The sequence below is a fragment of the Triticum urartu genome, chromosome 2A (genome assembly GCF_056163025.1).
Source record: "Triticum urartu cultivar PI428250 chromosome 2A, HENAU_Tu73, whole genome shotgun sequence".
Lineage (NCBI taxonomy): Eukaryota > Viridiplantae > Streptophyta > Magnoliopsida > Poales > Poaceae > Triticum > Triticum urartu.
In genome coordinates this window covers 444,631,752-444,775,930 of record NC_141874.1, presented here as the reverse complement: position 1 = coordinate 444,775,930, position 144,179 = coordinate 444,631,752, and the positions used below count along the sequence as shown (strand labels likewise).

At 45.5% G+C, this 144,179-nt stretch overlaps 3 protein-coding genes and 1 pseudogene across 4 annotated transcripts; 2 read left to right on the top strand and 2 right to left on the bottom strand.

Annotated features, from left to right (window-relative positions):
* The first annotated feature begins 47,814 nt into the window (after positions 1-47,814).
* Positions 47,815-50,702, top strand: EMB1006 (Pentatricopeptide repeat (PPR) superfamily protein). Its single transcript, XM_048701429.2, has 2 exons — positions 47,815-48,720; positions 49,231-50,702. The coding sequence occupies exons 1-2, from the start codon at positions 47,864-47,866 to the stop codon at positions 50,546-50,548; spliced, it is 2,175 nt and encodes a 724-aa protein (XP_048557386.2). The 5' UTR covers positions 47,815-47,863; the 3' UTR covers positions 50,549-50,702.
* Positions 50,703-53,023: 2,321 nt separating this feature from the next.
* LOC147985407 (pentatricopeptide repeat-containing protein At2g13600-like) lies at positions 53,024-56,328 on the bottom strand. Its single transcript, XM_087544072.1, has one exon. It carries the CDS (start codon positions 55,418-55,420, stop codon positions 53,240-53,242), a length of 2,181 nt encoding a protein of 726 aa, XP_087400198.1. The 5' UTR covers positions 55,421-56,328; the 3' UTR covers positions 53,024-53,239.
* Positions 56,329-56,745: 417 nt separating this feature from the next.
* LOC125538127 (phospholipid-transporting ATPase 2) lies at positions 56,746-91,822 on the bottom strand. 2 transcript variants are annotated; one of them, XM_048701425.2, is made up of 25 exons: positions 91,499-91,822; positions 90,849-91,023; positions 90,414-90,627; positions 89,346-89,462; positions 80,148-80,240; positions 79,898-80,072; positions 79,614-79,780; positions 77,848-77,952; positions 76,970-77,067; positions 76,735-76,877; positions 75,581-75,677; positions 75,377-75,489; positions 75,108-75,272; positions 74,175-74,329; positions 73,999-74,079; positions 73,780-73,900; positions 72,990-73,093; positions 59,990-60,121; positions 59,441-59,594; positions 58,843-58,960; positions 58,573-58,746; positions 58,408-58,459; positions 57,908-58,035; positions 57,680-57,830; positions 56,746-57,591 (listed from the first exon to the last, which is right to left on the bottom strand). In XM_048701425.2, exons 2-25 carry the CDS (start codon positions 90,968-90,970, stop codon positions 57,355-57,357), a joined length of 3,216 nt encoding a protein of 1,071 aa, XP_048557382.2. In that variant the 5' UTR covers positions 90,971-91,023; positions 91,499-91,822; the 3' UTR covers positions 56,746-57,354. The 2 variants fall into 2 exon arrangements, with proteins under 2 accessions (XP_048557382.2, XP_048557384.2); XM_048701427.2 differs by having other exon boundaries at positions 90,564-90,627.
* A 281-nt stretch (positions 91,823-92,103) lies between these two features.
* Positions 92,104-140,673, top strand: LOC147985406 (uncharacterized; annotated as a pseudogene).
* The last annotated feature ends 3,506 nt before the right edge of the window (positions 140,674-144,179 follow it).

The following is a 144,179-nucleotide window of genomic DNA, read 5'->3' as shown; positions in this document are numbered from 1 at the left end:
TATTGACCGGAGAGTCGTCTCGGTCATGTCTGCATGTCTCCTGAACCCGTAGGGTCTACACACTTAAGGTTCAGTGACGCTAGGGTTGTAGAGATATTAGTATGCAGTAACCCGAAAGTTGTTCGGAGTCCCGGATGAGATCTCGGACGTCACGAGGAGTTCCCGAATGGTCCGGAGGTAAAGATTTATATATAGGAAGTCCAGTTTCGGCCACCGGGAAGGTTTCGGGGGTCGCCGATATTGTACCGGGACCACCGGAAGGGTCCCGGGGGTCCACCGGGTGGGGCCACCTATCCCGGAGGACCCCATGGGCTGAATTGGGAGGGGAACCAGCCCCTAGTGGGCTGGTGCGCCCCCCCTTGGGCCACCCCTGCGCCTAGGGTTGGGAAACCCTAGGGGTGGGGGCGCCCCCCACTTGGCTTGGGGGGGAAGCCACCCCTTGGCCGCCGCCCCCTTGGAGATCCATCTTCCTAGGGCCGGCGCCCCCCCAAGGCCTCTATATAAAGAGGGGGGAGGGAGGGCAGCCGCACACCCTTGCTCTTGGCGCCTCCCTCTCCCTCCGTAACACCTCTCCTCCCCGCTTGCGCTTGGCGAAGCCCTGCCGGGATCCTGCTGCATCCACCACCACGCCGTCGTGCTGCTTGATCTTCATCAACCTCTCCTTTCCCCTTGCTGGATCAAGTTGGAGGAGACGTCTTCCCAACCGTACGTTTGTTTAATGCGGAGGTGCCGTCCGTTCGGCACTAGGTCATCGGTGATTTGGATCACGTCGAGTACGACTCCATCAACCCCGTTCTCTTGAACGCTTCCGTGCGCGATCTACAAGGGTACGTAGATGCACTCCTCTCTCCCTCGTTGCTAGATGACTCCATAGATTGATCTTGGTGATGCGTAGAAAAATTTGAAAATTCTGCTACGTTCCCCAACACTCATCAGCATTGGTCGTCCATTGACGCCAATTGCTCAGGATGCTCATGGGCTGATCACCCTCAAGAATCCCCTCGTGATGAAGAAACACCAGTTACTTCCCCAACCCAGGTCACCACTCCGGTGATTGACAATGAAGACCTTGAGGCCCAACCAACTCCATCTCCACAGGCGTCGCCAGCATTTCGCAGGCTTCGCAAAGGACCAAGCCCATAGGTCACATTGTCAAGTGTTCTAGAAGGAGAAGAGCGTCAATCCGTTTCACGCGAAGTCTTTCCTGAAGCCTCTCCTACTCTGAACATCCCTGAATTTGAAGCCAAAATGGCTAAAGATATTCCAGCTGCATCAGCCGATGACCAAGAAGAAGAACCAAGAGATGAAGAAAGAGTTGCTTCACCCCCGTCCAATCTTGAAGTTGTTCTCGAGGAGAACGTGTCTGACCCTCCAGCTCCTGAAGTGGAGGTTACCAATACTGAGGCAGCTACCAACATTGAAGCCAATGACGTTGTCATGTCTGAAGCTAATGTGGCGCCTGAAGCTAATGTGGTGCCAGATGTCACTGCACCTAATGCAAATCTGCAGCTTGAAGCCAATGCCTCTGCTCCTGTACCACCTCCCAGGCCACACACCATCGAGCAAGCATATGATCGTGGTCAGCTTGTTACCGTTCGCTGGCCAATTCTGGTTCCTCCGCCTGCTCCCGGACTTCAATTTGACTATCATGTGGAGCACAGGCCTCAGGTCCAGAAGCCAAAGCCAAGGCTACCACGGTTTCCAGGTACTGCAATGTCACCAGGATCGTTTAATCTGAATGGCTTCAAGGCACACAACACATTCTTTGACAGTGACAAGAACCCTTACACAAGGCCAAGAATCCCCTCAGATCGATTCTGGAGTTATCAGCAATGCAGCTACTATTCTTGCATCTTATACAATCAGGGGCACATTTTCCCTCATATGTGTCTAGACTGCGAAGCCATTGCTGGATTGCCTTGCCTTGAAGAAGCTCTTGACTGCTTCCGTGATGCGGGTCTGCACAACTTTGTGACTGCCAAGGAACACTAGAATGAAGAACTTCTGCTTCAATTCTATGCTACCCTCCACATTCGTGGATACAACAGGGATCCAAAGACTTGGATCCTTGAGTGGATGACGGGCGATGTTCATCATGAAGCTAAAGCCCAAGACATCATTGAGCTTACAGCCCTGCCCACTCCTGGCGAATATTATGAACCAGGTTGTCAGCAACACCAGAATGCTTTGGAGAGCATTTTCCAGAAGCCAGAGCCTAACATGAGCCAAATGCTGAGCATGATGAAGCCTCTGCCACGCGACGCTGAATACCCAACGGAATTCTTTGTCGAAGACCTAGAGTATCTGTCCCGCACCATTTACCATATCATCAGGAAAAGTCTATGGCCTGTCAAAGGACATTCATCTGCAGCGAAGCTTGAAGGAGCAATGAAGACTTTGGTTTTCTATATCTTCAATGTCATCAGCTTCAATGCTCAAGACTTCTTCATCAGGCAGTTGGCTACATCTGGCTCCGATATCTTTGGTCTGAAGTTCTATGCTCCATGGGTAATGCGCCTTATCAAGCTTCACTCTGCTTTCAACTATCAGCCATCTGCACGCAATCATCTCGTGTTCTTGCCAGAGGTTGATCTGTCTGTTGAAGCTATTTACCTAGAGCCTGCAAAGGAGCCAGTTTATCTTCACAATGTTGATCGTCAAAGCTTCAGCCAGCCCATTGAAGGAGTTCAGGCCGTCTCTTGTGTTTATCCCTTGGCTGGCAACACACGTGCCCCTCGCACCCAAACTGAAGCCACTGCAAGCACCATTGCCCAAAGGCCTTGTAAGCGATCTCGTGTTCTTAATGACCGAGAGCTTCTCGTCGCTCTACATCAGAAACAGGATAAGCATCATGACTGGCTCAAGCGTCAGATGCAAAGCCTCTTGGTGGACGTCAATCGCGTTCGAAATCTTGCCACCAAGAATGCCTTTGTTACACATGAAACCTGTCGGAGGTCTTGGAAGAGCTTGACATTGCTTAGTGCTGAAGATGATCTGCAAGACGATGGCTTCACAGAGAGATTCAAGTTTGACTCAACTCCTCCAAGGAATGCTCACTTGCGTCGGACTCCCTCACTGGAAGACTCTGACTATTCCTCCTCCACTGCAACAGTGAATGCCAGAGTCATAGATGATCAAGATGACGTTACTTCACCACCTCCAACTTCAGCGTGTGTCAACACTGCACCAAGTTCTTCCGCACCACCGAACCTCAACGACGACCCTGCTGCTTCACCTACTCCTCATGGGAACGAGTAGAAGCTCTATGTCTTCAAACCTTTTTGGTCATTACTGACAAAAGGGGGAGAAGCATATGAGTTGATAGTCTTCAAGCGGGTCCATATGGGTGGTTGCTTTACTTTTGCTACATTTGCCAAGTGCTTACAACTCTCGCTTTTGAAACATTTGGTTCGTTTTGAGTTGTAACTTAAACTTGATGGTCGTCTGCTACCTTTTTCGACACTATGTGATGCGATGATAAATTCCGCCTGTGCGACGATAAATTCCGCACGAAGTCATCTTGCAGACGTCCATTTTTCATTATGCATGTCATTATGTTTGTTATATCCTTTCATGCATGATGAATTGTCTTCATAAGTAGAAGAGGAGCTCCGCAAGTACAACCCGCCATATGCATTTGCATTCAAAAGCAAAATATTTATATGCACATCTTCAGGGGGAGCCTTTCTACTACTTTCGAAGACAATGTCTAAATCCTTTACAATTTCACATACTTTTATCCCCGTTGAAAACTTCAACCAGTTTGTCATCAATCACCAAAAAGGGGGAGATTGTAAGTGCATCTAGTGCCACCCCTAGTTGGTTTTGGAATATTGACGACAAACCTGGTTGAGGGACTAATGTGTTTGTGAGAATTGCAGGATAACACAGGTAGTAATCCCTCAATGATTCGGTTTTCCTACTGGAGATGACCCCTAAAAATGTATGAAGACATTGAAGACAAAGGTGGTATGTCAAGATATTCACATTGAAGACTATGACAAGAGAAGACTATGGAGCGCGAAGACTATGGAGCGCGAAGACTTAGTTGTTTCGTTGTTTCCTTTTCTTCTTTGTTGAGTCATAGGAACCACCGTACTGTTAAGTGGGGTCCTAGTGAACAAAGTCAGAGTGACTGAAGTGATGCTTAACCAATATCCTATGTCTTCGAGCGAAGACAATGAGAGCAAATCTTATCCAGAGCTGGATGAGTCAGCTTTACTTGTAGCCCAAGTAAAGTTATCGCGTGTGTTTGAAATCTGACCGTTGGAACACATGTCAGTTCCTTAGTGACCCAGGATCATTTCGGACAAATCAGGTCGGGTTGCCTAGTGGCTATAAATAGCCCACCCCCTACATCATAAATTGGTTGGCTGCTCAGAGTTAGTGCACGACTTTGGTCGTTTGAGAGCAACCCACCTCGAAGCCTTTGAGAGAGAAATCCTTGTGAGGACAAAGCCCTAAACACCCAAAGCCAAAGAGTGTTAGGCATCACTGAAGTCTTCCTGTCTGTGTGATCTGAAGACTTGTTGCACTTGAGGACTGTGAATCCTCCAGCCGGTTAGGCGTCGCGTTTTGAGCATCCAAGAGTCATTGTGGATCGCTGGTGAACAAAGTCTGTGAAGGTTTGGAAGTCTCCCTTGAAGACTTACCAGAGTGATTGGGCGAGGACTGGGTGTCCTTAGCTCAAGGGGAATAAGGTGAAGACATGGTCTTCTGAGTTAAATCTCAGCCTCCCTAACCAGACGTACAGTTGTCACAACAACTGGAACTGGTCCAACAAATCCTTGTCTTCAATGAGCAACTGGTTCTATCCTTCCCATCTCTTTATTCACAGTTGGTCCTTGTGAAGTCATTGCCTGTTTGCATTATCTATTTGTCTTCACTGTGTGACTGCTTGTTCTGATTGGCTTCATACTGTCTTCCATTCTGATCCATACTGCCTAGCTGCTATTAGTCCTTGTGCTTTCACTTCATTGAATATTTGACTATGGCTTATCTAGTGTAGTCTACCTTCCGCTGCATGTTAATAGGTTCATTTCTATCGATTGTCTTCGAAACTTCCATGTTTTGAAGACTGTCATAAAAATCACCTATTCACCCCCCCCCCTCTAGTCGATCACTAGCACTTTCAGACCCAAAGGTCTGAGGTAAACTACTCACACATCATCGGAGAGGCTATGGTGTTGATGTAGAAGCCCTCCATGATCAATGCCCCCTCCGACGAAGCGCCGGAAAAGGCCCCAAGATGGGATCTCACGGGTACAGAAGGTTGCGGCGGTGGAATTAGGTTTTCGTGGTTCTCTTTGATGGTTTGGGGGTACGTATGTATATATAGGAGGAAGAAGTAGGTCGGTGGAGCCACGAGGGGTCCACGAGGGTGGAGGGCGCGCCCAGGGGGTAGGCGCGCCTCCTACCTCGTGGCTTCCTCGTCGGTTGTTTGACGTCCACTCCAAGTCCTCTAGATCACGTTTGTTCCAAAAACCACGTTCCCGAAAGTTTCATTCCGTTTGGACTCTGTTTTATATTCTTTTTCTGCTAAACACTGAAATAGGCAAAAAAACAGCAATTTGGGTTGGGCCTCCGGTTAATAGGTTAGTCCCAAAAATAATATAGAAGTGTATAATAAAGCCCATTATGTTGGGGAACGTTGCAGAAAACAAAAATTTTCCTACGGTTTCACCAAGATCCATCTAGGAGTTCATCTAGCAACGAGTGATTAGATGCATCTACGTACCTTGTAGATCACGAGCGGAAGCGTTCAAAGAACGGGGATGATGTAGTCGAACACGACGTGATTCAAATCACCGATGATCTTAGCACCGAACGGACGGTGCCTCCGCGTTCAACACACATACAGAACGGATGACGTCTCCTCCTTTCTTGATCTAGCAAGGGGGGAAGAGAGGTTGATGAAGATCCAGCAACACGACGGCGTGGTGGTGGATGCAGGGCGTCACAGTAGCAGGGCTTCGCCTATACTACGAGAGAGAGACGTAACGGGGAGAGAGGAAGCACCAAAGGCTGAGGTATGAAGTCCTCCCTCTCCTCAACTATATATAGGAGGGCCAAGGGGGGGTGATGCGCAGCCTAGGAGATCTGATCTCCTAGGTGCGGCGGCCAGGGGAGGGTTTCCCTCCCCCCCAAGGCACCTCGAGGTGCCTTCCACCACTTGGACTCCTCCTTGGTGGAAACCCTAGGCGCATGGGCCTAGTAGGGCTGGTGCCCTTGGCCCATGTAGGCCAAGGCGCACCCCCTAAAGCCCATGTGGCCCCCCCCCGGGACAGGTGGCCCCTCCTGGTGGGCCCACGGGACCCCTCCGGTGGTCCCGGTACAATACCGATAACCCCGAAACTTGTCCTGATGCCCGAAACAGCACTTCCTATATATAATTCTTTACCTCCGGACCATTCCGGAACTCCTCGTGACGTCCGGGATCTCATCCGGGACTCCGAACAACATTCGGATTACTGCATATACATATCTTCATAACCCTAGCGTCACCGAACCTTAAGTGTGTAGACCCTACGGGTTCGGGAGACAAGAAGACATGACCGAGACGACTCTCCGGTCAATAACCAACAGCGGGATCTGGATACCCATGATGGCTCCCACATGCTCCATGATGATCTCATCGGATGAACCACGATGTCGAGGATTAATCAACCCCGTATACAATTCCCTTTGTCAATCGGTATGTTACTTGCCCGAGACTCGATCGTCGGTATCCCAATACCTTGTTCAGTCTCGTTACCGGCAAGTCACTTTACTCGTACCGTAATGCATGATCCCATGATCAACCACTTGGTCACCTTGAGCTCATAATGATGATGCATTACCGAGTGGGCCCAGTGATACCTCTCTGTTATATGGAGTGACAAATCCCAGTCTCGATCCGTGTCAACCCAACAGACACTTTCGGAGATACCTGTAATGCACCTTTATAGTCACCCAGTTACGTTGTGACGTTTGATACACCCAAAGCACTCCTACGGTATCCGGGAGTTACACGATCTCATGGTCAAAGGAAAAGATACTTGACATTGGAAAAGCTCTGGCAAACGAACTACACGATCTTTGTGCTATGCTTAGGATTGGGTCTTGTCCATCACATCATTCTCCTAATGATGTGATCCCGTTATCAATGACATCCAATGTCCATAGCCAGGAAACCATGACTATCTGTTGATCAACGAGCTAGTCAACTAGAGGCTTACTAGGGACATATTATGGTCTATGTATTCACACGTGTATTACGATTTCCGGATAATACAGTTATAGCATGAATAAAGACAATTATCATGAACAAAGAAATATAATAATAATACTTTTATTATTACCTCTAGGGCATATTTCCAACAGTCTCCCACTTGCACTAGAGTCAATAATCTAGTTACATTGTGATGAATCGAACACCATGGAATTCTGGTGTTGATCATGTTTTGCCCTAGGGAGAGGTTTAGTCAACGGATCTGCTATATTCAGGTCCGTATGTACTTTACAAATCTCTATGTCTCCATTTTGAACATTTTCACGAATGGAGTTGAAGCGACGCTTTATGTGCCTTGTCTTCTTGTGAAACCTGGGCTCCTTGGCAAGTGCAATAGCTCCAGTGTTGTCACAAAAAGAGTTTGATTGGCCCCGATGCATTGGGTATGACTCCTAGGTCGGTGATGAACTCCTTCACCCATATTGCTTCATGTGCTGCCTCCGAGGATGCCATGTACTCCGCTTCACATGTAGATCCCGCCACGACGCTCTGCTTGCAGCTGCACCAGCTCACTGCTCCTCCATTCAATATATACACGTATCCGGTTTGCGACTTAGAGTCATCCAGATCTGTGTCGAAGCTAGCGTCGACGTAACCCTTTACGACGAGCTCTTCGTCACCTCCATAAACGAGAAACATGTCCTTTGTCCTTTTCAGGTACTTCAGGATATTCTTGACCGCTGTCCAGTGTTCCTTGCCGGGATTACTTTGGTACCTTCCTACCAAACTTACGGCAAGGTTTACATCAGGTCTGGTACACAGCATGGCATACATAATAGAACCTATGGCTGAGGCATAGGGGATGATACTCATCTCTTCTATATCTTCTGCCGTGGTCGGGCATTGAGCCGAGCTCAATCTCACACCTTGCAAAATAGGCAAGAACCCTTTCTTGGATTGATCCATTTTGAATTTCTTCAAAATCTTATCAAGGTATGTGCTTTGTGAAAGACCTATGAGGCGTCTTGATATATCTCTATAGATCTTGATGCCTAATATATAAGCAGCTTCTCCAAGGTCCTTCATTGAAAAACTCTTATTCAAGTAGGCCTTGATGCTGTCCAAGAGTTCTATATTATTTCCCATCAAAAGTATGTCATCTACATATAATATGAGAAATGCTACAGAGCTCCCACTCACTTTCTTGTAAACGCAGGCTTCTCCATAAGTCTGCGTAAACTCAAACGCTTTGATCATCTCATCAAAGCGAATGTTCCAACTCCGAGATGCTTGCACCAGCCCATAAATCGAGCGTTGGAGCTCGCACACCTTGTCAGCATTCTTAGGATCGACAAAACCTTCCGGCTGCATCATATACAATTCTTCCTTAAGGAAACCATTAAGGAATGCCGTTTTGACGTCCATTTGCCATATTTCATAATCGTAGAATGCGGCAATTGCTAACATGATTCGGACGGACTTTAGCTTCGCTACCGGTGAGAAAGTCTCATCGTAGTCAATTCCTTGAACTTGTCGATAACCCTTAGCGACAAGCCGAGCTTTATAGATGGTCACATTACCATCCGCGTCTGTCTTCTTCTTGAAGATCCATTTATTTTCTATGGCTCGCCGTTCAACGGGCAAGTCAGTCAAAGTCCATACTTTGTTTTCATACATGGATCCTATCTCGGATTTCATGGCTTCTAGCCATTTGTCGGAATCCGGGCCCGCCATCGCTTCTTCATAGTTCGAAGGTTCACTGTTGTCTAACAACATGATTTCCAAGACAGGGTTGCCGAACCACTCTGGTGCGGAACGTGTCCTTGTGGACCTTCGAATTTCAGTAGGAGCTTGATCAGAAGTATCTTGATCATCATCAATAACTTCCTCTCTAGTCGGTGCAGGCACCTCAGGAACATTTTCTTGAGTTGCGCCATTTACCGGTTCAAGAGGCAATACTTCATCAAGTTCTACTTTTCTCCCACTTACTTCTTTCGAGAGAAACTCTTTCTCTAGAAAGGATCCATTCCTGGCAACAAAGATCTTGCCTTCGGATCTGAGGTAGAAGGTATACCCATAAGTTTCTTTAGGGTATCCTATGAAGACGCATTTTTCCGACTTGGGTTCGAGCTTTTCAGGTTGAAGTTTCTTGACATAAGCATCGCATCCCCAAACTTTTAGAAACGACAGCTTAGGTTTCTTCCCAAACCATAATTCATACGGTGTCGTCTCAACGGATTTCGACGGAGCCCTATTTAAAGTGAATGCGGCAGTCTCTAAAGCATAGCCCCAAAAAGATAGCGGTAAATCGGTAAGAGACATCATAGATCGCACCATATCTAATAGAGTGCGATTACGACGTTCGGACACACCATTACGCTGAGGTGTTCCAGGCGGCGTGAGTTGTGAAACTATTCCACATTTTCTTAAGTGTGTGCCAAATTCGTGACTCAAGTATTCTCCTCCACGATCTGATCGTAGAAACTTGATTTTCCTGTCACGTTGATTCTCAACTTCACTCTGAAATTCCTTGAACTTTTCAAAGGTTTCAGACTTGTGTTTCATTAAGTAGACATACCCATATCTACTTAAGTCATCAGTGAGGGTGAGAACATAACGATAGCCACCGCGAGCCTCAACACTCATTGGACCGCACACATCAGTATGTATGATTTCCAATAAGTTGGTTGCTCGCTCCATTGTTCCTGAGAACGGAGTCTTGGTCATTTTTCCCATGAGGCATGGTTCGCACGTGTCAAATGATTCATAATCAAGAGACTCTAAAAGTCCATCTGCATGGAGCTTCTTCATGCGTTTGACACCTATGTGACCAAGGCGGCAGTGCCACAAGTATGTGGGACTATCATTATCAACCTTACATCTTTTGGTACTCACACTATGAACATGTGTAGTAATACGCTCGAGATTCATTAAGAATAAACCATTGACTATCGGAGCATGACCATAAAACATATCTCTCATATAAATAGAACAACCATTATTCTCGGATTTAAATGAGTAGCCATCTCGTATTAAACGAGATCCTGATACAATGTTCATGCTCAAACATGGTACTAAATAACAATTATTGAGGTTTATAACTAATCCCGTAGGTAAATGTAGAGGTAGCGTGCCGACGGCGATCACATCGACCTTGGAACCATTCCCGACGCGCATCGTCACCTCGTCCTTCTCCAGTTTCCGTTTATTCCGCAGCTCCTGTGGTGAGTTACAAATATGAGCAACGGCACCGGTATCAAATACCCAGGAGTTACTACGAGTACTGGTAAGGTACACATCAATTACATGTATATCAAATATACCTTTGGTGTTGCCGGCCTTCTTGTCTGCTAAGTATTTGGGGCAATTCCGCCTCCAGTGACCCTTCCCTTTGCAATAAAAGCACTCTGTCTCAGGCTTGGGTCCATTCTTTGACTTCTTCCCGACAGCTTGCTTGCCGGGCGCAGCAACTTCCTTGCCGTCCTTCTTGAAGTTCTTTTTACCCTTGCCCTTCTTGAACTTAGTGGTTTTATTCATCATCAACACTTGATGTTCCTTCTTGACTTCTACTTCTGCTGATTTCAGCATAGCAAATACTTCAGGAATGGTCTTTACCATCCCCTGCATATTGAAGTTCATCACAAAGCTCTTGTAGCTTGGTGGAAGCGACTGGAGGATTCTGTCAATGACCGCGTCACCCGGGAGATTAACTCCCAGCTGAGTCAAGCGGTTATGTAACCCAGACATAGTGAGTATGTGCTCACTGACAGAACTATTTTCCTCCATCTTACAGCTGAAGAACTTATCGGAGACTTCATATCTCTCGATCCGGGCATGAGCTTGAAAAACCATTTTTAGCTCTTCGAACATCTCATATGCTCCATGTCTCTCAAAACGCTTTTGGAGCCCCGGCTCTAAGCTGTAAAGCATGCCGCACTGAACGAGGGAGTAGTCATCAGTACGTGTCTGCCAAGCGTTCATAGCGTCTTGGTTCTGTGGGACGGGTGGATCACCTAGCGGTGCTTGTAGGACATAATCTTTCTTGGCAGCTATGAGGATGATCCTCAGGTTCCGCACCCAGTCCGTATAGTTGCTGCCATCGTCTTTCAGCTTGGTTTTCTCTAGGAACGCGTTGAAATTGAATACAACGTTGGCCATTTGATCTACAGGACATATTGTAAAGATTTTAGACTAAGTTCATGATAATTAAGTTCATCTAATCAAATTATTAATGAACTCCCACTCAGATTAGACATCCCTCTAGTCATCTAAGTGTTACACGATCCAAGTTGACTAAGCCGTGTCCGATTAACACGTGAGACGGACTAGTCATCGTCGGTGAACATCTCCATGTTGATCGTATCTTCCATACGACTCGTGTTCGACCTTTCGGTCTCTGTGTTCCGAGGCCATGTCTTCACATGCTAGGCTCGTCAAGTTAACCCTAAGTGTTTTTGCATGTGTAAATCTTGCTTACACCCGTTGTATGTGAACGAAAGGATCTATCACACCCGATTAACACGTGATGCTTCGAAGCGACGAACTGTAGCAACGGTGCACAGTTAGGGGAGAACACTTCTTGAAATTGTTGTAAGGGATCATCTTATTCACTACCGTCGTTCTAAGTAAACAAGATGCAAAACATGATAAACATCACATGCAATCAAATAATAATAGTGACATGATATGGCCAATATCACATAGCTCCTTTGATCTCCATCTTAGGGCTCCATGATCATCCTTGTAGATCGTCATACTCATCGACATGTAAGTCGTGATTCCTTGTACAAGAACATGATCAATCTCATACATCACATATATCATTCATCACATCCTTTTGGCCATATCACATCACATAGCATACCCTGCAAAAACAAGTTAGACGTCCTCTAATTGTTGTTTGCATGTTCTACGTGGCTGCTATGGGTTTCTAGCAAGAACGTTTCTTACCTACGCAAAGACCACAACGTGATATGCCAATTGCTATTTACCCTTCATAAGGACCCTTTTCATCGAATCCGATCCGACTAAAGTAGGAGAGACAGACACCCGCTAGCCACCTTATGCAACTAGTGCATGTTAGTCGGTGGAACCTGTCTCACGTAAGAGTACGTGTAAGGTCGGTCCGGGCTGCTTCATCCCACGATGCCGCTGAATCAAGATAAGACTAGTAACGGCAAGCATATTGAACAAAATCAACGCCCACAACTACTTTGTGTTCTACTCGTGCAAGAGAACTACGCATAGACCTAGCTCATGATGCCACTGTTGGGGAACGTTGCAGAAAACAAAAAAATTCCTACGGTTTCACCAAGATCCATCTAGGAGTTCATCTAGCAACGAGTGATTAGATGCATCTACGTACCTTGTAGATCGCGAGCGGAAGCGTTCAAAGAACGGGGATGATGTAGTCGAACACGACGTGATTCAAATCACCGATGATCTTAGCACCGAACGGACGGTGCCTCCGCGTTCAACACACGTACAGAACGGATGACGTCTCCTCCTTTCTTGATCCAACAAGGGGGGAAGAGAGGTTGATGAAGATCCAGCAACACGACGGCGTGGTGGTGGATGCAGGGCGTCACAGTAGCAGGGCTTCGCCTATACTACGAGAGAGAGACGTAACGGGGAGAGAGGAAGCACCAAAGGCTGAGGTATGAAGTCCTCCCTCTCCTCAACTATATATAGGAGGGCCAAGGGGGGTGATGCGCAGCCTAGGAGATCTGATCTCCTAGGTGCGGCGGCCAGGGGAGGGTTTCCCTCCCCCCCAAGGCACCTCGAGGTGCCTTCCACCACTTGGACTCCTCCTTGGTGGAAACCCTAGGCGCATGGGCCTAGTAGGGCTGGTGCCCTTGGCCCATGTAGGCCAAGGCGCACCCCCTAAAGCCCATGTGGCCCCCCGGGACAGGTGGACCCTCCCGGTGGGCCCACGGGACCCCTCCGGTGGTCCCGGTACAATACCGATAACCCCGAAACTTGTCCCGATGCCCGAAACAGCACTTCCTATATATAATTCTTTACCTCCGGACCATTCCAGAACTCCTCGTGACGTCCGGGATCTCATCCGGGACTCCGAACAACATTCGGATTACTGCATATACATATCTTCATAACCCTAGCGTCACCGAACCTTAAGTGTGTAGACCCTACGGGTTCGGGAGACAAGCAGACATGACCGAGACGACTCTCCGGTCAATAACCAACAGCGGGATCTGGATACCCATGATGGCTCCCACATGCTCCACGATGATCTCATCGGATGAACCACGATGTCGAGGATTAATCAACCCCGTATACAATTCCCTTTGTCAATCGGTATGTTACTTGCCCGAGACTCGATCGTCGGTATCCCAATACCTTGTTCAGTCTCGTTACCGGCAAGTCACTTTACTCGTACCGTAATGCATGATCCCGTGATCAACCACTTGGTCACCTTGAGCTCATAATGATGATGCATTACCGAGTGGGCCCAGTGATACCTCTCCGTTATATGGAGTGACAAATCCCAGTCTCGATCCGTGTCAACCCAACAGACACTTTCGGAGATACCTGTAATGCACCTTTATAGTCACCCAGTTACGTTGTGACGTTTGATACACCCAAAGCACTACTACGGTATCCGGGAGTTACACGATCTCATGGTCAAAGGAAAAGATACTTGACATTGGAAAAGCTCTAGCAAACGAACTACACGATCTTTGTGCTATGCTTAGGATTGGGTCTTGTCCATCACATCATTCTCCTAATGATGTGATCCCGTTATCAATGACATCCAATGTCCATAGCCAGGAAACCATGACTATCTGTTGATCAACGAGCTAGTCAACTAGAGGCTTACTAGGGACATATTATGGTCTATGTATTCACACGTGTATTACGATTTCCGGATAATACAGTTATAGCATGAATAAAGACAATTATCATGAACAAAGAAATATAATAATAATACTTTTATTATTGCCTCTAGGGCATATTTCCAACACATTAAACATCCAAAACAAAATATATAATAGCATGGAACAATCAAAAATTATAGATACGTTGGACACGTATCAAGCATCCCCAAGCTTAATTCCTGCTCGTCCTCGAGTAGGTAAATGATAAAAACAGAATTTTTGATGTGGAATGCTACTTAGCATAATTTTCAATGTAATTCTCTTATTTGTGGTATGAATATTCAGATCCGAAAGATTCAAGATAAAAGTTTAATATTGACATAAAAGTAATAATACTTAAAGCATACTAACTAAGCAATCATGTCTTCTCAAAATAACATGGCCAAAGAAAGTTATCCCTACAAAATCATATAGTCTGGCTATGCTCTATCTTCACCACATAAAATACTTAAATCATGCACAACCCCGATGACAAGCCAAGCAATTGTTTCATACTTTTGGTGTTCCCAAAAATTTTCAATCTTCACGCAATACATGAGCGTGAGCCATGGATATAGCACTATAGGTGGAATAGAATGGTGGTTGTGGAGAAGACAAAAAGGAGAAGATAGTCTCACATCAACTAGGCGTATCAACGGGCTATGGAGATGCCCATCAATAGATATCAATGTGACTGAGTAGGGATTGCCATGCAACGAATGCACTAGAGCTATAAGTGTATGAAAGCTCAACAAAAGAAACTAAGTGGGTGTGCATCCAACTTGCTTGCTCATGAAGCCCTAGGGCAATTTGAGGAAGCCCATCATTGGAATATACAAGCCAAGTTCTATAATGTAAAATTCCCACTAGTATATGAAAGTGACAACATAGGAGACTCTCTGTCATGAAGATCATGGTGCTACTTTGAAGCACAAGTGTGGAAAAAGGATAGTAACATTGTCTCTTCTCTCTTTTTCTCTCATTTTTAGTTGGGCCTTTTCTCTTTTTTATGGCCTCTTTTTTTAGTCCGGAGTCTCATCCCAACTTGTGGGGGAATCATAGTCTCCATCATCCTTTCCTCACTTGGGACAATGCTCTAATAATGATGATTATCACACTTTTATTTACTTACAACTCAAGTATTACAACTCAATACTTAGAACAAGATATGAATCTATATGAATGCCTCCGGCGGTGTACCGGGATATGCAATGAACCAAGAGTGACATGTATCAAAATAATGAACGGTGGCTTTGCCACATATACGATGTCAACTACATGATCATGCTAAGCAATATGACAATGATGGAGCGTGTCATAGTAAACGGAACGGTGGTAAGTTGCATGGCAATATATCTCGGAATGGCTATGGAAATGCCATGATAGGTAGGTATGGTGGCTGTTTTGAGGAAGGTATATGGTGGGTGTATGATACCGGCGAAAAGTGCGCGGTATTAGAGAGGCTAGCAATGGTGGAAGGGTGAGAGTGTGTATAATCCATGGACTCAACATTAGTCATAAAGAACTCATATACTTGTTGCAAAAATCTATTAGTTATCAAAACAAAGTATTATGTGCATGCTCCTAGGGGGATAGATTAGTAAGAGGGATTTCAGCTTTATCATATCTATAGAGAGAATTTACCTTTACTACCTGTGTCGAGTTATCAAGACCATGTATTTCTTCAATAGGTAATGGATTAAGTGAAGGAAATATGCCCTAGAGGCAATAATAAAGTTATTATTTATTTCCTTATAATCATGATAAATGTTTATTATTCATGCTAGAATTGTATTAACCGGAAACATAATACATGTGTGAATACATAGACAAACAAAGTGTCACTAGTATGCCTCTACTTGACTAGCTCGTTAATCAAAGATGGTTATGTTTCCTAACCATGAACAATGAGTTGTTATTTGATTAACGAGGTCACATCATTAGTTGAATGATCTGATTGACATGACCCATTCCATTAGCTTAGCACCCGATCGTTTAGTGTGTTGCTATTGTTTTTCTTCATGACTTATACATGTTCCTATAACTATGAGATTATGCAACTCCCGTTTGTCGGAGGAACACTTTGGGTGCTACCAAACGTCACAACGTAACTGGGTGATTATAAAGGAGCATTAAAGGTGTCTCCAAAGGTAGATGTTGGGTTGGCGTATTTCGATATTAGGATTTGTCACTCTGATTGTCGGAGAGGTATCTCTGGGCCCTCTCGGTAATGCACATCACATAAGCCTTGCAAGCACTGCAACTAACATGTTAGTTGTGAGATGATGTATTACGGAACGAGTAAAGAGACTTGCCGGTAACGAGATTGAACTAGGTATTGGATACCGACGATCGAATCTCGGGCAAGTAACATACCGATGACAAAGGGAACAACGTATGTTGTTATGCGGTCTAACCGATAAAGATCTTCGTAGAATATGTAGGAGCCAATATGGGCATCCAGGTCCCGCTATTGGTTATTGACCAGAGACATGTCTCGGTCATGTCTACATTGTTCTCGAACCCGTAGGGTCCGCACGCTTAAGGTTACGATGACAGTTATATTATGAGTTTATGCATTTTGATGTACCGAAGGTTGTTCGGAGTCCCGGATGTGATCACGGACATGACGACGAGTCTCAAAATGGTCGAGACGTAAAGATTGATATATTGGAAGCCTATGTTTGGACATCGGAAGTGTTCCGGGTGAAATCGGGATTTTACCGGAGTACCGGGAGGGTTACCGGAACCCCCCGGGAGCCATATGGGCCTTCATGGGCCTTAGTGGAAAGGAGAAAGGGGCAACCCAAGGTGGCTGCGCCACTTCCCCCTCCCCTAGTCCTATTAGGACTAGGAGAAGGTGGCCGGCCCCCCTCTCTCCCTTCCCCTCCGAGGAATCCTAGTTGGACTAGGATTGGGGGGAGGAATCCTACTCCCAGAGGGAGTAGGACTCTCCTGCGCCTCCCCTCCTTGGCCGGCCAGCCCTCCCCCTTGGCTCCTTTATATACGGAGGCAGGGGGCACCTCTAGACACACAAGTTGATCCACGTGATCTATTCCTTAGCCGTGTGCGGTGCCCTCTGCCACCATATTCCTCGATAATACTATAGCGGAGTTTAGACGAAGCCCTGCTGCTGTAGTTCATCAAGATCGTCACCACGCCGTCGTGCTGACGGAACTCTTCCCCGACACTTTGCTGGATCGGAGTCCGGGGATCGTCATCGAGCTGAACGTGTGCTCGAACTCGGAGGTGCCGTAGTTTCGGTGCTTGATCGGTTGGATCGTGAAGACGTACGACTACTTCCTCTACGTTGTGTGATCGCTTCCGCAGTCGGTCTGCGTTGGTACGTAGACAACACTCTCCCCTCTCGTTGCTATGCATCACATGATCTTGAGTGTGCGTAGGAAATTTTTTGAAATTACTACGTTCCCCAACAGTGGTATCAGAGCCTAGGTTATTTATGTTGATGTTATATGCACGAGTAGAACACAAGTGAGTTGTGGACGATACAAGTCATACTGCCTACCAGCATGTCATACTTTGGTTCGGCGGTATTGTTGGACGAGACGACCCGGACCAACATTATGCGTACGCTTACGCGAGACCGGTTCTCCCGACGTGCTTTGCACACAGGTGGCTTGCGGGCGACTGTCTCTCCAACTTTAGTTGAACCAAGTATGGCTACGCCCGGTCCTTGCGAAGGTTAAAACGGAGTCTATTTGACAAACTATCGTTGTGGTTTTGATGCGTAGGTGAGATTGGTTCTTACTTAAGCCCGTAGCAGCCACGTAAAACATGCAACAACAAAGTAGAGGACGTCTAACTTGTTTTTGCAGGGCATGTTGTGATGTGATATGGTCAAGGCATGATGCTGAATTTTATTGTATGAGATGATCATGTTTTGTAACCAAGTTATCGGCAACTGGCAGGAGCCATATGGTTGTCGCTTTATTGTATGCAATGCAATCGCGATGTAATGCTTTACTTTATTACTAAACGGTAGTGATAGTCGTGGAAGCATAAGATTGGCGAGACGACAACGATGCTACGATGGAGGTCAAGGTGTCGCGCCGGTGACGATGGTGATCATGACGGTGCTTCGGAGATGGAGATCACAAGCACAAGATGATGATGGCCATATCATATCACTTATATTGATTGCATGTGATGTTTATCTTTTTATACATCTTATCTTGCTTTGATTGACGGTAGCATTATAAGATGATCTCTCACTAAATTATCAAGAAGTGTTCTCCCTGAGTATGCACCGTTGCGAAAGTTCTTCGTGCTGAGACACCACGTGATGATCGGGTGTGATAGGCTCTACGTTCAAATACAACGGGTGCAAAACAGTTGCACGCGCGGAATACTCAGGTTATACTTGACGAGCCAAGCATATACAGATATGGCCTCGGAACACGGAGACCGAAAGGTCAAGCGTGAATCATATAGTAGATATGATCAACATAACGATGTTCACCATTGAAAACTACTCCATCTCACGTGATGATCGGTCATGGCTTAGTTGATTTGGATCACGTAATCACTTAGAGGATTAGAGGGATGTCTATCTAAGTGGGAGTTCTTAAGTAATATGATTAATTGAACTTAAATTTATCATGAACTTAGTACCTGATAGTATCTTGCTTGTTTATGTTGATTGTAGATAGATGGCTCGTGTTGTTGTTCCATTGAATTTTAATGCGTTCCTTGAGAAAGCAAAGTTGAAAGATGATGGTAGCAATTACACGGACTGGGTCCGTAACTTGAGGATTATCCTCATTGCTGCACAAAAGAATTACGTCCTGGAAGCACCGCTGGGTGCCAGGCCTGCTGCTGGAGCAACACCAGATGTTATGAACGTCTGGCAGAGCAAAGCTGATGACTACTCGATAGTTCAGTGTGCCATGCTTTACGGCTTAGAATCGAGACTTCAACGACGTTTTGAACGTCATGGAGCATATGAGATGTTCCAGGAGTTGAAGTTAATATTTCAAGCAAATGCCCGAATTGAGAGATATGAAGTCTCCAATAAGTTCTATAGCTGCAAGATGGAGGAGAACAGTTCTGTCAGTGAGCATATACTCAAAATGTCTGGGTATAATAATCACTTGATTCAATTGGGAGTTAATCTTCCAGATGATTGCGTCATTGACAGAATTCTCCAATCACTGCCACCAAGCTACAAGAGCTTCGTTATGAACTATAATATGCAAGGGATGAACAAGACTATTCCCGAGCTCTTCGCGATGCTGAAAGCTGCGGAGGTAGAAATCAAAAAGGAGCATCAAGTGTTGATGGTTAAAAAAACCACTAGTTTCAAGAAAAAGGGCAAAGGGAAGAAGAAGGGGAACTTCAAGAAGAACGGCAAGCAAGTTGCTGCTCAAGAGAAGAAACCCAAGTCTGGACCTAAGCCTGAAACTGAGTGCTTCTACTGCAAGCAGACTGGTCACTGGAAGCGGAACTGCCCCAAGTATTTGGCGGATAAGAAGGATGGCAAGGTGAACAAAGGTATATATGATATACATGTTATTGATGTGTACCTTACTAATGCTCGTAGTAGCACCTGGGTATTTGATACTGGTTCTGTTGCTAATATTTGCAACTCGAAACATGGGCTACGGATTAAGCGAAGATTGGCTAAGGACGGGGTGACGATGCGCGTGGGAAACGGTTCCAAAGTCGATGTGATCGCGGTCGGCACGCTACCTCTACATCTACCTTCGGGATTAATATTAGACCTAAATAATTGTTATTTGGTGCCAGCGTTGAGCATGAACATTATATCTGGATCTTGTTTAATGCGAGACGGTTATTCATTTAAATCAGAGAATAATGGTTGTTCTATTTATATGAGTAATATCTTTTATGGTCATGCACCCTTGAAGAGTGGTCTATTTTTATTAAATCTCGATAGTAGTAATACACATATTCATAATGTTGAAGCCAAAAGATGCAGAGTTGATAATGAAAGTGCAACTTATTTGTGGCACTGTCGTTTAGGTCATATCGGTGTAAAGCGCATGAAGAAACTCCATACTGATGGACTTTTGGAACCACTTGATTATGAATCACTTGGTACTTGCGAACCGTGCCTCATGGGCAAGATGACTAAAACACCGTTCTCCGGTACTATGGAGAGAGCAACAGATTTGTTGGAAATCATACATACCGATGTATGTGGTCCGATGAATATTGAGGCTCGTGGCGGATATCGTTATTTTCTCACCTTCACAGATGATTTAAGCAGATATGGGTATATCTACTTAATGAAACATAAATCTGAAACATTTGAAAAGTTCAAAGAATTTCAGAGTGAAGTTGAAAATCATCGTAACAAGAAAATAAAGTTTCTACGATCTGATCGTGGAGGAGAATATTTGAGTTACGAGTTTGGTGTACATTTGAAAAACTGTGGAATAGTTTCGCAACTCACGCCACCTGGAACACCACAGCGTAATGGTGTGTCCGAACGTCGTAATCGTACTTTACTAGATATGGTGCGATCTATGATGTCTCTTACTGATTTACCGCTATCATTTTGGGGATACGCTCTAGAGACGGCCGCATTCACGTTAAATAGGGCACCATCAAAATCCGTTGAGACGATGCCTTATGAACTGTGGTTTGGCAAGAAACCAAAGTTGTCGTTTCTTAAAGTTTGGGGCTGCGATGCTTATGTGAAAAAGCTTCAACCTGATAAGCTCGAACCCAAATCGGAGAAATGTGTCTTCATAGGATATCCAAAGGAAACTATTGGATACACCTTCTATCACAGATCCGAAGGCAAGACTTATGTTGCTAAATTCGAAAACTTTCTTGAGAAGGAGTTTCTCTTGAAAGAAGTGAGTGGGAGGAAAGTAGAACTTGACGAGGTAACTGTACCTGCTCCCTTATTGGAAAGTAGTACATCACAGAAAACTGTTTCTGTGACACTTACACCAATAAGTGAGGAAGTTAATGATAATGATCATGAAACTTCAGGACAAGATACTACTGAACCTCGTAGATCAACCAGAGTAAGATCCGCACCAGAGTGGTACGGTAATCCTGTTCTGGAAGTCATGCTACTAGATCATGATGAACCTACGAACTATGAAGAAGCGATGGTGAGCCCAGATTCCGCAAAGTGGCTTGAAGCCATGAAATCTGAGATGGGATCCATGTATGAGAACAAAGTATGGACTTTGGTTGACTTGCCCGATGATCGGCAAGCAATTGAGAATAAATGGATCTTTAAGAAGAAGACTGACGCTGATGGTAATGTTACTGTCTACAAAGCTCGACTTGTCGCAAAAGGTTTTCGACAAGTTCAAGGGATTGACTATGATGAGACCTTCTCACCCGTAGCGATGCTTAAGTCCGTCTGAATCATGTTAGCGATTGCCGCATTTTATGATTATGAAATTTGGCAGATGGATGTCAAAACTGCATTCCTGAATGGATTTCTGGAAGAAGAGTTGTATATGATGCAACCGGAAGGTTTTGTCGATCCAAAGGGAGCTAACAGAGTGTGTAAGCTCCAGCGATCCATTTATGGACTGGTGCAAGCCTCTCAGAGTTGGAATAAACGCTTTGATAGTGTGATCAAAGCATTTGGTTTTATACAGACTTTCGGAGAAGCCTGTATTTACAACAAAGTGAGTGGGAGCTCTGTAGCATTTCTAATATTATATGTGGATGACATATTGCTGATTGGAAATGATATAGAATTTCTGGATAGCATAAAGGGATGCTTGAATAAAAGTTTTTCAATGAAAGACCTCGGTGAAGCTGCTTACATATTAGGCATTAAGATCTATAGAGATAGATCAAGACGCTTGATTGGACTTTCACAAAGCACATACCTTGACAAGATTTTGAAGAAATTCAAAATGGATCAAGCAAAGAAAGGATTCTTGCCTGTGTTACAAGGTGTGAAGTTGAGTAAGACTCAATGCCCGACCACTGCAGAAGATAGAGACAATATGAAAGATGTTCCCTATGCATCAGCCATAGGCTCTATCATGTATGCAATGCTGTGTACCAGACCTGATGTGTGCCTTGCTATAAGTTTAGCAGGGAGGTACCAAAGTAATCCAGGAGTGGATCACTGGACAGCGGTCAAGAACATCCTGAAATACCTGAAAAGTACTAAGGATATGTTTCTCGTATATGGAGGTGACAAAGAGCTCACCGTAAAAGGTTACGTTGATGCAAGCTTTGACACTGATCCGGACGATTCTAAATCGCAAACCGGATACGTCTTTACATTAAATGGTGGAGCTGTCAGTTGGTGCAGTTCTAAACAAAGCGTCATAGCGGGATCTACATGTGAAGCGGAGTACATAGCTGCTTCGGAAGCAGCGAACGAAGGAGTCTGGATGAAGGAGTTCATATCCGATCTAGGTGTCATACCTAGTGCATCGGGTCCAATGAAAATCTTTTGTGACAATACTGGTGCAATTGCCTTGGCAAAGGAATCCAGATTTCACAAAAGGACCAAACACATCAAGAGACGCTTCAATTCCATCCGGGATCTAGTCCAGGTGGGAGACATAGAGATTTGCAAGATACATACGGATCTGAATGTTGCAGACCCGTTGACTAAGCCTCTTCCACGAGCAAAACATGATCAGCACCAAGGCTCCATGGGTGTTAGAATCATTACAGTGTAATCTAGATTATTGACTCTAGTGCAAGTGGGAGACTGAAGGAAATATTCCCTAGAGGCAATAATAAAGTTATTATTTATTTCCTTATAATCATGATAAATGTTTATTATTCATGCTAGAATTGTATTAACCGGAAACATAATACATGTGTGAATACATAGACAAACAAAGTGTCACTAGTATGCCTCTACTTGACTAGCTCGTTAATCAAAGATGGTTATGTTTCCTAACCATGAACAATGAGTTGTTATTTGATTAACGAGGTCACATCATTAGTTGAATGATCTGATTGACATGACCCATTCCATTAGCTTAGCACCCGATCGTTTAGTGTGTTGCTATTGTTTTTCTTCATGACTTATACATGTTCCTATAACTATGAGATTATGAAACTCCCGTTTGCCGGAGGAACACTTTGGGTGCTACCAAACGTCACAACGTAACTGGGTGATTATAAAGGAGCATTACAGGTGTCTCCAAAGGTAGATGTTGGGTTGGCGTATTTCGATATTAGGATTTGTCACTCTGATTGTCGGAGAGGTATCTCTGGGCCCTCTCGGTAATGCACATCACATAAGCCTTGCAAGCACTGCAACTAACATGTTAGTTGTGAGATGATGTATTACGGAACGAGTAAAGAGACTTGCCGGTAACGAGATTGAACTAGGTATTGGATACCGACGATCGAATCTCGGGCAAGTAACATACCGATGACAAAGGGAACAACGTATGTTGTTATGCGGTCTAACCAATAAAGATCTTCGTAGAATATGTAGGAGCCAATATGGGCATCCAGGTCCCGCTATTGGTTATTGACCGGAGACATGTCTCGGTCATGTCTACATTGTTCTCGAACCCGTAGGGTCCGCACGCTTAAGGTTACGATGACAGTTATATTATGAGTTTATGCATTTTGATGTACCGAAGGTTGTTCGGAGTCCCGGATGTGATCACGGACATGACGAGGAGTCCCGAAATGGTCGAGACGTAAAGATTGATATATTGGAAGCCTATGTTTGGACATCGGAAGTGTTCCGGGTGAAATCGGGATTTTACCGGAGTACCGGGAGGGTTACCGGAACCCCCCGGGAGCCATATGGGCCTTCATGGGCCTTAGTGGAAAGGAGAAAGGGGCAACCCAAGGTGGCTGCGCCACTTCCCCCTCCCCTAGTCCTATTAGGACTAGGAGAAGGTGGCCGGCCCCCCTCTCTCCCTTCCCCTCCGAGGAATCCTAGTTGGACTAGGATTGGGGGGAGGAATCCTACTCCCAGAGGGAGTAGGACTCTCCTGCGCCTCCCCTCCTTGGCCAGCCAGCCCTCCCCCTTGGCTCCTTTATATACGGAGGCAGGGGGCACCTCTAGACACACAAGTTGATCCACGTGACCTATTCCTTAGTCGTGTGCGGTGCCCTCTGCCACCATATTCCTCGATAATACTGTAGCGGAGTTTAGACGAAGCCCTGCTGCTGTAGTTCATCAAGATCGTCACCACGCCGTCGTGCTAACGGAACTCTTCCCCGACACTTTGCTGGATCGGAGTCCGGGGATCGTCATCGAGCTGAACGTGTGCTCGAACTCGGAGGTGCCGTAGTTTCGGTGCTTGATCGGTTGGATCGTGAAGACGTACGACTACTTCCTCTACGTTGTGTGATCGCTTCCGCAGTCGGTCTACGTTGGTACGTAGACAACACTCTCCCCTCCCGTTGCTATGCATCACATGATCTTGAGTGTGCGTAGGAAAATTTTTGAAATTACTACGTTCCCCAACATTAAGATCATATGTTTCTTCAACAGGTGGTAAATTAAGACCATGTATTTCTTCAATAGGAGGTAAATTCTTAACATCTTCAGCTTTAATACCTTTTTCTTTCATAGATTTCTTTGCCTCTTGCATATCTTCAGGACTGAGAAATAGAACACCTCTTTTCTTCAGAGTTGGTTTAGGAATAGGCTCAGGAGCTGGCTCAGGAAGTATCCAATTATTTTCATTTGTCAACATATTATTCAATAGAATTTCAGCTTCATCCGGTGTTCTTTCCCTGAAAACAGAACCAACACAACTATCCATGTAATATCTGGAAGCATCGGTTAGTCCATTATAAAAGATATCAAGTATTTCATTTTTCTTAAGAGGATGATCAGGCAAAGCATTAAGTAACTTGAGAGAAATATTTAGCAGAGAAGTAATAAATCATATCCCTCAAGCTTGTGGGAGACTCTCTTCTTCAATTTGCACAAAATTATATATATCCCTCAAAGCAGCTTGTTTCTTATGAGAAGGGAAATATTTAGCAGAGAAGTAATAAATCATATCCTGGGGACTACGCACACAACCAAGATCCAGAGAATTGAACCATATCTTAGCATCACCCTTTAATGAGAACGGAAATATTTTAAGGATATAAAGGTAGCGAGATTTCTCTTCATTAGTGAACAGGGTGGCTATATCATTTAATTTAGTAAGATGTGCCACAACAGTTTCAGATTCATAGCCATGAAAAGGATCAGATTCAACCAAAGTAATTATATCAGGATCAACAAAGAATTCATAATCCTTATCAGTAACACAGATAGGTGAAGTAGCAAAAGCAGGGTCAGGTTTCATTCTAGCATTAAGAGATTGCTTCTTCCATTTAGCTAATAACCTCTTGAGCTCATGTCTATCTTTGCAAGCTAAAATAGCTAGAGCAACTTCTTTTTCCAAAACATAACCCTTGGGAATAACAGGCGATTCATATTTATTAGGGGGAGAGTCTTCCTCATCACTTTCATCAATGTTATCAGTTTCAATAATTTAATTCTCTCTAACCCTAGCAAGTTGTTCATCAAGAAATTCACCAAGTGGCACAGTAGTATCAAGCATAGAAGTAGTTTCATCATAAGTATCATGCATAGCAGAAGTGGCATCATCAATAACATGCGACATATCAGAATGAATAGCAGATGCAGGTTTAGGTGTCGCAAGCTTACTCAAAATAGAAGGTGAATCAAGTGCAGAGCTAGATGGCAGTTCCTTACCTCCCCTCGTAGTTGAGGGATAAATTTTTGTTTTCTCGTCTTTCAAGTTCTTCATAGTGACCAGCAGATATAAATCCCAAGTGACTCAAAGAATAGAGCTATGCTCCCCGGCAATGGCACCAGAAAATAGTCTTGATAACCCACAAGTATAGGGGATCACAACAGTATTCGAGGGTAGAGTATTCAACCCAAATTTATTGATTCAACACAAGGGGAGCCAAAGAATATTCTCAAGTATTAGCAGTTGAGTTGTCAATTCAACCACACCTGGATAACTTAGTATCTGCAGCAAAGTATTTAGTAGCAAAGTAATATGGAAGTAACGGTAATGATAACAAAAGTAACGGTAGAAAAAGTAATACTTTTAGTGTTTTGTAGTGATTGTAACAGTAGCAACAGAAAAGTAAATAAACGGAGAACAATATGTGAAAAGCTCGTAGGCATTGGATCGGTGATGGAGAATTATGCCGGATGCAGTTCATCATGTAACAGTCATAACATAGGGTGACACAAAACTATCTCCAATTCATCAATGTAATGTAGGCATGTATTCCGAATATAGTCATACGTGCTTATGGAAAAGAACTTGCATGACATCTTTTGTTCTACCCTCCCATGGCAGCGGGGTCCTAGCGGAAACTAAGGGATATTAAGGCCTCCTTTTAATAGAGTACCGGACCAAAGCATTAACACATAGTGAATACATGAACTCCTCAAACTACGGTCATCACCGGGAGTGGTCCCGATTATTGTCACTTTGGGGTTGCCGGATCATAACACATAGTAGGTGACTATAGACTTGCAAGATAGGATCAATAACTCACATATATTCATGAAAACATAATAGGTTCAGATCTGAAATCATGGCACTCGGGCCCTAGTGACAAGCATTAAGCATAGCAAAGTCATAGCAACATCAATCTCAGAACATAGTGGATACTAGGGATCAAACCCTAACAAAACTAACTCGATTACATGATAGATCTTATCCAACCCATCACCGTCCAGCAAGCCTACGATGGAATTACTCACGCACGGCGGTGAGCATCATGAAATTGGTGATGGAGGATGGTTGATGATGACGATGGCGACGGATTCCCCTCTCCGGAGCCCCGAACAGACTCCAGATCAGCCCTCTTGAGAGGTTTTAGGGCTTGGTGGCGGCTCCGTATCGTAAAACGCGATGAATCCTTCTCTCTGATTTTTTTCTCCCCGAAAGTGAATATATGGAGTTGGGGTTGAGGTCGGTGGAGCGTTAGGGGGCCCACGAGGTAGGGGCTGTTGGGGAACATAGCAGAAATTCAAAATTTTCCTACGTGTCACCAAGATCTATCTATGGAGAAACTAGCAACGAGGGGAAGGAGAGTGCATCTACATACCCTTGTAGATCGCTAAGCGGAAGCGTTCAAGTGAACGGGGTTGATGGAGTCGTACTCGTCGTGATTCAAATCACCGATGATCCTAGTGCCGAACGGACAGCACCTCCGCGTTCAACACACGTACAGCCCGGTGACGTCTCCCATGCCTTGATCCAGCAAGGAGAGATGGAGAGGTTGAGGAAGACTCCATCCAGCAGCAACACAATGGCGTGGTGGTGGTGGAGGAGCGTGGCAATCCTGCAGGGCTTCGCCAAGCACCACGGGAGAGGAGAAGAACTTGGGAGAGAGGGAGGGGCTGCACCAAAGGAAAAAGGTGTGTTTGAGAGGCCCTCCTACCCCACTATATATAGGGATCCCAAGGGGGGGTGCGCCAGCCCCTAGGAGATCCAATCTCCAAGGGGGCGGCGGCCAGGGGAGGTTTCCCTCCCCCCCAAGGCACCTAGGAGGTGCCTTCCCTCCTTGGGACTCTTCCTTAGGGTTCCCCTTTCACCCTAGGCGCATGGGCCCTAGGGGAAGTGGCGCCCCAGCCCACTTTGGGCTGGATCCCTTCTCACTTCAGCCCATGGGACCCTCAGGGATAGGTGGCCCCACCCGGTGGGCCCCCGGGACCCTTCCGGTGGTCCCGGTACAATACCGATGACCCCGAAACTTGTCCCGATGGCCGAAACAGGACTTCCTATATATAAATCTTTACCTCCGGACCATTCCGGAACTCCTCGTGACGTCCGGGATCTCATCCGGGACTCCGAACAAGATTCGGTAACCACATACAAGCTTCCTTCATAACCCTAGCGTCATCGAACCTTAAGTGTGTAGACCCTACGGGTTCGGGAGACATGCAGACATGACCGAGACGTTCTCCGGTCAATAACCAACAGCGGGATCTGGATACCCATGATGGCTCCCACATGTTCCACGATGATCTCATCGGATGAACCACGATGTCAAGGACTTAATCAATCCCGTATACAATTCCCTTTGTCTGTCGGTATGTTACTTGCCCGAGATTCGATCGTCGGTATCCAATACCTAGTTCAATCTCGTTACCGGCAAGTCTCTTTACTCGTTCCGTAACACATCATCCCGTGATCAACTCCTTGGTCACATTGCGCATATGATGATGTCCTACCGAGTGGGCCCAGAGATACCTCTCTGCTTACACGGAGTGACAAATCCCAGTCTCGATTCGTGCCAACCCAACAGACACTTTCGGAGATACCTGTAATGCACCTTTATAGTCACCCAGTTACGTTGTGACGTTTGATACACCCAAAGCATTCCTATGGTATCTGGGAGTTGCACAATCTCATGGTCTAAGGAAATGATACTTGACATTAGAAAAGCTTTAGCATACGAACTACACGATCTTTGTGCCAGGCTTAGGATTGGGTCTTGTCCATCACATCATTCTCCTAATGATGTGATCCCGTTATCAACGACATCCAATGTCCATGGTTAGGAAACCGTAACCATCTATTGATCAACGAGCTAGTCAACTAGAGGCTTACTAGGGACATGGTGTTGTCTATGTATCCACACATGTATCTGAGTTTCCTATCAATACAATTATAGCATGGATAATAAACGATTATCATGAACAAGGAAATATAATAATAACCAATTTATTATTGCCTCTAGGGCATATTTCCAACAGTCTCCCACTTGCACTAGAGTCAATAATCTAGTTCACATCGCCATGTGATTAACACTCACAGTTCACATCGCCATGTAACCAACATCCAAAGAGTTTACTAGAGTCAGTAGTCTAGTTCACATCACTATGTGATTAACACTCAATGAGTTTTAGGTTTGATCATGTTGCTTGTGAGAGAGGTTTTAGTCAACGGGTCCGAACCTTTCAGATCCGTGTGTGCTTTACAAATCTCTATGTCATCTCCTAGATGTAGCTACCACGTTCTTTTTGGAGCTATTCCAAATAACTGTTCTACTTGGAGTTATTCTAAATTGTTGCTCCATTATACGTATCCGGTATCTCTACTCAGAGCTATCCGGATAGGTGTTAAGCTTGCATCGACGTAACCCTTTACGACGAACTCTTTTACCACCTCCATAATCGAGAAAATTCCTTAGTCCACTAGTTACTAAGGATAACTTTGACCGTTGTCCTGTGATCCATTCTTGGATTACTCTTGTACCCCTTGACTGACTCATGGCAAGGCACACTTCAGGTGCGGTACACAGCATAGCATACTATAGAGCCTACGTCTTAAGCATAGGGGACGACCTTCGTCCTTTCTCTCTATTCTGCCGTGGTCGAGCTTTAAGTCTTAACTTCATACCTTAAAACTCAGGCAAGAACTCCTTCTTTGACTGATCCATCTTGAACACCTTCAAGATCATGTCAAGGTATGTGCTCATTTGAAAGTGCCATTAAGCGTTTTGATCTATCCTTATAGATCTTGATGCTCAATGTTCAAGTAGCTTAATCCAGGCTTTCCATTGAAAAACACCTTTCAAATAACCCTATATGCTTTCCAGAAATTCTACATCATTTCCGATCAACAACATATATTCATCAAAAATTCTATAGTGCTCCCACTCACTTCTTTGGAAATACAAGTTTCTCATAAACTTTTTATACACCCAAAATCTTTGATCATCATCAAAGCATACATTCCAACTCCGAGATGCTCACTCCAGTCCTCAGAAGGATTGCTGGAGCTTTGCATCCTTATTAGCATCTTTTCAGGATTGACAAAACCTTTCGGTTGTATCACATACAACCTTTCCTCAAGAAAATCGTCGAGGAAACAATGTTTTGACATCCTATCTACAAGATTTCATAAATAATGCAGTGACTGCTAATATAATTCCAACAGACTCTTAGCATCGCTACGAGTGAGAAAGTCTCATCGTAGTCAACTCCTTGAACTTGTCGGAAAACATCTTAACGACAAGTCGAGCTTTCTTAATGGTGACATTTACCATCATTGTCCGTCTTCCTTTTAAAATCCATCTGTACTCAACAGCCTTACGACCATCAAGTAGTTCTTCCAAAGTCTACACTTTGTTTTCATATATGGATCCTCTCTCGGATTATATGGCCTCGAGCCATTTATCGGAATCCGGGCCCACCATCGCTTCTTCATAGCTCGTAGGTTCATTGTTGTCTAGCAACATGACTTCCAAGACAGGATTACGTACCACTCTGAAGTAGTACGCATCCTTGTCATCCCACGAGGTTTGGGAGTGACTTGATCTGAAGTTTCATGATCACTATCATAAGCTTCCACTTCAATTGGTGTAGGTGCCACAGGAACAACTTCTTGTGCCCTGGCACACACTAGTTGAAGAGACGGTTCAATAACCTAATCAAGTCTCCACCATCCTCCCACTCAATTCTTTTGAGAGAAACTTTTCCTCGAGAAAGGACCCGATTCTAGAAACAATCCTTTATTGCTTTCGGATCTAAGACAGGAGGTATACCCAACTATTTTGGGTGTCCTATGAAGATGCATTTATCCGCTTTGGGTTCGAGCTTATCAGCCTGAAACTTTTTCACATAAGCGTCGCAGCCCCAAACTTTCAAGAAATGAAAGCTTAGGTTTCTCTAAACCATAGTTCATACGGTGTCATATCATCGGAATTACGTGGTGCCCTATTTAAAGTGAATGTGGTTGTCTCTAATGCCTAACCCATAAACTATTGTGGTAATATGATAAGAGACATCATGGTATGCATCATATCCAATAGGGTGCAGTTATGATGTTCGGACACACCATCACACTATGGTGTTCCAGGCTGTATTAGTTGTGAAACAATTTCCACAATGTCTTAATTCTGTGCCAAACTCGTAATTCAGATATTCATATCTATGATCATATCATAGATCTTTTATCCTCTTGTCACGACGATCTTTCAACTTCACCCTGAAATTACTTGAACCTTTCAATAATTCAGACTCGTGATTCATCAAGTAAATATACTCAACATCTACTCAAATCATCTGTGAAGTAAGAATATAACGATATCCACTACATGCCTCAGCACTCATTGGACTGCACACATCAAAAATGTATTACTTCCAACAAGTTGCTTTCTTGTTCCATTTTACTGAAACCGAGGCTTTCAGTCATCTTGCCCATATGGTATGATTTGCATGTCTCAAGTGATTCAAAATCAAGTAAGTTCAAACGGTCCATTTGCATGGAGTTTCTTCATGCATATACACCAATAGACATGGTTTGCATGTCTCAAACTTTTCAAAAACGAGCGAGCCCAAAGATCCATCAACATGGAGCTTCTTCATGCGTTTTATACTGATATGACTTAAGTAGCAGTGCCACAAGTAGGTGGTACTATCATTACTATCTTTTGGCATGAACATGTGTATCACTACGATCGAGATTCAATAAACCATTCATTTCAGGTGCAAGACCATTTGAAGGTATTATTCAAATAAACAGAGTAACCATTATTCTCCTTAAATGAATAACCGTATTGCGATAGACATAATCCAATCATGTCTATGCTCAACGCAAACACCAATCTCGATGGTAGAGGGAGCGTGCGATGCATGATCATATCAACATTGGAAACACTTCCAACACATATCGTCAGCTCACCTTTAGCTAGTCTCCGTTTATTTCGTAGCTTTTATTTCGAGTTACTAACACTTAGCAACCGAACCGGTATCTAATACCCTGGTGCTACTAGGAGTACTAGTAAAGTACACATCAACACAATGTATATCCAATATACTTCTATCGACCTTGCCAGCCTTCTTATCTACCAAGTATCTAGGGTAATTCTGCTCCAGTGGCTATTCCCCTTATTACAGAAGCACTTAGTCTCGGGTTTGGGTTCAACCTTGGGTTTCTTCACTAGAGCAGCAGCTGAATTGCCGTGTCATGAAGTATCCCTTCTTGCCCTTGCCCTTCTTGAAACTAGTGGTTTCATTAACCATCAACAATTGATGCTCCTTCTTGATTTCTACTTTTGCGGTGTCAAACATCGCGAATATCTCAAGGATCATCATATATGTCCCTGATATATTATAGTTCATCACAAAGCTCTAGTAGCTTGGTGGTAATGAATTTGGAGAAACATCACTATCTCATCTGGAAGATTAACTCCCACTTGATTCAAGTGATCGTTGTACTCAGACAATCTGAGCACAAGCTCAACAATTGAGCTTTTCTCCCTTAGTTTGCGGGCTAAGAAAATCGTCGGAGGTCTTATACCTCTTGACGTGGGCACGAGCTTGAAATCCCAATTTCCGCCCTCAAAACATCTCATATGTTTTGCGACGTTTCAAAAAGTCTTAGGTGCCCCAACTCTAAACCGTTTAACTGAACTATCACGTAGTTATCAAGACGTGTATGTCAGATGTTCGCAACATCCACAGACGACGTTCGAGGTTCAGCACACTGAGCGGTGCATTAAGGACATAAGCCTTCTAAGAAGCAATGAGGACAATCCTCAGTTTACGGACCTAGTCCGCATAATTGCTACTATCAACTTTCAACTAATTTTTCTCTAGGACTATATCTAAACAGTAGAACTGAAGCGCGAGCTACGACATAATTTGCAAAATCCTTTTGACTATGTTCAGGATAATTAAGTTCATCTTATGAACTCCCACTCAGATAGACATCCCTCTAGTCATCTAAGTGATTACATGATCCGAGTGAACTAGGCCGTGTCCGATCATCACGTGAGACGGACTAGTCAACGTCGGTGAACATCTTTATGTTGATCGTATCTTCTATACGACTCATGCTCGACCTTTCGGTCTTCTGTGTTCCGAGGCCATGTCTGTACATGCTAGGCTCGTCAAGTTAACCCTAAGTGTTTTTGCTGTGTTCCGAGGCCATGTCTGTACATGCTAGGCTCGTCAACACCCGTTGTATGTGAACGTAAGGATCTATCACACCCGATCATCACGGCGTGCTTCGAAACGACGAACTGTAGCAACGGTGCACAGTTAGGGGAGAACAATTCTTGAAATTTTAATGAGGGATCATCTTATTTACTACCGTCGTTCTAAGCAAATAAGATGTATAAACATGATAAACATCACATGTAATCAAATAATAGTGACATGATATGGCCAATATCATATAGCTCCTTTGATCTCCATCTTGGGGCTCCATGATCATCTATTACAAGAGCATGATCAATCTTATACATCACATATATTATTCATCACATCCTTTGGGCCATATCACATCACACAGCATACCCTGCAAAAACAAGTTAGACGTCCTCTAATTGTTGTTTCCATGTTTTACGTGGCTGCTATGGGTTTCTAGCAAGAACGTTTCTTACCTACGCAAAGACCACAACGTGATATGCCAATTGCTATTTACCCTTCATAAGGACCCTATTCATCGAATCCGATCCGACTAAAGTGGGAGAGACAGACACCCGGCAGCCACCTTATGCAACTAGTGCATGTTTGTCGGTGGAACCGGTCTCACGTAAGAGTACGTGTAAGGTTGGTCCGGGCCGCTTCATCCCACGATGCCGCCGAATCAAGATAAGACTAGTAACGGCAAGCATATTGAACAAAATCAACGCCCACAACTACTTTGTGTTCTACTCATGCATAGAATCTACGCAATAGACCTAGCTCATGATGCCACTGTTGGGGAACATAGCAGAAATTCAAAATTTTCCTACGTGTCACCAAGATCTATCTATGGAGAAACTAGCAACGAGGGGAAGGAGAGTGCATCTACATACCCTTGTAGATCGCTAAGCGGAAGCGTTCAAGTGAACGGGTTGATGGAGTCGTACTCGTCGTGATTCAAATCACCGATGATCCTAGTGCCGAACGGACAGCACCTCCGCGTTCAACACACGTACAACCCGGTGACGTCTCCCATGCCTTGATCCAGCAAGGAGAGATGGAGAGGTTAAGGAAGACTCCATCCAGCAGCAGCACAATGGCGTGGTGGTGGTGGAGGAGCATGGCAATCCTGCAGGGCTTCGCCAAGCACCACGGGAGAGGAGAAGAACTTGGGAGAGAGGGAGGGGCTGCACCAAAGGCAAAAGGTGTGTTTGAGAGGCCCTCCTACCCCACTATATATAGGGATCCCAAGGGGGGGTGCACCAGCCCCTAGGAGATCCAATCTCCAAGGGGGCGGCGGCCAGGGGAGGTTTCCCTCCCCCCCAAGGCACCTAGGAGGTGCCTTCCCTCCTTGGGACTCTTCCTTAGGGTTCCCCTTTCACCCTAGGCGCATGGGCCCTAGGGGAAGTGGCGCCCCAGCCCACTTTGGGCTGGATCCCTTCTCACTTCAGCCCATGGGACCCTCCGGGATAGGTGGCCCCACCCGGTGGGCCCCCGGGACCCTTCCGGTGGTCCCGGTACAATACCGATGACCCCGAAACTTGTCCCGATGGCCGAAACAGGACTTCCTATATATAAATCTTTACCTCCGGACCATTCCGGAACTCCTCGTGACGTCCGGGATCTCATCCGGGACTCCGAACAAGATTCGGTAACCACATACAAGCTTCCTTCATAACCCTAGCGTCATCGAACCTTAAGTGTGTAGACCCTACGGGTTCGGGAGACATGCAGACATGACCGAGACGTTCTCCGGTCAATAACCAACAGCAGGATCTGGATACCAATGATGGTTCCCACATGTTCCACGATGATCTCATCGGATGAACCACGATGTCAAGGACTTAATCAATCCCGTATACAATTCCCTTTGTCTATCGGTATGTTACTTGCCCGAGATTCGATCGTCGGTATCCAATACCTAGTTCAATCTCGTTACCGGCAAGTCTCTTTACTCGTTCCGTAACACATCATCCCGCGATCAAATCCTTGGTCACATTGCGCATATGATGATGTCCTACCGAGTGGGCCCAGAGATACCTCTCCGCTTACACGGAGTGACAAATCCCAGTCTCGATTCGTGCCAACCCAACAGACACTTTCGGAGATACCTGTAATGCACCTTTATAGTCACCCAGTTACGTTGTGACGTTTGATACACCCAAAGCATTCCTACGGTATCCGGGAGTTGCACAATCTCATGGTCTAAGGAAATGATACTTGACATTAGAAAAGCTTTAGCATACGAACTACACGATCTTTGTGCTAGGCTTAGGATTGGGTCTTGTCCATCACATCATTCTCCTAATGATGTGGTCCCGTTATCAACGACATCCAATGTCCATGGTTAGGAAACCGTAACCATCTATTGATCAACAAGCTAGTCAACTAGAGGCTTACTAGGGACATGGTGTTGTCTATGTATCCACACATGTATGTGAGTTTCCTATCAATACAATTATAGCATGGATAATAAACGATTATCATGAACAAGGAAATATAATAATAACCAATTTATTATTGCCTCTAGGGCATATTTCCAACAGGGGCGCCCCCCACCCTCGAGGCTAGGGTGTGGGCCCCTGGTCTTGATCTTTTGCCAGTATTTTTTATTATTTCCAAAAAGACGCTCCGTGAAGTTTCAGGTCATTCCGAGAACTTTTGTTTCTGCACATAAATAACACCATGGCAATTCTGCTGAAAACAGCGTCGGTCCGGGTTAGTTCCATTCAAATCATGCAAGTTAGAGTCCAAAACAAGGGCAAAAGTGTTTGGAAAAGTAGATACGACAGAGACGTATCAACTCCCCCAAGGTTAAAACTTTGCTTGTCCTCAAGCAATTCAGTTGATAAACTAAAAGTGATAAAGAAAAACTTTTACAAACTCTGTTTGCTCTTGTTTTTGTAAATATGTAAAGCCAGCATTCAAGTTTTCAGCAAAGATTATGAACTAACCATATTCACAATAGCTCTCAGGTCTCATGTTTACTCATATCAATGGCATAATCAACTAGCGAGCAATAATAATAAATCTCGGATGACAACACTTTCTCAAAACAATCATAATATGATATAACAAGATGGTATCCCGCTAGCCCTTTATGAGACCGCAAAACATAAATGCAAAGCACCTTTAAAGATCAAGGACTGACTAGATGATGTCTACTACACAACCTTCTTCTTGTAGACGTTGTTGGGCCTCCAAGTGCAGAGGTTTGTAGGACAGTAGCAAATTTCCCTCAAGTGGATGACCTAAGGTTTATCAATCCGTAGGAGGCGTAGGATGAAGATGGTCTTTCTCAAGCAACCCTGCAACCAAATAACAAAGAGTCTCTTGTGTCCCCAACACACCCAATACAATGGTAAATTGTATAGGTGCACTAGTTCGGCGAAGAGATGGTGAAACAAGTGGTATATGGATAGTAGATAAAGGTATTTGTAATATGAAATAATAAAAACAGCAAGGTAACGAATGATAAAAGTGAGCGTAAACGGTATTGCAATGCTAGGAAACAAGGCCTAGGGTTCATACTTTCACTAGTGTAAGTCCTCTCAACAATACTAACATAATTGGATCATAAAACTATCCCTCAACATGCAACAAAGAGTCACTCCAAAGTCACTAATAGCGGAGAACGAACGAAGAGATTATGGTAGGGTACGAAACCACCTCAAAGTTATTCTTTCCAATCAATCCGTTGGGCTATTCCTATAAGTGTCACAAACAGCCCTAGAGTTCATACTAGAATAACACCTTAAGACACAAATCAACCAAAACCCTAATGTCACCTAGATACTCTAATGCCACCTCAAGTATCCGTGGGTATGATTATACGATATGCATCACACAATCTCAGATTCATCTATTCAACCAACACAAAGGACCTCAAAGCGTGCCCCAAAGTTCTACCGGAGAATCACGACGAAAACATGTGCCAACCCCTATGCATAGGTTCATGGGCGGAACCCGCAAGTTGGTCACCAAAACATACATCAAGTGAATCACGTGATATCCCATTGTCACCACAGATATCCATGGCAAGACATACATCAAGTGTTCTCAAATCTTTAAAGACTCAATCCGATAAGATAACTTCAAAGGGGAAACTCAATTCATTACAAGAGAGTAGAGGGGGAGGAGAAACATAAGATCCAACTATAATAGAAAAGCTCGCGATACATCAAGATCGTGCCAAATCAAGAACACGAGAGAGAGAGAGAGAGAGAGAGAGATCAAACACATAGCTACTGGTACATACCCTCAGCCCCGAGGGAGAACTACTCCCTCCTCATCATGGAGAGCACCGGGATGATGAAGATGGCCACCGGAGAAGGATTGCCCCCTCTGGCAGGGTGCCGGAACGGGTCTAGATTGGCTTTCGGTGGCTACGGAGGCTTCTGGCGGCGGAACTCCCGATCTATTCTCCGTTTTGGAAGTTTTACGATACGTAGGTATATATGGGTGCAGGGGGTACGTCGGAGGAGCTACGGGGGACCCTCGTGAGCACCTCCCGTATCTCCTGACGTGGAGTCCAAGTCTATCCGGTGGCTTTCGTTCCAAAAATAACTTCTCCAGTTGATTTCATTCCATTTCGACTCCATTTGATATTCCTTTTCTTCGAAACACTGAAATAGGCATAAAACAGCAAATCTGGGCTGGGCCTCCAGTTAATAGGTTAGTCCCAAAAATAATATAAAAGTGGATAATAAAGCCCAACATTGCCCAAAACAGTAGATAATATAGCATGGAGCAATCAAAAATTATAGATACGTTGGAGACGTATCACTAGACATTGTGATTCATGGTAAAAGAGATCCAGTCATAGTCATACTCAATATAAATTAATAGTAATGGATGCAAATGACAGATGCGCTCTCCAGCTAGTGCTCTTTAATAAGAGGGTGATGACTCAACATAAAAGTAAATAGATAGGCCCTTCGTAGAGGGAATCAGGGATTTGTAGAGGTGCCAGAGCTTGGTTTTAAAATAGAGGTGAATAATATTTTGAGCAGTATACTTTCATTGTCAACATAACAACCAAGAGATGGTGATATCTTCCATGCTACACACATTATAGGCGGTTCCCAAACAGAATGGTAAAGTTTATACTCCCCCTCCACCAACAAGCATCAATCCATGGCTTACTCGAAACAACGAGTGCCTCCAACTAACAAGAGTCCCAGGGGGAGTTTTTGTTCGCAATTATTTTGATTTGATTTGCATAAAGCATGGGACTGGGCATCCCGGTGACCAGCCATTTTCTCATGAGTGAGGAGTGGAGTTCACTCCTCTTGAGAATAACCCGCCTAACATGAAGATATGGACAGCCCTAGTTGACACATGAGCTATTCGAGCATACAAAACAGGATATTTATTTGAAGGTTTAGAGTTTGGCACATACAAATTTACTTGGAACGACAGGTAGATACCGTATATAGGTAGGTATAGTGGACTCATATGGAATAACTTTGGGGTTTAAGGGATTGGGTGCACAAGCAGTATTCCCTCTTAGTACAAGTGAAGGCTAGCAAAAGACTGGAAAGCGACCAAATAGAGAGCGACAACAGTCATGAACATGCATTAAAATTAATCAATACCGTATGCAAGCATGAGTAGGATATAATCCACCATGAACATAAATATCATGAAGGCTATGTTGATTTTGTTTCAACTACATGCGTGAACATGCGCCAAGTCAAGTCACTTAAATCATTCAGAGGAGGATACCACCCTATCATACCACATCACAACCATTTTAATAGCATGTTGGCACGCAAGTTAAACCATTATAACTCATAGCTAATCAAGCATGGCATAAGCACTATGATCTCTAATTGTCATTGCAAACATGTTCATTCATAATAGGCTGAATCCGGAACGATGAACTAATCATATTTACCAAAACAAGAGAGGTCGAGTTCATACCAGCTTTTCTCATCTCAGTCAGTCCATCATATATCGTCATAATTGCCTTTCACTTGCACGACTGAACGATGTGAATAATATTAAGAGTGCACGTGCATTGAACTAAGCTGGAATCTGCGAGCATTCAATAAACAGGAGAAGACAAGGCAATATGGGCTCTTGGTTAAATCAACAATAATGCATATAAGTGCCACTTCAACAATTTAATCATGGTCTTCTACTATCGACCCCCAAAGAAAAGAAAAGAAATAAAACTATTTACACGGGAAAGCTCCCAACAAGCAAAAGAAGAATAGGAAATCTTTTTGGGTTTTCTTTTTTTTAATTACTACTATAAGCATGGAAATTAAAACTAGCTAAAAGCTACAACTATTTTTTTTGTTTTTCTTAAAGTTTATAAAACACACAAGAAGAAAGCATAAAAAAGAGAAAATAAACTAGCATGTATAGTACAGTGAAAAAGTATGAGCACCGACATCTAACAATGAGTGTGTGAACATAAATGTAATGTCGGTGAGAAATATGTACTCCCCCAACTTAGGCTTTTGGCGTAAGTTGGTTTATTGCCACGGATGGCCTGGCGGATATCCATAGTTATAGTTGGGGTCATACTACGATGCAGCGGCTATCGCCTCCTGAGCTGCAGCATGGCGGCGAGCTGCCTCCGCCCTCCTCTCGTACTCATCTGCCTCCTCTCTGGTAATAAAATGTCTTCCTTTTGCCTGATAATCAAAGAAGGCAGGAGCAGGGATAGTAATACGGACAGCCCGACGTCTGTCAAAGATTAAGAGATACTGGAGAGGTGATTCATTCCTCTCGACAAACTGGTGGTGAACCATAGCATTAAAGTTTAGGTAAGCAGGAGGCAATTCAATATCATCATTATGTATGATTACACCAAGAAAATCAGCTAAGCAGGTTGCATAAATTCCTCCATTAAATCTATTATGATGCAACCTACATGCAACAATAGCTCCCAAATTATAAGATTTGTCTCCTAACATAGCACTCCTAAGAATACTAAGGTAAGGGACACACATATGACATGCTTCATCTTTACCATTTATGCACCTACCTATGAAGAGAGCAAAATAATGTATAGCAGGAAAATGAATGCTCCCTATGGTAGCTTGTGCTATGTCTCTAGATTCCCCCAGAGTTATACTAGCAAGAAAATTTCTAAATTCAGATTTTCCGGGTTCACTAGCACTACCCCATTGTGGAAGTTTGCAAGCAGTGGTAAATTCTCTAAGTCCATAGTATAAGATTTTTCATAAAGATCAAACAGGACAGTTGGAGAATTACGTGAAGATGAAAATTCAAACCTCCTCACAAAGGAACTAGTGAGATAGTGGTACTGGCGGCACTTTTCTTTCTCGGAGCTCACAAGATCAGCGTTACGCAAATATGCGTTAAATTCTTCCTTAATTCCTGCTCGATCCATAAATTTTTCCGAAGGCCATTCACAAGGCTGCACTAGAGCGTCCCTTGGTGGCTCATCGTCAGCATCACGCATTGCAAGTCTGGGTCCTTGCTTCCTTGAAGAACCACCTTGGTACATTTTCCTAAACATATTTCTTCCTCTGAAATTTTTAGTAACTTCAAATAAAAGTGAACCAAGCTCAACAAAATTGATAGCAACAACTCCTACAAGTGCCTAGAGCCTATATCATGCATTAGAACTACTTGGAACCATATAAATTTGACATGCAAGCTCAAGAACATGGTCACCTAGGGAGCACAAATTTTTAATGAATAGAGCACTAGAACAAAAATTAATTGGACCAATGGAGGAGTCACATACCAAGGAACAATCCCCCCAAGCAGTTTTGTGAGAGGTGCTTTGAGCAAGGAGATCGAAAATTGCAGCAAAATGAGCTAGAACTCGTGCTAGAGCTGGATGGTGAGTTTTTTGGGAGGAAGAAGAAGTGTGTGGGTGCAGGAATAAGTGGAGGGGAGCCACCGTGGGCCCACGAGGCAGGGGGCGCGCCCTGTAGGGGTGGGCGCGCCCTGGACCCTCATGGCCAGGTGCTTGCTCCCCCTGTTGTGTTCTCAGTGCCAGATATTCTCAAATATTCCAGAAAAAATCGTATTTAAATTTCAAGGCATTTAGAGAACTTTTATTTTCAGGGTATTTTTATATTGCACGGATAATTCAGATAACAGACAGAAAATACTATTTTTATTTATTTAAAATAAATAACAGAAAGTAAAAGGAGGGTACAGAAGGTTGTGCCTTCTAGTTTCATCCATATCATGCTCATCAAAAGGAATCCACTAATAAGGTTGATCAAGTCTTGTTAATGAACTCATTTCGAATAACATGGAACCGGAGAAATTTCGAATAACACTATGTTACCTCAATGGGGATATGCACATCCCCAATAATAAGAATATCATATCTCTTTTTGACAGTAGGTAGAGGAAATTCAAAACGTCCAATAATAATCGATGGAATTTTTCCAATAGAGTTGATACTATGAACTTGAGATTGTTTCCTCGGAAAGTGTACCGTATGCTCATTACCATTGACATGAAAAGTGACATTGCCTTTGTTGCAATCAATAACAGCCCCTACAGTATTCAAAAAGGGTCTTCCAAGAATAATAGACATACTATCGTCCTCGGAAATATCAAGAATAATAAAGTACGTTAAAATAGTAGTGTTTGCAACTACAACAGGCACATCTTCACAAATACCGACAGGTATAGCAATTGATTTATCAGCCATTTGCAAAGATATTTCAGTAGGTGTCAACTTATTCAAATCAAGTCTATGATATAAAGAGAGAGGCATAACACTAACGCCGGCTCCAAGATCACATAAAGCAGTTTTAACATAATTCCTTTTAATGGAGCATGGTATAGTGGGTACTCCTGGATCTCCAAGTTTCTTTGGTATTCCACCTTTAAAAGTATAATTAGCAATCATGGTGGAAATTTCAGCTTCCGGTATCTTTCTTTTATTAGTAACAATTTCTTTCATGTACTTAGCATAAGGATTCATTTTAAGCATATCAGTTAATCGCATATGCAAAAAGATAGGTCTAATTATTTCAGAAAAACGCTCAAAATCCTCATCATCCTTTTTCTTGGATGGTTTGGGAGGAAAAGGCATGGGTTTCTGAATCCAAGGCTCTCTTTCCTTATCGTGTTTCCTAGCAACAAAGTCTTTCTTATCATAACGTTGATTCTTTGATTGTGGGTTATCAAGATCAACAGCAGGTTCAATTTCTATATCATTATCATTGCTAGGTTGGGCATCAACATGAACATTATCATTAACATTATCACTAGTTTCAGGTTCATTACCAGATTGTGTTTCAGCATCAGAAATAGAAATATCATTTGTATTCTCAGGTGTTTCAGCAATAGGTTCACTAGAAGCATGCAAAGTCCTATCATTTTTCTTTTTCTTCCTTTTAGAAGGACTAGGTGCATCTATATTATTTCTGTGAGAATCTTGCTCAATTCTCTTAGGGTGGCCTTCAGGATACAGAGGTTCCTGAGTCATTCTACCAGTTCTAGTAGCCACTCTAACAGCATAATCATTATTCTTACTATTCAATTCATTGAGCAAATCATTTTGAGCCTTAAGTACTTGTTCTACTTGAGTGGTAACCATAGAAGCATGTTTACTAATAAGTTTAAGTTCACCTTTGACATCAGCCATATAATCACCCAAGTGTTCAAGCATATTTGAATTGTATTTCAATTGTCTACCAAAATAAGCATTAAAATATTCTTGCTTCACCATAAAATTATCAAACTCATCTAAGCATTGGCTAGCAAACTTAGTAAGAGGGATTTCAGCTTTATCATATCTATAGAGAGAATTTACCTTTACTACCTGTGTTGGGTTATCAAGACCATGTATTTCTTCAATAGGTAATGGATTAAGATCATATGTTTCTTCAACAGGCGGTAAATTAAGACCATGTATTTCTTCAATAGGAGGTAAATTCTTAACATCTTCAGCTTTAATACCTTTTTATTTCATAGATTTCTTTGCCTCTTGCATATCTTTAGGACTGAGAAATAGAATACCCCTCTTCTTCAGAATTGGTTTGGGAATAGGCTCAGAAATTGGCTCCGAAGGTGTCCAATTATTTTCATTTGTCAACATATTATTCAATAGAATTTTAGCTTCATCCGGTGTCCTTTCCCTGAAAACAGAACCGGCACAACTATCCAGGTAATCTCTGGAGGCATCGGTTAGTCCATTATAAAAGATATCAAGTATTTCATTTTTCTTAAGAGGATGATCAGGCAAAGCATTAAGTAATTGGAGAAGCCTCCCCCAAGCTTGTGGGAGACTCTCTTCTTCAATTTGCGCAAAATTATATATATCCCTTAAAGCAGCCTGTTTCTTATGAGCAGGGAAATATTTAGCAGAGAAGTAATAAATCATATCCTGGGGACTACGCACACAACCAGGATCAAGAGAATTAAACCATATCTTAGCATCACCCTTTAATGAGAATGGAAATATTTGAAGGATATAAAAGTAATGAGTTCTCTCATCAGTCGTGAACAGGGTGGCTATATCATTCAATTTAGTAATATGTGCCACAACAGTTTTAGATTCATAGCCATGAAAAGGATCAGATTCAACCAAAGTAATTATATCAGGATCAACAGAGAATTCATAATCCTTATCGGTAACACAGATAGGTGAAGTAGCAAAAGCAGGGTCAGGTTTCATTCTAGCATTTAGAGATTGCTTGTTCCATTTAGCTAATAACCTCTTAAGTTCGTATCTATCTTTGCAAGCTAAAATAGCTAAAGAAGCTTCTTCGTCAAAAACATAACCCTTAGGAATAATAAGTGATTCTTCATCATCACTTTCATCAATATTATCAGATTCAATATTTTCAATCTCTCTAGCCCTAGCAAGTTGTTCATCAAGATACAGAGGTTCCTGAGTCATTCTACCAGTTCTATTAGCCACTCTAACAGCATAATCATTATTCTTACTATTCAATTCATTGAGAAAATCATTTTGAGCCTTAAGTACTTGTTCTACTTGAGTGGTAACCATAGAAGCATGTTTACTAATAAGTTTAAGTTCACCTTTGACATTAGCCATATAATCACCCAAGTGTTCAAGCATATTTGAATTGTATTTCAATTGTCTACCAAAATAAGCATTAAAATCTTCTTGCTTCACCATAACATTATCAAACTCATCTAAGCATTGGCTAGCAAACTTAGTAAGAGGGATTTCAGCTTTATCATATCTATAGAGAGAATTTACCTTTACTACCTGTGTCGGGTTATCAAGACCATGTATTTCTTCAATAGGTAATGGATTAAGATCATATGTTTCTTCAACGGGCGGTAAATTTAGACCATTTATTTCTTCAATAGGAGGTAAATTCTAAACATCTTCAGCTTTAATACCTTTTTCTTTCATAGATTTCTTTGCCTCTTGCATATCTTCAGGACTGAGAAATAGAACACCTCTTTTATTCAGAGTTGGTTTAGGAATAGGCTCAGGAGCTGGCTCAGGAAGTGTCCAATTATTTTTATTTGTCAATATATTATTCAATAGAATTTCAGCTTCATCCGGTGTTCTTTCCCTAAAAACAGAACCAGCACAACTATTCAGGTAATCTCTGGAAGCATCGGTTAGTCCATTATAAAAGATATCAAGTATTTCATTTTTCTTAAGAGGATGATCAGGCAAAGCATTAAGTAACTTGAGAAGCCTCCCCCAAGATTGTGGGAGACTCTCTTCTTCAATTTGCACAAAATTATATATATCCCTCAAAGCAACTTGTTTCTTATGAGCAGGGAAATATTTAGCAGAGAAGTAATAAATCATATCCTGGGGACTACACACACAACCAGGATCCAGAGAATTGAACCATATCTTAGCATCACCCTTTAATGAGAACGAAAATATTTGAAGGATATAAAGGTAGCGAGATTTCTCATCATTAGTGACAGGGTGGCTATATCATTTAATTTAGTAAGATGTGCCACAACAGTTTCAGATTCATAGACATGAAAAGGATCAGATTCAACCAAAGTAATTATATCAGGATCAACAGAGAATTCATAATCCTTATCAGTAACACAGATAGGTGAAGTAGCAAAAGCAGGGTCAGGTTTCATTCTAGCATTAAGAGATTGCTGCTTCCATTTAGCTAATAACTTCTTGAGCTCATATCTATCTTTGCAAGCTAAAATAGCTAGAGCAGCTTCTTTTTCCAAAACATAACCCTCAGGAATAACAGGCGATTCATATTTATCAGGGGGGAGTCTTCATCATCACTTTCATCAATGTTATCAGTTTCAATAATTTCATTCTCTCTAACCCTAGCAAGTTGTTCATCAAGAAATTCACCAAGTGGCACAGTAGTATCAATCATAGAAGTAGTTTCATCATAAGTATCATGCATAGCAAAAGTGGCATCATCAATAACATGCGACATATCAGAACGAATAGCAGAAGCAGGTCTAGGTGTCGCAAGCTTACTCAAAATAGAAGGTGAATCAAGTGCAGACCTAGATGGCAGTTCCTTACCTCCCCTCGTAGTTGAGGGATATCTTTTTATTTTCTCGTCTTTCAAGTTCTTCATGGTGACCAGCAGATATAAATCCCAAGTGACTCAAAGAATAGAGCTATGCTCCCCGGCAACGGCGCCAGAAAATAGTCTTGATAACCCACAAGTATAGGAGATCGCAACAGTTTTCGAGGGTAGAGTATTCAACCCAAATTTATTGATTCTACACAAGGGGAGTCAAAGAATATTCTCAATTATTAGCAGTTGAGTTGTCAATTCAACCACACCTGGATAACTTAGTATCTGCAGCAAAGTATTTAGTAGCAAAGTAATATGGAAGTAACGGTAACGATAACAAAAGTAACGGTAGCAAAAGTAATATTTTTGGTGTTTTGTAGTGATTGTAATAGTAGCAACATAAAAGTAAATAAACGGAGAACAATATGTGAAAAGCTCGTAGGCATTGGATCGATGATGGAGAATTATGCCGGATGCGGTTCATCATGTAACAGTCATAACATAGGGTGACACAAAACTAGCTCCAATTCATCAATGTAATGTAGGCATGTATTCCGAATATAGTCATACGTGCTTATGAAAAAGAACTTGCATGATATCTTTTGTCCTACCCTCCCGTGGTAGCGGGGCGCTACCTCTTGAGAACTGCGTTGGTTTTCCCCGGAGAGGAAGGGATGATGCAGCAAAGTAGCGTAAGTATTTCCCTCAGTTTTTGAGAACTAAGGTATCAATCCAGTAAGAGGCTACGCGCGAGTCCCTCGTGCCTGCACAAAACAAATAAATCCTCGCAACCAACGCGAATAGGGGTTGTCAATACCTACACAGCCACTTACGAGAGTGAGATCTGATAGATATGATAAGATAATTTTTTTGGTATTTTTGTAATAAATATGCAAAGTAAAATAAATGCAAAGTAAAAAAGCAAAGGAAATAACTAAGTAGTAGGAGATTAATATGATAAAGATAGACCCGGGGGTCATAAGTTTCATTAGTGGCTTCTCTCGAGAGAAATTAACAGAATTGAGCATAGTCATGAGAATATCTAGGTATGGTCATGTATATAGGAATCACGTCCGAGACAAGTAGACCGACTCCTGCCTGCATCTACTACTATTACTCCACTCATCGACCGCTATCCAGCATGCATCTAGAGTATTAAGTTAAAAACAGAGTAACGCCTTAAGCAAGATGACATGATGTTGAGGGATAGACTCATGCAATATGATGAAAACCCCATCTTGTTATCCTCGATGGCAACAATACAATACGTGCCTTGCTGCCCCTACTGTCACTGGGAAAGGACACCGCAAGATTGAACCCAAAACTAACCACTTCTCCCATTGCAAGAAAGATCAATCTAGTAGGCCAAACCAAACTGATAATTCGAAGAGACTTGCAAATATAACCAATCATACACAAAAGAATTCAGAGAAGATTCAAATATTGTTCATAGATAGACTTGATCATAAACCCACAATTCATCGGTCTCAACAAACACACCGTAAAAAGAAGATTACATCGAATAGTTCTCCACAAGAGAGGGGGAGAACATTGTATTGAGATCCAAAAAGAGAGAAGAAGCCATCTAGCTAATAACTATGGACCCGTAGGTCTGAGGTAAACTACTCACACTTCATCGGAGGGGCTATGGTGTTGATGTAGAAGCCCTCCGTGATCGATGCCCCCTCCGGTGGAGCTCCGAAACAGGCTCCAAGATGGGATCTCGTGGATACAGAAAGTTGCGGCAGTGGAATTAGGTTTTTGACTCCCGTATCTGATCGTTTGGGGGTACGCAGGTATATATAGGAGGAAGGAGTACGTCGGTGGAGCAACAGGGGGGCCACGAGGGTGGAGGGCGCGCCTGGGGGGGGGGGGGGGTAGGCGTGCCCCCTACCTCGTGGCCTCCTCTTTTGTGTCTTGACGTAGGGTCCAAGTCTCCTGGGTCTTGTTCGTTGAGAAAATCACGTTCCCGAAGGTTTCATTCCATTTGGACTCCGTTTGATATTCCTTTTTTTCGAAACCCTAAAACAGGCAAAAAACAGCAATTCTGGGCTGGGCCTCCGATTAATAGGTTAGTCCCAAAAATAATATAAAAATGGATAATAAAGCTCAATAATGTCCAAAACAGTAGATAATATAGTATGGAAAAATCAAGATACGTTGAAGACGTATCAAGCATCCCCAATCTTAATTCCTGCTCGTCCTCGAATAGGTAAATAATAAAAACAGAATTTTTAAAGAATACTTTAGAGAGAAAACTTAAGCTAAAAATGCAACCAAAACAATAAGAATAAGAAAAGGGGAATCGGAGAAGATTACCTCAACCAACTTGGGAATTGGTGATTTGAGAAATTGGAGATTGGGAAGGAATTTGGTGATTTGAGAGTGAGAAACGGCGTCCTCTGTTCGTCGGCTGAGGAAGGATTTTGGCTCCTGGTGAGACACGGCGTCGCATATGGCTGTGGCATCTCATCCGCTGCTCTCTTGCTCCTTCTCCGTCGCCTCCCCGAACCAACCAATCCTTCGACTCCTTCGCCGCCCTCTGAAATCCTCCACCTCCAAATGCTTCCTCCATTCCCCGCGGCGACGTAACCAACCAGCCGCCCGCCAGCCAGACGACGACGAGCATGACGGGGAAGAGGATATGTGGAGCCCGGCTACCAGCCCCTCCGGAGCCCACCTCGTCGATACCCTGAATGACGAAAAGGGCGGCCACGGATGGGATCCACCCAATGGCGACGGCGCAGAGGAGGGAGAGCAGCTCCAAGAATACGAGGTGGGTGAGTGGGATCCACCTGCCAGCCCGTCACGAGCGCAGGCCCAGGAACAGCTTCGACAAGAGGAGGAGGAGGAGGAGGAAGAAGATGAAGACGGCGGGGACTGCCCGTGGCTGGACGCGAGCTACTTCTTGCGAAGCCAAGAAGGGGCAAGCACCAACACCACTGCAGAAATGGAAGAAATTCTCGCCTTTGCGAGGAGCCCAGTGGCGGCGGACGGCCCTGGGCTCGCTGGGTTCTTGGCTGGTTACAGCCGCGGTGCACTCGACGAGGACGAGTGCGTGGAGTTGATGAGGAGGATGGGTGAGGAGCGCCTGGCGTTGGGGTGCCTCCACTTGTTCCGGTGGATGCGGGCGCCCGAGGAGCGGCCGATTTCGTTGTCGCCGCAGGCATGGTTGGTGGCTCTCGTGGTGCTTGGACGGGCACGGATGGCCGATGAAATCTTGGAGATTCTGGGAAGTTTGCCGCCGGAGAGAGGATTTCGTGAGGCGGTTCTGTACAATGCTGCAATGTCTGGTGTTGCCTACTGTGGAAGGTGAGCACTGTCTTGATTGGTGTGACAGGGAGTGATGAGTGATCATATTAGTTTCATTCATGCTATCACTTTTGCAAGATTACTTAGGAGTTAGTAGTTACTTATTGACCGACTTAGATCGAAGTGACTTTTATCTACTTCCCTATTTCTAAATGGCATTTCCATTAACCTTTTCCTACATTACAAAAGAAAAAGGATTAAGCATATTGTTAGTTATTGATCAACAGAGGATCCAAGTCAGTTTGATTTGCTCCGCTATCTGTAAATTCTTTGGTATGAACTTCATCGTTATCTTGGGATGCAAATTAAGAAAACTACGAGCAACATATTTATAATAGATGTGCTAGCATGAGAATTGTTCATTGATAGGTTTGCATAGTTTCAAGTCTTTATGGTTTTTGCTCTGTCCTAACTAAGCATGAACACCAATGGAGATTCTAACATGCTACATTTCTTCTGTGGTAAGCTATGTATTATTTGGTGTGATGAACATTTTTCTACTCGCTCCAGATATGATGATGCCTGGAAAATATTCGAGAGTATGGAGAAGAACAATGTCCAACCTGACCACATAACATCCTCGATCATGTTAATGGTAATGAAGAGGCGCAAGGCATCAGCCAAGGATTCATGGGAGTTCTTCCAACGAATGAACAGAAAAGGTGTCAAGTGGAGCTTGGGTGTCTCTGCTTCTCTAATTAAGATATTTTGTGATGAGGGGCTGAAGAAAGAAGCTCTTATCTTCCAATCAGAAATGGAGAAGAGAGGAATTCCGTCAAACACGAGCATTTATAACGCAATAATGAATGTATATTGCAAATGCAGTCAAATTGAAGAAGCTGAGGGGCTCTTTGCTGAGATGAAAGAGAGAGGCTTAAAACCAACAAGGGTGACTTATAATATCCTTATGGATGCTTACAGTAGAAGATTGCAGCCAGAAGTTGTTGAATCGTTACTTCTGGAGATGCACGATTTGGGATTTCAGCCAAATGCTAGGTCATACAACTGCCTCATAAGTGCCTATGGGCGGCAGAAAAAAATGATCGAAAAGGCTGAAGATGCTTTCCTGAGGATGAAGAAAGGTGACATCAAGGCAACATCTTCCTCATACACATCACTGATTTGTGCATATGCAGTGAGTGGACAGTATGAAAAAGCTCACACTGCATATTTAGATATGAAAAGAGAAGGACTTAAACCTTCCTTAGAAACATATACAGCTTTGCTTGACATATTTAGGAGGGCTGGTAACATAGAGAAGTTAATGGAGACATGGAAATCAATGACCGATGAAAAGGTTGGATGCACTAGAGTCACATTTCACATGGTACTTGATGGTTTGGCGAAACATGGGTTGTATGTTCAGGCAAGAGATGTAATATGTGAGTTTGGAAACATAGGTTTACCTCCTACGGCGATGACCTACAACATATTGATGAATGCTTATGCAAACGGAGGACAGCATTACAAATTGCCCCAACTCCTGAAAGAGATGTCTACTCTGGAACTAAAACCAGATTCAGTTACATATTCTACAATGATATACGCATATGCTCGCGTCCGTGACTTTTCGAGAGCATTCTATTACCACAAACAGATGGTTCGAAATGGACAACTGCCTGATGCTAAGTCATACAGAAAGCTGTTGAATACCTTGGATGTGAAATCTGCAAGGGAAAACATAAAGGATAAGAGTGCCATTGCAGGAGTTGTAAAAGGAAAATCTAGCTTAAAGCATAGGAAGGAAAAGAAGGATGAATTTTGGAAGAACAGTAAAAGGAGGTCTATGACCCAAGTTAATGGATACCAGAGAAAAAGATTTTTGTGATGTTTTACTAAGTGCAAGTTTCATTGTCTTTACAGTACTCATACCTTATGTTATACCATGGTCTCCATGCTTTAATTCTCTTGAATTGTTCAGGATTTTAGGTCAGAAACTATGAAGCGTGTTATTAATTCCATAAAAATTCACTTTGACTGTCTGACTGATTTCATGATCTGAATACACTTGATTTTGCTTTTTAAATTGCTTGAGCTTGAATAATATCCAGTTAAATGAACTTCAGATGTTTGTTATTTTTATCATGAGAGGACTTTTAAACTGCTCTTTTAGGCTTTCTGATGTTCAAACTAGAATATGATACAATGAAAAGATGCCATTTGGATCTTATGAACAGATTATGTTTTCTTTTTGAATCAAAGGGAAAATCCCCAGTTCCATCCAGTTTTATTTTTGCAGCTTCGTCGTATAGAGGAAGATAATTTTGGTTTCAATCTGCACATTCTCTATTTCCTAATTAGACAGGAGAATTTGTAATCTTTTTTTTTCTTTTGAGAAAAGGCAAAGGCCAGCTTTTTTATAGAACACTTAACAGAGGTCCCCACCGGGGGTTTATATTCTTTTTTTCACTATTGTAAACAAAGACGTGAGAATGTCATTTCTCCTACAAGAACACCAGCTACTGTATTGTTGCACAGTACACATTGAGATTGTTTTCACTTTACTATTCCCTCTGTTCACAAATATAAGATGTTCTACATATTTCAATATAGACTACATACGGACTAAAATGAGTGAACAAACACATTAAAACGTGTCTATATACATTTGATTCAGAAAAATATGAATGAAGGGAGTATTACACAGTACACATCGGCCTCATTTGAATCCATATGGTTCCAGGGATTGCTTTCCTGTTGCCATTGATTTCTTACAGTCATGGTGGAAAGTCCAGCAATAAGGCAGTTTTCGTTGATGTAATCTTCAAGGTACTCTTTTTTGTGCTACTCATTTCACCAAACCCATCTATTTCTTTACTTTCAATTCCCATTTGAGACCAAGAGCCTTCTAATCTGCTGGAGGGTCAACCATGATCGATTTGAGACCAACATCTCTGCATCCATGGCTCTTTGCCAAAATGCTTCTTTCTTTGTTTCATCTAGAGTTGTAGGCTCCTCTATTCCCAACATACACAAATTGTCATATTCGAGGTCTAGCTCAGAGGGAGACGTGTTATCCAGCAAATTCCTGAACGGAACTGCTCTGCACACTATGAATGATATGCACGACCATTGCACGATGCCCCATCCTGCGGTGCGCAGCTGTTTGGTGCCATGCATGGACGGCTTGGTAGGCTTGTCGTCCAAAAAATCGTCTGCAGAGCTCATTCCTGAATGTTACGGTAACCTTGTGGTCCAGCACTGAACTCTCTGGGCTCACGTCATACCCACCCATTATGCCAGGTTGTGGCACCGTTGGGGTTGACGGGGTGCTAGGAGTAGCCTCAGCTGCAGTTCCACTTGCTTCTGCTTCTGGTGTGTAAGAGCATCTCCGTCCGTCCCCCAGAAAGCCCCAAGGAGCACTTTTTGGGCGCGGGTGGACGAAAAAAGTCCCACTCGCGTCCCCACGAGCTCGACTAGCGCCGGATTTGGCTAAATTTCGGCCGTGAACCCACCCCAAACCCAGGATCCTGGGGAGCTGGGAAGGAGAGAGATGGTTTTGCATGTCATTTGACCCACCGTCAGCCTCCCACTCCCTCTCTCCTCACTTTTCCTCCGGGGCCCACCCACGCACCAACTCCCAAACTGCCCCCCACCCCCCACCCATCCAGCAAAATTAGCGCCGGCAAATCTTCATCTGGCGCAAAAATCGTCTCAGGGGAAGGGGGGTGAGGGGCATAACGGCTGGAGATGCTCTAACATGAAGTCTTCTCCTTCTCTTGCCCACCAACTCCCACGCCTGTGCAGAACGCCTGGGGGCTCAACTACTGAGAAACTCCCCGCCCCACCCACCCCCTCACCCACCCAGCAAAATTAGCGCTGACAAATCTTCATCTGGTGCAAAAATCGTCTCGGATGAGAGAAGGGGGGGGGGGGGGTGAGGGGCATAATAGCTGGAGATGCTCTAACATGAAGTCTTCTCCTTCTCTTGCCCACCAACTCCCACGCCCGTGCAGAACGTCTGGGGGGCTCAACTACTGGGCAACTCTTCATCTGGTGCAAAAATCGTCTCGGGGGAGGGAGGGGGGAGGGGTGAGGGGCATAACGGCTAACATGAAGACTGCGGAGTGTGCTCAGATCTCATTGTTGCCTCCAATGGTTAAAGTGGTTAGGATAGTTTCCGATCGAAATTGTTTCTGAATCTGGTTTTATAGGGTATCGTAAGAAATTTTTTACATCGAAACACAATTTGATCTGAGTCCAACCAATAGGATGCAGTATATGATATGGTATTACTAATAGGTAATTGCTTCAAAAGAAAATGTGATTGAAGTATGACCAAATTAGAAAGGTTTAAGCATACAAGTCAATTGTTTAATATTGCTACATAAAATAAGTGTTTTAAATTCTTCATTAGCAGATAAGATACATACATTCAGGAGTCTTTAAAATCACTAGCAATGTTGTCAGATATGAGCATTCAAGGTACTTGGCCATCAAATTGGTGCACACAAATGTAGGAACACAGTCCTCTAACCTATCGCTGAGTATTTCATGAGGCGAAGGGGAGTTTAGTAATTCAGGCTCCAGATAACCAATATAAATCTTCATCAGGTTCAGAATGCAACGATATATTATAAACTAAATCCTCTAGCATCACGTATATTTCATCTCTCTCTGGATGATTCCGGTCTTCCACGAGGAATACATGAACTATATCTTTCAGTTCAATCCAACTGCACCCTGGTTCCTTTTTCACATCGAGACTTCTCAATCTTGTTCTTACCTTCACAACATCTTCCCACTTCCCCAATTTAGCATAGATATTAGACATGGCAACATAGGCAGATATATGCTCTGTGCCCATGCAAAGCAACTTCTCAGCAACTTTCTCACCCATCTCCAAGTCCATCGAATACCAGCAGGCAGTGAGTAAGGCTCCCCATACCACTCTATCTGCTGGCACAGGCATTTCAGAGATGAACTTCTCAGCTTCTCTGATACGTCCAGTCCGACCGAGAAGATCGACAGCACAGGTATAATGCTCCACAGTTGGTACTAGTCCATAGCTTTCCATAGAGTGGAAGAACCTCATCCCCTTGTTAACTAAACCAGCACGAGCACTAGCCATAAGGAGGCCCAAAAAAGTGATCTCATTGGGATTGATATGATGCTTCAACATCCTCCCAAATTCTACTATAGCTTCCAGCCATTGACCATTCTGCGCAAGCCCATTGATGAGTGATGTCCAAGAAGCGACATTTGGTGATGCAATGCAACAAAATGCGCTACGTGCATCACTGACACACCCACATTTCAAGTACATATCCACAAGGGCTGTCCCGACATAACTATTGGACTCGAATGGAGTCTTGCAGAGGTGAGCATGAACCATTTTGCCTTGCTCAATGGTTCCAACAGCAGCACAGGCGTGCAATAGAGCAGGGAATGTTGACGGGCTGCATACAATTGGCAATCGACACATGGCCACAAATAGTTTTAGAGCTTCTGAAGGATGATCATTCTGAACGTAACCAGAAATCATAGAATTCCATGTTATCGTGTTTCCTTCATCCTTAATTTGCTCAAATAGCTTCAGTCCATCCTCCAACTTCCCATTCTGTAAAAGAACTGACATCATGGAGTTTAAGGTCACGATATTTCTCCGAGGCATCTTTTCAAACATCCTCTGACAATCATCTAGTCTCCCTTCAATACCATACAGTTTAATCATCAGATTGTAGGAACCCGAATCATGCTCTGGCATCTTCTGGAAAACTATCTTTGCTTCCTCCGTCCTATGCATTGATATAAGCCCCCCAATCAATGCATTGGATGTGATCAAGGACGGCTTTTCCAGGTCGCTGTAAACCAGCAAGGCATCACCAACAGCATCAGAAGTGCAGTAAAGATCCACAAGAGCACTGGTGATTAACTTGTCGGTATCAAACCCGCTTCGAACCAAACAGCTATGAACGGATCTCCCAAAATCCAACGCTCCCATCTTTACGCAGGCCCTCAAAACACTGTCGAAAGTGAATTCATTCGGCCTCACTCCATCATCGGCTAACATCTGAACAAATAACCAAATCGCTCTGCGACAGCACTCGCCCGCTCCTCGTGCATGGCCCGATATAACAGCGGTCCACGCAAACACGTCACGAGGCGCAGGCATCCTCTCGAGAAGACCCAGGGCGTCATCCGGCAGGTTGAACCTCACAAGCGCGACGACCATCGGGCTCCACATTCGCTCATTCCTCGGATGAAGGGACTCGAAGAGCGTGTGAGATGCGTGCAGATCAAAGCACGAGGAGTAGAAGTCGAGCAGAGAAGGCCCCACGACCTCGAAGCTCTCAGACCCGGACTTGACCACCTGGCAGTGCACCTGTGCCCCTACCCGAAGGAGGCGGCCGCGGGCACAGGCGCCAAGCACCGACGCGAAGGTGGCCTCGCTGGGGCTTACCCCCGAGCGGTGCATGCGCGTGGCGGCGTCGAGCGCGTCCAGTACGCTCCCGCGCCGCGCGTGGCCTGCGACCATGGCGTTCCAGGTGACCACAGTCCGGCGCGGCATTCCGTCGAACAGCCTGCGCGCGGCCGCGGTGTCGCCGCTACTGAGCAGAGCAGTGAGCCGCATGTTCTGCGTGGTGACGGACGCATCTTCGTCAGGCTGGGTCGATGAGTGCCGCGGTGACAGCCTGCTTGCGGGGGTAGCCGGCGGTCTTGGTCTGCACAAGGCGAAAGGTCTGGACCTCGAGAGCATGCGGTAGTCTCGCTAAGGCTTGGAGGGCGCTGCGTACTGGCGAGTTAGCCGTGCGGGCGTAACTTCTTCTCTCAAGAAATAAAGAGTATAATTTTCGTCCTCGATCCCACATAAATGGTCTCTCAACTTTAAAACCCACAAACCTTAGTCCTTCAATTATTGATACCGAATTTTTTCATCACTCGAGTAAATCTGGATGCTTTCGTGACATGAATTTTTTTTTTTGTTTTTGCTGAAGTGCTGACATGATTTTGACTATACCTCACCACATCATCGTCCATCTCACCTTTCTCTTCTAGCCTGCTCCAACTTCATCAGCTAGTTGTCGAGCACAGCGACGTGCCACCTCATGCTTGACTCCCCGGTAGATCTTTTGCCTTTCTTCTCACTCTAACGTGATCGCTAGGACACCACCCATTCCACCCCTGCACCTAGCGCTACGACTCGTGCAATTGAGCAGGAAATCATCCTCGGAGCACATCAGGCCCGTCCGCTGCGCCGGACCTTCCAATGCCACCAACATAGCCCTCCTCAATTTCTCCTCCTTGCGCCATTCGATTCTAATCATTGTGCGTTTCTTCTTCCCCGAGACTCGGTCACATTCTCGTCTTGTATAGAGAGAACACGAGTGATGCTTGTTTCACGCCGTCGTCTCTTGTGCACACAACAACCTTGACGAGCCAAATCCCCATGTGCAGGCGTGTAAACCACACAGAAGGAATCAATGCAGGAGGCCCTAAGTCACCGACACCCAAATCGTCTTCTCCGACTCTGGTAACCACCACCACATCATGATCGATCACCTCCTCCAGCAAACTCTGAATCTCCTTGTCGGCTTTCCTAAGGTCGATGTGGTCCTACCGAAGCCCCGTGTGTCCTACCCGAACAGCCCCTCACCCTTGAGCTCACCCATCGTAATCACATCTAAGGAGGCTTACATGCTCTAGGTAAGCCCCCTGTTGGGTATCCCCTCTTCCCAAGCCTCCCAGTGGGTCTAGTTTGATGCCCGCATCACGCCGCCCTTCACTGGAAAGTTTTCACGGTGAAACTTCGGCCATCTCGCGTGCCCATGCTTGCTTCCCCAGCTACGCAACTCTCCCCGTTAACGCCTTGACTGCCGTGCCCACACACTCGCTGGCATTCCTCGATGCTACAAAATGTGACTCAAGTACCCCCGAGGCACCCTGGCACAGTCGGAATCTCAGGGCCTACACACAATTAGAAGACTCCTGATGGGCTTTATGCAAATTTGCACAAGCTTACTCCCTAACCGTTGGATCTTCAGCAGGTGCCCCCGGAGGTTACATAGTCGCTCTTCTAAAATGTGCAATGAAATTAAGTTGATAGACAAGGGCGTGTAAAATGGTCGATAATACAGATCTTCTCTTATGGTTCCATGTCATGTAGAAAAGCCAAAAGAACATGTTATAACAACACATTGTATCTCAACATTATCTCCAACACCCCATCTATCAACGAGTGCAAGGAGTATGTGCCTGTGCGCGATGAGGGCTTGCCAGATCAATGCCAAAAGAAAGTGCGGTTTTCTGAGGCTAGCCGTTTCACCACATCCAGCCCAAAAGGTGCTATTCTTGTCACATGCACCCGGCTCATCATGCAACTTATCTTTCGGAGCAGAAATAACCCTTAAATTTGGACAACAAAAGGGCTACAGAACTGTACAGCTCTAAGTAAGAAAACAGGAACCTCCTGTTACGACTAAGTAAAACTATTTTTCTGATATCACATGTCTAGCTTACTCAAAAAAAAAACGCATCTCCTGTGAACTGAAACTACCCGAACAAACATTTGATCATAATCCTATTACTGTTAGCTGGTGCAATTTCTTAAGGCCGTCATTGCCTCGCTGCTACAGTAGCTGGTAGGCGCTAGCTGCCAAGGTTGAACTGAACCGCTGATGACCCAACACATCATCATCTGCTAGATGCAGAATCCGAAAGCAAAGGTTGATGGATGGAACTCTTGTTCCTACGCAAGTCAGTTAGTAAATAATCGAGATAGGTCCCAGTCGACGACTCCAAATTCCCCGGGGCTTGGGCATGTCCGTCGGTTTGCTCAATTTGCTGGAGAACATCGATGGCACTAGGTCGGTACACGTTCCTCAAGTATCTAAGAGCCAGCACCGGGCCCATTCCTGCCGCAACAATCAGCTGGGAAAAATATATTTTCACCATACATAACGGTTAGGCCAGTCATAGCTACAAAAAGAGTATATATAACCAACAACAGTAGACTTACGGCCATGGTGATCCAGTATGAAGGTTGATTACACAGATGCCACATGACAGTGTGCATCTGAAGGGTTGGTACCGCACTGAGTATTAAGTTGATCATGTAGAAGGCTACAAAGTTCCCCCATATGAGGGTGATTTGTGGACAAGTAAATGAGCTGAAGACAGAAGACAGAAGACAGTATCAGTGAAGTACGCTATGATGTGCTTGTAGCAACCAACCGTGAGAACTTACTTAGTATCCAGCGTCACCACAAAAGCTTGCAACCAAATGCATCCAGACAGGGCGACCATGGAGAGCTCCTCCATGTCACTTTTCTCATCAGCATATGCGTTGATGGTAATTAGGAAAACAACAAATGCCTGAAACCACAAACGATTAAAATCTCGTTATGGAGATTAGATTTTCATGTGCAGCTAAAGCATAGTGGATGTAAAGGATCATGCATACAGGAAATAAATCAAGACAGAGAAAAAACATCGACTTCATGTACTAATAGTGCACACGGCATTTGGTTAGCACACTGACTGATAGGTGTATGTGTTATTCACTGTATATTCAGGCCTACTGAAAAATCTCACAAGCTGCTCGTCAGCAAGTGGTTTGTGGTCCACAATAGATTGCATTAACAGAGCCCCAACCAATGCATCCACTACACTTCAATATATTCTTCAAGATACGGAAACCCAGATGAGTACAACATAAAAAGAATGAAAGAGTAATGTTTATTTTACATGGTACAGCGATCGCCCAAACCATTCAGCAAATGTACTGCGATTCAAGAGCCTGGAAACACAATGAAACTACTCATATTAGTCATGCCACAAAACAGCTACATAGCACACTTACAAGAAGCCTCAACAAATAAAAATGAAGGAACAAAAAAATTCTATTTGTACCTCCCAGCTTGAGAATAAAGTAAAATCTGGGGATATCGCAGAACTGTTGTTTCAGAGATATCCTTGTCAAAAATTATTGTCATAACCGGAAGACTTGTGTAGAAAACATTGTAGGCCATCAGGCTAATCGAGTTGAAGATACTAGTTCCAGAAAGCCCTGACGAAAAGGAAAAACTAACATAGGACCCAGGTCAGCAGTCCATGTGTAGTGGCTTCCCAGTATAATCAAAGGTACTGCTAATGGAAAGAGCATTAGGAGGCTAGACTCACAGAATCTGTATAAAGCAAATCAACAGTGACTTGTAGAAAGAGTACTGCGAAATAAATGCTGTGCGATTGTATGAATATCGACCATGGACAAGTATCAACCTTCTGAGAAACTTGAACTCTGCAAAACAATTGGAAAACATACATACTTAGACTTAGTAAAAGTACATGGAACTTGGAGGTAAAGTTCAACAAAAGGATAAGGTGGTAGGGATTCTCAGTACAAAGACATGATCCATTGGACATTCTCTTTTTCAGACGACAAAATGATACCAGTTCATATGGATAAACAAAGGTCGAAGATTTACAATCTCTGCCTACACTAGTTTGGAATCTCTATACAGGGTTCAGAAGACTGGATGGTCAAAACCAGAGCCAGACATGGAGTGGGTTTCTAGGACCTGGCTTCAGCTAGAAAGACGATTAAATCAGCCTTCAAAAGTTCTAGACGACCACATAATGTTTAACATTGTGTCCAACTTAAAATAGTGCAAGCATAAGAACACCTCTGAGCTCAACAATACAAAGGCAGCACTGACATACACATTACAAGGTAAATGTAAAATCAGCAAACTGTGTAAAATTAATAAAAGATGCATACTTCCAATGCTATAATCAGCAGCTCTTGCAGCTTGCAGTCCCTCCCTACCACTAATCCCTACTCCAATGTTAGCCTCTTGAATCATTCTTACATCATTACCACCATCACCAATTGCTAGAGTTAAAGAGCCAGAGGATTTCAGGATCCCAACAAGCTGCACAAATGCAAAACAAAGTTAGTTTTTAAGTGACCAGCTAAATAGCAGCAGCGCATGATATGTTATTGAGTAGCATCACGATAACTGCATCAATATTTCAGACTCTTGCTCTCTATCAGGATCTACATTGTCCCTCATTAAGTAATTTATTAACATAAAGTCCAGTAAGTCCAGTTGGATGCCACGGCTCCATTTGCATCGAGGTGGATTACAATTGTATGGGATGTCATTAGTAGAATCACAAAAAATAAATCAAAATTGTAAACGGTCTTGCCCAACATGAGGATCTTTGGTACCAAAGACGACATATGCTCATCCCATTCAGTTTTTTAAAAACCAATTTACATGTCAAAAGGTAAGAAAACTGTTGGTAGAAACAGCCAAAGGGAAACCTGTGCTTTCTGCAAAGGTGTCATCCGACAGCATATTGCTGTTCTTGACATCATGGCCAGCTTAGTGAAAGATTCCAGCGAACGCTTCAGAATTATTTCGAGTGCCCAACCATCCAAAACGAATGCAAGATCCTGCATAAACAGATTTGACATGAAGTACTCCAGTCAACCAAAACAAACTATGAACCCATTCAGTAACAGAGTTTAAGTTTGTTAAATGTGCATAGACAAACACACCAAAGAATATGATAGCAAATATGATATGATAGTTCAAACTGAATATACAAAACAAAAAAAAATCCTGAAGATTTAACATATACTCCCTCCGTTCCTTTATCTTAAGTGTATTTGCTTTCTCCTGCTTCTAAAGATTTGAGTTGGTGGTGAGTTCACTCACCCATTCACTCTTCCTCCTACCCATGGGACCCACTGAATCTATACCTAATACTAAAAGGATGAAAGGAGGATTGTTTCTTCCCTATTTTTTTCTACATCATCCCCTCCCATACGGTGGTTTTTACGTATGTCATTCCCTCCCTGTAGTATCGAATCCATCACTGCATGGGACCGACCCGGCCACAATCACCCCACCTGTGCCTACATACAACCACACGAACGACAGGATAAGCGATGTTGCCCAAGATATACCTAGCACATCTGTTGTCATCGTCGATGTACGGTAAACCCCACAAGACGTGCGGCTACATATCGTATGATCCCAGCCGCACGCAGGAACACATACATGGCGATGGCATCGTCGTTGCCGTGGCTGACCATGCCGACGGCCGACATACCACCACATGTGGCACGACACCCGCTCCATCCGTCTCCCCTGATCCATCCCCTCCTCCCAGATTCGTCAGCAATTACTCTCGATCCCCTTCTCCATGCGCTGCTCAACGGGTAGTCACACGAGATGGCATGGAGGCGGCCTGAGGGCTGTCATGATCCTGCACATCTAGGGCAGCGCAAGTTCCTCTATGGATACCATGCAGTGCGGCTCAACCTTGGCCGACGCACTCATCCACGACAAGCGCGGCCCAGGAAGCGCTTGGGCGTAGGGGCAGCAGCCGAGCGGCGGAAGCGGTGCAGGGATTCCGATGTGGACGTGGGAACAAGGACGGGTGCTTCCAGATCAGGTGCGACCTGGTCATTGCAACTTGCAACTCTAAGCACCCCTTACCCGATGGCTTCGGTTTCCCCTTCGGGCATCCAAGCCCAACAGATCACGCCATTTCCCGCCCCGCGATCGAGCCGGCGCATGGCTTGTGTTTGGGAAGTTAACGAAGACCCTTCGCCCAACTCCGCAAGTCGGTCAGGGGCTACACCCACCAGGTGCACTATCGTGCCCCCAATATCTACAAAGGACAAGAAAACCGCCCTGTTCATGCTTCGCTCATATCGACATATTTTTAGATGGTTTTTGTGAACCGGATGTCTCCAACAACAAAGATAGGGAGGTCGGACACCTTGCTCACCATGCACGGGTTTCCTCGATTTCCTCCTGACGAGCCCGACAGGTCGTGTCATCTCCAACCTCTTCAAGGCGAGCCGGCGCAAGATCATTTTTCCTTCCAAGGATACTCAGGACTCCATCAAGACCTCGCCAAGGATACCAAGACGGCGCATTCAGTTCGACACCGACCCTGATGCAACCGAGCTCATGACGGACTCAGGGGCTACTGACGGTACACAGTACCAGAGGTATCCAACCTCCGAGGAAGTCGGTTGCAAGATCGGCCTCAGGGTGTAGCTATAGCCCAAGCCCCTCGTGCCGAGGAACACTAGATGAAAAATAAATAAAAATCGTATGTCAAATTTGTTTGGCTACTTCCAGATGCTTCCACTCTAGTGTACTATTTCTTTTCTTTTCTTTTCTACCCTACCTACTGTTTTCTAGAGTCTTCTAGTTGTGAGTAGCTATGAGTAGAATGGTGAAACTTAAATAATGTTTTCTAGAGTATTCCAGCTGTAAGTGGAAGTATGTGAAGGCTTCCCAAAGCCTATAAATAGAGGTCCTCACCTCTACTTTGAAACCGAGACTATGTACCCACTACCTATAATAGAACTCGTTGTTCTTATCTAAGATCTTGGAGTAGATCTTGTGCTCTAGGAGTTCTGGATTGAACTCTTGCTGCCATATCGGCCTACATTCGCCTCTAGAGCGATATCTAGCGCAGCACGTTGAAGTTGTTCCTTCAACACTTGTGTTGTACACATTGTAGCAGCAAAGTGGAGTTGCTCCTCCACAACCTTTGTGCTGCTTCAGGTGGCATCAGAGCCTCGTTGACCCAAACTAGTTCTTGTTGTCCTCTTCGAGAGCAAGCTGCAGCAAGCAATGGAGCAATTGGAGAAGAGGATCGATGCTGCAGAACAACAAATCAAAGAGCTGCGTGAAGATCTTAATCGGAGATTTGATCAGCTGGTTGAGATGATAAGAAAGGGTGTTCCCCCTGCTACCAATGAAGGAGATTCATCTAAAGAAGAAGAATATGTTCATCAAAGAAGAAGGAGAGGTAATCTTGGAGCAAGACCGCCACAACAACGTGCTGTTCAACGTGCTTCAATAAGGCCAATTTATGTTGAAACTTCTGAAGGTGAAGAATATGATGAAGCCCTTGAAGAAGCTGATCTCTATGCATATCGAAGAGTACCCAACCCTACATATGCAAGGGATACATACAAGGTGAAAGCTGAGATCCCAACTTTTAATGGAAATGTTGATATTGAAGGGTGCCCAGATTAGTTATATGAAGTGGAGACTTTCTTTGAGGTCATGGAGGTTCCGGAAGATCGGAGAGTCCCTTTGGTCGCATACAAGCTGAAAGGAGGAGCCGGTGCATGGTGGCATCGCGTTCAAGAAGAGCGCAGGCTGAGAGGAGAACCTCGTGTGAGAACTTGGCGGCAAATGAAAAGCCTTTTGAAAGGGAGATTTTTACCCGCTGATTATGACCAGATCCTATTTATCCAATTCCAAAATTGTGCTCAAGGAAATAGGACTGTCTCAGATTACACGGAGGAGTTTCTAAGGCTACAAGTGAGGTGCAGCCTTGCTGAAACTGAAGATCAACAAGTTGCAAGGTACATCAATGGTCTCAATGATGCTATTCAAGATCGATTGATGATGCAACAAATCTGGTCCATTGATCAAGCACAAGCTCTAGCCTTAAAGGCCGAGAGGTTTGTGAGGACAAGAAAGACAAATAAGGCTCCATATCCTCCATATCCTCATACCGAAGGCTCGTCTAGGGATCACACTAATAGTGGAAGAAAAGACCACTCCACCAAAGGCAAAACAACCAATCCCGAAGCAAACTAGAGGCAAGGGTAAGTCCAATGAAGGCCCAAAATGCCATAAATGTGGTGAAGAGGGACACATATCCAGCAATTGCCCACTAAGGAAATTTGTTAGCACAACTATCCATGAAGGTGAAGGCGACGAGGAAGAATACGAATCTGAAGATATAGAGGGACAAGAGGTTTTTTAAGAAGAAGGTGAAGAGGTGGTATGTGTGATTCAGTGTCTCCTATGTTCCACACCACAACCTGACAGCACACAACGGAAGAAAATATTTGAGAGCAAATGCACGGTGAATGACAAGGTATGCAAATTAGTGATTGATAGTTGTAGTTGCGAGAATCTTATCTCCCAGAAGTTGGTGAACCATTTAAAGCTTGAAACCCATGATCATCCAAATCCCTACACTATTGGATGGATCAAGAAAGGAGTGAATATGAGGATCACCAAACAATGCAACCTGCCACTTTCTTTGAGCAAGCATTATCGCTCAAATGTGTTGTGTGATGTAGTTGATATGGACGCCAGCCATGTTCTTCTTGGGAGACCTTGGCAGTTTGATGTGGATACTCACAAGGGTAGGAAAAATTCTTACTCTTTCATTTGGAACAAGAGAAAGATCATTATTCTACCAAATAAAACTGATGGTAATATCTCTAAGGAAGAGGGGGAAAGTATGTTAACTATCTCCCACACCTCTAATGAGTTTATGGAAGACTTGAAGGAGGCAGATTTGTGTGCTGCACTTATAGTAAAAGGAGAAGAGCGCCCGGTTGTTGAAATTCCAGCAAAGGTACGTGGCTTATTAGCAGAATTTTATAACATACTTGGATAGCCACAAGGCCTGCCACCGATGAGAGGAATTCAACATAGAATTGACTTAATTCCGGGAGCAAATTTTCCTAATCTTCCACACTATCGAATGACCCAAAAGAACATGATATATTGAAGGAGAAAGTGGAGAAATTGCTGCAAAAGGGGCACATTCGAGAAAGTATTAGCCCATGTGTTGTACAAGCCCTGCTCGCACCAAAGAAAGATGGATTTTGGCGCATATGTACGGACAGTAGAGCCATTAACAAGATCACTGTAAGGTATAGATTCCCTATTCCCTGTCTGGATGATATGTTGGATCAGCTTAGTGGAGCAAGAGTGTTCACAAAGCTGGATTTAAGAAGTGGATATCATCAAATCCATATCAGATCCGGGGATGAATGGAAAACCGCCTTCAAGACAAAGGAAGGATTGTTTGAATGGCTAATCATGCCATTTAGACTTTCAAATGCACCAAGTACCTTTATGCACTTGATGAATCAAGTCCTTCGACCCATCTTATCCCACTTTGTTGTGGTTCATTTCGATGACATCTTGATCTATAGCAAGGATGAGGCTGAACTTCCAGGCATAGATCAAATAAAGGAGTTGTATGAGGATGACGAAGACTTTGGCCATGTTTGGGTGAAGCACACAAGGGGCCAACCATTAGGTGATGACTATTTGATGCAAGATGGCTATCTTTTCAAAAATGATCGTTTGTGCATTCCAAGAAGTTCTCTATGTGACAAACTAGTTAGAAAGCTCCATTCAGGTGATCTTAGTGGCCATGTTGGAAGGGACAAGACTATTGCTAACCTGGAAGCCCACTACTTTTGGCCATAACTAAAGAGAGATGCTAGAAAGTTTGTTCAGCGATGCCTATATGTCAAACCTGCAAAGGCCAAGTCCAGTACACAAGGTTATACATGCCTTTGTTTGTTCGTGTTGCTCCATGGGAGGACATCTCTATGGACTTCGTCTTGGGCTTGCCAAGAACAAGACGAGGAAGTGATGTTGTATTTGTAGTCGTGGATAGAATCTCTAAGATGGCTCATTTCATCCCATGCCGCAAGACAACGGATGCTCATCATGTGGCAAATCTGTTCTTTCGAGAAGTGGTCAGACTTCATGGAGTACCAAGGTCCATCGTCTCAGACCGTGATAGCAAGTTTCTTGCTGCATTTTGGCTCACTTTGTGGAAGCAATTCAACACTGAATTGAAGTTTTCTAGCACTGCTCATCCACAAACAGATGGACAAACGGAAGTGGTGAACAAGTTTTTGGGTAATCTGATCCTTTGCACTTGTGGAGAAAGAAAGGGACAATGGGATTTGGCTTTATCTCTTGCAGAGTTCTCCTACAATAACTCCAAGCATAGATCCACAGGAAGGAGCCCTTTTTCCATTGTCTACACTAATGTTCCAACACATGTGGTGAACCTGGAGAAGCTACCATCAAAGGGAAACTCAAAATCAGCATTGTCCTTTGCTGATAATTACATTGAGCTATTTGAAGAGATTCGTGGTGCTTTGGAAGCACAAAATCAGAAATATAAACAACTTGCTGATTGCAATAGGAGGCCAAAATCATTTCAAGTTGGTAATAGGTGATGGTCTACATCCGAAAAGAGAGGCTGCCTTTAGGTGTTAAGGGGAAGCTTAGGCAGCGAAGGTATGGGCCCTTCTCTATCATGAGGAAGATAAATGATAATGCTTATGTGATAGATCTTCCAAACGACATGGGCATATCCAACACATTCAATGTTGCGGACTTGACTCTACCATCCAGAAGAAGCGCTCTATGAAGATAACTCGAGGGCGAGTTCCAAACAACTAGGGGAGAATGACGAGGAACACTAGATGAAAAAGAAATCGTATGTCCGATTTGTTTGGCTACTTCTAGATGCTTCCACTCTAGTGTACTATTTCTTTTCTTTTCTTTTCTACCCTACCTACTGTTTTCTAGAGTCTTCTAGTTATGAGTAGCCATGAGTAGAATGGTGAAACTTAAATAATGTTTTCTAGAGTATTCCAGCTATAAGTAGAAGTATGTGAAGGCTTCGCAAAGCCTATAAATAGAGGCCCTCGCCTCTACTTTGAAACCGAGAATATGTACCCACTACCTATAATAGAACTTGTTGTTCTTATCTAAGATCTTGGAGTAGATCTTGTGCTCTAGGAGTCCTGGATTGAACTCTTGCTGCCATATCGGCCTACATTCGCCTCTAGAGCGATATCTAGCGCAGCACGTTGAAGTTGTTCCTTCAACACTTGTGCTGTACACATTGTAGCAGCAAAGTGGAGTTGCTCCTCCGCAACCTTTGTGCTGCTTCACCTCGCCCTGCCAGCAGGCCTCCCAATAAGACCGGCCCACCAAGCCAACTGTTGGCCCACCAGGGGCGACCTTAACCTGTACTCCAACATACATGTATCAGTAGATCTGATGGGACTCTACTATGTAAACCGACTTGGGCTCATGTAACCCTACCCCTCGTTCACCTATATAAGGGGAGGTAGGGGCCTCCCAAGTTGGCATCCAATCTATGCCAAGATCTCTCATACGAGACACCAATCAATACAATCAGACATGCAGGATGTAGGGTATTACCTCCACCGCGAGGACCTGAACCTGGGTAAAATCGTTCATCTCATGTGCACCCCATTCTAATCCATTCTGATCCTCTATGCGTACTCCGCCCCATGAGCAACCCTATCATGGGATTTGCCTGTATTATGCACCGACATCCACGGTTTTGACCCTCTTCCACACCATCAGACGCCGATTGCATCAACCTCATCTTCCCCCATGTCCTCCACGGATGACCTACCAGCAAAGGCGGTTACTACAGCCAGCTGTGTCGCCCGACGCGGCACCTCTAGGGTCTGGTCACTGCCAGGAGTTGCAAATCCGCTAGCCTCCCCTACCGCCCCTTCTTAGGTCCACGTGGAGCCACCACCGGAACATGGTCGTTGGCAACGCACCCGCACTGATGGCGCTGCCGAAGGTTTCCTTCCTGTCGATCTTGCCGGCGGCCGTGGGCGTGGTGAGGATCCATTGCAGCTTCAGTTCCGCGGCCGAGACAGTGCCCACGTCGAAGACTATTATCGTTGGATTGTAGGCTGCATGAGAATTGGGTGTCCCGGCGCTTGGGGTTTCCCTTGGCGGGGCCACGATCTCTGACAACAACAACAAAGCCTTTAATCTCAAACAAGTTAGGGTAGGCTAGAGGTGAAACCCATAAGATCTCGCAACCAACTCATGGTTCTTGCACATGGATAGCAAACTTCCACGCACCCCTGTCCACTGCTAGTTCTTTGGTGATACTCCAATCCTTCAGATCTCTCTTTACGAACTCCTCCCATGTCAAGTTCGGTCTACCCCGACCTCTCTTGACATTATCAGCACGCTTTAGCCGTCCGCTATACACCGGAGCTTTTGGAGGCATGCGCTGAATATACCCAAACCATCTCAGACGATGTTGGACAAGCTTCTCTTCAATCGGTGCTACCCCAACTCTATCGGCCACAATCTCTGCCTGGGACACAACAGGCCACACGGAAATGCAAGGTCACTGGGGGGTTTCAGTGAGAGAGGAGCTCGCTGGCAGCCGAGGGGTGCTCAATGGAGATGAGTGGGCGTCATGCAGGGAGTGGAGGGTTACTACTTGCTCTCGATTTGCAGAAGAGAGATATATTGAGGAGGAAACTGCCATGTTGCAGGCTGCTAGATTTGTAGAAGAGAGATATAGAGAGGAGGAAACTGCCATGCTGCGGGCTGCTTGCTATCGCACCAGCTGCTGCTGCAGGCTATATGGCTTAAGAGAGGAAGTGAGATAAGTTCTTCTGGAGAGAAATATTGCTGCTTTAGGCAGCTGCAGCTTGTTCAGTGCTGCTATATGTTGCTGCTGTATGCTAGATGTTGAGAGGAGAGACTGGCTGATTTACGTCGTTTCACTGATTTTTGCACATGTAAGGTGAGCTGTGGTTCATTTCTTCCTTCTATTTGACTCTTTTCATTTGTTCATTCCATATATGTCAGTTGTAAATAAGTTCAGAGACAGTTGTTGCTGAAGAAAATCAGAGAAGTAGGGATGAACACCATCTATCGGAAGCAGATTAGGTGGGTTTTGTTTTGTTTGTTCCTAACTGTGGCTCAGTTTGCATGTGTGGGATGATTCAGTTCAGTTTGTTTTAGTTCTACAGTTCACTATGATGAGCTCAGCTGTAGTTGTGTTTTCAGAATAGATTTGGTGAGGTATAATTGTAAAAATAGCTTCGGCACCTTGCAGTACCATGGAGTTTCTTTAACGTTGATTGATGACATGATTCCTATGTTTCGGAAGGGAACACTAGCAGGGAGGTTGAGATCGAAATGCTAGAAGAAATTGTGCTGGGTGAAGCAACCACTGGAGCAAATATCAAAGGTATGGCAATTTTTACAACCTAATTTTACACGTGTGAATATTCTTTTAATATAGTGTCAAAAATCAGCAGGAAGCGAGGGAGGAAAATCATGCCCGACAATGTAGACAATTGTTTTTTACCTCTTCTTTTTTGCAGATCGAGACGAATTGGAAGCCACGAGCAAAACAAAGAGAACGCTGGGCAGCCGATGGGAGGTGGCGCACGAACACCAGGAGGCAGCAGCCGGAGGGGGCGAGCTGGAGGGAGGCAGACGGCACCCTAGGGCGGAGCGGGCGGCGGGCGAGGCGAAGACGACAGACAAGCAAGCGAGCCTCGGAGCTGCCTGGTGGCCAGCACGTGCAGCTGACTGTTTGGCATCGGCCGGCGCAAGCCTCGGCGCTTGATTGCGGTGAGGACTACTCAGTGGTCATCGATGGCGGAGTCAGAATCGCTCTCGCGGAGGACTGATGACGCGACGCCGGGCTGCAACCTCGACAGCGCTTTTCTCCTTGGTGGCGTGTGGGTTGCCAGGTCGCCCTGCATGCCTTGTTTTTGGGGGTGTGATACGACGGTTTTTGCCCGGTTTTCCGCTAATTAACTGGGCAATTCTCTTCGATCTTTTTTAATAAATCGGGCCCTAAGGGACCGCGTTTCAAAAAGTAGGACATGGATAGAATGATGATCTGATATGCAACAAGCAAACACATCATTAGTGTTTTGGCTTACCTTGCAAAGTAGAACAATGCTATGTATAGTAGCATTAGCAGAAATGTCCATTAATACATACGATAAGAAAATAAATAACCAGTTGTTTCTTGTGTAACTTTAGAAGATCTTGATTGGATCTTTTGAATAACCGAACGAGGATAAACTATTTTTGGCTCTACTTTCATGTTGTTCCGTAGCGTAGCATCTGCATCTAACTAGTTTCGTACTCTCTCCGATCCAAAAAAAGTGAACTAAAACCACGACACTTTTTTGGATCGGAGGGGGTACTAAAATTCCACAATGTAAGGTGCATTTGTTGTAATCCCACATAATCCTGTTTTGACCCCTCCACCACATACATGGAAATCTCACGTCCTCATGTTAAAATCAAACAACCTCCCTAACAGGAGCCAACCTCCCAATGAATTGGTTGAAAAATAAACTCCCAATCGATTGGTTTGCATGCGCTGCTCATTCCTTGGGATATGTCGTTGCATGGACCATGCAAGGCGAGTGCGCGATCTGCACGCGCCCTCAAATCACTGGATGATGTCCACTTAATTGATACTAGCAAAAGGGCTCGTGCGTTGCAACGGAAAAAAAAATATCACACGTGGTTCAAGATTTTAGCAATCCAAGCACTGACTTGCATATGTCTAGTTCATTCAAGCACTGGCTCTTCTGCCATGACCTCTAAGCTCATCCTCACTTCATTGTGAAGTCGAGAGAGTATCCATATCGGCATATATGCCAGATTATTGCTACACCTCACCTTTAGTCTTTTTATTTTTGAAGAGGCTTGTTGATTGTCTATTTGGGGACATATATAAATTGATGGGATCATATGTAAATTTGTGAGGTGGTACTATTTTTGTTTGGAGTAGATGATACTTCTAATTAATAAAGAATTTTTTTATGGTACCGAAAGCTGGCCAATGACCCAATAAAGAGAATAGTAAAATGGATGTGGCTGAATCATCTTCTAAAAAAGGGATGTGGCTGAATCATAGGCAGCCTGTGGCAGTGAAATAAAAGGCCACTTTCCCTAAAAAAGTGAAATAAAAAACATTCCTTCTAAAAAAAGGGAGCCTGTGCTCGCTGCAGCCAGCAGTCGCCGCTCCTAGCGCACGCACGCATGTAATGAGCCCAAGCGAGGAGAGGCTGAGCTCTTTCCCGGCATGCCATCTCCGCCGCCTTCCTCTCGGCTCCAGCCGGCGAGCCCAAATGTCCGCTATAACCTTGCGTCACCGCCCTTCTCTATGCCTTCTCCCTTCCCTTCCTCCCTCTCCATGGTCCTCTTCTTCTCCCGTCTCTCTCCTCCCTCATCTCTCTCTCCTCCCTGTTGTTCATGTACAATGAAGCGATTTGATGGGTAAAGAAGTGTGTCTCTATCAATTGGAGAAAAATTCTTTGTTATTTGATCGGTGATTGATGTAAAAAATAATCCTATTCGGTGAGTGCTCTCCCGTGTCCTGCCCACTCGGGTGCCCATTGCATTTGCATCTGGCTGTAGACAGTGATTCGCTGTCTGTCCTCCGATACTATCTTCTTAGCCGCCCTCATCCTCGTCTCTCCCCCCATGCATTTTCTCCCCATACTCTCGATTCTCTCTTCCTTCTCTCCCCTTCTCCCTGTCCAGCGGGGAACTACTGCCGTGCGCAGCACTCCCAGTCCCGCCTCAACGGTCGCCACTGCTTCAAGGCCTTCCCCGTAGGCTCTCGTTCCAGATCGGATTGGATCGAGGCCACCACCGAGCCTCCCGAGCGCCTCCACCTACACCTAGCTCCAGCGCCCTTCTTCCTCCACCATTTTTCTTTTTCGGTTCGCCATGAGCCAGCCAACAGGGGAGCCTAGCCGCTGCCTTCCAGGTCGCCGGAAGCCGGCGCCCGTCCCGTCCTCCCCCCCTGCGACCGATGCCGACAGAGCTGCCATCGACATTTTTTTATTTCTGGAAGAACTAAATACTCTAGATAACAACCTTGTAATCATGATACATGATTTTTATATCGCAAAAATCTCATCAAATTTGTATTTAAATTTACATGGATACAAAAGACAAATCGTGTTGAGGACTACAAAAAATAAAAGGATTTGACAATTGAAACTTCATTACTATCTTTTACCTGGGAGCTCTTCCACTTGTGTGACATATTATCACTGTGAATACTGTGAGAAGAAAAGGTTAATAACGTCGCACATGCATGGTTCGTTCAGCAATACCACGTAATCGCTCCTTCCTACTCGTGATGCCTCGTCATGGCTCCAGTTCCTCCAGTAAACCCGCTCGCGATCTCACCTGAGATGGCGGCTCTGCTGACGCTGGGGCACATGCTTTTCATCTGGGCGATCTTTCCGCCTTCCATCTCCACGTGCACGCTCCTTGTTGATCTAGAACCACTCCCACTTGAGAGACAGCCGCTGCCACTGGTACTCATGGTGCTCATACGCCACCTGCTACTCGTCTAGCTGCACCACATGCCGGCGCATCCACTGTCACACGAGCTCTGGTTCGCGGCCTGTCGACGGTGGCCGCAGTAGCTTCACAACCAATGGCCCCTCTTTTCCCACCTGTGATCTCCTCGAGCACGCGTGTCCCATCGTCCTCTTTCTCTTTGCATGCTGCCATCGTGCTTCTGACGCTTTCATGCTCCTTGTGGCAGCTGTTGTGTTTGCGGTAGAGATTGTTGTCTGAGCCGATGGCGCCCACAATCTCATCAGAGCCGGTGGAGCTGCAGCAGGAGCGGAGGAGCTTCTTGGCTTCTTGCTGCTCGATGACAATGATGACAAAGAGCGCGCAGACATAGTCTCGCCAAGGGATGGCAGTCCGCAGCGAGCTGCGAGATTTGGCGTCGATGTCAAACCTTTGGAACAGGTTATTATCGCTGAGAGCAAGGTGCGCCAGGGTCGCCCTACCTCTGGCAGGAGATCCTACACTTTTTTGTCAGGATGATAGCCTTCTTCCATAGCCGGCTCAGGGGCATCTTGTCTGCATGCTGATCGGGTTCTTTCCCAATCTGATGCAGATGTGCAGCTTGTCCGATGCTTTATTTGTGGCTTCCTTGTAGAATCAGATTGAAGTTTATTTCCTGCCATGTCTATCTATGCGCTTCCTTGTAGAACTGTATAGAAGTTTATTTCCTTCCATATTTTAATCTACATGTACGTGCTACAATCAAACTCCTCTAGTCTTGTTTAAAAAAAAAACCTCCTATAGCCTCGCACGCTCATATCCTTTTGACGTATATATACCTTTTTATGTTTCTTTGGTCGTACGTGTGCACATATATTATGCAACGTGACCTAGCTCTAGACAGCCAAAATTTAGTACCACCTCACGTATATGTGTTAAATTCGAACTGAAAGCGTAAATTCACGGGAAGAAGCGTATTGTGACGGTGAACCCAATGAGTCAATCCGTGCTTTATTATTATATATATATATATAAAATATATATATATATATTATAGGGAAAGATACCTGCTGCTAACCACCAAACTAATCGAGGGTAATTTTGTCTGAAATGCTCCATAATTCTGCTCTCATTGTGCCAAAAATAATACAGCTCAGATAAAGGAACGGGGGGGAGTATGACCTAAAGGCATTGCAGCTAATGTAACGTATTGTCTGAGCATCTAATGTTTTGACGTAAGACTAATGTCATTTTCTCATGTATACCATTTCTGCTATAAAAATGGGGTACAGAAGATATTTGCCACATATAAGATTGATTTGATACTACCCGTGTAAGGTACAATATGGAATCCAGAAAAAATACCTTTCTTTCCGACGCAGTCTTCATAATTATCAATGCCCTCTCTAAGCTCTGTAATATGTCATCTTCAGTTTTTCCATTGATGGACAACAATTGACCTTTGGACTCTGCAGGAGATACAAGAGCTGCAGTGATAATTTTGGCAACAGATTGATGGATACAAGGTAGTGTTGTCTTATGATCAATGATCTGCAGTACTGACCACATGGTAAAGTATAAATTTATTTTATAAATTAGGTGATTACCAGAGGGTGCAGAAGAAAGAAAATAGCTTAATGGCAAAATTGTGTTCTTTGGGCCCTCTGGAACAGTCATGCAATAAATGTCCTACACCTACTCTAAATCTGTTTTAATGTGTGGTTTTTGTTTCTGAGATGCCTGCAGTAAGTTGCCATTTTAATACATAATTCTGTTTTGACAAATACAACTTCTCAGTCTGGTGGTACAAATAGGATGATCATTTTGTGACAGTTAGCTGTCCATGAACTCCTAGTAACCATCGTCGTAACTTAGAACCAACCACACCACGCTTATTGGCAAGAACGAACTAACATCTTATACTGGAAAGAGATTAAGATGGTAGACGAACCACGCAAGAACTTTCAATGCTTGAACAGATGAGTGAAATACTAGTAACTAGTAAAAGTAACCAACCGATAAAAGCACCAATGAAATAATAAAAGATGAAAGAGGCTTGGTGGATTATTCCTCCTGCTCTAAGACAATTCATCGCAACAGGACAAGTGTCACAGAACATTTGCCAGATAATCTATTTCTAGTGATAATACAGTACCAGGTGTTATGAGGTTACAGAGAAGTCCAATCTGGATTGCTGTAGTTTGCTTATCACCAGTTAGCATCCACACATTGATTCCAGCCTTCCTTAGCAATTTAATAGTTTCAGGCACACCATCCTGCCAGGTCACAACAATCTATGAGAAGGAGAACGGCAAGCATGCAATTGCACAAGTAATTCCACTGATTATTAAAAAAAACAATTAACAAATAATACCTGGAGACGGTCCTCTATGGCGGTGATACCAAGAATGTGAATACCTTGCTCTAAGCTGTTACAGACTTCGGCAATTTTATGCTGTATATTATGAAGCTCGTAATATACCTCAAAAATATAAAAAGCTACAAACCTAAGTGGACCATTATGAACTGGTAAGGTCGGGAGTGATTTACCTCCCTGTTGTCCAGTGAGCAGCTAGCATCTTGAAATTTTTTGGACCATTCTTTATATTCATCTTCTTCTAAGTCACGGCATCCCAAACATAATGTTCGCAGACCCAAATGAGAATACATTTCTACTGCCTCAAGATAGGTCTTTGTTTGTTGTCCTGTCATTTATGTGCTAGAAAATTGATTGTCTTGTATAACAAAAGCCAGGTGTTTAATCATTTGATGCATTCCCTCAAATACCATGCTTTATTGCTATGCAAACTTTTTTGGTATCAATTGGTGCCCAAGCCATATGTTCATTGAAGGAGTGAACCCAAATGGGTGATTGCATAGCATATATTGACATGTTTATTATAAAATAGAGTAGACACACACGGTTTCATCGAAGAAAAAACACACAGAGTAGAAAAGCCCAAAAACCTCTGCCTCCTGCTTCAAGTTAAAACTGGACACAACTTAATAAAAAAATCCATCAAGGAAGACAACTTGGTGCTGAAAGAAGAAAGAAATGCCCAACAGTGCTATCATCGATCATCATGCTCACCACATGGTTGATCAGGAACACCGCAATGCTTACGTCTTCAACGCTGAGATGCCTAATGTTCAGATGCTAAACCAACACGAAGCTTCAGGTTGTGCTCCAGTCAATCACATGATAGACATATTTTCCCAGGAGTGGACTAGTCATACGCTTGTAAGTATTAAATTTTCTATCTAGCAATGCATCGAGAACACAAAGTTTTGCTTTTTCTGAAGAAACAAAGTTCTGAGAGGCACTTTAATCTAGCAGGAAACAGGTTTGGAAGTAGCCCAAACTTCAGTGCTAGCCTTCGTACAATTAAACAAACAAATGAAGGCATGCAAGAGTGTATGAAAATTTGAAGTATAATAGAGGAAATACAATATTTGGGAGATTCGTACTGATAAACCATGTACCTGGACAAGAACGTGGGAAAATAGCTTCATCAGCACCTTTAGAGAGAAGAAGAAACTTCCCACTCTTGACCTCCTTTACCACAATAGACATTCTTTTGCGATCAGAAGTGAACTCCAAAACATCCAATACCTCATAACAAAATTTAGAACCATTGAAACAAATCTCTGCAGAATATCAGATGAAAATTGATCAAGCAGACAAGTAACAGAAAACCTAAATAGAGTAAGAAGTTCACCATCTTAACAGACTCTATCAAGCATTTACTAACCAGCAATGCCGCTGCTGTCTTTACTTGTAAGCAACATATTCAGGTTTGATGCAGCATTGACCAAAGCTTCCTCATCTTGTGATTGTGCTTTGTATGAAATAGTGTCGTCATTGCTAAAATTATGAAAGGTATAAGGAACAATGCAAATCTCAAATAGGCATGACAATTCAGAATTGTTTTTCCTTAAAAATAGTGAATACTTGCCTTTTGATAGGAACAACTGTGTTGCAAAGAGCCATCACCATCAGAAATTTGACTACATCCGGATCGTTACTAGAGACAGCATTTAGAAGTCTGGCATCTAATTAGAGGAGAAAATACATCTTACAGGACAAACAAGACAGCTATAGTTTGTTTTCAGAATAATATTTTTGGCATATGAATGATAATACAATAAATGGAATGTTCAACAAACCCGTGAGAAGAATGCCCAGTATAGTTCTTAATACACACACATCAACTTGCCTACATTAAAATCGCAAAGAGAAGTCTGAAATTTAAGATTATTGATCCTAAAGATGACATAATTCAGCTCCATCATCACCCTCGAACTGTGCACATACCTTATATAGATATAAGGTGGGTATTTCACCTCTTAGTTTCTGAAATAAAGGTATTCAACTACTCTTTACAAAAAAAGGGGTATAAATTACCTTTGTTGGCATATAACAATATAACACAATCTCTGCAAAGCAACCGTGACCAACTCTTTGCATCCACACGTATGTAGTGATCAAGAAACAGAAGGTTAGTAGAAGTCATGTGGTATTTAGTGTTGAAACATATGGCCCGCTGTCCTACGGTCAGTTCGAACTTTTGGGTGAACTGGTTGGTGCATCCGATTCAATATTGTACCAGAGCCAAGAGGCCTCAAGTTCTAGATGCAACTAATACAGTATTTAATAAAAATATTTGAGGTCTACATCTATCCTGCGTCTAAATACTGATGGAGCCTAGAATTGAGAGGGAGTGTTGAAATATATTGCCCTCGATCAGTTCCATCCAGTTAATTACTTAGAACTTCAAGAATAGACAACACTGGCTTTGAAGTTTGCAAGGCCCGCACACATTTTGAGGTCATCAATTTGACCAATGACATATAAGCTATTTCCCCGGTTAGACTGATGATGTCAAAATGCGTGAGGGCCTTAAATACGTTGATGGAGGGAGTACTTAGTCAACAAATGAAAATGCATGTGCTTCGCATCCAATTGCATGAAATATTTGGCAGTCAATGAAGAGCTTCAGGTACAGCTCGTACTTCATGCAAAAGAACACCATGTTTCATATCAAGCCCTACTAGATAAGCTAAAAATACGCCTGCCGGGATGGGACGAACATCGAGAACAAGTTGATACCTTTTAAAGCATCTCCAGTGTTATCTCCGTATAGAACACCACTTATGCAACATCTTTTGAAAATCATTCTATTCTCTGTCAATGTCCCAGTTTTGTCGCTTAATATATATTCAACCTGCCCAAGGTCTTCGCTAATAGCTGTGCTGAAAGAGGTACTTATATAAGCTCTAAGATATAAAGAACATAGGTCTGATGAACACCTAATTTATACGGATGAATAAACTATATCACATACTTAGCTGAGTGGGCAGGTGTATTTGTTTCCGGATCAAACATTTGATCATCACAATCAATAAACTTTGCGTATACACCTTTAGCCAAATCAAGAGTAACCTAGAAACACTAACAAAGTTAGGCAATGGAACTTTATTTAACACTAAGCAGAAGAAACCTTAATGTAGTTAGTAGTCAACTCTAATAGTGGAACACTCTACAGTTGAAAGATCGGGCAATTAAAACCACTTAGGTCATCAATGAACAAAATATGAAATGCACTAGTAAGTAGAATTAAAAAAGATAGTACCTCATAAATGAGGTTTTCCTCACAGAAAGAATCAATAAAGTTTGCAATCAAACATCTAAAGAGAATTTTTGTGTAAGCATGAACAAGCCAATGGTTACCATGATGGTGGCGGTGTAGGTTTGTTCGCTGAGAGAGAATAGTTCAATTGACAGTTTCTCTTTCAAAAAGAAACGGAATAGTTCAATTGGTAAGAAAAATCAGACTAGCATGTACCAATGTCATGCAATCTCAATCATTCAAAATTAGAGTTGATGGCTAATTTGTTCAGGCTTAAGGTTTTGCAAACTGGGCTTCCAGGCAATGAGCAAAGCCCAGGATGCAACTAGGAAAGAAAATCCAAGGGCAGGTGCTGGGCTAAGGCCATCAACTCTATATATTCAATCAAGAATGGTGAACTAGCATTTGCACAAAAACATCTTAGTACTATTTTCTGTACACTATCATGAATGTGAAGGATCAATACAAAAAAATCCTCTTGCAAATTCTTTTACAAATAAAGTTTCAAAATCAGAGCTTTGTGCATTGCAAATTTGCAAGCTGGAGTACCTCAAACAAACAGAACAAGGGAAAAAATCAACTTATAACCATACCTTTATGGAAATCGGAATCATTATTGAACACAGTAGTTCAAAGCGCAACGGGATAACCAAGAAATCATACCATGGTCTTTCAGCAGGATACATGAGATACCATAGCTGCACAAAAGGACACAAAGTAAACTAATAATCAGATCAAAGTAAAAATAGAATTTCATTCAATCCCTTGCAGATCTAGATTTAAGAGTAGGAGAAAGTCTACAATTAGCCCCTCAACTATTGGTTCAGTTTAATTTACACACGGAACTTTAAAACCATATAATTTGCACCTACCAAAACCATTTAAATTAGGTCCCAAGACCGATTTCATACGCATTTTTGGATGGTATGGTTGTCAGATCATCAGTCCTACCTGGACAGTAGGCCCTACATGTCAGAGATAAGGAAACTGTAAAAACGACTCTTTTTCTCCTTTCTCTATATTTTTCCTCCCTCCAGCCACCCAATCCCAGCCTCTGGCGAGCACTCGAGGAGAGGTTGCCTGCCTGGATTAGTGCCTAAAATGGTCTCACATAGGGTTTTGGGACCCTGGACTCTTTGGCTCTGATAGCAGGAGAGTAGCATCTGGATCTCACATGGTCTCCGCAGCTGCACGATCTAGCGCCGGATAACCGAACGCTCCTAAGGATTTCGGTGTGGATGGAGGATATGGTATTGGAGCTGGAACTGACTGTGGCTGGCTGGCCGCCACCAATAGAGAAGCATCACACACTAGGACACTTCAGTCATAGGCGAGCATGACCATGGTCCATGTCATCCTTCTCCAATTCATCACATCTGGACAAGCTTGTGTCCATAACAGTAGAAACAAAGGAGCGAAATGATCGCAGCGACATTACCGTGCCCTGGCCTCCTAGACAGCTCCAACGTTGACACCCATTCATGATGAGGCAGATTCCCAGTGGTGCCAACTGCTGAGCACGACAGCTAACCAGGTCGTGAGGTTCCCGCTTCAGGCATCCTCAACATAATGGCCATGGACAACTTGGCCATGAACCTGAAGGCGAGGCGGGAGATAGAAGTAGGAAGGGAAGGAAGACAAGAGAAGACAAAGAAGAAGAGGTACAAGGGGTTGACAGGTGGGGTTAAACAGATTCTATGATGGTTTATTTCTAGTTTTCTACATGCGCCCTCCCAATGTTGGGCCCCTAGCATGTAGATTATGAATCCAAGGACTAGTCAAGACCAGTCTATCGACTAGTCTATGAGTCGCAACTCCAGGGCTGACTACACTTCAGTGTCGACTAGTCTATGAGTCGCAACTTAAGTGTCAGCTTGTCACAATTAGTCATGAGTAGTCTATGAGTCTCAACATCAGAACGACTTGTCGACTTGTAAACCTAGGATGGATGTACAGCCATCTGGTTTTATTTTGCTTTTTGCCGTTGCCTTAGTTTTTTCCTTTCGCTGTAACTTTTGAGCCATCTTGGTGCCTTCACCTAATACAAAAGATACGCATTTGATGCATGTTCGGGAGATGGTTTATTTCTGTTTTAGGTGGAGATGGGACAGGTGATTTGCAAGTATTTGGCTAGGGGGGTATCTGCGCCATTATTCAGAGTAAGGTGCAAACTAAAGGGTACTGAAACTGGGGCTGCAAATTGAACTGTCGCAATAATTGCTTTGTTGCCCCGCAAACCATGTCAGTAGTTGAGGGGCCAAGTAGTTTTACCTGCAGGAAGTATAAAAACATGCATCGAATGAAAGTTCTACTGAATTTGCTACTTAAGGACACTGCTTTTGTCGGAGATAAATATCACCTTACGACCATGGCTGTCCTTCCAGATATTGCCAGCAAGACCCAGCAAAAGAACAACAGCAATTTGGAAAACAAATATTGCAACGGTGAGTTTGTCTATCATTGAATCAGCAGCGGTAAGCTTGGGCTTCGCAGTTCCTCGGCTCATTCCTGATTTGGTTTCATTGCCTGACACAAATGACATTTTGTTTGGTCAGTTAAGTGCACACCGAATGCCTCAAACATGCATCTTTGGGGTAGTAAATCAAGAACAGGCTAAACGAAGTTTGATATAGCTATCTTTACCTGTGTAAATTGCAACTCCACATGCCCATTCCGTGTACCGTAAGTAACATGACTGAAGAAGTGTATTGTTGATAGTTAAAGGACATTTCTCATTATCAATGATAGGAGGGAACAAGCGCATGTTAGCATCAAATCTTCTTATGTCATTATCTGGGTTGGGGCACTCAACTACACCCTGCTCAATCCAGAGACAGGCGATCAGAGAAGGCATGAGAAAAGGCCAAGAATGTACAATTACAGAAAGGCTCACCTTGATTTTCCCCAATTGCTCCGATGACAGGTCAGCACAAATTGAAGGGATAATTCTGGTTTTCAAATCAGTTTCACCATCTAAAGCTGCGGTCTGAGGTAAAAGTGAAAAAAATTGGCACTATCAGTACTGACAACAGCCAAAGTAAATTTCCTATTTAGATTATTGTAACAGTAGGTAACATGGTGGCTTTCAAGCTGCACAATATTTCTGTAGATCATCATAAACCAATCACAAAAGCGAAACAGATCTATTCCCAGATATAGGAGAGTACAAAAGGAGCCTACTGAAATTGAGAAGACTGAGAGATGGCTCCCCTCCCTCCCCGCTCCTCCTAGCCCCCCCCCCCCCCCCCCACCCTCCAGCCCAGCCGCCGGCGAATCCCCGCCGTCTGCCCACCCAACACCTCCCCTTGCCATGGCGGCCCCAAGTGCTGACCCTGTCGAGCCCCGGGCGACCCTCTCCGACGACCGCGTGTCCTCCCGCGACCGCTGGTACAATTCGGAGAGCGAGTCCTCGGCCCGCTCGTACAGCGACGTCGCACGCACACCGCCGGCTATGCCCGCGCCGCTCGCTCTCCTCGCTCCCGCACGCGCCGTCGACCAGCCTCGACTGCCCGTTGCGAGCCGCATCGGCCCCCGCTTCGAGGTGCACCGTGCCCCTGGTGGCGTCCAGGTCGATGCCGACGGCTTCCAGCAGCCGCAGCGCCAGAACCGTCGCCGCCGCCCCCGCCAAGACGACGAGCCCAACACGACTCCATGCCAACGGTGCAGCCCATCCCCGGAAGAGGTCGCCGGACTCTGCTTCCGCTGCCTCGCCCCTGGTCATCGTGTTCGGGACTGCACCAACGACATTCGCTGCCGCCGATGCCTGGAATCCGGCCACGACTCGCGCTCCTGCCACCCACAGCACCGGAGAGCCGTCCGGGCCGACCCTGACCGCGCTTGCCCTGCTGCTCGGGCGCGGGCGCCCCAGGCCGCGCAGCCACCTCCGCCTCCTCCCGCCGCCTCGGCCGCTGCGCCCTTGCCGCGCGCGCCGGAGCCGGTGAGGATTATCATGTCGCATTCTGTGGAGATGGAGGAGGCCGAGGAGGTCCTGTCCCGTGCAATGGTAGCCTCCATCACCGGCAACAGGCCGACCGTGTCCGCTGCCGAGGTGGCTGATGTGCTCCTGACCTCCCTCGAGCTCGAAGACGGCGACTTCACAGTACACGCTCACCACCCCGAGGATTTCCTGATCCTGTTCAGCTCGCGCACGACCATGCGCCGCCTCAATGGAGACCATTTCATCCGCGCCCCGCGGTTCAGCCTCTCTGTCCGGCCGTGGAGCAAGCTGGCGCATGCGGGCTCTGGCCAGTTCGAGTATCGCGTCGAGCTTGAGCTTCGGGGCATCCCCGCTCAGGCCTGGCATCTATCGACTGCTGAGCACATCCTGGGGGAGAGCTGCTGGATCGAGCGGCTTCATCCCAACACGCGCTCCAGAGAGGACATGGCCACATTCCGGCTGGCAGGGCGCGCGCATGATCCGGCCAGCATCCGCCGCGCCGCTGTTCTTGAGATCGTGGAGCAGATTCCAGCAAGGGTACGTTCGGAAGCGCCTACCATCAAGACCCTCACCTACCCAATCTCCATCGCTCTTGCTCGGGCGGAGAGGATCGGAGCCCCTGCGCCTAGCAATCAGGGAAGCAATGGACCTGGCGCTGGTGACGGAGATGGCACCGGAGGCGGCGCCGGAGACGGCCACGACCATGCCCGAGGCAATGGCCCGGGCCGGGCGCGTCCACGCGGCCGCAAGCGCCGGCGTACGGAGGCGCCACTTGCCGGACGCGCGGACGGCATGACCGTAGACACCTTGGGCTGGCGCGCTAGGGGCCACTCCGTGCGCGCTGATGGCCTGTCCGTCGCGCATGCATGGCCGGTGCCGCCAACCGTCGCTGCGCCGCCGTCCGTACGGGTTGGGAGATGCTCCATGGGCCCATGGCCAGGTCAGCACGGTCGGGCGGATCAGCAAGGCCCCTCCAACCCATGTCAACGTGCCAGAAAAGGAAAAGGGAAAGGATGGCAAAGGCAGGCTTTGGCCGCGGGCCAGACTGGCCCTGCCGCAGCCGCTGATGGAGACGCCAGGAACGGGCAGGAGGGGACAGCGGGTGGCCCCCAGATCGATGCGTCCGCGCATCCCACCAACGCAGAACCCCGCCATGTGCCCAGCATGGCACTCCCATTGCCGGCAAGCACCCCAGAAGGATCAGGAGATTCAAACACCGCCCCATCCCCCGTGGAAGATTGCGTGGATCCCGCAACTAGCTCGCAGGATCCGAGGGACTGTCGGGACCTGCCCGATCTGAGCGAGGTGCCAGACTCGCAGCCCGTGATGGCTAGTTGGTCGGGGCAAAGCGGCTGCTCGCCAGCTGCGCCACCTGACGTGGCCACGTCTGCCCCGCGGACCGGTCCTGCGGGACCCACGAGCGCACTACTGGGAGCGCGGATGCATGCCCCGCCACGAGCGCGGCCCCCCTGCAGAGGCAGCCAGCCCACCACCCCCGGTGATAATCATGCAAAGGCCCCAGGCCCAGCAGGCCCTGGCGAGGCCCAGCTCGGAAGTGGAAGCCCGCACGCCTACCTCCAATGGCCGAGGCCCAATCACTCCCGCTGAGGGGCGCTTCGCTTCCCCGCCGATCACCATGAGACGATCATGGGCCCGTGCCCCCGTGTCGCAATCCTTGACACTGGGTGAATTCCTGGCGGCTGCAACCAAGCACATCGCCGCAGCCTTGCCGACGCCCGGGAGGAGGCCGCGCAGGCCTCTGAACTTCGCCCCACGCCGCGGCCGCTCCGCGGCCAATTCATCCCCGACGGCGGCACCCCCTACAGCCGAAAGACGCGCGCATGTCCAGATCTTGCGCACCCTGGGGATCATTGGGACGAACCAAAAGATTTCATCCGCCGAGATGCAAACCTATGAGGGCATGTTCGCAACACCCATCCCACTCGCGGTGCTCAAGGCCATTGCTGCCCTGGTCGATCGAGAGATCCCGGAGGGTTTGACCAGCCTGCCGACCACACCGGCACGGTCGAGGTTGCGTGTGAAACCTAGGAGTGGCGCACGGTTTCGCTCGTCGATCCAATATTCATGGATCACGGCCTCAGGATTGTAGTGTGGAATGTGCGTGGCCTTAACGCACGCGCTCGGCGCTTTGCCGCCCGCTCATTGTTGGACACCACGGCTGCCTCCATTGTATGCCTACAGGAAACAAAGATGGAATTGCTCTGCTCGTCTGTTGTGCTCGACACCCTTGGCTCGGAATTTGATGATTACACATACCTCCCGGCGAATGGCACGCGAGGCGGCATTCTTCTGGCTTGGAAGAGCAGGGTTGTATCTATCACGCACCCTCTGTTCACCACGAACGCCCTCACCGCCACGGTGACCACGGCCACGGGCGTACCCTGGTGGCTTTCGGTCGTGTACGGACCCCAGGATGACGCGGACAAAATTGCGTTCCTGCAAGAGCTCCGGGACATCCGTGCGGCTTGCCCCGGACCATGGATGCTATGCGGAGACTCCAACCTCATCCTACGTGACAAGGACAAGAGCAATGGCAACTTGAATAGGCGAATGATGGGCAGGTTTCGCCGCCTTGTCAATGATCTCGCCCTGAAAGAAATTTACCTCAATGGGCGCCGCTTTACATGGTCCAACGAGCAGTCCCCGCCTACCCTGGTGCACCTAGATCGCGCGCTCTGCACCTCGGACTGGGAAGACGCACACGGCGAGTGCCATCTCCGCTGCCTTGCGTCCGTCGTCTCGGATCATTGCCCGCTGCTGTTAGACTGCGCACCCATGCCCACGGCGTACAGGCGCTTCCATTTTGAGGATTTCTGGCTCAGGCTAGATGGATTTCAGGACACGGTGGCCGCGGCCTAGGGCTCGGTTTACGACCCGGACCCCTTTCACCGCTTGATGTTGCGCCTTCAGGCCACGGCCCGTAGACTCACCAGCTGGAGTGCCAAGTCTACTGGCAGCATTCGGGACCGAATGGCCATTTCCCGCGAGCTCATATCACGGTTCGACAAGGCCCAGGAGGACCGCGCTCTATCACCGCCTGAAGACTGGCTGAGGAAGCACCTCAAGATCACATACCTTGGCCTTGCGTCCCTGGAGCGCACCATTGCCAGGCAGCGCGCGCGCATTGCCACGATCAAGGAGGGCGACGCCAATACAGGTTTCTTCCATCGGCAATGCTCTTTTCGCCGACAGAAGAATCGAGTATACAGCCTCGCAGTGGATGGGCACATACTCACAGACCAGGACACGATGGCGCGAGCTGCTTTTGAGCATTTTGACAGGATATTGGGCTCGGTTGCAGACAGGGAGCTCACGTTGGAGTTGGACCAGCTCATCGAGCCTTGCGACCTCTCCAGCTTGGATGCACCATTCACCGTGGAGGAGGTCTGGGACGCGATCAAACGCCTCCCCGCCAGCAAGGCGCCGGGACCTGACGGGTTCACCGCCGAATTCTTGCGGGCCTGCTGGACAACTGTCCGACACGACTTCATGGATGTATTCCAGCAGCTGTTCGAGATGAGAGGCCGCGGCTTCCACAAGCTGAACCAAGCCCTGATGACCCTGCTCCCCAAGCGAGCCGATGCCCAACAGCTAAGCGACTACCGGCCGACTTGCTTGATACATCTTGTGGCCAAGCTCTTCGCCAAGGTCCTCTCGTTACGCCTCGCCCCGAGGCTGGATGTTCTAGTTAGCCGGAACCAAAACGCATTCATCCAGGGCCAGAGCCTCCACGATAACTTTATCCTGGTCAAGCAATCTCTACGGATGCTACACCAGCTAGGGGCTCCCCGGATCATGCTGAAGCTCGACTTAACGCGCGCCTTCGACACCATATCATGGCCATTTCTATTTGAGGTCCTGTGACAATACGGGTTCAGAGACAGATTCATGGAGTGGCTCGCAATCCTGCTTTCGACAGCGAGCACTCGCGTCCTGCTGAATGGAGAGCCAGGCCCTCCCATATGGCATCGCGCTGGCCTGAGACAAGGCGACCCCGTGTCCCCCCAGCTCTTCGTGCTCGCCGTGGACACACTTGGCAGGCTGATGCGCCGGGCTATGGAAGCCGGCATCCTGCGGCAGCTACATCCCAGGCGCCCCATCCCAGCGATCTCTCTATGCGGATGATGTGATGCTATTCTGCCACGCCACACCGGAGGATGTTGCCGCCATCAAAGGAATCCTAACCTTATTCGGCAAGGCGAGCAGGCTGCTGGTGAACTACGCCAAGAGCTCGGCCACCACCCTGCATGGCGACCCGACGGCCGATGAGGCGACCTCCCAGCTTGGATGCCCGGTAGCACAGCTCCCCATATCTTACCTCGGCATTCCGCTGACGACACGTCGACCCACTGCCACCCAGCTGCAGCCCCTCGTCGACTCGGTGGCTGCCAGACTCCCGACTTGGAAAGCGTGGCTCATGAACAAGGCTGGGCGGCTCGCCCTGGTCAAGTCCGTTCTGTGCGCGATTCCCGTGCACCAGCTGCTCGCGTTAGCCCCGCCTAAGAAAACATTGAAGCAGCTGGAGAAGATCCTGAGAGGTTTCCTGTGGGCCGGCCGTGCCATTGCCAATGGCAGACACTGCCACGTCAATTGGCGCCATGTATGCAGACCCATCGAGTACGGCGGCCTCGGGGTCCGCGACCTTAAACGCGCTGGGTTGGCACTGCGCATACGATGGATGTGGCTTGCCCGCGTGGACCCTGACCGCGCCTGGCAAGGGCTCGACATGCAATTCACTAATGAGGAGCGAGCAATGTTCTCTACATCAACCACCATGAGCATCGGCAATGGTTTGACAGCACTGTTCTGGGAGGATCGCTGGATCAACGGGCAGTCTGTCCTTGACATCGCCCCATTACTCCACCAATGCATCCCCAAGCAGCGACGAAAAGCGCGGACGGTTGCCGATGGGCTAGCCAACAACACCTGGGCGCGCGATATCTAGGGGACACTGGGGCTGCATGAGATAGGCCAATACCTGCTCCTCTAGCATGCTGTGAGCCACACCACCCTTTCTAACGAGCCGGACCGCTTACTCTGGAGGTGGACGGCCAACGGCCGCTACTCGGCGCAATCATGCTATGCGGCAAGTTTCCAGGGTTCTACACGATGCCCCTCATGGCAGCTGGTATGGAAAACCTGGGCACCACCAAGGGTGAAGTTCTTTCACTGGTTGGCAGCCCAAGATCGCTGCTGGACGGCCGAAAGACTCGCCAGGCATGGGCTGGATCATCACCCCAGGTGTCTCCATTGCGACCAGGCAGTCGAAACGCTACAGCACCTGCTCCTGGCCTGCCCTTTTGCACGCCAGACATGGCACACCATTCTCAACTGGCTCCAATTGCCAGCCCAGCCGCCTGATCAAGAGCCCAGCGTCATGGAGTGGTGGCGGCGCGCAAGGGAGGGAACACCACCGGCGCAGCACAAAGCCCTCAAGTCTATCACTTTGCTCGTCCCATGGATGATATGGAAGCACCGGAATGCATGCGTCTTCGACAATGCTACACCATCCATCGCAACACTAGTGGATAGGATCAAAGAGGAGGCCCGATGTTGGGCAAAGGCAGGCGCCCAGGGGCTTCGGGTTGTCCTGCCCACAACCTGGGATGTACACTGACCAATTACAAAAACATGTAACGACACACCTCCTAGGAGGCCTTCCATCTTTTCAATGAAATGAAACGCAAAGGCTTTTTGCGTTTTCTCGAAAAAATAATTGAGAAGACTATATGGTGTGCACAATAAAAGAGAGCATTCTATCACAATTTCCTTCTGCGTACCAATAAGGCAATAAATGCACACAGGTTCATCTATGCCAAGTTCTCATATACTCAAGAGTAATAAAACAAGACTGCTGCACACGATTAGCAGCCCTTCACGTGCAAAGCAGGTTCAAGTAACCAAATTCAAACACAAAAATAAATCAAATAGATACAGTTATGTTGACTTGTTTTCTTACTCTTAATATTTGTTAATGTGAAAGGAAAGATATAAAAACATGAAATTTTGCATGCTTTTGAAGAAAGGCTGAAATCTTAAATCAAACTTAAAAAAATTATCTATACTATCTATAAGTATGAGTTGTATTGAGATACTAATCACCTTTTAACAATCCATCAAACATGATCAACAGAATGAGTGGAACTTTTCTTGCAATGCCGGTAAGTTTCAGTTGTTTATATCGCAACTAGTGTTAATTAGTCCATTAATCATCACTACAAAATGACCAGATAACCTCATGTTCTGTATTTTTGTTTTGTTTTAACTGTGAAAATTAAAATTTCTCAAACACTGCCTCTGTTTCGCTATCTCCCTCCAGTTTCACCGCCTCATACCCTTTCCTATGTTTCATCAACAACACACTTTAGCTAATTTGGACAAAATTAATAATCATCCGCAAGAATTTTGGAAGAGTTGTTTTTTCAGCCTTATATCATTCTTCAACCATCTGTCAGTGGTTAGTTCAGTTGTTACATTATATGCTGCGACGGATCTACGCTGCACGTGCAGGATAGCGTATTGCAAGCACAGGAAAATTTTAAGCCCACATATAGAAATGATCGTAGAGTTCCATGTTAACTTGAAAACATTGATTCAAGAAGTTTCAGATAACATTGAAGAAAAAGAATCAGATAACATTCAAGAAAAAGAATCAGATAACATGCACATCTTGAGAGCAAATAAATGAATTTCATATACAAAAATATAAAATAAAAACAAACTCGTAAGCATGACAAATGAAATTAGATAGTAATTAACTAGGAGATGATAAGTAAAATGAAGAGCCTATAAGCATATGAGTGGCTAAGGGAGATATGGCATTGTCCACAACCACTGGATGGATAATTATGAGATAGGATCAAAGATTTCGGATGGCTCGGATTAGAAGTGTCAAGACCAACTAATGCCTTTTATACTGGTTTAGCTATAGATATATGCTTGAGTTCAAGGTGTGGAATCTACTTAGATATATATTTATGATTACGAAACATTTTTTACATGGCTCCAGAGAAGTGGTTATCATTAGTTAACATATTCGGCAAGGCCCGGATTTGTAGTGGTCACAGTTCATGGCTCTGCACAAACTGTGCCCGCACAGATAAGTGGAAGAGGTGCCTGCGACAGGGTATAACGCAGGAGGGCAGAAGGTGGTGCCTGAGATGGGGTAGAACATAAGAGGCGAAGCCTGCAACGGGACAGAACACAGCAGGCAGCACTGCCATGGGGCCAAACAACAGGATGCGGCACCGGCACTGGTAAAGAACAGGAGGTGATCCGGCCACATGACAGAATAGAACGACACAAGTGGATTTCACCAGCGACGGCGACACAGCAGATCAACGGAATCTTGCAAAAAGCGATGTATTGATGGGGGCGATTTGGTATCATCAGAGTCGAGAAATGTGAGGGCAAACATTTCCATGCAATTCAAAGGATCTGAGCTTGGTACTGGGCAGGGGTTCTTCCTAGTTGTCAACCAAAATCCATGGAGGTGGGTCCCAAATGCAATTCCGATTTCATTATGATCCAAACAACAGGTATTGCTGAGAGGCACAATTCCTGGTCCCCAATACCCAGCTTAATTCCAATATCCCAGTAATTGGTCTACCTTCTAGCCAAACCAACTACTAAAAGGATTCTGAAGGTTAATTTCTTCTAGGTTAAACAACCATGCCATATAACTCCATAAATTTGTTAATTAACTCGTACTAGCAGAGTGTCTAGAAAAATAAAAATGCTCACTACTACCAGCTTGCATTTTTCACCATCAGCGGTTGTTTCCTGTTTCCAAATATTATTACTGTATAGTCACTCACTAAAATTTCTCATCGCATATTAGGAGAACTTGGTTTTATAAACTGGGAAAAGAGAATTTCGATTTCAGATTTCAGATTCCGCAAACATTAAAATGTAATAATTGGGCCATCAGTAGGGTAGCATCAGAATCAACATTCATTAGACAAATAAGAACTCCAGCATATCCTGTTGAATTGACATGTCAAGGCATTTCAGATGAATTTAATATGCACCTAAGCAAGGCCATGGCCACCCAAGTGAGTCCTATCACACATATCATGTAGCAGGAATAGCAAATAAACATATTATCTAATGTTTGTTAGTAGAACCATTTACCTCAACATAACAGATGCCTTGAGGATCAGAAGTTCCAATGAGAACGAGATCACATGGGATCTCATCATTCTCATGGAGCCACACTATATTTCCGACATGTATCTCCCTTGCTTTGATCTGAAAACACAAATTAGTATTGTACAATCAAATATTCATCAATCTAAACCCAAGTAGCCCTAAGTAGAACCATTTGAAATAGGCAGAATTGTTCTATGACAACACGAATGTGTGGTGGTTGCTGAACGTCAATCTAAAATCAACAATTCACTGAAGACTCTACAAAAAATATGGTCATTTACTATAGAAGGCCCAGTAAAATATCGTTGGTTCCAAATCTAGTGGAGATAAGATGTGTAAGATGTCAATCTTAGATCTTATTCAGTTTGATGCATCCAAATATTGAAAGAACTCCTAACAATTAGCCATCAAATCTGATAATTCGACCATCTATAATCAACTATTAAGCCTTTGCTTAAAGTATTTGACAAATAAGATTTTTCCTCGTCCCTGCTCTCTCCTAAATCTCAGAATAGTATCTGTTTTTCAAGGGACATGGAATGTTCTGTCAAATGACGATGATTATTGATTCTGAAATGTAGATTACAAAATTATCAATTGTTCAGTGTCCTCAGCAAACATCATACTTTTGCAGTGTCCCAGAGTTAATTTTTCCTAAGAAGTACAACTTCATCCATTTAGCCGAACATGAAAGATACACTGACAAGTGACAACTCCTATAATCCATTCACTCTCACTGATATCGATGATCCATAAGGCACACGTAACAATGCACTGTTAGGTCTTTACAGTACACAGGTGGGCATACAAGTTCCAGCACAAGCAATAGCAAATTACAAGTGAGTGCAGAAACTTCAAGCTTTAGGCTTTATACTTTGAAACAATTTGTGGTACCGACTGCCAAACTGAACAAATGATATCAGATTATGGCTGACAAACAGAAGTAATGATGAATGCAAATATTGACACAACATTTTAACAGGCTAAGGAGGATGTTGTTCTCTCTCCACTGAGAGAGAAATAAATGTTGGTGAAGAAAGGGGGGAAAACCTGTCTACGGATGCCATCCTTTACCACCCAGATTCTCCTTTCATTTACTTTCTTGTCGGAAAGATACCTATTGTAATCATCCCAAGCCTCTTTTGAAGCAGAAACAATGAAGATTATGGCAAGCGGGCCCCATGTAGTTGCAGGACTTACAGGAGTAATAGTGGGCCACAACTGAAGGCAGGCGATTAGCAGAAAATACTGATTCATGAAACGCCTGAAATATTTAGAGAAGTGAACATGGAAGAAATGTAATTTAATGCAGAAATAGTGACGGAATAAATTCACTAGAAAAGGAAACAGGACGGTTTTGTCGGGTTTTTAACAAAGTGCTAAAAGATGATGGGTCTCATGTTCGTTGCAGGTCAGAGTACTATACTTGAATGGTAGAGAGTGTGCACAAATACCAAAACAGTAGAAAATAACTGAGAACCTGACCTGAATTGTTCCAATAAATTCTTAGGGAGAAAATTCCACAAGGTGTATTTGGTATTGGAAACCCGATTGTCACGGTAGGAATCCCGGCAGGACTCATCGTTGATATATACAAAACGTTGCATTTTTTAGCTAGATGTCACTTCTGTGCCATTTAATGCACTGCACATTGATCACTCTGACAGAAAGAGACAGTCAAATATGAACATAAAAAGGGATATGATAACGACAGTACAAGTACCAAATTGTAAGATATGCTTGCGTTTGAGAATGCATTTTTATGTGTTTCCTGAAATTTTAAATCCAGCTTAATTCAGGAGAAGATGAATCTTGCAAATCCTCGTGGCAGTGGCTAATCATGTATCTACGTGCTGCTTCTCGACTCTTCTTACCTAAAGAAGGCAGCACACAACTGCTAAGAAATCTAAAACATACAGCCATATATGGATGCTACTATGGAAACAAACTATGCATACACACACACATTGGTTTGAGATTTGCTATAGAACTGCGCAGCCTCATAAAGAGCAGAAAAGGTGAAAACAAATTGCTACAGATACAGATTAGTACGCGATGCCCCAGATGCTCTTAAGAATGGAATCCTACTATCCCAATCCTGAATAATGGGTATCAAATTGACGGGATATGCTCACCACACATTGCATTCCACTTCGCGTGCCCGCGAACGTCGTCGGCCGCGGCGGCGGCGGCGGCGGGGGGTTCCCTCTTCAAACCTGCGTCCTAGCGGATCGCGGAATCTTAGGGAAGAGGAGTCAGGGGTGGCCGAGACGAGGGTTGCGGGTGCGGGTGCGGGTGGCAGGGGGTGTCGGTCGGTCAAGGAATCGGGAGCTTTGGCTCTCGGAGAAGACGCCGTTGGTGCCCTCGAGTCTCGAGACTCCGGAGTCTCTAGAGAAAGGCGGCGCCTCAAGGAAGAAAAAACGAAAGGGATGCCCTTCCGCGGTTGAGTCTCTCCGCGGTTCCGCCCCTGCGTCTACAACCGGACCCCAAAAGCCCCGGCGGGCTGCGTCCGGACACAGAAAATGTTGTCCAACTCAATGCTCTATATTTGATCCAAACATTCGAATTGATGGATAAGTACTTCTTATCACCGGTTTATATCTAGAGCAGATATGATATATACATCGCTCGTCGTTCGACTCATCGCTAGGGCGAAAGAAGTCATTATCATGCTTGAAGCAGTGGCATCGAAGAACTCATGGATTTGACAATGCTCTCTTTGGCACGTCAGGTTCATGCAATGGCGGCTACGGTCGTCGGGGAAGGTGACGGAGGCGTCCGGGCGATGCGGCGGAACGAGGCGAGGTCGAGGATGGCGGCTGCTGCGGTCGGGGACGACGGAGACGGCCGGGGCGACGAGACGGCTCCCTGGTGAGCTGCAGCTCCGGTGAGCGGCAGTCGAGCTCGGGGGCGACGGCTTCGGGGTTCCTGGGCATCGAGGGGATGTCAAAAAGGTGCGAAACGAAGAGAGGGTTCGGGTGCACAACTTGGAGGTCGAGGGGTGGCTCACCGGCGGCGATGAACTGCAGCGGCGGAGGCGAGATGCGTTTGGCGAGGGCGTGGGCGGTGGTGGGTTTTGGGGTTAGGGTTTTAGGGGTGTGAGAGAGAAGGGGAAGGGCTTTATATAGGGCATGATCGTGGGCGAGGGGGGAACGCGGGATCGCGATCCCGAGAAGATCGCGGCGGCGGGCGGTGGTTGTCGCTGTCGGTGTCAAAACCGGCGGATCTCGGGTAGGGGGTCCCGAACTATGCGTCTAAGGCGGATGGTAACAGGAGGCAGGGGACACGATGTTTTACTCAGGTTCGGGCCCTCTTGATGGAGGTAAAACCCTACGTTCTGCTTGATTTATTCTTGATAATATGAGTAGTACAAGAGTTGATCTACCACGAGATCGGAGAGGCTAAACCCTAGAAGCTAGCCTATGGTATGATTGTATGTTATCCTACGGACTAAAACCCTCCGGTTTATATAGACACCGGAAGAGGATAGGGTTACACAAGGTCGGTTACAAAGGAGGAGATATACATATCCGTATTGCCTAGCTTGCCTTCCACGCTAAGTAGAGTCCCATCCGGACACGGGACGAAGTCTTCAATCTTGTATCTTCATAATCCAACAGTCCGGCCAAAGGATATAGTCCGGCTGTTCGGGGACCCCCTAATCTAGGACTCCCTCAGTAGCCCTTGAACCAGCCTTCAATGACGATGAGTCCAGCGCGCAGTGTTGTTTTCGGCATTGCAAGGCGGGTTCCTCCTCCGAATACACCACGGAAGAATTTGAATACAAGGATAGTGTCCGACCCTGCAAAATAAGTTCCACATACCACCGTAGAGAGAATAATATTACCACAAATCTAATCTGCTGACACGTTTTGGCAGCATGACATCACGCCACGGCCCAGTAATTATTTGAACCGTTTTTCTTTAATCATCCCCACACATAACGCGAGGTGGTTTCTTGACACGTCTTGTCAAAGTAGAGATCGTATTCCCCTTATTACGGGATTCTCATCAATACGGATGTGGGTAACTCAACCGCGCCATCAATTACGGCGCTTGGGGGATAAGCGAGTTTTACCAGGCTAGTGGGGGCACATAGTTTAGTCCGCCCTTATAAAGGGATAAGATCTCACATTTTTCTACCTACGCCTTCTTCCTGCTTGCTCATCCATTCTTGCGCACTCGAGCTCCAGCGCCCAAGTCCGCATCCTCCTCCTCAACTCTCTCCAAACATGTCCGGAGCGGGAGGCAAGTGGATGGCCTCCTCCGTCACGGAGGGGCACATCAAAAAGTTACGTGGAGCCGGATACTTAGCCGCGGATATCGCGCACCGGCTGCCAACCGCGGGGCAGATCGTCCCTACCCCGGAACCTCACGAAAGGGTGGTTTTCCTCCCCCATTTCGTCCGTGGATTGGGGTTTCCCCTCCATCCATTCGTCCGCGGCCTCATGTTCTACTACGGGCTGGACTTTCATAATCTGGCCCCGAATTTCATCCTCAACATCTCGGCGTTCATCGTCGTGTGCGAGGCTTTCCTCCGCATCCGGCCCCATTTCGGCCTGTGGCTGAAGACCTTCAATATCAAGCCGAAGGTGATGGGCAGCCAACAAACGGAATGCGGCGGAGCCATGGTGGGCAAAATGTCCAATGTTATATGGCTCGAGGGCTCCTTCGTGGAGACCATAAAGGGGTGGCAATCGGGGTGGTTCTACATCACCGAGCCATGCGACACCAACTGGGTGGCGGCCCCCGAGTTTCGATCTGGAATCCCCACGCGGCTCACTTCTTGGAAGGAGAAGGGCCTGTCCTGGGGTTCATCGGTGGAGCTGGACGGATTCCAGAAGTGTATCCGAAACATGATAAGCAAGAAACTTAAACTTGTCAACATAGTCCAGGTCATGCTCTTCCGCCGGATCCTCCCGTGTCAACAACGGGATTTCAACTTATGGGAGTTCGACCCGGCCCGGCACAAGACTCTAAGAGAGCTCTTCGACACGATGCATAAAGACGTCTAGAGGGTGCTGTTCAAGGGCGCCGAGGTCCCTCCTTCTCTTACCGAGGACCGCGGGCTAAGCGCGAAGCATTCTGCGAATCCGGTAAGTTCTGTACATCTGATAGGGTGTTTATTTCCCATAGCTTAATCATGTGCGGGGTCTGAACTCTCATGCCTTTGACAGGACTGGGTGGAGACATCGGAGCAGATCAACTGTCCGGCCCCTCTGCCCGAAGACCCTGCGGACGCTCTCCTGACGGAGATGCGGACTCCGGCTCCTTATGAGGTGCCGGATAAGACCAAGAAAAAGGCCAAGGGAATCCGAAAGAGTTCCTGGCGCCAGGTGGTATCGGACTCATCGTCCAATAACTTCGAGACGCACTCCTGCCACGAAAACAAGGAGAAGGAAAACGAAGACTCTCCCCCTCCAGCCGGGGGAGACAAGAAGAGGAAGGCCGCCCCAACCGGGGAGACCGAAGGGTCCAAGAAGGGAAGGACTCTCCTTCCGGACTATTCCACCACCGCCGCCGACGGCGAAGACGAGTGGCTGCTCAGGGCCAAGCCCCTGGCGAAGTCGTAAGTATTCGGATACCAGAGTAACTCATAGCATACCTTTGCCGCACTGCCTCTCCTAACGTCGAATATGATTATGCAGTCCGCCCCAAGCCCGTATCGATGTATCATCGTCAGACGGTTCCTTGGACTCGTCGGACATGAATAGTGATACACTTCCAACCGCCACCTCTCCTTGCCCTACGGACAATGCCGAGGTACTATCTCAGGGGGCACCGAGCCGGAGGGAGACTGTCCCGGAGGCGCCTCAAGGCGACCTTCCGGACTCCAGGAGCAAAGGGAGCAAGGCTCCCAGAGGCTCTAAGTTCGGCTCTCAGCCGAACACCGCGCCGGAACCTCCAGTGGTTCCGGACTCGGGCAGGCGGCCCCCTTCCAAAAGGGGCAAGACGCCCGTGCCGGCGACCTCTATCCATCCAGAGGCACCGGACAACCTGCTGGGAGCGCTTCACGGCGCTTCCATCGACGAAGAGCACCGCACTTTTATGAGTGCGGTGATCAAGAAGGTTCAGTCCGCCAAGAGCGGACTGACTAAAGCCTGTGCCAGCCTTCTAACAGGCTTTGAGGTAAGTATTTAAAATATAGGAAAAATATTACCGCATAGACAGTAGCCCCTGATGCTCTGTTTGGTGTTCACAAAGAAAAGCCGAATAGAGGATCAAATAATATATGCAGGAGTCTAATATAAGTATGTCTGTATGCGTATGCAGGCTTCGCTGCTGACCTTTGCCGCACTGACTGCGGAGGTTGCCGCACTGAAGCAGGACCTCGAGGGGTCCGAGAAAGAGCTCAGCCTTGCCAAGAGGCAGCTCGAGGAGAACAAAGTTAAGTAATACCTTGTCTATATATATAAAAGAAAATGTGATTGCGAAATGATAGGATCATCATGATTGTGCCAGGGGCCACGACCGAAGTGGCGACCCTAAAGCAAGCATTGTCCGAGGCCGAAGACAAAGCGGCCAAGGAGCGCACCGAGCGGGAAAAGCAAGAGGCACGGGTGGGCGAGGTGCAGCAAGAGCTCCAAACTCTCGTGACAAAGCACGAGACGTTGGAGCTTGACTCGAAGACGCGAGAGTCTGAGCTTCCCGCGGCTCTCGAGAGCGCAAAGAATGCCAAGGCTGAAGCCCAAAAGGCCCTCCAGGAGATTGAGGTGATGAGGAAGATAGCGGCGGGTAAGGCATTCAATATGTAAAGCAAGCATGTGAAAGTAAATTATTTGTTACTTACCCGAGTTCGGAGCTCTCCAGGAGTATTCGCAGATTTGCCCCGCAGCGTGTCGGATGCCGCGAAATTTTACCAGGCCGAGGAGGGAAGCTCGACGGAGAAGCTGTTCTGGTCTCAGTATACTGGGACCGAACACCTGATGCCTATGAGCGACCAGCTGAAGCAACTGGTCGAGCTGCACAAGGCGGCCGAACAGGCCATGAGGGGCCTTATAGTCCGGATGTGGCCTGGCGACTCCCTTCCCAACAACTACTTTGGCCTGGTGAGGCGGCTTATGGATGCCTGCCCACGGCTGGAGGCCATAAAGCGGTCCGTCTATATCGAGGGTGCACGCCAGGCCTTTGCCCATGCGAAGGTGCACTGGACCAAGATGGACGCTGAGAAGCTGGTGAAGGAGGGGCCGCCGCAAGGCAAGGAGTATCGCCACCCCGAAATGTATTATGAGGGTGTCTGAAGGGTGCCCGTCTTGTGGCGGACGAGTGTGCAAAAGATGTAATTTTTGAATGAACTTGCTCGTGTGATCCTGTATTTATGAAAACTTGTTCATATGCGTTGTGCAACGCTTGTTTGAATTTAAAATATTACCTTCTGTGCGGCTGTTTATCAAATCTGAGAGATGGCCAGTCGTCGGCTTCTGCCCCCATGCCACGAGTGTTGGGGTGTTCGGGATAAACCTGAGCACTCTTTTCCCATTGTTGGGTCCTTCGAGGGAGGTGCTCAGCACAACGAACAAGGCAACCGAACTATAATGCTTTATCACTCTCACTTAGCCATAGAATTCTACAATTTTAAATTTTGGCGAAGCCCCTAGTATTCGGAAGGCCGAATTCGGGGCGCTATACACGCCTTAAGCCGGACAAAGCCGACTCCTCGCTCTAAGCGGCATAAGTCTGTAGGGACTCGAAACCTCTCGAACAGCGACCAGCTCTCGCCTTATCATGACAGTCAGTTTTAGCTTTCTCTACTGAGGTGCTTAGCCCAGCTGAACCTGGGCACAATCGCAGTAGTTCTCCCAGTGCTACCTTAGTCGATATAGCGGAACGTAAGGTACCAAAACATGGGAGCCGGGCAAACCCAACTATTGACCCAAGACATAATTCGGAGCTGATGCATATAATGCTATAAGTTTGGGGTGCCGCACTGTCGAAAGTGTTCGGACTTCTCACGCCGTATTATGGGGTATGCTTAAGCCCCTAGCGTATTGGTCGTATCAGAGTGTACGGGTGCTGGATGTCATGAATGAACATACATACATATATATATATACATATATATAGGACAAATGTTTTCTACAAGCAGTGGTAGTTACCACCACTTGCATTTTGTATGTTGTATGTAGTATCTGACAAAACCGAGAGTATGTACATGTAGTATGTAGTATATAACAATGATTAGGTAGTATATATACTAATTTTTAGGTAGTATATACCTTGTTTTGAGTATGCTCTTTTTTACGTACAAATATGTACGTATTTCGCAAATATAACAAAAACTATGGGCTCATATGCAATTTTTTCATGTAATTTGCTTTGAAATATCTTAGATATAGTATATGAACATATTTAAAATAATAAAATAGTATATATAGTACCACATGGTAGTATATGAGACATGTGGGGTAACTACCCCAGGTGGTAGGATGGATTTTCCCTATATATATAAGAAGAATAGAGAATGCGATAATAGTCTAGCGATATGCATTGTTTATTCAAAAAGGTGCATTAAAGCAGAATGATACAAGTAGTGCGATAAGCAAAAAGTAGGACTATTTGACATGTCCCCTCCAAGGGCAAGCTGAGGAATGGTATTTAAAGAAGATATTTCACTCGTTGTCAGAGACCACCTGGGAGTTCAGTGGTGCGACGTAGCTTTCTGCCTCCTTGGTTGTTGCATCATGTGTCCGGCAACCGTGCTGCCGGACGGGGTTTCCAGAGATTAAAGTTCTGAAAGAGAGAAAAATAACAAAGCGGGAAGCCCCTAGTGCGGTTGAGCCGCGTCTTGGGGCGTGCCGTAGTCGTACCCCCTCCCCACCTGTGCCCGTGGTATTTTTAATGCGTAATTATGTACGCGTGGCACGGATTTCGCCGTTTGGCTGGTACTGGGGTGGGGGTCGCATTGCTATGCGAGCTCGGATCGTGCCAGGCGGTTTTGTTGCCGATTACTCCGTGCGCGCTTGAAGGTGTCCGGGTCTTGAATCGCCGAACTGGTGGATTGCCTTAAGAGGCTGCTTTGCGCTTCTGCTGCGAGGGCCGTAGTGTGCTCCTATGTACGGAGAGAGCGCTCTGTGTTTCCATTGAATGTGATGACCCTCCGAGGTCCTAGCATCTTGAGCTTGAGATATGTATAATGCGGTACCGCATTGAATCTCGCAAATGCGGTTCGCCAGAGCAGTGCATGATAGCCGCTGCGGAACGGGACTATATCGAAGATTAAATCCTCGCTTTGGAAGTTATCCGGGGATCTGAAGACCACTTCCAGTGTGACTGAGCCTATGCAATGGGCCTCTACACCTGGTATGACGCCTTTAAAGATCGTTTTTGTGGGTTTGATCCTTGAGGGGTCTGTGTCCCGATAAAGCAGGTTCAGACTGCTGCCGCCATCCATAAGGACTCGAGTGAGGTGAAATCCGTCAATGATTGGGTCTAGGACCAGTGCGGCGAATCCGCCATGACGGATACTAGTGGGGTGGTCCCTGCGATCGAAGGTGATCGGACAAGAGGACCATGGGTTGAACTTTGGGGCGACTGGCTCCAACGCATATGCGTCCCTTAGTGCACGCTTCCGCTCCCTCTTGGGAATGTGGGTTGCGTATATCATGTTCATCGTCCGCACTTGTGGGGGGAACCTCTTCTGTCCTCCGGTGTTCGGCTGTCGGGGCTCCTCCTCGTCGTCGTTATGCAATCCCTTATCTTTGTTTTCGGCATTTAACTTGCCGGCCTGCTCGAACACCCAACAATCCATGTTGATGTGGTTGGCTGACTTGTCGGGGGTGCCATGTATTTGACACGAGCGATCGAGTATACGGTCCAAACTGGACGGGCCCGGAGTGCTTCTTTTGAATGGCTTTTTCCGCTGACCGGGTTTAGAGCCTTTGAATCCGGCATTGACTGTCGTATCCTCGGTATTGTCGCTGTTAATGCGGCTGAAAGGATCGATATGGTTGACTAGAGGGGGGGTGAATAGGCAACTACCAATTTTTAGCTTTTCTTTACCAAATTAAACTTTGCATCAAAGTAGGTTGTCTAGATGTGCAACTAGGTGAGCAACCTATATAATGCAATAACAACACGCATACAAGCAAGCAAGGGTAGAAACACTAAAGAGTTTGCACAAGTAAAGGTAAGAGATAACCAAGAGTGGATCCGGTGAAGACGAGGATGTGTTACTGAAGTTCCTTCCTTTTGAGGGGAAGTACGTCTCCATTGGAGCGGTGTGGAGGCACAATGCTCCCCAAGAAGCCACTAGGGCCACCGTATTCTCCTCACGCCCTCACACAATGCGAGATGCCGTGATTCCACTATTGGTGCCCTTGAAGGCGGCGACCAAACCTTTACAAACAAGGTTGGGGCAATCTCCACAACTTAATTGGAGGCTCCCAACAAGACCATGAAACTTCACCACAATGGAATATGGCTCCAAGGTGACCTCAACCGTCTAGGGTGCTCAAACACCCAAGAATAACAAGATCCGCTAGGGATGAGTGGGGGAATCAAAAATCCCTTGATGGAAGTGTAGATCGGAGCCTTCTCAACCACTCCCGAGCAAATCAACAAGTTTGATTGGCTAGGGAGATAGATCGGGCAAAATGAAGCTTGGAGTATTTAATGGAGCTTGAGCAATAAATGGAGCTTGGGGGAGGAAGAGGTAGGTGAGAAGGAGGAAGGGGACTCCCTTTTATAGTGGGGGCAACAATCCCGTTGCCCCCCACCAACCAGCCCCGCACAGGGCAGTACTACCGCTGAGAGGGGGCGGTACTACCGCCAGGCGACGGTACTGCCGCGCCAGCCAGCGGTACTACCGTGCTGAGGAGACTTAGTAGGGAACGGACCCAAATGCGGTACTACCGCGGTGGTAGGGCGGTACTACTGCTCCTGAAACGGTACTACTGCCACTACAACCGTGACTAGTGCCGCAAAACCCGACACGAGAAAAAGACCTCTCGAATCGAGGCGGTAGGAGCCAGACTACCCAGCGGTACTACGGTAGTGGGGTCAAGGGCGGTAGTACCGTTGTGCAGCGGTACTACCGCTTGTGACCCTTCGGCCGTAGTACCGCAGGCAGTGCGGTACTATCGCTGGGGCGCGCGAGAGAGAAGGGATCTCTCAAATATGCTAAGGACAAGGCGGAGGTGCCAGGCCCCCAGTCGTACTACTGCTGTGGAGCCAAGGGCGGTACTACCGCTGTGGAGCGGTACTGCCGCTTGGCTCCTCAGTGGTACTACCGCTGGGTGCGCGGTACTACCGCTTAGACCCAGACAGGACACGAAAGAGAGGAGAGATCTTTTCAATGGAAAGGAAATGTTCGGAGGGTGAGAAGCTGATGTGTACGTGATGATTCCACCATGCAAAACCCCAGCGGACCCCCTCTTGATAGCACGGTGCCCTCTACGCAACTAGTCCATCGAGAAAGAAGCGAAAGAGCTACACCGTCTTGAAATACACTCCGAGGGGAAGAAGGCGTCTCGTGCCAGGGGAGAATCTGTGAATTATTCAAAGCACAAGATTAGTCCGCAAACATGTTGTCATCAATCACCAAAACTATCTTGAGAGAGATATGCTGTAACAATCTCCCCCTTTTTGGTGGATTGATGACAATTAGGGATTTGCGCAAGGAAAAGAAATAAAATGAAGAAAGCTAAGAACTACAAAATATAGACGGGCTCCCCCAGAATGTGTGCACCAAGAGATGGCACGACCCACACATTCAGATCAACACTCCCCCTATATTTTATAGTCCAACAATACTAAGCACAAGATATATGGGAGAAGTGAATAAACAGGACAAGCATGCATCTCACAATAAACTACAGTACTCAGACAAGACATAAGTAATAAGGTAGCGATAGGGAGCATACGTCTCACACCATACGTCTAGAGCTTAGGTCTCACACCAAACCAAACCAAAGAAGGACACCAAGAGAACACACAAGAAACCACAAGACGACTCAAAACACGACACAAGAAGCAAATCCCTACACTCTCTCCCCCTTTGGCAGCGAGACACCAAAAAGGGCATAGAGTGACACTACGACTCCAGGTGATGGGAGGTGGAAGAGCTCGAACATCACATCTCTGCATCTTCATCGTGGGTCGAAAACTGCTCGACATCGGAGTCGGTCCAGTGGCAATTCTGATGAATCCAGTCCTCCTCTTTAGTGATCTGACCCTCAGACCCATTGGCAACTGTTGCTCCCATCTGACGCATGAGCTCCTTGTGGCGCGTCCTGGCATGCTTCTCTGCCACATGAGTCATGTACTGACCATGAGACTCCATGCAGAAAAGCTTCTTCATCTTGCGCTTAAGCTTCTGTGCCCACGACGGTTCTGCACTAGAGGGGCCAAAGTTCTCCTCATGATCATCAGTAGCAGCCTCATCCTCGGTCCCCATGGCAGCAGCAGCAGAAGCATCAGCAGACGGCCCCCCTGTGGCAGCAGTAGCAGATGGACCTCCTGTGTGAGGCGCTGTCCAGTTGTCCTTCTTCCTCAGACGCTTGATCTCATGAGACACCAAGTCTCCAGTCTCTAGCAACACTCTGGGATAAGTCTGTGCCCAGGCCCTCTCAATGAGCCTCATGATGAATGGACCATAGATAGGACACTTGCGCTCAGACACGGCAGATAGAAGTTCAGACCACATGACATGAGAGATATCCAGGCTCTCTCCAGTGCTTGCTTCCTTCTCATGCTGACAGAAAAGGAGCATGTCCACGAGGTAAGAGTGGACCATATCCAGATTCCTGATCCGAGGGAAGAGAGTCTCACGGAATATGCGATGAAGAATGTCCAGATACGGAGACAGCTCATAGGTCTTCTTCTCAGTTACTGGGTGAACCTTCACAATGCAGTAGGGCCAAAGGGCTTGCTTGTGGGTGGATGTCGCATTGCGGTGAGGACGGAAACCGACAGGAGTCTCAAGCCCGTTGTCCACCACATCAAGTAACCCCATGAACGCCTGCCACTTGACAGAAAGCAGCTTGCCATTGGTCATCCGTGTCAGAGTCCTCATCCGTCCCAAGATGGACGGTGGCATAGAATTGAGCCACCAAATCCGCATCGAAATCCTTGTTGAATTGCATGATCCTGAGAATGTTCAACTGAGTGCACATCTGAAGGGCTTCGCCAAAGTACTCTGGGTCCTTCTCCATAGCATCAGTATCAATGGAGCGAACATCAACAAAAAGATTCTTCTTGGCCTTGATCACATCAAAGTAGATGGCAAACTGAAAACGGTTCCAGAACGGGTGGTTGACCAAAGTGGGTTCTTGGGCCACCGCATAGGGGTTGTGGCGACGCTTCTCCCAAAACTCCTTGTTGGTCATCTCAGTCACAGTCTTCCCTTTGGGTTTGTGGGCGGCTCGCTTCGATTGCTGAGGAGGTGGAGGAACACTTGCAGATGCACTTGCTGGAGGCGGTTGGGTTCTCGAGGAACCACCGGCTGGCTCTAAGGTGCGGTAGCGTTTTGATGTGGCACGCCCGGGGTTGATACGGCAACCTTACTGCTTGGAAGGGTCATCACCTGGAGCCAAACACAAGAACACGCAAAACAACCAGAAAGAACGAGCATAAGCCAACAAACTCAACAAAAGATCAAGGTAAGGCAGGAAAAAGATGGAAATTGGCATGCAGCGGTAGTACCGTGACCTGCCCGTGGTAGTACCGCCCCAAGCGGTAGTACCGCCCCAGAGGGACCGGTAGTACCGCTCTAGGTCAAGCGGTAGTACCGCTCCAAGAGAGCGGTAGTACCGCTTGAGGCGGAGAAACAGCAGTTTCTTAGCACGAGGCGGTGAAACAGCGGGTTCCTACTACCGTGGTAAGATCCGGCACTACCGGCCTACCAAATTCAAAAATAATCCTACCAAACTCTAATCGGGATAGTCTAGTTGCTTTCTCCAACCAACTCAAGCCTAGATTTAGCCAAAAATCTAGAGATGCAACCACCATTGCCCCTAAGAAACAAGAACTGAAAAAGAGACAAAACAAAAGAAGGAACGGAGGCAATACCGGCATCCATGGCAAGAGGACATGGTGGGGATCGACTCCACCAAAGGAAATGGAGAGGGACGCCCCGGAGACGGAGATCCGCCGGAGCCCTCCCGCGGTGAGTGGAGGCTGGAGAGAGGAAGAGAAAAGAGGGGCGAAGTGAATGGGTATGGGGGAGAAGAAACCTCCCCCTGCCCCGACTTAACCCCCTGTTCTCGTACCCAGCGGTAGTACCGCGCTGGGGGCGGTAGTACCGCTTATAAGCGGTAGTACCGCGCACCACCAGCGGTAGTACCGCCCAGCACGCCACGACAACTAAACAACACGGCTTTAGCTCGACGAAACGACAAAAACGGCAAGAGAAAAACAAGCACGCCAGCAAACGACCAAGACACACCTCTTCAAACGAGGGCGGTGGCCGAGGCCACCTATGTTTGAGTCAAAAGGTATGGCACCGAGAAGATTTTAACCTTGGGCCCATGACCAAAACTCGTCTTTGAAGCACAAGTGACATTAACAATGGCTAACGTGAAAGACTCGATCAATTTATGCATGATGGGGGGAGGGAGAGTTCATTGAGAGAACAACACTCCCCCTATGTCCATGCCTACACCTAAACTAGACAACAAATTGAGCATGGTAGGGTGTGCACGGGTTCAAGCCACATTGCTTGAATCAATGATATTTAGCTCATGCCTTAACTCGCGAAATCTTGCTTCATCCAAGGGCTTCGTGAAAATATCTGCAAGGTTGTCATGAGTGTTGACATAGTTGAGCTCGATCTCTCCTCGCCTAATGTGATCCCGGATGAAGTGATACCGAATCTCAATATGCTTCGTCTTGAAGTGTTGCACTGGGTTGAGAGAAATCTTGATGGCACTTTCATTGTCACACCAAAGAGGCACTTTGTCACAAGTGACACCGTAATCCTTTAAAGTTTGCCTCATCCATAGAAGTTGTGCACAACAACTACCGGTGGCAACATACTCCGCCTCAGTGGACGAGAGAGACACACAACTTTGCTTTTTGGAAGACCAACTTACCAAAGAGAAACCAAGGAATTGGCACCCTCCGGAAGTGGACTTCCTATCCACTTTGTCTCCCACCCAATCGGAATCCGAGTACCCTACAAGCTTGAAGTTTGATCCTCTTGGGTACCATAAGCCAAAGTTTGGGGTATGAGCCAAATATCGAAAGATTCGTTTGACCGCCACATAGTGACTTTCCTTAGGTGCGGCTTGAAACCGTGCACAAATTTCCACACTCAACATGATGTCCGGTCTAGATGCACAAAGGTAAAGCAAGGATCCAATCATGGAACGATATACCTTTTGATCCACCACTTTACCATTGGGATCTAAGTCAAGTTGGCACTTGGTGGGCATTGGAGTGGAGGCCGGCTTGACGTCACTTAGCTTGAATCTCTTGAGCATGTCTTGAGTGTATTTGGATTGATTGATGAAGGTTCCTTCTCTTCTTTGCTTCACTTCTAACCCTAGAAAGAACTTCAACTCTCCCATGGAGGACATCTCGAACTTTGAGGTCATGAGAGGGGCAAATTCCTCATAGAAAGCTTTGTTAGGAGAACCAAAGATAATATCATCAACATATAATTGGCACACAAACAACTCCCCTTTGACCTTCTTAGTAAAAAGAGTGGGGTCGATTAGCCCAACTTCAAAACCACGGTCTTGTAACAACTCGGTAAGGTGGTCATACCACGCACATGGGGCTTGTTTAAGGCCATAGAGTGCCTTATCGAGTTGATACACATGATCGGGAAAGTAGGGATCCTCGAACCCGGGGGGTTGCTTGACGTAAACCAATTCATTAATGGGACCATTAAGAAAAGCACTCTTCACATTCATTTGTTGTAACTTAAAGTTATGATGAGAAGCATATGCAATCAACATGCGGATGGATTCAAGACGAGCAACGGGAGCAAAGGTTTCACCGTAGTCGATACCCTCGACTTGGGAGTAGCCCTGTGCTACCAAACGAGCCTTGTTGCGGATGATAATCCCATGGGCATCTTGCTTGTTCTTGAATATCCACTTGGTTCCAATGACATTGTGGTTCCCCGTTGGCCTTGGCACCAATCTCCACACTTTGTTGCGCTCGAAGTTGTTGAGTTCTTCGTGCATGGCATTGAGCCAATCCGGATCTTCTAGCGCCTCATAGACCTTGTGGGGTTCCACACAAGAGACAAACGCGTGATGCTCACAATAGTTTGCTAATTGTCTACGAGTGCTTACCCCCTTTCTTAAGCTTCCAAGCACATTCGTCATGAGATGATCCTTGGTGGAGAGCTTGGAAGCAACCTTGGCGGCACGGCGCTCTAATTCCTCCTCGGTGGTGAGTTGAGGAGAGGTTACTTGATCATCTTGAGCGCCGTCATGAACTTGTTCTTGATCTTGAACTTGCTCGGGGGAGAGAACTTGACCTTGGGCATCACTTGGTGTGTCAACACCGTCTTGAGTATGATCTTGCCCTTGGTCTTGTTCATGAGGTTGAGGGCCTTCACTTTGTTCTTCGGAAGCGTGTGAGCCTTGGGTTGGTGATGGCTCCACTTGAGTGGAGCATTGTCCTTCTCCTTCGGCCACAAGGGGTTCCTCAATGGGTAGGATGAAACCAACACCCATTCTTCTTATGGCTTGAGGAGGAATTTCCTCACCTACATCACAAGTGCCACTTTGCTCCACTTGGGAGCCGTTATTCTCATCAAACTCCACGTTACACGTCTCCTCAATACGTCTCGTGGATTTATTGAGGCCACGGTAAGCATGAGAGTTTGTAGCATAACCAACAAATATGCCCTCATAAGCTCTAGTCTCAAATTTAGACAACCGAACACCTTTCTTGAGAATGAAACACTTACACCCGAATACCCGGAAGTACTTGATATTGGGCTTGTTACCGGTGAGTATCTCATATGGAGTCTTGTTCAAGCCCTTGCGGAGGTAGAGCCGATTGGATGCATGACATGCGGTGTTGATGGCTTCGGCCCAAAAGTTGTACGGAGACTTGAACTCCGCCATCATGGTCCTTGCTGCATCCATCAACGTCTGGTTCTTCCTCTCCGCAGCACCGTTTTGTTGAGGGGTGTATGGTGCGGAATATTGATGCTTGATTCCCTCATCACTAAGAAATTCATCCAAGGTGTAGTTCTTGAACTCGGTGTCGTTGTCACTTCTTATTGTCAAGATCTTTGCATTGTGTTGACGTTGTGCTTCATTTGCAAAGTCAATGACGGTTTGTTGGGTCTCGCTCTTCCTCTTGAAGAAATAAACCCACGTGTACCTTGAGTAGTCATCCACAATCACCAAGCAATACTTTCTACCTCCAAGACTATCGAAGGATGGGGGCCCAAAAAGATCCATGTGAAGGAGCTCCAAGGGCCTCTTTGAATAAATGATAGTCGTGGGAGGGTGAGCCTTCTCATGTAGCTTTCCTTCGATACAGGCACTGCAAGCACGATCTTTAACAAAACTAACATTCGTTAGTCCACGGACATGGTCCTCCTTGAGAAGACTTTGCAAAGATCTCATATTGACATGGGCTAAACGGCGATGCCAAAGCCATCCCACATCAACTTTAGCCATTAGGCATGTCGCGGTCTTAGTGGGTCGCTCCGAAAAGTTAATCACATATAGACCGTTCTCGACATGCCCAACAAAAGCTACTTTAAGAGTCTTGCTCCACAAGAGGGCCACGGTATCGATATCAAAGAAAGTGGCAAAGCCCATGATTTCAAGTTGACGAACGGAAAGTAAATTGTATGCAAGGGACTCAACAAGCATGACCTTCTCGATCGTGAGATCATGAGAGATGACCACCTTGCCAAGTCCCAATACCTTAGAGGATGAGGCGTCACCCCACTCGACATTGGTGGGCATAGATGGAACTTTGTGCACGTCCACCACCAAGTCCTTGCTTCCGGTCATATGATTTGTAGCTCCGCTATCGAGCAACCATGATCCACCACCGGAAGCAAACACCTACAAGAGATCAATGCTTGGTTTTAGGTACCCATTTTGTAATGGGTCCTTTGATGTTAGTAACAAGGGTCTTAGGAACCCAAATAGACCATTCAATGTACTCATGAAGAGAACCAACAAATTTGGCATAAACATGCCCATCACTAGCACGACATAACACATAAGAAGGATTAAAATCGCCGGCTTTGTTGGGAGGGGTGACATTGCCCTTCTTGACATTGTTCTTCTTCTTCTCCTCGGGGACACTCTCTCCCTCCCTCACAAAGGTTTGCATGAGGGGAGGAGGTCGTTTGGTCTTGTCATTCTTCTTCTTGTTCTTGGAGTCGGGCACGTACCCAACCCCTTCCTTGGCCACACCTCCCTTTTGGTTGATCAAGAGATCGTTGAGGTTCTTCTTGCCTTGTATGCAAGTCGCAAGACCTCTCTCAAGTTGCTCCTTCAACTTAGAATTTTCCTCAACAAGATGTATATGCTCACAACACGGGTTAGTAGTATTTGCATTATCAATTAAAACCATATGAGGAAAAGTTGCTTTCTCCTTAGTTAGCTTCACTTGGAGTTGATCATGAGACTCCTTGAGACTAGCGTGAATACCCTTCAAGGCCTTGTGGGCCTTGTCAAGTATATCAAACTCCTCTTTGAGTCTAGCAAGATCAACCCCGAGTTTGGCCTTCTCGGAATTTAGCACACGAGAAACAACGAGGACATGATCATAATCTTTCTCTAACTTAGCATGATCAACGTTGTATGACTCCTCAAGAGCCAAACGAAGACCACGCTCTTCCTCAAGAGCATTGGAAAGATCCGAAATCTCATCGGCATAGTCACGACTATGCCCTTCCATCTTAGAGATGGTGTCTTCGTGAGCCTCGATCATGTCATTGGCCTCACCAAGTTGTTCCAAGAGAGCAACAAAGTGATTCTTGGATTTTCCCTTGAGTTTGCCCATAAAGGCCTCAAACTCGTTAGCCTCCACATTAGCTCCCTCAAGTTCATTAATGCTATCCGTTTTGGAAGGATGATTAATGATGGTAGTTTTGATGTTGGAGGTTACCTTGTTGGTGGCTTTAGCCATGAGGCACTTGGCGGTGATGCTCTCGTTGGGTGAGTCGAAGAGAGACACCCATGACTTTGTTGCAATGGCAACGGAGGCCATGGCAACCGACTCATCATCTTCATCATCGTCATCATCCTCATTTACTCTTCTTGCACAATCAAAGCCTTGGGAGGAGTCTTCTTGGTGAAGTTGTTCTTGTTGGGGAACGACTTGGTCTTGTCCTTTCGGATGAGTTTGCCACCATTGTCTTCCCTCTTCTCATACGGGCATTCCGCAACGAAATGACTCACGTTGCCGCAATTGTAGCAAGTCCTTACACGTTGCTTGCCCCTTGTGCCACTCGAGTTGTTTTTGCTAAAGTTGGGCCTCGAGTTTTTCTTGCTCCAAAATTGCCTTGAAGCAAGTGCCATGTGTTCATGATATGCATACTTCGTATCTTCGGGGTTGCTCTCCTCTTGTTCCTCTTCTTCTTCTTCCACGGTGAGCTTGGCCTTCAAAGCAAGGTTAGGCTTCTTTGCCCGTTGAGAACGAAGCACTGCATTGTTGGCGGTCTTGTCCAAAATGTTCATGGCCACAAACTCATCCAACACTTCGCTTGAGGTCAAAGTGTGGAAGTCCGGTCTTTGACGAATGACGGAGGACATGGCCTTGTGGTAGGGCATCATTGCCTTGAGGAATTTGCGCTTGATCCAATTGTCATCCGTGTCCTTGCTCCCGTGATCTCGTAGTGAGACCGCGAGTTTGGTTACTCTCCGATAAAGCTCACGAGGTTCTTCATCTTCCTTCATTGCAAACTCATCGGCCTCATCTTGTAACACTTCATAGTTGGAGCGTTGAATGCTTGCGCTTCCCCGGTAGAGAGACACGACACAATGCCATGCATCTTTGGCCAAGGCGAAGGGACGAAGATGAGGTAGGTCTTCGGGTGGAATTGCATCTTGAATGATGAAGAGAGCATTCTCATTGAATTGATTGTCCGCGGCTTCTCAAGGAGTGAAGTTGCTTGGATCATGTGGATAGAAACCTTCTTCAATGATTCTCTAAAGGTTAGCATTCACATGATTTAAATGACGTTTAAAGCGGTAAACCCAAGAATCAAAATCCTCATTTTTCACAATCTTAGGGGGAGGACCGGCATGATTCAAATGAGTGGAAGGAACTGGTCCACCATAAACAAGTGGTGGTTCCACATGGGCAAAGATGCCGGTGCCATTCTTGCCACTAGAAGAAGGAGCCTTTTCACTACTAGCTTCCCCCTTGTCGGGGATAGCATCCGACACCTTGTTGGCGGGATCACCCACTTTCAACGGTGCGGTGGATAGTTTAAGCCCCTCAAGAAATTTAGTAAACATGCTTTCAACTTCGGTCGTCATGGAGGTTTTCAATGTCTCCAAGGCTACATTGAACTCCTCACGAGAGACCGAAGTTCCCCCATCTCCCGTAGACGAGATCGGATTCACACCGGAGTGTTCCTCCACACCGTCTACGGTATCAACCATACTCTTTGGACGGTAAAGTCCTTAATAAAGAGATGAGGCTCTAATACCAATTGAAAGGATCAATATGGTTGACTAGAGGGGGGGGGGTGAATAGGCAACTACCAATTTTTAGCTTTTCTTTACCAAATTAAACTTTGCATCAAAGTAGGTTGTCTAGATGTGCAACTAGGTGAGCAACCTATATGATGCAATAACAACACGCATACAAGCAAGCAAGGGTAGAAACACTAAAGAGCTTGCACAAGTAAAGGTAAGAGATAACCAAGAGTGGATCCGGTGAAGACGAGGATGTGTTACCGAGGTTCCTTCCTTTTGAGGGGAAGTACGTCTCCGTTGGAGCAGTGTGGAGGCACAATGCTCCCTAAGAAGCCACTAGGGCCACCGTATTCTCCTCACGCCCTCACACAATGCGAGATGCCGTGATTCCACTATTGGTGCCCTTGAAGGCGGCGACCGAACCTTTACAAACAAGGTTGGGGCAATCTCCACAACTTAATCGGAGGCTCCAAAGAAGACCACGAAGCTTCACCACAATGGAATATGGCTCCGAGGTGACCTCAACCGTCTAGGGTGCTCAAACACCCAAGAGTAACAAGATCCTCTAGAGATGAGTGGGGGAATCAAAAATCCCTTGGTGGAAGTGTAGATCGGAGCCTTCTCAATCACTCCCGAGCAAATCAACAAGTTTGATTGGCTAGGGAGATAGATCGGGCAAAATGAAGCTTGGAGTATTTAATGGAGCTTGAGCAATAAATGGAGCTTGGGGGAGGAAGAGGTAGGTGAGAAGGAGGAAGGGGACTCCCTTTTATAGTGGGGGCAACAATCCCGTTGCCCCCCACCAACCAGCCCCGCACAGGGTGGTACTACCGCTGAGAGGGGGCGGTACTACCGCCAGGCGACGGTATTGTCGCGCCAGCCAGCGGTACTGCCGCGCTGAGGAGACTTAGTAGGGAACGGACCCAAATGCGGTACTACCGCGGTGGTAGGGCGGTACTACCGCTCCTGGAACGGTACTACCGCCACTACAACCGTGACTAGTGCCGCAAAACCCGACACGAGAAAAAGACCTCTCGAATCGAGGCGGTAGGAGCCAGACTACCCAGCGGTACTACGGTAGTGGGGTCAAGGGCGGTAGTACCGCTGTGGAGCGGTACTGCCGCTTGTGACCCTTCGGCCGTAGTACCGCAGGCAGTGCGGTACTACCGCTGGGGCGCGCGCGAGAGAGAAGGGATCTCTCAAATATGCTGAGGACAAGGCGAAGGTGCCAGGCCCCCAGCGGTACTACTGCTATGGAGCCAAGGGCGGTACTACCGCTGCGGAGCAGTACTGCCGCTTGGCTCCTCAGCGGTACTACCGCTGTGTGCGCGGTACTACCGCTTAGACCCAGATAGGACATCGGAAGAGAGGAGATATCTCTTCAATGGACAGTAAATGCTCAGAGGGTGAGAAGCTGATGTGTACGTGATGATTCCACCATGTAAAACCCTATGGACCCCCTCTTGATAGCACGGTGCCCTCTACGCAACTAGTCCACCGAGAAAGAAGCGAAAGAGCTACACCATCTTGAAATACACTCCGAGGGGAAGAAGGCGTCTCGTGCTAGGGGAGAATCTGTGAATTATTCAAAGCACAAGATTAGTCCGCAAACATGTTGTCATCAATCACCAAAACTACCTTGAGAGAGATATGCTGTAACAGCGGCGCTTATGTTTGTTGCGATGTGACCTGCCATTGCCATCCTTGGTATCTGAAGTACCATGGTTCTTTGATATGTTATTGCTGCGAGCCAGCCAGCTATCTTCCCCCGTGCAAAAGCGGGTCATGAGTGTCGTGAGGGCTGCCATAGATTTTGGCTTTTCCTGGCCAAGGTGCCGGGCGAGCCACTCGTCGCGGATGTTGTGCTTAAAAGCTGCTAGGGCCTCTGCATCCGGACAGTCGACGATTTGATTTTTCTTTGTTAGGAACTGTGTCCAGAATTGCCTGGCCGATTCCTTTGGCTGCTGAATTATGTGGCTCAAGTCGTCGGCATCTGGTGGTCGCACATAAGTGCCCTGGAAGTTGTCAAGGAATGCGGCTTCCAGATCTTCCCAACAGCCAATGGATTCTGCTGGCAGGCTGTTGAGCCAATGCTTAGCTGGTCCTTTGAGCTTGAGTGAGAGGTATTTGATGGCGTGTAGATCATCACCGCGGGCCATGTGGATGTGCAGGAGGAAGTCCTCGATCCATACCGCATGATATGTTATGCCGTCGTATGATTCTATATTTACGGGTTTGAAACCCTCTGGGATTTGATGATCCATTACTTCGTCTGTGAAGCATAGGGGGCGTGTGGCGCCTCTGTACTGGGCTATATCGCGATGCAGCTCAAATGAGTCTTGTCCGCTGTGTTTGGCCCGGCCGGACTTACTTTTACTGTATCCGGCGTGACGGTTATCGTCTCGCATAGTGGCGCGCCCTCGCGATCCGTAGATCGATCTTGCATGTTTTGCTTTATCCTCCAATACGTCTCGCAGGTCTGGCATATTTCCCCATGTCTTGACTTTTTTATTTGAGTGGTGTCGGGGTGCTGGCTGAGCTTTTGGCTGAAATGCCTCTCTGTCGTGGCCACGAGGTGGCCGATCAGCCGCGTCATACTTTGGGGATGTAGATTTTGGTGCTTCCTCCTCCAGTCGGGGTAGCAACCTGCGCTTTGGGTAACTCTTGTTGGGGCGTTCGAGTTTGTATTCCTCGGCCGCAAGGACTTCAGTTCATCTGTCGGCTAGCAAATCTTGATCAGCTTGAAGCTGCTGTTGCTTTTTCTTAAGGCTATTTGCCGTGGTTATAAGACGACGCTTGAAGCGCTCTTGTTGGGCGGGATCCTCAGGCACGACGAATTCGTCATCGTCGAGGCTTGCCTCATCTTTGGAGGGAGGCATGTAATTATCATCCTCCGCCTCTCCATCTGCCGCTTTCTCAGGAGGGCTGGCTTCTCCATCCTCCTGCTCTAAATCTTGCTGGAGGGGATTGTTGTCGTCTTCGGCACTGTCCGGAGTGCTATTATCTCCTGTGCCGGTGTCACCGCTTTTGCTTTGGCGAGACTTAGAGTGGCGCCGCTGACGTTGGCGCTTAGGTTGCTTCTTGGAGGGGTCATCCTCCGCTGTCCCATCGCCATTGCCTTCTTTGGGTGTGTCCACCATATATATGTCATATGATGAGGTGGCTGTCCAGTGCCCTGTGGGCAGTGGTTCTTGTTCGCCTCCTGCATCGTCGTCCATGCCGTCGATGTCTTCAGAGTCGAAGTCGATCATGTCGGTCAAATCGTCGACAGTGGCTACTAAGTGGGTGGTGGGTGGGCGGCGAATTTCTTCGTCATTCGCATCCCAATCCTGCCGAACATAGTTCGGCCAGGACTCTCCTGACAAGGAGAGAGACCTTAACGAGTTCAGTATGTCACCGAAGGGTGAGTGCTGAAAGATATCCACAGAGGTAAACTCTGTTGGGTAACGTTGCAGAAAAACAAAAAATTTCCTACGGTTTCACCAAGATCCATCTATGAGTTCATCTAGCAACGAGTGATCAGATTGCATCTACATACCTTTGTAGATCACGCGCGGAAGCGTTCAAAGAACGGGGATGAGGAAGTCGTACTCGACGTGATCCAAATCACCGGAGATCCTAGCGCCGAACGGACGGCACCTCCGCGTTCAACACACGTACGGTCAGCGTGACGTCTCCTCCTTCTTGATCCAGCAAGGGGAAGGAGAGGTTGAGGAAGATGGCTCCAGTAGCAGCACGACGGCGTGGTGGTGGTGGAGCAGCAGTACTCCGGCAGGGCTTCGCCAAGCTCTATGGAGGAGGAGGAGGTGTTGGAGAGGGAGAGGGAGGCACCAAAGGCGTGGGTATGAAGCCCTCCCTTCCCCCCACTATATATAGGGGGCCTAGGGGGGGCGCCGGCCCTAGGAGATGCAATCTCCTAGGGGCGGCGGCGGCCAAGGGGGTAGAGTGCCCCCCAAGGCAAGTGGGGAGCCCCCCCACCCTAGGGTTTCAACCCTAGGCGCAAGGGTGGGCCTTGGGGGGCGCACCAGCCCACTATGGGCTGGTTCCCCTCCCCACTTCAGCCCATGGGGCCCTCCGGGATGGGTGGCCCCACCCGGTGGACCCCCGGGACCCATCCGGTGGTCCCGGTACAATACCGGTGACCCCCGAATCTTTCCCGATGGCCGAAACCTCACTTCCTATATATAATTCTTTACCTCCGGACCATTCCGAAACTCCTCGTGACGTCCGGGATCTCATCCGGGACTCCGAACAACTTTCGGGTTACTACATATTCATATCTCTACAACCCTAGCGTCACCGAACCTTAAGTGTGTAGACCCTACGGGTTCGGGAGACATGTAGACATGACCGAGATGGCTCTCCGGTCAATAACCAACAGCGGGATCTGGATACCCATGTTGGCTCCCACATTCTCCTCGATGATCTCATCGGATGAACCACGATGTCGAGGATTCAAGCAACCCCGTATGCAATTCCCTTTGTCAATCGGTACGTTACTTGCCCGAGATTCGATCGTTGGTATCCCAATACCTCGTTTAATCTCGTTACCGGCAAGTCACTTTACTCGTACCGTAATGCATGATCCCGTGACCAGACACTTGGTCACTTTGAGCTCATTATGATGATGCATTAACGAGTGGGCCCAGATATACCTCTCCGTCATACGGAGTGACATATCCCAGTCTTGATCCGTGTCAACCCAACAGACACTTTCAGAGATACCCGTAGTATACCTTTATAGTCACCCAGTTACGTTGTGACGTTTGGTACACCCAAAGCACTCCTACGGTATCCGGGAGTTACACGATCTCATGGTCTAAGGAAAAGATACTTGACATTGGAAAACTCTAGCAAACGAACTATACGATCTTGTGCTATGTTTAGGATTGGGTCTTGTCCATCACATCATTCTCCTAATGATGTGATCTCGTTATCAATGACATCCAACGTCCATAGTCAGGAAACCATGACTATCTGTTGATCAACGAGCTAGTCAACTAGAGGCTTACTAGGGACATGTTGGTGTCTATGTATTCACACATGTATTACAATTTCCGGATAACACAATTATAGCATGAATAAAAGACAATTATCATGAACAAGGAAATATAATAATAATCCTTTTATTATTGCCTCTAGGGCATATTTCCAACAGTCTCCCACTTGCACTAGAGTCAATAATCTAGTTACATTGTGATGAATCGAACACCCATGGAATTCTGGTGTTGATCATGTTTTGCTCTAGGGAGAGGTTTAGTCAATAGATCTGCTACATTCAGGTCCGTATGTACTTTACAAATATCTACGTCTCCATCTTGAACATTTTCACAAAAGGAGTTGAAGCGACGCTTGATGTGCCTGGTCTTCTTGTGAAACCTGGGCTCCTTGGCAAGTGCAATAGCTCCAGTGTTTTCACAGAAGAGTTTGATCGGCCCCGACGCATTGGGTATGACTCCTAGGTCGGTGATGAACTCCTTCACCCAAATTGCTTCATGCGCTGCCTCCAAGGCTGCCATGTACTCCGCTTCACATGTAGATCCCGCCACGACGCTCTGCTTGCAACTGCACCAACTTACTGCCCCACCATTCAAAATATACACGTATCCGGTTTGTGACTTAGAGTCATCCAGATCTGTGTCGAGGCTAGCATCGACGTAACCTTTTACAACGAGCTCTTCATCACCTCCATAAACGAGAAAAATTTCCTTAGTCCTTTTCAGGTACTTCAGGATATTCTTGACCGCTGTCCAGTGTTCCTTGCCGGGATTACTTTGGTACCTTCCTACCAAACTTACGGCAAGGTTTACATCAGGTCTGGTACACAGCATGGCATACATAATAGAACCTATGGCTGAGGCATAGGGGATGACACTTATCTCTTCTATATCTTCTGTCGTGGTCGGACATTGAGCTGAGCTCAATTTCACACCTTGCAACACAGGCAAGAACCCTTTCTTAGACTGATCCATATTGAACTTCTTCAATATCTTATCAAGGTATGTGCTTTGTGAAAGACCTATGAGGCGTCTTGATCTATCTCTATAGATCTTGATGCCCAATATATAAGCAGCTTCTCCAAGGTCCTTCATTGAAAAACTCTTATTCAAGTAGGCCTTAATGCTGTCCAAAAGCTCTATATCATTTCCCATCAAAAGTATGTCATCTACATATAATATGAGAAATGCTACAGAGCTCCCACTCACTTTCTTGTAAACGCAGGCTTCTCCATAAGTCTGCATAAACCCAAACGCTTTGATCATCTCATCAAAGCGAATGTTCCAACTCCGAGATGCTTGCACCAGCCCATAAATCGAGCGTTGGAGCTTGCACACCTTGTCAGCATTCTTAGGATCGACAAAACCTTTCGGCTGCATCATATACAATTATTCCTTAAGGAAACCATTAAGGAATGCCGTTTTGACGTCCATTTGCCATATCTCATAATCATAGAATGCGGCAATTGCTAACATGATTCGGACGGACTTCAGCTTCGCTACCGGTGAGAAAGTCTCATCGTAGTCAACCCCTTGAACTTGTCGATAACCCTTAGCGACAAGCCGAGCTTTATAGATGGTCACATTACCATCCGTGTCTGTCTTCTTCTTAAAGATCCATTTATTTTCTATGGCTCGCCGCTCAACGGGCAAGTCAGTCAAAGTCCATACTTCGTTTTCATACATGGATCCTATCTCGGATTTCATGGCTTCCAGCCATTTGTCGGAATCCGGGCCCGCCATCGCTTCTTCATAGTTCGAAGGTTCACCGTTGTCTAACAACATGATTTCCAAGACAGGGTTGCCGTACCATTCTGCTGCGGAACATGTCCTTGTGGACCTTCGAATTTCAGTAGCAACTTGATCTGAAGTTTCATGATCATCATCATTAACTTCCTCTCTAGTCGGTGCAGGCACCTCAGGAACATTTTCTTGAGTTGCGCCATTTTCCGGTTCAAGAGGTAATACTTCATCAAGTTCTACTTTCCTCTCACTTACTTCTTTCGAGAGAAACTCCTTCTCTAGAAAGGATCCATTCTTGGCAACAAAGATCTTGCCTTCGGATCTGAGGTAGAAGGTATACCCAATAGTTTCTTTAGGGTATCCTATGAAGACGCATTTTCCCGACTTGGGTTCGAGCTTTTCAGGTTGAAGTTTCTTGACATAAGCATCGCATCCCCAAACTTTTAGAAACGATAGCTTAGGTTTCTTCCCAAACCATAACTCATACGGTGTCGTCTCAACGGATTTTGACGGAGCCCTATTTAAAGTGAATGCGGCAGTCTCTAAAGCATAGCCCCAAAAAGATAGTGGTAAATCGGTAAGAGACATCATAGATCGCACCATATCTAATAGAGTGCGATTACGACGTTCGGACACACCATTACACTAAGGTGTTCCAGGCGGCGTCAGTTGTGAAACTATTCCACATTTTCTTAAGTGTGTGCCAAATTCGTGACTCAAGTATTCTCCTCCATGATCTGACCGCAGGAACTTGATTTTCCTGTCACGTTGATTCTCAACCTCACTCTGAAATTCCTTGAACTTTTCAAAGGTCTCAGACTTGTGTTTCATTAAATAGACATACCCATATCTACTCAAGTCATCAGTGAGGGTGAGAACATAACGATAGCCACCGCGAGCCTCAACACTCATTGGACCGCACACATCAGTATGTATGATTTCCAATAAGTTGGTTGCTTGCTCCATTGTTCCTGAGAATGGAGTCTTGGTCATTTTACCCATGAGGCATGGTTCGCACGTGTCAAATGATTCGTAATCAAGAGACTCTAAAAGTCCATCCGCATGGAGCTTCTTCATGCGTTTGACACCTATGTGACCAAGGCGGCAGTGCCACAAGTATGTGGGACTATCATTATCAACCTTACATCTTTTGGTACTCACACTATGAATATGTGTAGCATTACGCTCGAGATTCATTAAGAATAAACCATTCACCATCGGAGCATGACCATAAAACATATCTCTCATATAAATAGAACAACCATTATTCTCGGATTTAAATGAGTAGCCATCTCGAATTAAACGAGATCCTGATACAATGTTCATGCTCAAAGCTGGCACTAAATAACAATTATTGAGGTTTAAAACTAATCCCGTAGGTAAATGTAGAGGTAGCATGCCGATGGCGATCACATTGACCTTGGAACCATTCCCGACGCGCATCGTCACCTCGTCCTTCGCCAGTCTCCGCTTATTCCGCAGCTCCTGTTTTGAGTTAAATATGTGAGCAACGGCACCGGTATCAAATACCCAGGAGCTACCGCGAGTATTGGTAAGGTACACATCAATTACATGTATCACATATACCTTTCGTTTTGCCGGCCTTCTTGTCCGCTAAATATTTGGGGCAGTTCCGCTTCTAGTGACCACTTTCCTTGCAATAAAAGCACTCAGTCTCGGGCTTGGGTCCATTCTTTGGCTTCTTCCCGGCAGCTTGCTTACCGGGCGCGGCAACTCCCTTGCCGTCCTTCTTGAAGGTTTTCTTACCCTTGCCTTTCTTGAACTTAGTGGTTTTATTCACCATCAACACTTGATGTTCCTTTTTGACTTCTACCTCTGCTGATTTCAGCATTGCAAATACTTCAGGAATGGTCTTTTCCATCCCCTGCATATTGAAGTTCATCACAAAGCTCTTGTAGCTCGGTGGAAGCGACTGAAGGATTCTGTCAATGACCGCGTCATCCGGGAGATTAACTCCCAGCTAAGTCAAGCGGTTATGTAACCCAGACATAGTGAGTATGTGCTCACTGACAGAACTGTTTTCCTCCATCTTACAGCTGAAGAATTTGTCGGAGACTTCATATCTCTCGACCCGGGCATGAGCTTGAAAAACCATTTTCAGCTCTTCGAACATCTCATATCCTCCGTGTCTCTCAAAATGCTTTTGGAGCCCCGGTTCTAAGTTGTAAAGCATGCCGCACTGAACGAGGGAGTAATCATCAGCACGTGACTGCCAAGCGTTCATAACGTCTTGGTTCTCTGGGATGGTTGTGTCACCTAGCGGTGCTTCTAGGACATAATCTTTCTTGGCAGCTATGAGGATGATCCTCAGGTTCCGGACCCAGTCCGTATAGTTGATGCCATCATCTTTCAGCTTGGTTTTCTCTAGGAACGCGTTGAAGTTGAGGACAACGTGGGCCATTTGATCTACAAGACATATTGTAAAGATTTTAGACTAAGTTCATGATAATTAAGTTCATCTAATAAAATTATTCAATGAACTCCCACTCAGATAGACATCCCTCCAGTCATCTAAGTGAAACATGATCCGAGTTAACTAGGCCGTGTCCGATCATCACGTGAGACGAACTAGTCAACATCGGTGAACATCTTCATGTTGATCGTATCTTCTATACGACTCATGCTCGACCTTTCGGTCTTCCGTGTTCCGAGGTCATGTCTGTACATGCTAGGATCGTCAAGTCAACCTAAGTGTATTGCGTGTGTAAATCTGGCTTACACCTGTTGTATTCGAACATTAGAATCTATCACACCCGATCATCACGTGGTGCTTCGAAACAACGAACTGTCGCAACGGTGCATAGTTAGGGGGAACACTTTCTTGAAATTATTATGAGGGATCATCTTATTTACTACCGTCGTTCTAAGCAAATAAGATGTAAAACATGATAAACATCACATGCAATCAAATAATAATAGTGACATGATATGGACAATATCACATAGCTCCTTTGATCTCCATCTTGGGGCTCCATGATCATCTTGTCACCGGCATGACACCATGATCTCCATCATCGTGTCTCCATGAAGTTGCTCGCCAACTATTACTTCTACTACTATGGCTAACACGTTTAGCAATAAAGTAAAGTAATTTACATGGCGTTTCTCAATGACACGTAGGTCATACAAAAATAAAGACAACTCCTATGGCTCCTGCCGGTTGTCATACTCATCGACATGCAAGTCGTGATTCCTATTACAATAGCATGAACATCTCATACATCACATATATATCATTCATCATTCATCACAACTTAGGCCATATCACATCACAAAACACTTGCTGCAAAAACAAGTTAGACGTCCTCTAATTGTTGTTGCAAGTTTTACATGGCTGCAATAGGGTTCTAGCAAGAACGTTTTCTTACCTACGTGAAAGCCACAATGTGATTTGCCAACTTCTATTTACCCTTCATAAGGACCCTTTTCATCGAATCCGCTCCAACTAAAGTGGGAGAGACAGACACCCGCCAGCCACCTTATGCAACTAGTGCATGTCAGTCGGTGGAACCGGTCTCATGTAAGCGTACGTGTAAGGTTGGTCCGGGCCGCTTCATCCCACAATACCGTTGAAGCAAGATAAGACTAGTAGCGGCAAGAAAGTTGACAACATCTACGCCCACAACAAATTGTGTTCTACTCGTGCAAAGAGAACTACGCATAGACCTAGCTCATGATGCCACTGTTGGGTAACGTTGCAGAAAACAAAAAATTTCCTACGGTTTCACCAAGATCCATCTATGAGTTCATCTAGCAACGAGTGATCAGATTGCATCTACATACCTTTGTAGATCACGCGCGGAAGCGTTCAAAGAACGGGGATGAGGAAGTCATACTCGATGTGATCCAAATCACCGGAGATCCTAGCGCCGAGCGGACGGCACCTCCGCGTTCAACACACGTACGGTCAGCGTGATGTCTCCTCCTTCTTGATCCAGCAAGGGGAAGGAGAGGTTGAGGAAGATGGCTCCAGTAGCAGCACGACGGCGTGGTGGTGGTGGAGCAGCAGTACTCCGGCAGGGCTTTGCCAAGCTCTATGGAGGAGGAGGAGGTGTTGGAGAGGGAGAGGGAGGCACCAAAGGCGTGGGTATGAAGCCCTCCCTTCCCCCCACTATATATAGGGGGCCTAGGGGGGGGGCGGCGGCCAACGGGGGTAGAGTGCCCCCCAAGGCAAGTGGGGAGCCCCCCCCCCACCCTAGGGTTTCAACCCTAGGCGCAAGGGGTGGGCCTTGGGGGGCGCACCAGCCCACTATGGGCTGGTTCCCCTCCCCACTTCAGCCCATGGGGCCCTCCAGGATGGGTGGCCCCACCCGGTGGACCCCCGGGACCCATCCGGTGGTCCCGGTACAATACTGGTGACCCCCGAATCTTTCCCGATGGCCGAAACCTCACTTCCTATATATAATTCTTTACCTCCGGACCATTCCAAACGCATAGATCTGTCCGGGGAGAAAAGTCTCACCCTGAACTGCATCGCTATCGATGATTGAAGGAGCCATCAAGACTAGTGATGACGACACAGAGGAACTCTCAATGAAAGCACCAATGTCGGTGTCAAAACCGGCGGATCTCGGGTAGGGGGTCCCGAACTGTGCGTCTAAGGCGGATGGTAAAAAGAGGCAGGGGACACGATGTTTTACCCAGGTTCGGGCCCTCTTGATGGAGGTAAAACCCTACGTCCTGCTTGATTTATTCTTGATAATATGAGTAGTACAAGAGTTGATCTACCACGAGATCGGAGAGGCTAAACCCTAGAACCTAGCCTATGGTATGATTGTATGTTGTCCTACGGACTAAAACCCATTGGTTTATATAGACACCGAAAGGGGCTAGGGTTACACAAGGTCGGTTACAAAGGAGGAGATATACATATCCGTATTGCCTAGCTTGCCTTCCACGCCAAGTAGAGTCCCATCCGGACATGAGATGAAGTCTGCAATCTTGTATCTTCATAGTCCTACAGTCCGGCCAAAGGATATAGTCCGGCTGTCCGGAGACCCCCTAATGCAGGACTCCCTCAGTCGCGCTCTGGTGCGGCATGATATGGGCGAGGGGTTAGGGATAGGGTGGGGCCAGCGGGTCAGTGAGGGAGAGGGAGATCGAGAGAGAGGGACAGCGATCGGGTGGCCGATTGGAACAGGGTCAGGCGTGCGGCGCGGAGCTGGGCTGCGGCTCGGCTCACTGCTGGGCCGCGTCGGGTGGCTGGCTGGGCCGGTTGGCCTGGCCGGCTCGGGGGTTTCTTTTCCTTTTTTCTTTTTTTGAATAAACACAGGGAGAGAAAACTAAATATAGAGAAAATATAGTATTTTTATATATGACATATATATATCAATAAAATCAGAAAAATAAACCCCACAACGTGAACATTTTTCTAGAGGCAAAATTCAAACTAAAAGAAAACATTTTTTTAATTCCAAATAAACTCTAATTTGAATTCAAAAACTTTTGGCATTAATTTCTCCTAACTTTTTGGAGTGTCATGTTAGCTCCTCTCATACTTTTAAACAAGTATTTTGTCAGGGGTATATGAAATAAATTTCGAATGCCAAGTTGAGTCCAAAATAAAATTCAAATGAAATTCAAATACCTCTGAAATTTCCAAATGCCACTCAATTTCACACAATCAGTCACACAAAAATCAAACAAACAATCATAAATATTTAATTAATATAACATTCCAAAATTTAGAATTTTGGGATGTTACAAAGGAGCACCTGGCCATATACCCTGAATTTGAAGACAACACAGTTGTGATGGATGAGAATGAACCATCATCAATGCAAGCACATGAGAAGAGAAAGAAGGCAAGAGCAGAGAAAGCTGCAAGGATGCCAACTGCTGAAGAGGCATCTCAAGTATTCCTGAAGAGCAAGAAAGATCAGCTTGGTTATCTGATTCAAGCTACACCGAGGATTGAGAAGGGCTTGTCCACCCCGACTCAGAATCAGGAGAGCCTAGAGAGGATTATGGAAACAAAATTCTATGATCTTGATCTAAAAGTGACTGAGATTCAGACTGCAGTTGAGCAGCTTCAGGAGGAAGCAGAGGAGAGGAGAGGAAAAGCAACCACTGATGCTTTCAAGCGAGTGCCACGAGGTACAAGGTCTGCTGCAGTGCCAGTCCCAGATGCTAGAGCTTCAGTGTCAGCACCAGCAGCTACAACTCCAGTGCCACCTCCAGCACCCACTCCATCATCTCCAACTACTTCATTGGAAGCCTTCATCCTTGGAGTTATCTCTACACCACCTCCCGAAGATCAAGCCTGAGAGACGTATAGCACTATGCATTTTCAAACTTTTTGGTAACTTGTTGCCAAAGGGGGAGAAAAATGTATAGATCATAGGCTTCGAGAGAGAGTGTTGCCTTTTATCTCTCTTGCTATTTTGGTTGAACTTTTATTGTCTGCTTGTGTGAGATACTTTATGTTCTTGTGAAATACTTGTTTGATCATGTGTTTGATCATATGCTACCATTAATGCTTGTTGAATGATATTATCTCTTATATCCTTATATGATCATTCACTTGCTTGGTGATGAGTGCATGCTTTTAATTTCTATCATTTTGAGAGCTCCACCAAGATGTATGTGACATGGAAGAGTAACCCATGATCCTAATCGATTGTGCATTTGCATTCAAAAGCAAGTTTTTAAATAATGCACAAATTTAGGGGGGTCTCTTGCTTATCGCATACTTCTCAAAGCGACGATCTTTTTCAGTCTTATAATCATTTGTCGAAGCTTTGATCTATATGTTGTCATCAAGTACCAAAAAGGGGGAGATTGAAATTGCAACTATCCCTGGGTGGTTTTGGTAATTCCTAACAACATATAGCTCATTAAGCTAATGCTATTTCAAGATAAATATTTCAGGAAAGCTCAATGATTGGCATGGCATGGATTAGAAAAGTGGACCCCTCAAAATGCCAAGGACAAAAGGATTGGCTCAAGCTCAAAGCACAAGACTCTACATTTCATTTTTAGTGATCCAAGATCACATTGAGTCCATAGGAAAAGCCAATACTATTAAGAGGGGCTGAGGTGTTGCTTAATGAGTTACTTGCTCAAAATGCTTAGTGATATGCTCCAAAAACCCTCAACTACTTTCTCATATCCACATATGTCCCAAACCAAAAGTTAAACTAGGCCCCACCGAAATTGTCTATCCAGCCCCACCGAGTTCTCTTGACATAGCCACTGCCAGAAACCCTAGTCTTTTCGGTCTCACCGATAGGGATCTTGGTCTCATCGAGATGGGATTGTACTCTCTCTGTTTCTCTTCGCAACGTTTTGGTCAAACCGAGATGAGCAAATCGGTCCCACCGAGTTTGCCTGACCAACCCTCTGGTTTGTCTATTACCAAAATCGGTCTCACCGAGTTTGTGTAATCGGTCTCACCGATATTACGTTATGCCCTAACCCTAACGAAATTGGTCCCACCAAGTTGACATGTCGGTCCCACGGAAAACCCTAACAGTCAAATTATGAACTAAATCGGTCTGACCGATTTGTATGATTCGGTCCCACCGAGTTTAGTGATTTGTGTGTAACAGTTAGATTTTGTGTGGAGGCTATATATACCCCTCCACCCACTCTTCATTCGTGGAGAGAGCCATCAGAACATGCGTACACTTCCAACATACATTTTCTGAGAGAGAACCACCTACACTTGTGTTGAGGTCAAGATATTCCATTCCAACCACATAAATCTTGATCTCTAGCCTTCCCAAAGTTGCTTTCACTCAAATCTTCTTTCTACCAAATCCAAATCCTGTGAGAGAGAGTTGAGTGCTGGGGAGACTATCATTTTAAGCACAAGAGCAAGGAATTCATCATCAACACACCATCTATTACCTCTTGGAGAGTGGTGTCTCCTAGATTGGCTAGGTGTCACTTGGGAGCTTCCGTCAAGATTGTGGAGTTGAACCAAGGAGTTTGTAAGGTCAAGGAGATCGCCTACTTCGTGAAGGTCTACCCGAGTGAGGCAAGTACTTCGTGGGCGACGACCATGGTGGGATAGACAAGGTTGCTTCTTTGTGGACCCTTCGTGGGTGGAGCCCTCCGTGGACTCGCGCAACCGTTACCCTTCGTGGGTTGAAGTCTCCATCAACGTGGATGTACGATGGCACCACCTATCGGAACCACGCCAAAAATCTCCATGTCTACATTGCGTTTGCTCCCTCCAAATTCCTCCCTTTACCTTCATATGCAATTGTTTTACTTTCCGCTGCTATACTCTTAGAATTGCATGTGTAGGTTGATTGCTTGACTTGTGCAAAGTTGCTAAAATATGCCAAGAACTAAAATTGGGAAAGGCTAGATTTTTATTTGGTCAAGTAGTCTAATCACCCCCCTCTAGACATACTTCCGATCCTACACTCCCCCCCATGGCGCGCCCCCCTTAGGCGGCCACCTCCTCCTTCCCCCTTTATATACGGAGGCAGGGGGGCACCCCAAAGGGACAACAGACAATCTCTTAGCCGTGTGCGGTGCCCCCCTCCACAGTTCAACACCTCGGTCATATCGTCGTAGTGCTTAGGTGAAGCCCTGCGCCGGTAACTTCATCATCACCATCGCCATGCCATCGTGCTGACGAAAATCTCCCTCATCCTCAACTGGATCAAGAGCTCGAGGGACGTCATCATGCTAAACGTGTGCTGAACATGGAGGTGCCGTACGTTCGGTACTTGGATCGGTTGGATCGTGAAGACGTTCAACTACATCAACCACATTATTAAACGCTTCCGCTTTCGGTCTACGAGGGTACGTGGACAAACTCTCCCCTCTCGTTGCTATGCATCTCCTAGATAGATCTTGCATGATCGTAGGATTTTTTTTGAAATACTGCGTTCCCAAACACTCCCCCATGCCCCTCGGGATAGGACGTCCTCTTTTAATGGATTTACCCCGTGAAACCTAAGGTTTTTGGTGCATAGTAGTAGAGAGGGGAATAAACCCCGCGCTGCTACTAAGTTGATAGCACTAGCGCGGACTATAAACCCATGCTGCTATTAAGTGGTCTCCACCGTGCCCCTGGGACAGACCATAGTAGTAGCGAGGGGTATAAACCCTGCGCTGCGACTAAGTACAAGGTTTTTTAATAGCCTTGAAATCCCCATCTCCTCCCTCGAATCCCTCCTCTCTTCTGTCACTCTCCCCCCTTTCTTCATAGGCTTTCCCATGGGGCTCCTGCCCATGCGCGCCTCCTCCTCCATGGCACCGAAAGAGGCCTCCACCTCGCACCATCGGCGTCCAGGAGCTCGCCAGTCTTCCCAGTGTCTTCATGCCACCATGCCGGAGCACCTCACCACCCGCGACCAGCCCCGCTGCTCCTCCATCTCCTTCCTCTCCCCATTTTTTCTCTTTTTTTCTCTATCTCCCTCTGGTTTGACTCACCCTCCCATGTTCATGCTCGTGCAAGTCATGGCCACGGACGACCAGGAGCTCACTGCCTTGGCCGCACACCGCTTCCTTCCTCTGCCCTGGATCTGGGCCCTCTCCAGCAGCCACCGCCGGATCTAGTCAGCCGCTGACCGTCTGTGCCTTCAGCGACCCCTGTTGTCGCTAGATCGAACCATTACCGCTATTGATAGCATGCACGGGGTCGATAATTTTTGTTTTTGTTTTTGAAATTAATAGTAGTAGCGTGGGGTGTCTAACTATGGGATATGGATGCAACCAGTTCGGTTGATGGAATCTACCTCCATACTTGTTTATTGGTCCCCTTTGTAATTTGTGTTAAATTTTTACCAAAGATTTAACTGACAAAATGTTAGTGTAGGTCAGCAATAAATATATCATTGGATGCGTATTTGAGCATAGTGTTCAATGATATAATTTGTGGTGACATGCATAAATATTTCTTAGTTAATTATTTGGTCAAAATTTGGTACAAATTACAAAGGGGACCAATAAACCAGGATGGAGGTAGTATGTCAATCACACACGGTTCCAAAAATTGGAACCATGTGCAGTGACTTTCATTTTGCTTGTTGCGTCAATCACACACGATTGACTCTAACAAACCGTTGCCTCCGAAATTCTTTGTGGGATAGAAAACCCTCACCACCCAATTCAAAAAAGAAAAAAGAAAACCCTCACCATCCACACGTCACAAAAACCCTCACCCTGCCCATCACCCCTCCTGTCCCCATTCACACCTGCACAAGCTCCTCCGCGTCTATGCATGGCACCGCCTATCATAGCGTCAACCACTTAGCTCGCCGCCTGCTGCCGCCGCCAGGGTCCCGGCAAACTCCACCGCAATTCGCCACTTCCGCTTGCCGCCACCTATCGCCATCAACTTTCTCGATGCTGCTCGCGGTCGACCCAGCTCCGCTCGGTTGGGGAATCCGCCGTACTAAGGGTTCTTTCTCATGGACAACAAGGTAACTAATTTAATGAGATATTATCTATCTCTTATCCTAGTTCATCTGCCTCCTTTAATCACCAGGCCGAAATCGCCATGAATTCATTTTTATTCGAGCTGATTTGAGGGTTTTCTTTCATTCATTGAGTGTATAGTGCGCGGACACATCGGGACTTTGCGGCCTCCGCCAGACATTCCATCTCACCGTACCAGATGACTTGAGGATGCGCGTGGTATGTTCAATCTCACCCTAAATCGGTTGGCATGGCCTACTTTCCTGAACATATACTAAATATTGCTACATTTGGATAAAAGGTGCCACATGCACCATATACGTCAAAGGGGATTTTCCCCTCTTCTTTCTATATTAGGCAAATTAATGATGTATTGTTCTTTCGATTACTCTCATATTCCCATGATATCATGTTTACCCTATCTGTTTAATTATAGATTTTTGTCCTTCAATTTCAACTATTGTACAGTTCTTTCAATTTGGGCCCATATTTGCATGTTACCATATTTTCTTTATAATCCTACCATTTTCTGCAGCGCGTCCCTTGTTATGCAACAGAATCTGTAGTGCACAATATTTCCCTTTACATAAATCAAGACTACAGGGATGTCATACCGAATACAAACCATGGATTTACAATCGTTTCTACTGTAAGACTTGATGAACGTGGTGAATCCTATTTTGGCATTGGCCTTTGGAAAGAAATTTCTAAGTTTTATGTACTGAAAGCTGGCACTATAATTGCACTGCACATAAAAGAGCCTGGTCATGAGATATATGCTAACTTCCCCAATGATATCATCCGTCCAGACTTTGTTCGAAGTAAGTTTTCTTTTCAAGTATCTGCATGTTGACTTACACATCAATATCAAATGAACTGTGTAGTATTTAAGCAACCAATTGTTATTCCATTTTCTTACTATATTCCTACCTAATAACTTTTAGTTACCAATACACTTTTCTATTGCCCCGTGTTAACTAAATATTCCATGTACTCCCACTTCTATCAGAAAGCGCCGCTGACAAGGAGACTCCGGAGGTGGAGAACGGGGCTGCCAACAAGCGGAGGCGGGGCGATCAAGAACCGCAAGTGACTCCAGCTGGCCTAGACTTCATCAGCAGCCTCCCCGGTGATATGTTGACAATCATCATCTCCCTCCCCCGATCAAATATGGGGTGCGGACAACTGTCCTTTCCCGGCGGTGGCGTCCCCTATGGAACTCCACCCATCTCGACCTCATCGACACCCACGAGCTCTGCCATGGCTAAAAGCTTGGATGCGTTCTCCAAGATCCTCAGTAGTCACCTTGGCCCAACTAGAGGCCTTAGATGGGCAAGTTCCGTTCCAACGGCAAGGACCAAGCCAAGCTTGACAACTGGATCCGATCCCTCACCCTAGATCAGCTCAAGGAGCTCACTTTTGATGATGGGCATATGCGCTCGCTACCAACATCCATGCTCCGCCTCGCGCCCATGATTCGCGTCACCAAGTTCAGGAACTGCCACCCCCTTTAATGACGCGCCCACTCTTATTCTACCATGACTGAAGCACCTCAAGCTCGTCGTTGTCTGCCTCCCAAACAGTGACATGGAGTGCCTGCTCCGTGGTTGTACTGCACTCGAGTACCTTCGCCTTTAGGCGATCAATGGGTTGAGTAGCTTCCACATCACCTCCATGACTCTCTGGACTATTTATGCGTGTTGCTGGTGCGGAAGGAAGATATCACAAGATGTGTACCACGGTATGGTCATTGAGGACATACCTGCACTTGAGAGATTACTTGTAGTTGATCAAGAAGGTCCAACAAGAATCAATGTCATTTCTGCGCCGAAATTGACGGTGGTGGGCTACTCGTCTGACAAATACTCTGAACTTGTTATTGGATCCACACCCGTTCAGGTACAACAGCCGCCTTCTACCTCTCCTTCTACAAATTAACATTATTTCTAATTTTGAAGATGTATGTTCATCTGTCATCTAGAAAAATGATTCCGACAAGCTTGACCCCGAAACTACGCACAGTGAAGGTCTTGGCACTAGAATCTATCGGCCCCAACATGGAGCAAGTTGTCAGTTTCCTGAGATGCTTTCCATGCCTGGAGAAGTTATATATCGAGGTGATGTTCCATTCCTGTTAAATGTTAACCATAAGGGAGTTCAATTTGTGACACCTTTTTCCATGTTTACAATGACAATGTACTACAATTTCTGAAGAATTCTTTTGGAGGATTTCAGTACATACATGCCCCCCATATTGGTTGCTTGATCAATATGGTTACAATCCATAAGCATTTCTCCTTTGGATTCATCTGTACTAGTTTTCTTAGGGAACTTTTCATCTACTCCAACCTCTTGTGAATAAGGCTACATTTTTCTAGATTGTAATCAAATGCCCATGTTAACCATGTCAGATTGAAAATGGCATGTTACTGCATTTACAAATCCTGCAAACCAAATAGGCCCGTAGTAGTGTTCAAAACTGCATGTTGGTTTCGAAACCAGACTTAGAAGTGGCAATATTAGTTTGAACCTCTCTGATATCCATGTTCAACGGATCAGCGCGAGCATTTGCAGCTGAAGAGCTGAATTTCATTTCTAATATTAGTTTGAACCTTGTAATCTTCGAATTTGAGCCATATAACTCTGGAATTTGAATCATGTAATATTTCAAGCTTCTGTGGTACAATCGTTGAAATGGCATCGTATGAGACTCGTATATTGGTAGCACTATTTTGACCTTAATATGCAATGGTCTTAGATTTTATTAACCATTCTCGATTCTTTTTACCTTTTCGATCTCATAGCACATGATCTGTATAGCTAACTCGAATGCGATCTTTGACATTATTGCACATAGTTGGTTTCTTCAACCGTGTGCCCTGTAGAGCGCAGAATTAATTATCGCACTTGAGTGTCCAGCATCACCCTTCTGTGTAACTTTGACCTCATCACCCACAGGTAATCTTATGACTGAAGTCATTCCACACACTTCATTTTTACAAAGCTTTTTGCCAATAAACACCCATGATTTTTCCCTCTTCTAGCCGACGTGTGGCCAAACTAGCCGGGCGGGAAGCTTGCGCAGTAACGCGGGAACAGGCTCACCGATGATACATTTGGTGCCACTTCAAGCCCACGCGTGGTCAAACAAAACGCGTGCGGTGCGGTGTTGTCAAGCATGCACTGGAATCCTCCGCTATGAACGTCGTGACAAGACGTGACGATTACAGGCCGGCCGGCCCCCATTTATTACAGTGGCCATTTAACCCTTGTGTCTCTTCAACCTTTCGATCGCGCCCCACCATTGCAAGAAGCACACCCACCACCACAAATTCTTAGATGGTATCCCGCGCGGCTCCAATGGAGCTCCGAGCGGTGATGACCCACAAGTATAGGGGATCTATTGTAGTCCTTTCGATAAGTAAGAGTGCCGAACCCAATAAGGAGCAGAAGGAAATGACAAGCAGTTTTCAGTAAGGTATTCTCTGCAAGCACTGAAATTATCGGTAACAAATAGTTTTGTGGTAAGATAAATCATAACGGGTAACAAGTAATAAAAGTAAACAAGGTGCAGCAAGGTGTCCCAATCCTTTTTGTAGCAAAGGACAAGCCTAGACGAATTCTTATATAAAGCGAAGCGCTCCCGAGGACACATGGGAATTGTTGTCAAGTTAATTTCATCATGCTCATATGATTCGCATTCGTTACTTTGATAATTTGATATGTGGGTGGACCGGTGCTTGGGTGCTGCCCTTCCTTGGACAAGCCTCCCACTTATGATTAACCTCTCTCGCAAGCATCTGCAACTACGTAAGAAGAATTAAGGTAAACATAACCATAGCATGAAACATATGGATCCAAATCAGCCCCTTACGAAGCAACGCATATCACTCTAGAAACCCATCATCTACTTATTACTTCCCAATGCCTTCCCCTAGGCCCAAATAATGGTGAAGTGTCATGTAGTCGATGTTCACATAACACCACTAGAGGAGAGACTACATACATCTCATCAAAATATCGAACGAATACTGTTGAGGATATTACTATCAGTTGAGACCCGCCCAGGAGGGGCCGGGTCAGCCCCAATGGCGGGTTACGCAAGAAGCCTAGTAATCATTCAAGATTGTAGTTTATTAAGTCTTATAGAAGGCCCAAAGGCCTGAAGGCGGTTTAAGGCCTCAAATTATGAACCACCATATGTAAGGAAAGACTTGTAAAGAAAGGCATGTAAAGGAAGTCACCGAGCCGGACATGATTATGAGCCGGTCGGGACTCTGTAGGCCACCAGGCGTCAACCCATGTATATAATGGGACGATCTGGTGGCGGCTTAGGGCAAGAAAACAACAAATCGATAACCAAGCCGGCGAGTTGAGCTTCTTGGAGATCAAAACCCCAGCAATACCAATCCCAACTAGACATAGGCTTTTACCTTCATCGTAAGGGGCCGAACTAGTATAAAAGCTCTCCCGTGTCCTTTGTCCCGATTAACCCCTTTAAAGCTTCCTAGTGCGATGGCCCTACGACTAAGTCCTTACTCTAGGACATCTGCCGTGACAATTCCACAACAAATACCAAATTCACGTGACTACTTATAACAAGACTTCTCCCATGTCCTCAGGAACAAACGTAACCACTCACAAAGCATATTTATGATCAAGATCAGAGGAGTATTAATTATCATTAAGGTTCTGAAAATATAATCTTCCACCGAATAAACCAACTAGCATCAACTACAAGGAGTAATCAACAGTACTAGCAACCCACAGGTACCACTCCGAGGTTTTGAGACAGAGATCAAATACAAGAGATGAACTAGGGTTTGGAGAGGAGATGGTGCTGATGAAGATGTTGATGGAGATTGACCCCCTCTCGATGAGAGGATTGTTGGTGATGACGATGGCATTGATTTCCCCCTCCCAGAGGGAAGTTTCCCCAGCAGAACAGCTCCGCCAGAGCCCTATATTGGTTCTGCCCAGGTTCTGCCTTGAGATGGCGGCGCTTCATCCCGAAAGCTTCCTTCTGATTTTTTTCCAGGTCAAAACACACCATATAGCAGAAGATGGGCGTCGGAGGCCTGCCAGGTGGCCCACAAGGACGGGGGCGCGCCCTCCACCATTGTGGCTAGCTGGTGGCCCCCTCTGGTATTTTCTTCACCCAATATTTTCTATATGTTCCAAAAACATTCCCCGTGAAGTTTCAGGACTTTTGGAGTTGTGCAGAATAGGTTTCTAATATTTGCTCCTTTTCCAGTCCAGAATTCCAGCTGCCGGCATTCTCCCTCTTCATGTAAACCTTATAAAATAAGAGAGAAAAGGCATAAGTATTGTGATATAATGTGTAATAACAGCCCATAATGCAATACATATCAATATAAAAGCATGATACAAAATGGACGTATCAACTCCCCCAAGCTTAGACCTCGCTTGTCCTGAAGCGAAAGCCGATATTGAAAAATATGTCCACATGTTTAGAGATAGAGGTGTCGATAAAATAAAATACAGACATAAGGGCATCATGATTATCTTGAGAACAACAACATATAATGTCATATAATTTCTTATGCTAAAGTAACAATTCATTCACAAGATAAAGTATGAATCAGAAACTTCATTGAAAACTAACAAACTATGATCTCCGTCATTGAAGCAATTGCAATTTATCATAACATCGAAAAGAGTCAATATAAGAGCTTTTCAGCAAGTCCACATATTCAACTATCATTTAATCTTTCGCAATTGCTAACACTCACGCGATACTTATGGGTACAAAGTTTCAATCGGACAGAGAGAAAGATAGGGGCTTATAGTTTCGCCTCCCAACCTTTTACCTCAAGGGTAATGCCAACAGTAATACTTTATGGTAACCTACATCCGAGTGGATATATATATCCAGATCTCTCCAACACATAGTGCTTGCCAAAGGAAAAAGTATAAAAGGAAAGGTGATGATCACCATGACTCTTGTATAAGGGTAAGAGATAAAATAAAAAGTTAGGCCCTTCGCAGAGGGAAGCAGATGTTGTCATGCGCTTTTATGGTTGGATGCACAAAATCTTAATGAAAAATAACGTCACTTTATATTGCCGCTTGTGATAAAGACCTTTATTATGCAGCCAGTCGCTTTTATTTCTTCCATATCACAAGTTCATATAAAGCTTATTTTCTTCACACTAATAGACCATACATATTTAGAGAGCAATTTTTATTGCTTACACCGATGACAACTTGAAGGATCTTACTCAATCCATAGGCAGGTATGGTGGACTCTCATGGCAAAACTGGTTTAAGGGGTGTTTGGAAGCACAAGTAGTATCTCTACTTAGTGCAAAGAATTTGGCTAGCATGAGAGGGAAAGGCAAGCTCAACATGTTGGAGGATCCATGACAATATAACTTCTATTCGGATATAAGAAAACATAACCTATTATGTCATCTTCTTTGTCCAACATCAACTTTTTAGCTTGTCATATTTTAATGAGTGCTCACAATTACAAAAGACGTCCAAGATAGTATATTTATATGTGAAGCCTCTCTTTCTTTATTACTTCCTATTAATTGCAACAATTATCAAAACTATGTTAGTTAACTCTCAACAAACTTCATTCATCATACTCTTTATATGTGAAGTCATTACTCTCCATAAGATCAATATATGATGTTTTTATTTCTTTTTATCCTTCCTTTTATTTAATTCCCTCAAGATCATAGCAAGAAAGCAAAGCCCTCAACTCAAAACTACTCTTTATTATGTATAACTCATGGACTCGATTACGTAGATAGATATCGAAACGAAACTCAAAGCTAGATCATACTAAAACTTCATTATACTAGATCAAGATATAACCAAAAGGATCGAACTAAGAAAAACGATAAAGATAAAGATGTGATGATGTATTTATGTCAAGGGGAGTTGCCAGTTGCCAAGGGGAGTGCCCATACCCATGTATTTATGTCTCTTTCTTCGGAGGTGATGATGTGATATTCTTGGAGATGATGCCCCTTAGGATGCGATTCTCTTCCTCGAGCTTATTAATTTGCTGCTTAAGATCCATTACTTCCTTGCGAAGTTTACCCGTGACGGCTAAAGCTCCATTTACCCATGGATGTTTAATAGCTGCGGGAGAAAAAGCAACACTCTTTTTCATATTTTCATAAGAGAGAAATCTAGCATTGGGAGGAATGACCGAATTTGGTATTGCTGAGCTCCGAAGTTCCTCCAGCATGAATCTAGTTTGAAGACGAGAGGTAACTTCTTGATCCTCCTCCATGACATCCACCCTTTTCAAATCAGCCTCCATCTCTTCCTCTGTTGATTGCCCGTAGTGGTCAGCTTCGCTGTATGCTCTTGGGCCCAGTGTCGGGTGAGATACCCAACCCTCCCCGACCGACTCAACATCTTACTCTAAATCTGCTGCAGAAACAACTCAAAACAAAAACAGGGGATATTGCCGTGGTACGGTGGTCAAAAGCTCCGGGAGATTATATAATGAATTTTTACCGACCAAAAGAAATATCGTGCAAGAAAACAGAGTCCGGAGGGCACATGAGGTGGCCACAAGGACCGGGGGGCCCAGGGGGTAGGGCGCGCCATCCACCCTTGTGGTGGCACCATGTCTCCTTCGGACTACTTTTAATTTTCCTAATTTTTTAAATATTCCAAAATGGAGAGAAATGGTTGTTAGAACAGTTTTGGAGTCGGTTTACTTACCGTACCACATACATATTCCTTTTTGGAGTCTAAAGCTTTATGGAAAGTGTCCCTTATGTACTCCTCCGGTGTTACGGTATTAATTATATTGGTCTCAGCATTTATGGGAGTACCTGAGATATAATGTTTGATTCTTTGACCGTTTACCACCTTCAGATTTGTGCCTTCGGCGTTGTTGATTTTTATGGCGCCAGAACAATAGAACTCCTCGATAATGTAAGGACCTTCCCATTTAGAGAGAAGTTTTCCTGCAAAAAATCTTAAACGAGAACTGTATAGCAAGACATGATCGCCTATATTAAACTCACGCTTTTGTATCCTTTTGTCATGCCATCTTTTAACTTTTTATTTAAAAAACTTGGCATTCTCATAGGCTTGGGTTCTCCATTCATCAAGTGAGCTAATGTCAAATAACCTCTTCTCACCGGCAAGTTTGAAATCATAATTGATCTCTTTAATAGCCCAGTATGCCTTATATTCTAACTCAACAGGTAAGTGATGTCTACTACACAACCTTCTTCTTGTAGACATTGTTGGGCCTCCAAGTGCAGAGGTTTGTAGGACAGTAGAAAATTTTCCTCAAGTGGATGACCTAAGGTTTATCAATCCGTAGGAGGCATAGGATGAAGATGGTCTCTCTCAAGCAACCCTGCAACCAAATAACAAAGTGTCTCTTGTATCCCCAACACACCCAATACAATGGTAAATTGTATAGGTGCACTAGTTCGGCGAAGAGATGGTGATACAAGGGGTATATGGATAGTAGATATGGGTATTTGTAATCTGAAATTATAAAAACAGCAAGGTAACTAATGATAAAAGTGAGCGTAAACGGTATTGCAATGCGTTGAAACAAGGCCTAGGGTTCATACTTTCACTAGTGCAAGTCCTCTCAACAATAATAGCATAATTGGATCACATAACTATCCCTCAACATGCAACAAAGAGTCACTCCAAAGTCACTAATAGCGGAGAATGAACGGAGAGATTATGGTAGGGTACGAAACCACCTCAAAGTTATTCTTTCCAATCAATCCGTTGGGCTATTCCTATAAGTGTCACAAACAGCCCTAGAGTTCGTACTAGAATAACACCTTAAGACACAAATCAACCAAAACCCTAATGTCACCTAGATACTCCAATGTCACCTCAAGTATCCGTGGGTATGATTATACAATATGCATCACACAATCTCAGATTCATCTATTCAATCAACACATAGAACCTCAAAGAGTTCCCCAAAGTTTCTACCGGAGAATCACGACGAAAATGTGTGCCAACCCCTATGCATAGGTTCATGGGCGGAACCCGCAAGTTGATCACCAAAACATACATCAAGTGAATCACGTGGTATCCCATTGTCACCACAGATACGCACGACAAGACATACATCAAGTGTTCTCAAATCTTTAAAGACTCAATCCGATAAGATAACCTCAAAGGGGAAACTCAATCCATTACAAGAGAGTAGAGGGGGGAGAAAACATCATAAGATCCAACTATAATAGCAAAGCTCGCGATACATCAAGATCGTACCACCTCAAGAACACGAGAGAGAGAGAGAGAGATCAAACACATAGCTACTGGTACATACCCTCAGCCCCGAGGGAGAACTACTCCCTCCTCGTCATGGAGAGCACCGGGATGATGAAGATGGCCACCAGAGAGGGATTGCCTCCTCCGGTAGGGTGCCGGAACGGGTCTAGATTGGCTTTCGGTGGCTACGGAGGCTTCTGGCGGCGGAACTCCCGATCTATTGTGCTCTCGGATGTTTTAGGGTATATGGAGATATATAGGCGGAAGAAGTACGTCAGGGGGGCCACGAGGGGCTCACGAGGGTGGAGGGCGCGCCCAGGGGGGTGGGCGCGCCCCCTGCCTCGTGACCTCCTCGCAGATCCCCCGACGTGCACTCCAAGTCTTCTAGGCTTCTTTCGTTCCAAAAATGAGTTCTGTGAAGTTTCAGGTCAATTGGACTCCGTTTGATTTTCCTTTTCTTCGAAACCCTAAAACAGGGTAAAAATAGAAACTGGAACTGGGCTCTGGGTTAATAGGTTAGTCCCAAAAAAAGATATAAAAGTGTATAATAAAGCCCATAAACATTCAAAACAGTAGATAATATAGCATGGAACAATCAAAATTATAGATACGTTGGAGACGTATCAGCATCCCCAAGCTTAATTCCTGCTCGTCCTCGAGTAGGTAAATGATAAAAACAGAATTTTTGATGCGGAGTGCTACTTGGCATAGTTTCAGTTTAATTCTTCTTAATTGTGGCATGAATATTCAGATCCATAAGATTCAAGACAAAAGTTCATATTGACATAAAAATAATAATACTTCAAGCATACTAACTAAGCAATTATGTCTCTTCAAAATAACATGGCCAAAGAAAGTTATCCCTACAAAATCATATAGTCTGGCTATGCTCCATCTTCACCACACAACATATTTAAATCATGCACAACCCCGATGACAAGCCAAGCAATTGTTTCATACTTTTGATGGTCTCAAACTTTTTCAATCTTCACGCAATACATGAGCGTGAGCCATGGATATAAAACTATAGGTGGAATAGAATGGTGGTTGTGGAGAAGACAAAAAGGAGAAGATAGTCTCACATTAACTAGGCGTATCAATGAGCTATGGAGATTCCCATCAATAGATATCAATGTGAGTGAGTAGGGATTGCCATGCAACGGATGCACTAGAGCTATAAGTGTATGAAAGCTCAAAAAGAAACTAAGTGGGTGTGCATCCAACTTGCTTGCTCACGAAGACCTAGGGCATTTTGAGGAAGCCCATCATTGGAATATGCAAGCCAAGTACTATAATGTAAAATTCCCACTAGTATATGAAAGTGACAACCGACAACATAGGAGACTCTCTATCATGAAGATCATGGTGCTACTTTGAAGCACAAGTGTGGTAAAAGGATAGTAGCATTTCCCCTTCTCTCTTTTTCTCTCATTTTTTTATTTTTTTATTTGGGCCTTTTTTATGGCCTCTTTTTTTTCTCTTTTTTTATTTGGGCTTCTTTGGCCTCTTTTATTTATTTTTCGTCCGGAATCTCATCCCGACTTGTGGGGGAATCATAGTCTCCATCATCCTTTCCTCACTGGGACAATGCTCTAATAATGATGACCATCACACTTTTATTTACTTACAACTCAAGAACTACAACTCGATTCTTAGAACAAAATATGACTCTATGTGAATGCCTTCGGCGGTGTACCGGGATGTGCAATGATGCATGAGTGACATGTATGAAAGAATTATGAATGGTGGCTTTGCCACAAATACAATGTCAACTACATGATCATGCAAAGCAATATGACAATGATGAAGCGTGTCATAATAAACGGAACGGTGGAAAGTTGCATGGCAATATATCTCGGAATGGCTATGGAAATGCCATAATAGGTAGGTATGGTGGCTGTTTTGAGGAAGGTATATGGTGGGTGTATGATACCGGCGAAAGGTGCGCGGTATTAGAGCGGCTAGCAAAGGTGGAAGGGTGAGAGTGCGTATAATCCATGGACTCAACATTAATCATAAAGAACTCACATACTTATTGCAAAAATCTATTAGTTATCGAAACAAAGTACTATGCGCATGCTCCTAGGGGGATAGATTGGTAGGAAAAGACCATCGCTCATCCCCGACCGCCACTCATAAGGAAGGTAATCAATAAATAAATCATGCTCCGACTTCATAACATAACGGTTCACCATACGTGCATGATACGGGAATCACAAACTTTAACACAAGTATTTCTCAAATTCACAACTGCTCAACTAGCATGACTCTGATATTATTACTCCCATATCTCAAAACAATCATCAAGCATCAAACTTCTCTTAGTATTCAATGCACTTGTATGGAAGTTTTTACTAATCTTGTATACCTAGCATATTAGGATTTTAAGAAAATTACCATGCTATTAAGGCTCTCAAAATAATATAAGTGAAGCATGAGAGTTCATCTATTTCTTCAAAATAAAACTACCACCCTGCTCTAAAAGATATAAGTGAAGTACTAGAGCAAACAACAAACTACTCCGAAAGATATAAGTGAAGATCAATGAGTAGTCAAATAATTATGCAACTATGTGAAGACTCTCTAACATTTAAGATTTTCAGATCTTGGTATTTTATTCAAACAGCAAGCAAAACATAATGAAATAAAATGACGCTCCAAGCAAAACACATATCATGTGGCGAATAAAAATATAGCTCCAAGTAAAGTTACCGATGAATGAAGACGAAAGAGGGGATGCCTTCCGGGGCATCCCCAAGCTTAGGCTTTTGGTTGTCCTTGAATATTACCTTGGGGTGCCTTGGGCATCCCCAAGCTTAGGCTCTTGCCACTCCTTATTCCATAGTCCATCGAATCTTTACCCAAAACTTGAAAACTTCACAACACAAAACTTAACAGAAAACTCGTAAGCTTTGTTAGTATAAGAAAATAAATCGCCACTTCAAGGTACTGTAATGAACTCATTCTTTATTTATATTGGTGTTAAACCTACTGTATTCCAACTTCTCTATGGTTTATAAACTCTTTTACTAGCCATAGATTCATCAAAATAAGTAAACAACACATGAAGAACAGAATCTGTACCGTACTCAAGGTGTTCACCTAGAAATGGCTCTCCCACCACCTGTCGCCGCCGCTCTGACCTCACCACCAGCGATCTACATCATTCTCCTCTAGCACCACCTTCCTCACCACAGGAAATCTGATGCAAGATAATTTGATGTTTGTTCTTCCGCCATATCCGATGTTGGGGTGGAATGATGCACCTCTAGCACCTCCTTTGCCCCAAGAAAATAATGTACAAGATGCTGGATGGGGGAATGCAGTCTGGGGGGACAATGAAGATGACCATCAGCAGCCTCCACCGCCTGCTGTGCCTGAGCAGGATCAGGTTTCCATTGTTATTGATCAGCCGGAGGGATCTGGGTCTGTGGAGCAACAACTGGACAATTAGCTTGAGGAACAAAATCAATTGCAGCCGGTTCAGCAGATGCAGGGCATTGTGCAGCTGGTCGTGGAGGAAAACCCTCTGGCAATTGTTCCCTATCAACCTCTTGTGGTTCAGCAGCACCAGATCTTCATTGGCATGGCAAGGATTGTGGCTGAGCCACCTCTCCCTCCAGAGATGATCTGGAAGAGATCTTTTGAAAATCTGTTACCTGATTTTTCTATTAAGGAGGTGCCTCGTCCTATTTTCTTCAAGCCAATTGGGACTGTGACGTACTCCAAGCGCACATGGACAATTGCTTTTGATGATTCACAGAGGATGTCTTCTTTGGTGCCCAGCTTGCCCAGTAATCTTGCCCGTAGGAAGCCTTTGATGGTCAAACGACCAGTTGCCAGAGCGCTTTTTGGAAGTTCTTCTGATGAGGTTTTCAGTAATAATGATAATGCAGTGTCTGACTCTGATGGGACTAGAGAGATGCACTCTGAAGATGTTATGGCTGGCAGACTGGAGGAGAATTCTGCTTCGTCTGTGGTTTTTTCTTCTGAGCAGGCCAATGAGGCAAAGCAGACAAGAAGGAAAACTATAGCCCCTTTAGTGGATACCTCTGTAAGGTGATGTAAAAGAAGCACGGCAAAGCTGGATGGATTCAAATCAATGACTTTTGAGCAGCTTTCCCTCCAGCCCACTAAAAGGCGTCCTCGGTCCAAGCCCATAGAAATGAAGGCCCACCCACCCCTGATGACGCAGATGATGCTGGCAAGTCTGAAGATGCTCCTCCACCTACGCCTCTCAACGTGTTACAAGCAATCGGAGCAGAGCTGGAGATTGACCCCAACTTGCTATCCAAGGAGAAGCTTACGGCTAATCCCAAGGATGACTCCTCCTCCAATGATGTTTAAATGTTGCATCTTAAAACTTTAGCTAGGTGTAGCGAGCCTGTTAAATTTGCCATCGTTTATGTCGTTCTGAACTTTATGCTGCGTGATCTGAACTAGATGCATTTTGTTTCTTATGATGTGGGATGTATGGCATTGTATATCATGCAGTTATTGCTACTTCATTTTTGGGTATATCATGAATCCAAGGTCGGTGCATAATTGGAAAGTGTTCTGTTGGAATGTTCGTGGTCTAAATTCTGAAGCATGGCAATGCTCTGTTAGAGAGAAAATTACTGAAAGTCAGTGTGCGATTGCTTGTTTGCAAGAAACTAAGTTGTCTGCTTGCCCGCGTTCGGTAATTAAGAGCATTTGCCCGAGGGGTTTTGATCAGTTTATTGAATCACCCTCGAGAGGAGCCTCGGGTGGTATTTTGACAGTTTGGCATTCAGATGTTTTTAAGGGTATGTTAGTTGAAGTAAAATCTTTTGGTATGATTGTCAGCTTCAATTCTGTGCATAATAACGAACAGTGGTTTTTAGTCAATGTATATGGGCCTTGTCACGGTGTTTTGAGGGATGAATTTGTTAACTGGTTGTATAACCTTCAAGTGGAACCAGAACAAAAATGGTTGTTGCTGGGAGACTTCAATTTTATCAGGTCCATGGACAATCGTAACCTTCCAGGAGGGGATGTTAACGATATTTTTATCTTCAATGAGATCATTAGTCATTTAGGACTGCTAGAGCTTCCTTTGAAAGGTAGAAGGTTTACATGGTTAAACATGCAGGATGCCCACTCCTTGAGCAGTTGGACTGGTTTTTTTACTTCTGCAAGTTGGATAACTCAATATCCTATGACACAAGTTGCACCTCTTGCTAGAACTGCGTCCGATCATGTTCCTTGTGTAATCTCTATCTGCACCATAATTCCTAAAGCGCATATCTTTAGATTTGAAAACTATTGGGTGCATCAGCCTGGGTTTTTGGACTGTGTGAAGGAAATTTGGAACAAGCCTTCACATAAGACTCATATATCTGCAGTGGTCATGGACAAATTAAAATCTTTAAGGTTTGCACTCAAGAAATGGCACAAGGGGCTCTCACACATTAAATCTTTGATTGATAAGTGCAATTGGGTAATTTTGTGGCTGGATGATTTGGAGGACTGGAGGCCCTTATCCATACCTGAACATAACTTCAGGAAGATATGTAAGATGCATCATGAACACCTGCTTCATTTGCAGTTTTTATACTGGAAGAAAAGGTGTACTATCAAATATATCAAGGTGGGAGAGGAGAATTCAAAATTCTTCCAGGCCATGGCAACAGAGAGGTATAGGAAGAACTCTATTGCTAGTCTTCAGCTGTCTGATGGAACAGTTTCTTCAGATCATGGGGAAATAGCTAAGGAGTTTTTGGTTGCTTTCAAGGGTAGAATGGGAACTGTTAGACCAATTTTATTGGGCAATGAAATTCTTACACTCATCCCAAGAGTGAAAGGTCTTGAGGTGCTCACACAACCTTTTCAGCTGCAAGAGATTGAAAAGGTCATAAAAGAAATGCCTATTGATAAAGCACCTGGGCCAGATGGTTTTAATGGTCTGTTCATGAAAAAATGCTGGTCAATCATTTCCAGTGATTTTATTCATTTGGTTAATGAGTTTCATGATGGAACTGCTCTTTTGGAAAACCTCAATGAAGCTTTCATTACTTTAATCCCAAAAAAGCAAACACCTGAGGTTGTGGGTGATTTTAGGCCAATCTCTTTGACAAGTGTGGGGCTGAAGTTTCTGACCAAATTGGCAGCTAACAGGTTTCAAGAGGAAATCACCAAATGTGTTCATAAAAATCAGTATGGTTTCATTAAATCAAGAACAATTCAGGACTGTATTGCTTGGACGTTTGAGTATATTCATCAATGCAATCATTCCAAGAAGCCAATCATATTGCTCAAACTTGACTTTGAAAAAGCTTTTGACTCTATACAACATGAGGCAATCTTGAAAATTCTTGTTGCAGAAGGATTTGATAGCAAATAGATTAAATGGGTTCAGCAGCTATTATCTTCTGCAACCTCCTCTATCTTGTTAAATGGTGTGCCAGGAAATCATTTCAAGTGCAAATGTGGTGTCAAGCAAGGAGATCCTATCTCTCCTTTGCTTTTTGTGATTGCTGCAGATCTGCTGCAAACCATGATCAATGATCTATTATGCAGGGGCCTGCTTACCTTGCCATTGCCAACACATGATCCTGATTACCCAGTTGTACAATATGCAGATGATACCTTATTGTTTGTAAATGCTGATTCAGCACAGCTGGAGGTTCTCAAGGCAGTGCTCAATTCCTTTTCCTTGGCAACTAGACTGCAAATCAACTTTCATAAGTCCTCAATGTACCCAATCAATGTGGAAACTTCTGTTGCCTCTGCACTTGCTGCTCAGTTTGGGTGCTAGCTTGGTTCTATGCCTTTCACTTATCTGGGACTTCCTGTTGGAACCACTAGACCCAAAATTGTTGATTTGCTACCTTTAGTGGACTGCATGGAAAGAAGGCTTACTGCTAGTTCATGGTTCTTACCACAAGGCAGTAGGTTACAGCTGGTAAATTCAGTGATTTCGTCACTCCCTATATTCTTCCTTTGCAGTCTATCCCTGCCACAAGGCATTCTAAAGCAGTTAGAGAGGATTCAAAGGCAGTGCCTCTGGAGGAAATATGGTCAGGAGAAGGGACACTCTTTGGCTGCTTGGCCACTTGTCTACAGACCTAAGATGAAAGGGGGACTTGGAATTCTGAATTTGGGACTACAGAATGATGCATTGCTCCTGAAATACCTCAACAAATTTTATAACAAGGAAGATGTGCCATGGGTTCATTTGGTATGGGACTCATACTAATTTCAAAGAATTCCCCATGACACTGTTCTTTGTGGCTCATTCTGGTGGAGGGATATTTGCAAATTAATGGATAAGTTTCGGGCAGTTACTTCTGTCACTATTGGAAAAGGGGATTCTGTGCTTTTTTGGTTTGATCATTGGGAGATTGGCCAGTCTTGCATCCCTCTGCAAGATAGGTTTCCAAGGCTTTTTTCTTTTTGCCTGCAGAAGAACCTTTCTGTCATGGAAGTGGTACAGGCAAGAAACCTACAGCAAATGTTTTCCTTACCTTTGTCTCTACTGGCTTTTAGGGAGTTCAATCAGCTATCAACCTTGATATCTGAGACTTCCTTCAACACTGTTTGTAATGATAGCTGGGCTTGGAGGCATGGGAAGAAGGCAGAGTACTCGACAAAAAATATCATGATTTTATCCATCAACCTGTTATCGCCAATCCTATTCTCAGCTGGATTTGGAAAAGCTGTTGTACCATGACAATTAAAATGTTTGCATGGCTGGTCATTATAGATAGAGTTAACACCAAAGATATGATCCAACGCCGAAATTGGAGAATTGATGATGGACCAAGTTGTGTTCTATGCCCAACTGGAGTGCTTGAGGATAGGAACCATCTTTTCTTTCAATGTAACTTCAG

Bases quoted from the DNA above. Each gene is read 5' to 3' on its own strand.
- EMB1006 (XM_048701429.2), top strand. From the start codon at position 47,864: ATGGCTGTGGCATCTCATCCGCTGCTCTCTTGCTCCTTCTCCGTCGCC. The intron at 48,721-49,230 runs GTGAGCACTGTC...TACTCGCTCCAG, and splicing joins GGTGTTGCCTACTGTGGAAG to ATATGATGATGCCTGGAAAA.
- LOC147985407 (XM_087544072.1), bottom strand. From the start codon at position 55,420: ATGCTCTCGAGGTCCAGACCTTTCGCCTTGTGCAGACCAAGACCGCCG.
- LOC125538127 (XM_048701425.2), bottom strand. From the start codon at position 90,970: ATGCAACGTTTTGTATATATCAACGATGAGTCCTGCCGGGATTCCTAC. The intron at 76,878-76,969 runs GTATGTGATATA...TACCTCTTTCAG, and splicing joins ACACCTGCCCACTCAGCTAA to CACAGCTATTAGCGAAGACC. The intron at 73,094-73,779 runs GTACTGTATTAT...TATCTCCTGCAG, and splicing joins CTGTAACCTCATAACACCTG to AGTCCAAAGGTCAATTGTTG.